Raw genomic sequence first — 126,260 nt, forward strand, 5'->3', positions numbered from 1 at the left:
CACATGGTTTGGGTCCCACCTGATGTATGCATTATATTAGGGAGGGCCCAATAGTGGCGGGGTCCCTCCCCTTCTCACGTTTACCTCTCTCACACTCACTGCCTCTCTCTCTCTCTCTTTCTTGTGATGGTTGTGGCCCACTTGATCCACGTTGTCCATTTTTTGGACCACACCGTTGCCCAAGCGGGGCCCACCTAGTTGCCTTGGTTGGGGCCTAATTTGGCTCTTCATTTGGGCTAGCCGGACCGAAGGGAAAACACTAATATCAGATTAATCCCAATCAGGTTGGCCACGTCCCCATACAACCCACCTTGATGTTATGTATATCCATCACCGTCCGTCCATATGGCAGGACGTGGACCCACACGTGCTACACGTGTGGGGTGAGCCCCTATCTTGTGATGTGATGTACATCACACCGTCCAGCATCCCCTGGACGATGGCTTGTTCGACGTTAGTAGATTCTTATAAATATATATATATATATATATATATATATATATATATATTAATATAATATATATTATACATATATGTATATATTATATATATAATATAATATGGTGGGCCCCATGTGGAACCCACCAGATGTATGCATTTCATCCATTCATCCACGGTGGAGCCCACCTTGATATGTGGCTATCCAGACCGTCCAATCGAGGACGTGGATAGAAGCGGATTGACTGGAGTTCCTCGCACCAGCTATGTGGTTACTGTATTGACATAAGCAACTCTGTGGGTCCCATCTACCTGCTGTGGTGATGTCAGCAAGAGGGTCTGATCATGGGGTATGTGTAATATCCAAACCGTTTATCTCCACCGTCCACTGTTTGGGACGGTGGAGATCCCACTTTGATGTATATGTTTTAGCCATGCCGTACGACTCACCTTAATGCTGAGGACTATCCAATTGTCCATCACGTGGGGACCACCATGATGAATGGGTCTTAGTCACACTGTCCAAATGGCTGGACAGTGGGACCTACACCCTGATGTATGTGGTTACATCTTAATCGTTCATCCATTTGGCAAGTTCGTCTCAAGGCCTGAGACTAAAAATAAGACAGATCTAGTTATTAAGTGGACCACATTGCATATACAGTGGGGATTGAACATCCACCATTGAAACCCTTTCTGGGAGTGCAGAAGTTATGGATCAATGTGAAATTTATTTCTCCACTTAATTCAGGTCTTTGTGACCTTATGAACAAGCTGGATGAAAAATAAATAATATGGTGGGCCCTGTAAATTTTAATAGTGGAAATCATTATCATACTGTTATTTGTGGTATGGTCTAGATGATCTTTTAATATGATTCATTTATTTGGATAATGCTCTAAAATGATCTCTACAGATGGATGAATGGTGTAGTTGGTATGGCCCATTTGATACGACCCATTTAATGTATTTGGGGTCCATTTGGTGAGGCCCGATGTGATGAACTTAGGGCCCATTTGGTGAGGCCCGATTTGATATATGAGGCCCTTATATGAGGCCCAATATGATGTTTTTGCGGCCCATTCGTTAAGGCCCAATATGATGTATTTGGCGCCCATGGGTTAAGGCCTATTGTGATATATTTGGAGCCCATGGGTTAAGGCCAATTGTGATGTATTCGAGGCCTATGGGCAAGGCCCATTATGATGTATTCATGGCCTTTGGGCAAGGTCCATTCTAATGTGTATTAGGCCCTTATTGCACAGCCCATTGTGACGTGTATTAGGCCCATGATGCGTGGCCCATTTGATGTATTCGAGACCCAAATACATGGCCCATTTAATGCATACGAGACCCATGTGTAAGGCCCACATGTTATGTATTTGAGGCCCATGAGCAGGGCCCACCTGTTGTTTATATGAGGTCCATTAATGCGGCCCACCTGTTGTATTTGAGGCCCACCGTGACGTGTATTAGGACCATATGATACATATTAGGCCCATCGTAATGCATATTAGGCCCATGTGTTGCGGCCCACCGTGACGTGTGTTAGGACCATGTGATGCGGCATATAGTGATGTGTATGTAGCACTTGTATGAGGCCCATTGCGATGTATATTAGGCCTTTGTGTGAGGCCATGGGCCCACTTTATGTTTGGCTCTATGCGGGCCACTGCTTGGGAGGGATGTTGGTTGAATGTCCACATTGATGGGCAATGATGGTTAGATGTCTACATTATAACCTTCCCTTAGGCCTTGTTAGGCTCATTCTCACCGATTCCAATTGTCGAGGCCGATTTTGATTCCGATTATTGAGGCCGATTTCGATTCCGATTGTTGAGGCCAATTCCAATTTTGATTGTCAAGACCGATTGTTGAGGCAGATTCTGATTGTCGAGGTCGATTGTTGGGGCCAATTCCAATTTCGATTATTGAGGCCAATTATCAAGGCTAATTTTGATTGTAGATACCGATTTCGATTGTCGAGGCTGATTCTGATTATCGATTCCAATCGTTGAGGCCGATTTCGATTGTCGAGGCCGATTCCGATTATCGGGGCCGATTCTGATTGTCCGAGCCGATTGTCGAGGCCGATTCCGATTGTTGAGGCCGATTTTATAGGCCGATTGTCGAGGTCAATTATCGAGGCTGATTCTGATTATCGAGGCTGGATATTGAGGCCGATTGTCGAGGCCCAATGTGATGTATATCCGGCCCGTATTTTAGGCCCATTGTGATGTGCATTCAGCCTGTGTTTGAGGCCCAATGTGATGTATATGCTGTCCGTATTTGAGGCCCGTTGTTATGTGTATTCAGCCCATGTTTAAGGTGCAATGTGATGTATATGAGGCCTATGTGATAAGGCCCATTGTGATGCATTTGAGGGCCAAGCGATGGAGCTCATTGTGACATATGTTAGGCCCATTTGAAAGGCACATATGATGTGTATTAAGCTCTTGAGTGAGGCCAATGGTGTTATATATTTGGCCCTTATGTGAGGTCATAGGTCCACTATATGTTAGGCTCTATGTGGGTCATTCCTTGGGGGCAATGTTGGTTGAATGTCTACATTGTCGAGGTCGATTGTCGATGCCAGTTATTGATACCGATTATGAGTATGTGACAACATAGCATCATGATACATGCCTATACGCATCATATACACGTTTGTTATGAGATGTGGTTGACCACTGCATATGTCATTGGGCAGGTTGTTATAAGACTCCCTGATAGGCTGAGGTTATCTCACATGAGCGCACGGTATACGCAGGATTGATGCATGACTAGATTGTATGACTCATGCATTTTGCATTGTGTGTTGTGATTACTGTACGCCCTAGCGACATCAGGATCATAGCCTCCACAAGCATATCATGGATGGCCAGATGGGACACCAGAAATCTATTATTAGCATCAGACTGTCACAGATGGCCTTGGGTGAAAATTCTTAAACACTCTTAGTACCAGAGGACGCCACAACGTGTAAACCGAGTGGATATATGTAAGCACATGAAGGTCGTATACTAGTAGGCCATGTCTCCCACTGTGTAGTGATCGGTTGGGAGGTGGTGTAGCCTTACCCGCCTGAGGGAGTAGGCATAGGTAGGCTGAGTCTGACCAGCTCCTAAATGGGTCCGCTATCGACGAGCTGGGCAGATATTGGCAGGCGGGTAGTGAGGTCTCTTCCACTTACCCAGTTGTATTGTGTGCTTGATAGGGCAGCAAGCTGGCGTAGAGTATATTAGACCCCGGTGATGATCCCAGAGATGTATGGTATTGTTATGTGGACTTATTGAGTAGGAGTTGTAACTCATTCATTCATTCATTCATTCACTATCCACTCGGGCTGGTGGTGCGTAACTATTTGTTACGTGTACCTCCGCAATGGTAAGGATTTTAGTTGGGGCGCACGACTAACCTGAGATCAGGAGTTTACCACATTGAGTCTGACTATCCAAATTAGGTATGAGACTAGTTTGGATAGAAGTCCCTTGTGATGGACCCCATAGTCTGCGATACTACGTACTATCATCCCGACTTCACACTCTAGCTTAGTCATTTCATTCGCATCGCATATTGCATTACATCCGCAGGCATATGACATTTTGGGTTGCTATGTTTCTGCACTTATATGGTTTAGACGGACTTAACAGGATTTACATATTGCATTATGTCATCAACATCTGATATTTGGTTCTCTTGAATTCCTTATTTGCGTAGCTCTTCCGAATTGTATATTGTATTGCATCCTCGATATCAGATATCTAGTTCATTATGTTTCAGCATTACATAGCCGATTTACATTACTTTCTTAATATATGACATTGGCTTGCTATGTCTTTTCATCATATATCCTGGATGAGGTTAATGATATTTTTATAGACTTATCAGTATTTCTGCTTACTCCGATATTGTATGATGTATAGACTTGCAATATTTCCGCTTACTCTGATATCGTATGATTCATGATCTTGCCAGTAATTCTAATATTGTATGATTAAAGCATTGTATTAAATACTTGGCACTTATCTTGTGCACACACTTACACCATCCTCTAAGCTTTCTATAAGCTTATGCACGATAGATGCGTGCAGGTGATATTAGGTTGTAGCAGCGTCGAGTTTGGAGCGTGCAGCTGACTTTTGGAGCTTTGATTTTCGATATATGTATTTCCCTTTCAGCATTGTATTCAAATGTTTATATTAGTGGATATGTGATGATGATGTTGCCTTTGTGATTTGGGTAAACTTGTGGTTATGCTTCTTATGAGACAAATGTACGTTGAAAAATCCTCCTTGTAGGATCCCAAGATCGGAATCTGGTGTATGCACGCTGGGAGCTGAGAATGGAGTACTATGGAAGCTGTTGGCACTGAATTCGGCGATCAAAAATTTTATGAGCCTGATTTCTGAGTTCGGGGCATGACATCAGGATATTCACCAACATAAACAACGCCCTCAAGAACCCTCTCCTCCATCGAGTCCCATCGTGGCCCTTTTTGTCGCTCAAAAAATAATTTGTGAATGTACTATTGACACTTCATGTCTTCAATCTTACAAAGTATGCGATATCCTTCATAATTGCAGTTGGGACCCGATTTTTTCATTTGAAGAAGATGTGGATGTAAACCTCGTTAAGGCTTTCATGTCCCATTGCACACAACCAGATGACCATGACTCTTTGGGGTTTGTTGTCAACTATCGAGGGAAAACCTATCAAGTCACTCCAGCCAGGATAGCCTCCCTCAGACCTAATAGCTAAACTCGATATGATAGCCTATGAAAAGCGAATTCTTTGGATTGAATTTCTTTGCAATGGTCGGAATGTTGAGTGGAACAAGGGAAATGCCCTCCGAGCAACCGAAATGGCTCATGAATACCGTACCCTCCATGTTATCTTTGTTGCAAATGTCTATCCTCGAGGAGGTAACACCACCGAGCTTACCCCATTCATGGTTTAAACTTTATATAAGCTAGGAATGGGTGAGCTTATGTGTCTCCCTACCATGATCTATGATCAACTTGTGTCCACCTTCGAGTCAAACTCTAGTGCGATACCATTTAGTAGGTTGATTTGTCGATTAGCAAATTTATTCGGCATAAAGGGAGAGCAGGGCACAATTATTAAAGGACCTTGCTTCACCTCAGTTAGACTTATTCGAATGCAACTTGGCTCTGGACTAGGACCGAGTGCTCACGGCGACGAGGAAGAAGCCCCGAAAGAAGTCCCTATGCCTCCAGAAGAGGTTGCGGCTGCACCTCTTGCCCCTTCTGCCTCACTAGAGGCCACTCTCGCCCATCTTGGCAAGCAGCAGCAGGAGTTCAAAGAATGCCACACTCGGCTGGAAAGAATAGTTGCTTCTATCCAGCGAACAGTGCAATGCATTGTAGCCCATCTTTCGTGTCGCCAGGATGACTCCGTCAATGCTCTGGAGCTCAGTCCTCTTTGATTTCTTGCCCCTCAGGATTAGTCTATATAGATGGATGTTTTTCTTTAACTTGCCTTACACTTAACTTTTACAGCTTGATATTTTGGTAATTAGTTAGGCTGTATGCTAATCTGGATTTTGTTTGTGTTGTGGTATACCCTTAAGGGCTTAACTTGTTTTGTTTTTAGATGATGGTTAAAACTACCAAATCTTGTGGTAGTACTTTTGACAAATTTATGGTAATATCCATTTTGATTCTGATGTCATATTCCATTATGTGGATGATGATCTTTATGCCTATGTCCTTACATCATCTGCCTGCTCTATTCTCTAACCCTTAGAATTATCACTTATCATATGTTATTGGAATATTTCGTGGTAAATTCTTTGCTAATAACTGACAAAAAGGGGAAGAAGAAACCTACCCACCAAAATAATATTTGTTTCTTGCAGAAATTGTTTGTTTCCCTTATTGCAGGTTATTCTTGGTAAACACTAAGGGGGAGCAGCATGATTTTGTATTACATGTCAAGTCTTGAGTTGTAAATCTATATGTTTAATATGTAATTCTTTTTGTTTTGGTATGTCGTTAGTATGGACCATGACACGGTCATAGGTTAGGTTGTTTTCGTCACGTAATTGATAAAGGGAGAGATTGTTAGTACACTTATTTGCACCTAGCTTTGTCAATTAAGTGACTAGTTGTGTCTTGTAGTCGGATGAGTTCTTAGTAAGAGAAGACCGGCGACGTAACTGGATCAGAAGCATCAAAGCTACATTGAAGACAAAGAACTGCTTCTGCGATCTTAACCTTACAAATAGATGATCCCAACCCAAATAGGAATACCTATATAGGTCATCTATTTTAACTCAATCCCAAGTTCATATTTTATATCATATAGTCTTGGCTTTTGCATGTCTCAAGTTGTAGAATGATTAAAAGGACAAAAATAGAAAAATCTGTCTACCTTCGGTAAGAAGAAGGTGTCACCGAATGTCACCTTCGGTGGTACCGAAGGTGCTCAAAACTTTCCAGCAACCTCACAACTATAATTCGGTATCACCAACTGGATAATTCAGTGACACCAACTGCCACCAATGAACAATGTTCAGTGCCACCGAAATGGACATATTTTGAATAGAAACTTGAGGAATCTAATTTGGTACCACCGAAGCAAGTTCAGTGATACCAAAGGTCACTTTGGTAACACCGTAATCTAACTGTTTTATAGCCGTTTTCTATCTGTTAGAAGCTTTTATTTATAAAAGCGGCTTGTAGGAACTTGCAAATTTAGTGGAAATAGGCATCATAAAGTCTCTGGTGTATCTCGAGTTTATCCTAGCCCATTTAGACTTTATCCATAAGAGTTCATGTTCTCTTCATTATGATCCTTCACTCCTATGAGCAATCAAAGCTTCTATTTAATGAAGAACATGAACTCATGCCTTCTCTAGAGTACAAAGACCAAACCAATAGGAATATCCTTGGTTCTTTGATACTCTAGAGCATCCATAGGTTGAATCCCTTAAGAAATCCACTCATTATCCTAGATAGGAGATTCAACCAACTCCTATAACCTTGGTCACTTTTAGGTACATCTTATGAAAGGTTTTTGATCGTGAAGCTGAGTCAATAGGTAAATTCAAGCTATGCGATCAGGAGAGCACCGGGAAGCTGATTCAAGTTCGAGAGTGCAAAGATCTAGCAACCCAAGACAAACTAAAAGAGAGAACTCAATCCGACAAGTAAGTGTCATTTTAAGAGTTTAAAAGTTTAGTCTCTTTCCCCATGTAGGATTGAGGTTAAGAGTTTGCTATCCACAAACTCATTAGGTTCTTAGTGTAGGACCTTGGCCGGTGGGCCTAAAAGTAGGTTCCTTGTGTGGAACCTTGGCCGGTGGGCCTAAAAAGAGGTGCCTTATGTGGGACCTTAGCTAGTGGGCCTAAACGGTAAGTGCCTAGTGTGGGACCTTAGTCGATGGGCCTAAACGTGGGTTTTAAGTGTAGGACTTTTGCTCTTGCGAAGAGTATAAATTGTGTCATTAGTGTAGGACTGTAAAGGTTATTGGTGAACCTTTTTAAAACCACTGATAGTGAAATCTGGCGCAGTCTGGGATTGAGTGTGGATGCCGGGAGTGGAGTAGGCACGTAACTGAACCACTATAAATGCTTGTGTTTGGAATTGTCATTTGTGCATCTGTTTAATCATGTTTATATATGCTTGAATGTTTAATTTTGTATACATGATTGGATGAATGCTATTTATTAATAGGAAACACATTCCACACACATGCTCACAACACTAGGCTAGTCGTTATATTCTGCATATCCTTTAAAGCCTTTGTGATTGAATTCTCTAATTGGCTTGAAAGCCATTAGAGTTATTTTACCTAACTTGGACAAAATTGAATGATTATTTAACTTAGGCAATCAAGACTTTAAATAGGTAACAATAATTGAAAAGTCCTATTCACCCCCTTTAAAACATTGCCTCATATTCATTCTTTAGTATCAGCAGTATAAACCGTAAGTTTAGGTATGAGACTATTTGGGAAGAGTCTATCATCTTGGAATTACATTACATGTTTGCTATAGGACTAACATGTGTTGTAACCCTGGGTGTTAGGCCCCTATCGGCATACAATACTATGCACTACGACTCGTTCATTCATCATGGGTTTTTTTATTGCATTTTGTATATGACACTTGGCTCGATAGGCCTTTACTTTGTATAAACTTGGTATGACCGTTAACATTCATGGACTTGGCAGCATAGCTCCCCATCATTTTCGCATACTCTAATATTGTTATATTTGTTGTACCTATTGTGCACGCACGCACACACTCTTTAAGCTTCATAGTAAGCTTATGCACATTGTTTACGTGCAGGTTATGCTACATAACAATAGTAGTGAGGCAAGAGCACATGCCTGAACTTTTGGAGTTTTTATATATGTATTATATTTCCCTTTAAGTATTGTAGTCAAATTCTTTTATAATGAATGTATGTGATGATGTTTGGCTTATGGTACATTCATAGTTATGATTCCCTTAAAAAATCACCCTGAAAATCCTCCTTGTGGGATTTTGATTTCAGAACTTGGCGTAAACTAGGAATTGAAATTGGGGTGCCACAAAGGCTGTTAGCATCGGATTCGGTTTATGGCAAATGAGCACCGAAAATCAGATTTGGGGGGTGACAATAGGCATGCCGTATGTTTCCAATTTGACCTCGTATCTCATTGAGCTTGACTTCCCAAGGGTCCTCGTTCTTGGCCACTGCCTCGACCACAGTTTCGGTAGCTTTTCCACGCTTCTTCTTTTCCAACTCATGACATAAGTTGGAGGCACCAGCGCGGCAGTGCCCAAAACATGGGTGCTCGCATCGATGCTTTATCGACTTGTCGGTTTGTTTGGAATCCGGCGAGTGCTTGAGATGGTGTTGAATCTTCAATGGTTATTCGAGCGAGAACTTCCTCAGCCCCCTGATTGGGTGAGGGGATTTGTCCCAATAACATTTGCCTTATTTGATCGATGTTGCTAGTTAAGGCTTCAACTTGATGTTCTAGGGAAACAAGCCGACATCCCTGGTCGTGGGATCGTTGTAATAGTCCTACAAGTGCAAAATCAGCCTGAGGTTGGGAAGATGAGTCCCGATGATCCATAGACTGTTCTGGCAGTGTAGGGTTGGGCACAACGGGCATGATATAGGCTTTCTTTCTCCCCTTTGCCATTGTTGAAGCATGATGAGATGAGAACGACTTTCGATGTCCTTCCCATAGACGGTGCCAAACTGTTAATGTAAAAATCTGGTTATCCTCCTTAGACCACTTAAGACCTGCAAAATAAGACAAAAATGGAGACCCTGGCTGCAAAAGGGGACCCTCCGATGCCAAAGTTAGACAGACAAGTTAGGAATAATAGAACATGAAAGGTCTGGGTGTATTTTCTAGATAGGAATATGCGTACCTTTCACCACTAAGGATGCCCTTTTTATAGTTGGGAGAGGGCGGTGGCATAGAGGGCGATCTCCCTGTTTAGTAGGTGCGTATTGTAGAGGGATTCATATACTGAACATGTCGCAAGTATCTCCCGAGATTCTTGGCTGAGATCTTAGGTAGATCCATGTTACAATTGGTTTCCGAAATCCTCGGCTGGGATCTCGAGTAGGTACAATTGGAATTAAGTTGGTAGAAGTAGAGGCGTGTAGTAAGAGGCCAAGGTCTTTATACAGCTGCATGAGAGCAGTTTGTCGAGCCGAATCCTCTAGTGAACCATGGTCGGGCTTTGCTATGAGTAGATTGTCGACCTGCTGACCTACCCTTGGAAGTCGTGTCGAAGGACCAGCACGGAGCTCCTTTCCTTAGTGGAATATGTATAAATGGCCATCCTCTTCATTTTGTTGTGTGACATGGGGTTGTACTTTAGGGCCCTTTTCCAAGAAATGTTTTGTACATCAGCTTGGAAATGTATGGGTCCATGGAAGGGCTCGACGTCTGGAAGGGACAGAGAGATTCTTTTTATTGATGGTTGAGCTCAAGGTTGTTTCGTGAAATGTAACAAAGTGTTCCTCCTTGGCCATTAAGGAGCTCCTTAGTTATAACTAGTCTTAGCCGAGCTCCTCGCACTGTGCATATATGTCCAAGCTGGTTTTTCCTTAGTGGCTAGTCTATTTTTACCCATAACAATAAGCCCCTTACTTTAGCGGTCAAACAGTAGGTTTAATTTTCGTGAGGTCGGACATGGAGAGGTTAGACATTTTCGCACATGGGGCAAACGACTTGGCCATCATCAATGTAAAGTGAGGTGACGTGCAAAAGAATCGGAGAGTATCTGCAATCATGATATGGCACGCTCGAGATAATGCACACTGCTCGAATTTCAAAGTAGGGAGAGTCGTAGATCATCTTCCAATGGTTAGAAGGACCCAAAACGAAAGAAGAAAATGAAGAAAAAGAAAAAGAAGACAAATCTCTCCATCTCTCCCCGTTACTATTGCTATATGGTTGAAACTTCTTATACGTTAGAATGATGTCAAATTTTAGTGCTTTGTTTGAATTGGTGGGCCTACTTCTGTGACCCACCAAATGATTTGTTTACCATAAAAATCGAACACAAGCTTTATTGAGTTGAGCTTATCTCAATGATTTATTTTACATAAAAACTTTGTCCTTTAATTATTTTTAATAGATTTACCACTCCAAGCTTCGTTGTAAGTGAATACATAAATACAGGTTGTAAACATATTTTAAGTTTTCCAAGCACATACATTTGTTCCCCGTAATCACTTTATAGCTTAAAGCCAAACAAAACCGCATGCAAACACTTTTACACCTATAATTAAATTACTTGTAATCGGATTACTACTTAATGACTTTATAAGCATCCAAATAACCCCTTATTCTCATACGGGAAAAGGAAATAGGGCTTAAAGTGGGCCCAAGGCTTGGAAACAGCCTGACCCCATGAGGCCCCATATCACGGCCCAAAGAACTTGTATTTTCTACCATATTGGTGACGGACAATTGTCCAACTTTTTTCATAGATAAAAACTGCTACTTTGGTTTGGATTCCTTTGTCCAAGGATAGATAACACGGGGCCTAAATTTAACAATTAATATTGCATTAGAAAGCTAAGGATCTGGAAAAAAAAAAAAAAAGAAGAAAGAAGAGCATCTTGGCTGGAGCCAATGAGATATTTAACATGATGAAGGGTGATGCCCCTTACATGTAGGATTCGGATTGCATAATGCAGAACGCAACACCATAATGTATGTTGGCCCCACCATGATGTGGGTGGGTACTGTGTATACATAGCAAAATTCTGTGAGCCCATCATGGTATATGTGCTTTATCCACACTGTCCATTTGTTTTACCATATCATTTCAGGGCATGAGCCAAAACATGAGGTAGATCCAAAGCTTTGGTGGACCACACCACAGAAAGCGGTGGGATAATGACTCCCACCGGTGAAACCTTACTAGAGCCCAAAATGATGTTTGTTTCCCATCCAATCTATTCATAAAGGACACGTAGACATGGATGAAGGGCAACCACAAATATCAAATATTAGCTTGATCCAGATCTTCTATAGCCCCCAAGTAGTTTTCAATGGTAAGCATTCAATCGCCACCACTCGTGTGGTGTGGTATATTTGAGCTTTGGATCTGCCTCATTTTTTACGTCATGCCTAAAAGATCAAGTAAAATAAATGGATATCGACACATACATCATGGTGGGACCCACAGAGTTCTGCTACATTGACGCAGGGGAGGACGTGAGGTCGAGCACCGTCTTCCTCAAGAGGATAACTATTCCGAATCCACGGAACTTCTCTGGACTCCTCACAGAGACTTCTCGAATCCATAAGGAAAGAAAGCAGAAAATAGAAATAAATTCTAATAAATTCGAAATTGATTAATGAATCAATAAAAATGAGTTCACAACCCTTTAAATAGGGGTACCAACCAATGGGAAAGAAATCAGAATCAGACTACAACTAAAACTCCTAAAATTCGCGACTTACTATAAATAGTAAACTTACTATTTATAAACGGTCGTGATGTCTACTAGTGCGCAAGGTTTTCGGCCAAAAATAGTAAGTGTCCTATTTGGCTTCACCAAACCGTTCTCCTAATTATTCTAAGCTCTTTTTACATTGGGCGCAACTCCTAAAGCCCGACGGATGAAGAGTTATAATCAAACTAAAACTTACTATTTATAGTAAAAATAAAATTAAAACAGGGAAACGACCGTCGATTTAGGGGTTTTTCGTAATTCTAAGCTGCGCAACCCGGCCTAGCGAGGTTGGTTGGCTAAAGTAGCTCGTTCTACCCCAAAATCAAATATTTTACGTTAGATAACTCATTTCGGATTGCGAGATACGCCCGATCTAAGGTCCAATGGTCCGGATCACTTCTGTCGTCGACCGGGCCTTTTCTGATCCATCTTGGCCATGAAACTGTCCACGACCCGCTCTATATCAGTCCCCTCCACTTCAAAAGAACTCGTCCTCGAGTTCTCATCCTACGCTGGTTCATGATACTCGGTCAGGTCCGCGACGTTGAAAGTCCATGAGATCGCCATGTCATCTGGAAGATCAACAACATAAGCGTTATCATTGATCTTTCGGATGATTGGTATCGGTCCAATCTTTTTATTCTTCAACTTGTTGTACGTTCCGGTCGGAAATCGTTCTTTGCACAGATGGACCATTACTTGGTCGCCTACCTCGAACACTTTTTGTCGCCGATGCTTGTCCGCTTGCTCCTTGTACTTTTCGTTTGAGGCATGTAGCTTGGTTTGTACCTTCGCATGAATGCCCATGATCTTGTCAGTTATATGTTCTGCTGCAATGCTCATGCCTGGGAGCTTGGGTAGAGGGACCAAGTCTAGTGTGTGGCGAGGTACTCGTCCGTAAATAACTTGAAACGGAGATTTTTTTGTCGAGCGGTTCACCATGTTGTTGAATGCAAACTCCTCTTGAGACAAAGCCAAATCCCACTGCTTCAGTTTTTCTCCTGAAATACATCGAAGGAGGTTTCCCAACGTGCGATTCACCACCTCAGTTTGACCGTCTGTCTGTCGGTGGTAGGCGCTGCTGAACTGAAGTCGTGTATCGAATCGAGTCCACAAAGTCCACCAAAAGTGGCTTATGAACTTCATGTCACGGTCAGAAGTAATAGTCTTAGGAACCTCGTGTAGCCGCACAATTTCTCTGAAGAATAGATTCGCCACGTGTATTGCATCGAGAGTCTTCTTGCATGGAATAAAGTGCGCCATCTTGGAGAAACGATTTACTACCATGAACATCGAATCCATGCCGCGTTGTGTTCATGGGAGACCAAGCACGAAGTCCATAGATAAATCCTCCCAAGGACTATCAGGCACGGGTAACGGGGTGTAGAGGCTCGTATTATGAGATTGTCCCTTGGAGGTCTGATAAATATAACAACGTTGGATTGCCTTTCCTACATCACATGCCAATTACGGCCAGTAATACCGTTCTTCCACAAGAGCTCGTGTCTTGTCTCGCTCAAGGTATCCACTGAGGCCACCTCCATGTAGCTCTTGGATTATCTGTTTCTTTAGCGAACTGTTCGGGATGCACAGTCGATTTCCCTTGAAAAGGAACCCGTCTTGCATATGTAAGTCGCCGGGATAACCTTCTTGGCATCTAACCCATGCGTCCCTGAAGTCATCTTCATCAGCATATATGTCTTTGAGGCGCTCGAACCCGACAACCTCCTTGCTCATAGTGACTAACAAAGTTGCACGGTGACTCAGTGCATCAGCTACTTTGTTCTGTTGCCTTGACTTGTGTTTTAGTACGAACGTGAATTCCTACAAAAATGAGATCCATCTAGCATGCATATGGTTAATGTTAGCTTGACTATTAATGAATTCGAGAGCTTGATGGTCCGTGTAAAGTATGAATTCCCTTTAAATCAAATAATGTCGCTAGTGTCGTAGTGCCTGGACTACCGCGTATAACTCGATCTCATATGTAGACCACTTTTTGTGTGCATTGCTAAGTTTCTCACTGTAGAAGGCTACCGGTCTATCTTCTTGAGACAAAACTCCCCCAATTCCGACATATGAGGCATCACATTCGACTTCAAACAGTTTGTCGAAGTTGGAAGTACAAGAACCGGGGTCGTGGATAACCTGCGCTTGATTTCGGCAAAACTCCTGTCGGCTTCGTCAGTCCACTGAAACTGCCCTTTCTTCATGCAATTTGTGATTGGTGACACAATGGTACTGAAAATTTTCACGAACCAATGATAAAATATCGCCAGTCCATGAAAATTTTGCACTTCGTGAATATTTGTGGGAACCGGCCATTCTCTGATTGCCTTCACCTTTTCCTCATCCACCCGAATGCTAGTGGATGTTACGACAAAACCCAGAAATAATAGGCTATTAGTCATGAAGCTGCACTTTTTAAAATTGAGATACAATTTATTTTTAGCGAGCACTTGAAGGACCTTCTTGAGGTGTTTCATATAGGTGGTTTCGTCTTAACTGTATATCAAAATATCATCAAAATAAACCACAACGAACCACCCAATGAAAGGTTTCAGAACTTGGCTCATCAATCTCATAAATGTGCTAGGCACATTCGAAAGACCGAAGGGCATGACCATCCATTCGTATAATCTTTCCTTGGTCTTAAAGGTCATTTTCCACTCATCACCCGGCCGTATTCGAATATGATGGTAGCCGCTCCTTAGGTCCAATTTAGAGAATATTTTTGCACCCTCTAGCATATCCAGCATATCGTCCAACCGTGGTATAGGAAACCTATATTTTATAGTGATTTTGTTGATGGTTCGGCTGTTGACATACATGCGCTAACTCCCATCTTTCTTTGGAGTTAATAAAGCTGGTACAACACATGGACTCATGCTTTCTCGAATAAGACACTTACAGATCAACTCCTTTACTTGTCCCTACAGAATCTCGCACTCATTCGGACTCATTTGATAATGGGGACGATTAGGTAAACTGGACCCAGGGACAAAGTCAATATAGTGTTGGATATCCCGCATAGGGAGTAACCAATCGGGAAGGTCATTGGGTCAGATTTCTTTGAATTCATGTAGCAAGGGCCTTAGTCTTTAAGGGATGTTGGTAGGCTCGAGTTCTTCCCCTTTTATAATTAATGCATTAGTCTGTCTTGTTTCCTTAGATTCTTCCACGAAGTCCCGTATGGTTAAGAGAAAACGGCCCTCCACTTTAGAAGTTTCAGGTGGTCCCTCTGGATCCATAGGGGCCAATATGGTCTTCCGGCCGTCCTTGACAAAGATATATATATTATCTCGCCCTTTATGAGTGGCGTCACGGTCAGATTACCAGGGCCGACTGAGTAGTATATGACATGCTTCCATGTCAACCATTTCGCATACTACTTCATCCTCATAATGTTTGTCAATTGAAAAGGATATGGTGCACCGTTCAGTTACTTTGTTTCGCTGACCTTCTTGATCCAACCAATTGTATATGGAGAGGGATGACGCTCCATTTTTAATTACAATTTTTTCACCATGACCTTGGAGACGATGTTCTCACTGCTCCCATTGTCAATGATCACGTCACAAACCTTTCGATTCACCGTACACCTAGTGCGGAAGATATTATGCCGCTGTGGATGCACTTCTTTTCTTGGCGAATATAATAGTCGCCTCACGACAAGCGACTCGCCATGATCTTGCTGAACCCAACCTGAATCATTTGCCTCGTCCTCGGTGGTATGCTCCTGTTCTTCAATATCTGGATCTTCATAAGCGTTATCAGCACTACCATCATTGATGGTGAGGTTTGCCACTTTTCGCTGGAGACAAGTATTTGATAGGTGGCCCGGTTGGCCACAACGATAACAATTATCGGGCTTTGTCCGAGCATAGGGGTTCGGGATTCTACTTAGAACAGCAGCAGTCGATACGCCCCTTTGGGGTCTAGCTTGCCCGCTTCCCTGATCTCGGCTCTCAAACATAGGAGGTTGAGTACGTGCTCCTACAGGCTCCTTCCCCTTAGGCTGTGCAGTTCCCTGGGGCAGACCTGCCACAGGGATCTTTGCAGTAGGATAGGTCCGTATGTTAGGACATTCAAGTTGCGCTTCTGCCCGAGTAGCCAACTTGATCGCATCATTCAACGTCCAGATGGACTACATCTGGACTCGATCCTGGATAGCCATATACAATCCACCGTTGAATCAGGCGACTTGCTACGATTCAATCTCGACCAAATCGTTACGCGCCGCTAGGCGGTGAAATTCTTCTCCGTATTCTCTCACCGACCGACTACTCTGTCGACAATTTTGGTATTGTTGGAATAATACCTGATCGTAATCACTAGGAAGGAATCAGACACATAGTAGTTGCTTCATCCGCCGCCAGGTACAGATTAGTGCTTTCGTCTGCCTGGTTCGCACGAGTTGTAGTTATTCCAACCAAGCTGAAGCTCCTCCTTTCAACTTGTAGGCCACAAGTTTGACCTTCTTTGCTTCAGGGATGTCCATATAGTCGAAAAATCGCTCAACTTCAGAAAGCCAATCGAGAAAATCTTCAATGTGTAGTTGCCCATTGAAGCTAAGAATATCAACTCTCATCTTGAATTCTCAATCCGTTCGATCTACTCGATCGCCGCCATGTCTGGGGTGTTGGAAGATTATGTCATCAATTTTCTCCTCACTGAAGCCCCCTTCCTCAGGAATGACCCTTGGATGCACTGCCGGTACTGTCCTGCGATCAGGGTAATTACGAGTTTCACCAATTGGCAGTGGAGGATTATCACCAGGAACACGGAGTTGCCTTAGGTTTTTCGCCAAGAGATCTGCTATATGGTCGATAGAAGCCTGCAGCCCTTGCATGGCTTGCTGATTCTCTCGTTGCGCTATTTTGAAAACTGCCGTCTTTAAAGATAAATTCCCTGGAGCACTGCCCATGGGATTGTTGCCCGACCCGTCGTTAGAAGCCATCGATCCGAGGAGAAACCTCGCTTTGATACCAAACTGACGCAGGGGAGGACGTGAGGTCGAGCACCGTCTTCCTCAAGAGGATAACTATTCCGAATCCACGGAACTTCTCTGGACTCCTCACAAAGACTTCTCGAATCCACGAGGAAAGAAAGCAGAAAATAGAAATAAATTCTAATAAATTCGAAATTGATTAATGAATCAATAAAAACGAGTTCACAACCCTTTAAATAGGGGTACCAACCAATGTGAAAGAAATCAGAATCAAACTACAACTAAAACTCCTAAAATTTGCGACTTACTATAAATAGTAAACTCACTATTTATAGACGGTCGTGATATCTACTAGTGCGCAAGGTTTTCGGCCAAAAATAGTAAGTGTCCTATTTGGCTTCACCAAACCGTTCTCCTAATTATTCTAAGCTCTTTTCACGTTGGGCGCAACTCCTAAAGCCTGACGGATGAAGAGTTATAATCAAACTAAAACTTACTATTTATAGTAAAAATGAAATTAAAACAGGGAAACGACCATTGATCCAGGGGTTTTTTGCAATTCCGGGCTTCGCAACCCGGCCTAGCGGGGTTGGTTGGCTAAAGTAGCTCGTTCTACCCTAAAATCATATATTTTACGTCAGATAACTCATCCTGGATTGCGAGATACGCCCGATCTAAGGTCCGATGGTCTAGATTACTTCTGTCGTCGACCGGGCCTTTTTTGATCCATCTTGCCCATGAAACTGTCCGCGACCCGCTATACATCATACATATACACAATACCGATGTATGTCGTGTTGTGTTCTACACTTGGCAATCTGAATCCTTACATCTAAAATACATGGCATTCAGATAAATTAGCCCAAGATGCCCAATGCCATATCCTGGCATTCAAATAGATTATCTAGTTGGTATTTGCACCTCACCTGTTGGGCCAAAAGTTCATTTTCTCGTAGGAGACTCCTCTCTCCACGTGTATTCACAATGCTAATACATAATTCTTTTCTTCGTCGGAAAGGAAACCAAGTATTTAATGTTGTTATAGAGCATCATACGCCACGCCTGATACACATGTAATAATAAATTATATTAGTCGCCTACGTTAACTAAAACTAAAATCATTAAATTGTGGAACTCGGTGTCTCCAGATCGCACATCCAAAATCAAACTGGTTGAACAATCTCATGCTCTAATTGATGGACACTTGTGTAAATAAGACCATTTGGAATTTTTATTTTTTATTTTCATTCTTACGGTCTAATAAAATGCCATCAATCTCATAGCAAGATAATCAAATAAGTGAAGTTTTATTTTTTCTATGATAGTTGTACCTATAGGACCCATATAATCTCTGAACAGTTAAATTTGAATTACTTGTATGCAATATAAATAATTTTTAAACGCTGTTTGTCACCTCAGCCAAAGGATTCCGTGGGGACGGTAGACCAAAACCGATCTTTAAAGACTTTCCTTTGAAGCCACTGGCTGGAACGACTGTTGTACACCACTAACGTTCATCTCATCCATTTAATTTCGAGAGAGTAGTTCATCTGCAGCAGCAACCACCAGGTGGACGACTGTACGAACGAGTAATATATAATACTCTCATGTGATGCATGTGTATATATTTTTTTTTGTCTTCTTCAACATATCATCTCAAGCACCGCCTCAAAACACCGCCGATTTCTCCACCCACCCTTGCGAAATGGGTCGATCTCTAATCTCGTCCACATCCCTTCCTTTGAGGTTCTGTCAAACACCCAAATCCCATCCTGCATACCTCCTTCCGAAGCTCCCTCCTCGGACCGCTACTGGCTGCAATGAGCTTGGTGTGCGCAGGATACCGTCCTTCTCCAAACCCATGAGCCGATTCTGCACTAAGGCTGTTGTGTCCGAATTTCCCAATGAGAAACAGTACCCGAAGATCGGGGCCCAATCGACCGGCCCCATTCCCGTGAAACAGCTGCTCGAAGCTGTTGAGATGGCTGCGAAGACCGGCGCCGAGGTTTGGAGATTCTTTCCTGCTTGCCCATTTTCTTCTCAGTTCTTGTTCATCTCTTTACATGCTGGCCATTTTTTTTATTTGTATTTGTATATTAAAAGAAAATTCAAACTGTCGAAATGTATACTGGTGAGACTGACGGACAAAGTCTGCGGGTATTCATTTTTCTCCATTTGATTACTACTTTACACTCTCTACAAATCGTTTTATTCATTCAGTTTTATGTAGTATTTTAAGGGAAATGAATTTTTGGTATGAACAATGTATCTGGATATTCATTTTTTGCTATTTGGTCATATCATTGTTTGAATTCACTGGGAAGAGTAATTTTAATATTTGTTAAGTCTTAGGCCCTGTTTGGTAGACGCCTAAAAATGAGTTTATCTTGTTTTAGATATCTAATACATAATTACTGTTAACTAAAATGAGAAGAACTCATTTTTAGGTGTCTACCAAACAGGTCCTTATCTTATTTTTCAGATTTTATGGAATTTTTTTCTTTAACTTAAAACATCAATTTTGTTCTTAGTCAATTTATCTTTGTGCGTGGGAGGCTGTTATGGTGCAGAAAAATGATATTCCTAGCACTGAGAAAAGCAAATTTCATGAATTGCAATATTTTCTTGGAATGGGGTAAGTTGTTTGTGTGCCCTCTGCTGTGCATGGGGCCCGTCCTTGATGATCAGAATTGTACACCAGTGGGCTGATGGTGCAAAACTTCCACTGTGGCCTCCACTGTGGCATGGAATGTGTGGAACTCCAATCTGGAAGGTTTACATTTTATAAGCAGATTTCCGCCAAGTGATTAGGATCCTTAACTGGGCAGATTATCAAACTGAACCTCTTATTTTTGTGGAAGTGTTTATTATTATTATTATTATTATTATTATTATTATTTATTTGCTTTCATTTTCCATTATTTTTTCTTTTTTCCCCTTCAAAAGTTAATTCGGATATGGGTAGGAATCCGATCATTGTAAGAATGTTCGTTATCGCTTCAACAATTTGTTTGATTGCCATGGAGAGTCATTGAATTTGGAATTGAAAATGGACTTCAACTCCTTTGATATTGTTTAATTTGTGCTTTAGAATATAGTTGAAACTTGCCTTGATTTGGCAAGGTAGTGCTAATTTGAAAATTCTCATGCTTTTGATTGGTTTCCTAGAATAAGATTGTTGAAGGGCCCTTTGTTTTACATATGTCAATGTTATTGGTATGGTTGATGCTAGAAGAGAGAATCATATTTAGTATTAGGAGGTGGATGGAACTTGGTTGGGTTGTTCACCAGAGGTAAAATTGTCATGCCCTGAAACCCGGGTACCTGAGTAGGACTACTCAATACCTGAATTCCAAGTACATGAGCTAAATCTAATGAATTCATCACTGCACATGTAGGCATTCAATCTTATTTAAACATGCACATTCAAATTAAAAGATGATAACCACTAATTCCAAATTTAATTAAAGAAACATTATACTATACTATCTACAACTTAAACTGCTACTCAAATTGAATCACTTATTACATCAACTTTTGAAATTTCAAACTAAACCTAATAACAAAACAAACTAATAATAAAGGTTCGCCCGCTCGAAATAATCCAACTCAGCACTTGTATAGTTTAAATTAAGTGAGTATAACAACTCAGTAGGATCATTTTATACACAAATATGAAGTTTCTAGATTTTACACATTTCATTAAGCAAAGAGATAAATTCGAATCGACTGCTGTGTTAAATATATATATATATATATATATATATATATATATATATATATATATATATATATATATATATAAAGAAAATCAATATATATCTTTATTAAATGATATATTGAAACAAATTAAAATTTGATCCAAACTTAAATAATAGAATTGATTACTAAATTAAATTCAACTTTAAGTTAATAAATATAAATAAAATTAGCAATTTAATTAAGTTATATCCTATATTCTAATAAAGTTAAACAATTTACTTAGAAAATCTCAATATTAAAATAAATTTAATCTGCTAATTTAATCAATTACCCACTCTATGAACGGTTTAAATTAGTTGAGGTCCCTTTATGATGGATATTGAAGGAGTGGTGATGGGTTTGAGGCCGCCTCCTGCGAAACGAAGAAGAAGGAGATGGGGAGAAAAAGTCGGGGGTGCAAGCAACTACACCAATAAGGCCCACCACCATATATAATAAGGCATATATAGGTGTATATATATATATATGTATATATATATATATATATATATATATATATGTATATATACATATATATATATATATATATATATATATATATATATTCAATGAGCTTATTACAATCATTTTGTTAAACATTACATATATAAATAAATAAATAAATAAATAAATTATCGAAAGATTTCTCTAAACAACAATATTCCAATTATCACTAGAATGCACCTCAGATTTATTAAGCTAGATTAATTTAGAATATTTCATATAATAATTTAAAATCCAATATATCATTAGAATTTAAATAAAATTAACAATAAATTCCAAAATTTCATAAAATTATAAATAAAAATTCAAAGACATGAAAATTCTGAATTTCTAGATTATTAGGAGCACCCACATTAATATCTAATTTCTGCTTAATTATATATAAATTTAAATATGGCCAAATTATATTAATAAAAAAAAAAAGAAAAAGAAAATAATGAACTAAAGAATGGCAAATTTTGAAAATTCAGATCGAGTAGGATCACCGACATCTATTGAGAAAAAAATATGATAAATCAAAACGTGATTCAACTCGAATGCAACTCAAAAGACCAGATCCAATCTCGATCTCTCACTCGACCTCCTGTTTTCTCTCTCGTTTTCTCCCAAAGCCTCCCCTCTCTCTCTCTCTCTATAATGAAGAGAAGAAACGAAGTGGAAGAGGAAGTTAGGTTCGTGGCGACGTGTGGTAACGGCGCACATCGTTGATTTGTTTGTTGTGTGTTTTTGTTTTAAATTTTTAAAATTTTTTATTTTAATATGGTGAATCGGATTGGTGGGACCTACCGAATGAATGGTTCGAATCATTGCCTCGAGCCCACTTGGATGGTGGGTTCAAGGTTGGTGACGGATCCGAGACCCTTGCTACGATGCAGAGAAGAAGGAGAAGAGAGAGGATGTCGGGAGGGAGTGGTTTTGGGCGATGATGTTCCGCACATCACTGTGGATTTTTTATTTTTGAAATGCGGTGGGCCCCACTAAGCTGTCGTGACAAATCCACTCTGTCCATCAGTTTTTCCTGCCCATGTTAGGATTTGGGCCTAGAAATGAGGCTGATCCAGAACTCAAGTAGGCCACACAAAAGGGAACCGTGGGATTTGGTTCCCACCATTGAAAAATCAAGTTGTTACAATTGTGTCGGAGTCTCATAAAGAGCTCCTTGTCCCAATGCCACCGAAAACGGGTCACTTATGGCTAGAATTATTAAAGCCATAGGAGATCTTATGGCTTCTGTGGGCTATCAGATAAGACAGACTCAATTGTAGGGTCAGACCCAACCCATTCCCGTAGCTAACAAACGGGTAGGGACTTTATTGGAAAGGTTCAAAAGACAGAGGTCACCCGTATTTAAGGGTGGTGGGTGGGCTTGACGTAACCGTGGCTGAAGGATGGAAGCAATAGATTGAGAAGATCTTCATAGTTATGAGTTGCAGACGTAACCGTGGCTGAAGGATGGAAGAAATAGATTGAGAAGATCTTCATAGTTATGAGTTGCAGATAATTAGTGGGATTCTGTCGTTAGGGCGAACCCGAGAGTTGGAGCCTGGCTTGAGCCTTGTTTTGTGAGAAGTTCGATGATAAATACTTTCCTTTGTATGTGCAGAATCAAAAGGCGGGAGAATTCATGAAATTAGAATAGGGTGACATGATAGTGCGCTAGTATAATGCCAAGTTCACGGAGCTATCGCAGTTTGCAACTTTCCTGGTGTCCAACGAAACTTGTAAGGCACATAAATTTGAGAAAGTTTTGAGAGCCTCCATTTGTAGTCGATTAGCCCCTTTCGTATGGAAGACTTATGCAGAAGTGTTGGAGCGTGCCTTAACAGTGGAGAAAGACATCAACGAATATTGGAAGAATTGTGATTAGAAGAAGGATGTAAAGAGCAGTAATAGAACTGCTTTGCATATATTGCCAACCCAACTAGATGCATCAAAGAGGCAGAGGACACCACCGACATCGATGGCTAGACCGATGGCAGCACTGCCTTCACCACGATTTCGAGATTCTGCTATAATTGTGGACTCGATGGCCACAGCTCTCGTTTCTGTACCAGACCACAGCGCACTCATTATCCACGAAGGTCGGGACCATCATAGCAGTCCTTCAGGCTTCCCTAGCAACATGCGCCACCGTCGATGTCCTACGGCCTCCCCTATATCCTTCCATGTCACAACCGTCTTCGAGACCACCTTAACCATATTCACAGAGGCTGCTACAATTGTACCTGAGGCCGCCACAGCAAGAACCTTTGTCGGTATATCAGAGACTACATCAGCAGTTGTGGAAACAGGTTAGACTTCAGCAATACCAGTAGTCGAGGCAAGGAGGTCAGGCACCACGACCATAAGCCCAAGGCCAATTCTATGCCCTAGTACAACCAGGGGATGACACAGTGCAGCTGTACGAGGACTTGGCATAGCAATATGAGGGCTCAACCAAGAGTTATGATGTCCCAGCATAGTCTGAGGATGAAGCGTCCCAGACTTATGATGATGTCACACCCCTATATGAGGACCCAACACCACCAGCAGATGATATTATACAGCTAGACATCGAGGCTACCGACGATGTAGTCAAAGGTACCATCGTCATTTATTCATCCTTAGTTAAAGCATTATTTGACTCCGGAGCATCGCATTCATTTATTTCTTACTGCTTTTTATGCTCGCTTGGGTTATCACCTACTCCATTAAATAAAAAGTTAACGGTAGTAAACCCCCTTCGTAATTCAGTAGACCTAAGTCAAATTTGTAAATCCTGTCCAATTATGATCGAGAATGTATATTTACCGGCTAATCTTATAGTCATGCCGATGCCAGAATACGATATTATATTGGGGATGGATTGGTTGTCTCTATATCGGGCCAAAATTGATTGTTTTAAAAAGATGGTTATATTGAATATCATTGGGCAACCATTGTTACAATTCCATGGAATTCGAAGGAAGGGAGCGCTAGTTAGTTTGTCAACCATCTCGAAAGTTGAACCCAAGGAGTTGAGTAAATTCTGGTTGTTAACGAATTTCCAAAAGTATTTCAGGATATCCCTAGATTACCTCCAAAGAGAGATATTGATTTCACAATCAATTTGGTACCTAGGACTGCACCAATCTCTAGAGCACCATACCGCATGACTCCTGTTGAGTTAAGAGAATTAAAGGAGCAACTTCAACAACTCCTAGACCAAGGCTTCATTAGGGCTAATATGTCACTTAATAAGGCGACTTGAAATTGCGATAAATGTGTCGCAATGCGTCTAAGTGCAGAATATGGCAGAGCTATAGAATGTAGACTAAGTCCCGGGGGGGGGGGTTGGGTTGATTAGGACCAATTTATAATTATGACAATTTAAAAACCTAATTGCCTAACTTAAAACTAATTTGCAATTAAAGTAAGCAAGGCAATTTAACTCTAACGGCTTCCAAGCCAATAGAGGGTCTAATCACAGAGGCTATACTAGATATGCAAGTTAAGCAACTAGCCTATATAAGATAGTGTATACGAGTGTGTGGGATGTGATTCCTGTCAATCCTAAACATGCATCTAATCATGGCATCATATTTAAACATTCAAGACACATAAGCATAATTAAATAAATGCGCAAATAGCAATCTCAAACACGATCATATATAGTGGTTCGGTTACGTGCCTACTCCACTCCTTGTAGACGCACTCAACCCATGAGTGTACCGGATTTCACTATTAGAGGTTTTAAATCAGGTTCACCTCAAACCTTTATAGCCCCACATAAGGACACTACTATTTATGCCCTACACAAGATCAAAGGTCCTAATCTCGAACCTGACATTTTAGGCCACACAGGCCAAGGTCCTAATCCCGAACCTGATTTATGCTCTACACGAGAGCAAGGGTCCTGCTCCCGAACCCAACAATCTAAGCCACACAGGCCAAGGTTCTAATCCCGAACCTACGATTTATGTTCTACACAAGAGCAATGGCCCTACTCCCGAACCCAACAATTTAGGCCACATAGGCCAAGGTCCTAATCCCGAACCTAGGATTTATGCTCTACACAAGAGCAAGGGTCCTACTCCCGAACCCAACAATTTAGGCCACACAGGCAAAGGTCCTAATCCCAAACCTATGATTTATGCTCTACACAAGAGCAAGGGTCCTACTCCCGAACCCAACAATTTAGGCCACACAGGCCAAGGTCCTAATCCTGAACCCACGATTTATGCTTTACACAAGAGTAAGAGTCCTACCCCTAAACCCAACAATTTAGGCCACAGGCCAAGGTCCTACACAAGAACCTAGTCGAGTTTGGGGATAGCAAACTCTTAGCCTCAATCCTACACAAGGAAGGACGCTAACCTATGGACTCCTAACAATGACACTTGTCGGATTGAGTCCCGTTTTATAGCTCCTCTTGGGTTGTTTGATCTTCGCTCTCCCGTGCTTCAATCAGCTCCCCAATACTCCACCGATCATTTTGTCACTGCTTTGCCAAGGCTTTAGCTCCACAATCTATCTCCTTGCATTTGATGTGTCTTTAAGATGACCAAGGTGGTGGGAGGGGGTTGAATCTCCTACAACTAATGGGTAATTGTTTATCCTAGGGGATTCAACTGGATGAGTACTGTAGAGTATTATGGAGACTGGGTATGCCTATAAATTTGGTCTCAATGCTCTAGAGAAGGCATGAGATCATGTTCTTCATAAATAGGAGCTTGGAATGCTCATTGAAGTGATGAATCACAATGAGAAGAACATGAATCTCATAGGAATAGTCTAGGATGTTAGGTTAGGCTTGGGATGCATTAGGGTCTCTAAAATGCATATCTCCATCATTTCCGCAAAGGTCTGGATGCTCCTTATATAAGAAAAAAATTCCAACAGATCTTTAATGGCTAGTTTTCGGTTCTACCGAGGAGTCTTTCGGTCGGACCAAAATATGTTTGGTTGGACCGAATTTTATCTCGATTGGACTGAATTGACTCCGAAACTTGCTAGACAATTTTGGGCTATTTCGGTCGGACCGAAGGGTACTCGGTCGGACCGAAGGTGCCATTCGGTCGGACCGAGTCCAACCCAATAGAGACGAATTTTCTTGTTAAGTTTTTGTCTTGCAATAGCCATGTTTGGTCGGACCGAAGGTTGCTATTTTTCAATGTATGTTTCAGCAACTTTAAACCTCTAAGACCAAATCTAACGAGATAGGAAATATGAACTTTATGGCTTAAGGGATGATCCAAATGCAGTTTCCTATTTGGGTAAAGATCATCTAGAGGCTATAGGGTTGTTTTGGGTCAAGGGTTAGGGTCATCAAGGCTACCTGTTTACTTGTACTTGTCACCTTGATGCTTCTGCTCCGCTGTGTCTTCGATCTTCGCTTTCCAAAGGCTCAGTTGACTTTACGACACGACGACTCACGTGATTGACAAACCAGTGTGCAAAAATGAGTGCACTAACACGACTATCAATAATAAGTACCCGCTGTTGAGGATAAATGATTTATTTGATCAGTTGAAGGGAGCTAATTAATTTTCAAAGATAGACTTGTAGTTTGAATATCATCAATTGAGTATTGGAGATGAAGATATGCTTAAGACTGCCTTTAGGACTCGATACGATCATTATAAATTTCTAGTGATGCCCTTCGGATTAACGAACGCCTCAACAGTATGCATGGATAATGAACAAGGTCTTCAAGCCTTATTTGGATCGATTCGTGATAGTGTTCATAGATGATATCTTAATTTACTTCAAGACGCAAGAGGATCACATGGAACACCTTCGAATAGCTCTACGGACTATAAAGGACAATCAGTTGTATGCCAAAGCTTCGAAATGTGACTTTTGGAAGAATGAAGTAAAGTTTTTGGGGCATATGGTGTCAGAAAAAGGAGTGTCGATAGACCCATTAAAAATACAATGTTAAATTGAAAGCAACCCACCAATGCGATAGAAGTGCGCAATTTTCTCGGATTAGCTGGTTATTATAGAAGGTGACCAAGAAGGGTACTTCTTTTAGATGAAATGAAACGATTAACGGAAGACCCAGTACTTTCATTACTGGCTGAAGGGGAAAATTTTGTGCTATATACTGATGCATCTTATCAAGGATTGGGATGCGTGCTAATGCAAAGGGGTAGAGCAATAACATTCACATCAAGGTAGTTGAAACCTCATGAGCAGAATTATTCTACGCACAACTTGGAGCTTGTAGCTGTAGTGTTTGCTCTAAAAATTAAAGACTATCTTTATGGTGATAAGTTTGAACTGTATTAAGATCACAAGAGTTTAAAGTATCTTTTTTTTTTAAAAAATCAAAATGACATAAATATGCGGTAGAGGAGATGGATTGAATTCTTGAAGGATTATCATTTTGACATCTGCTATCATCCGAGCAAGGTGATCGTCGTAGTTGACGTGTTAAGCAGGAAGACATGTAAACTAGTGGCTAGTTTAATGATTAAGGAATGAGAGATGCTTGATATAGTTAAAGATTTTGATGTTATACTCTATATCGAGGTACCTCGGGCTTATATCAGTAACTTAATGATGCAGCCCACTCTGGTATGTAATATCTTAATTATCCATTTAAATTGGTCCTTTAATTCCTATATTAGGATGTGGTTATTCGGGATTTTCTTTTTACTAGGTGCGACGAATAATAGAAGTGCAGAAGGATGATGCATGGCTATAAGAGAGAAATAGAAGAAGCAGGAAAGGATAACTCGGAATGGCGAGTAGGCTCTAATGGTGGGATCAGATTTTGAGGGAGGTTATGTGTTCCAGATATATCTGAATTGAAACAAGAAGTATTGGATGAGGCGCACCGTACAAAATTCATAATCCACCTAGGAGGAACCAAGATGTACCATGATGTGCGACATCAATATTGGTGGAACAATATGAAGAGGGAGATAGCCAAGTACGTTACAAGGTGCCTTACCTACTAGTGGGTTAAAGTGGAGCATTAGAAGTCGTCAGGACTTTTACAACAGTTACGGGTCACAAAGTGGAAGTGGGAGCACATATTGATGGATTTTATTGTCAGACTACCGAAAACAAGCCATCATCATGATGTTGTATGGGTGATCGTTGATACGTTAACAAAGTCAGCGCATTTCCTTCCTATACGTATTTCTTCATCCCTAGATGAGTTAAGCAAACGGTATATCAAGGAGATTGTTAGGCTTTGTGGTATCCCTGTGTCCATTGTATTCGATCGAGACCCCAGCTTTACATTACGCTTTTGGAAGAGACTTCAAAAGGCCTTGGGAATGACGCTAGACAACAACACAACTTTCCATCCGCAGACTAACGGACAAATGAAGCGGGTAAATCAAATCCTAGAAGACATGCTTTGCAGCTACATTTTTGACTTCAAGGGCAATTGGGATGACCACCTTCATTTAGTAGAATTCACCTACAACAATATTTTTTAGTCTAGTATCGGCATGACGCCATTTGAAGCTTTATACGGAAGACTCTGCAGATCACCAAGCTATTGGACTGAGGCAGGTGAAAGAACATTATTGGGATCGAAACTAGTGTAAGAGACATCTGAGAAGATTGCCATCATCAAGGAACGTCCATGTGCCGCTCAAAGTCGCCAGAAAAGCTACGCTGACAATCACCGGAGAGACCTAGAGTTTGCCGTGAGAGACCATGTATTCCTGAAGGTATCCCTTATGAAAGGAGTTATGCGATTCGAGAAGAAAAGAAAATTGGTGCCACGCTACATTGGACCATTCGAGATCTTCCAAAGAGTAAGCATCGTAGCCTATAGACTAACCTTACCTTCTCAGCTTTTCGGCATCCAGGACGTATTTCATGTGTTTATGCTACGGAAGTATGACAGAGACATATTGTATATCATTGATTGGCCATCTGAGAAGATTGCCATCATCAAGGAATGTCCATGTGCCTCTCAAAGTCGCCAAAAGAGCTACGCTGACAATCACCGGAGAGACCTAGAGTTTGTCATGGGAGACCATGTATTCCTAAAGGTATCCCTTATGAAAGGAGTTATGCGATTCGAGAAGAAAAGGAAATTGGTGCCACGCTACATCGGACCATTCGAGATCTTCCAAAGAGTAGGCATCGTAGCCTATAGACTAACCTTACCTTCTTAGCTTTTCAGTATCCACGACGTATTTCATGTGTTTATGCTATGAAAGTATGACAGAGACATTGTATATCATTGATTGGAAGCCGCTAGAAATTTGAGAGGACATCTCACATATAGAGCAACTAATTCGCATCATCGATAGAAAGGAGCAAGTACTTCAAACAAGAACAACACTATTTGTGAAGGTGCAGTAGGAGCATCACGGCAAGGAGGAAGTTTTGTGAGAGCGAGAGGATGAAATCCGAGAGTAGTACCATCATCTCTTCATATGTTAGGTATGTTAAATTTTGGAGACGAAATTTTTGTTAAGGGGGGTAGATTATAATAGCTTGATTTTTCAATGGTGGGAATCAAATGGTTCCCTTTTATGTGGCCTACTTGAGTTCTGGATCGGCCTCATTTCTAGGCCCATGTACTAACATGGGCAAGCAAAACTGATGGACAACATTTAAAAAAAAAAATCTGTAGTGACGTGCGGAAGCACGTCATCGCCCAAAATCACTCCCTCCCGGCTTCCTCTCTTCTCCTTCTCCGCATCACAGCAAGGGTCTCGGACCTGTCACCGACCTCGAACCCACCATCCAAGTGGGCCCGGGGCAATGATATGAACCGTTCATTCGGTGGGTCCCGCCAATTCAATTCACCATATTAAAAAAATAAAAACACAACAAACAAATTAGCGACGTGCGTAGTTACCACATGTCGCCACAAACCACGTCACCGTGAACCCAACTTCCTCTTCCACTTTGTTTATTCTCTTCATTATAGAGAGAGAGAGAGAGAGAGAGAGAGAGAGAGAGAGAGAGAGAGAGAGAGAGGTGAGGCTTTGGGAGAAAAAGAGAGAAAACAAGAGGTCGAGTGACAGATCGATATCGGATCGGGTTTTTCGAGTTGTTTTTGAGCCGAATCACGTTTGGATTTATCATATGAGTATAATTGTGTACATGGACATATGTTAGAAGTGCAACTGGAGCAGTAGTCTGACCAATAACGTATAAATGGGTTCCTCACCACGAGGTATTCTGATTGGTTGGCGTTAGTGCAATGTGGTCATACATTGAGTATGGTGTTGTAATTAATGATAGATGTTTATTTGGTTATTTATGTGGATTCACGGATAACATCGCATGCATATCATCTATGCATTCCCCGCACTCGATTTTATCATAAATTATGTTGTTTACTTTTGTTTCAAATTTATCTCTTTGCTTAATGAAATGTATAAAAATCTGGAAACTTCAGATTTGTGTATGAAACGATCCTATTGAGTTGTTATACTCACCTAATTTAAACCATATAGGTGCCGAGTTGGATTATTTCGAGCAGGTGAACCTTTATTATTAGTTTGCTTTGTTATTAGGTTTAGTTTAAAATTTCAAAGGTTGATGTAATAAGTGATTCAATTTGAGTAGCAGTTTAAGTTGTAGATGGTATGGTATAATGTTTCTTTAATTAACTTCGGCATTAGTGGTTATCATCTTTTAATTTGAATGTGCATGTTTAAATAAGATTGAATGCCTACATGTGCAGTGATGAATTCGGTAGATTTAGCTCATGTACTTGGAATTCGGGTATTGAGTAGTCCTACTCGGTTACTCGGGTTTCGGGGCATGACAAAAATAACAAAGGTGCTGGAATTTTGCAAAAGGTTTACAAATTGGATGGATGGGGTGGGCCTAATTTGGAGTATCTAGATTTCGATTGTGTCAATAACGAGCATCGGGTGGCTTATTGAAGCGGGTCTTTGATGTGGAGGAAGTTAGGTAGGCTATGTTTGATCTTCCCAAGGATTGAACCCCAAGGGCCAATCTGTTTCTTGATGGGTTGCTTTCAAGTGTTAGGAAGTGATTAAAAGTAATCTTATGGTGATTATTAGTGAGTTTTGTAGTCAGTGGCACCCGAGCTATGAAATAAGTGCCCCATTCATAACTCTTTGTTTTTGAGAAGGAGACATAACTATAAATTTCGATCTTTTTTCTTAATCAATAACATCTACAAATTCTAGTTAAGATGTTGGCATCTTGTCTTAAGAATGTGCTCTTTAAAAAAAAAAAAAAAAATCATTTCTCCTTCGTAGGGCCTTTTTATTTATTTATTTATTTATTTAAATTTACAATGAATAGGAAAAATCTTGATGGAGCATTAGATGAGCATGAATGCATTGATTTGAGATATGATACGTGGAATTCTAGGCCTAGTTAGTAGGTTGAATTTTTAAAAGTATGCAAATATCTGGACCGAAAGCTGCTTGACTATATGATGGGGATACTTGACTTTGGGATTTAATGGAGGTGGATGAAGTTCTTATTGGTGGCAAGGTATTTCGTAACAGTGACGGTGACCATAATGGTTAGTGTCATTACCATTATGCTCCCCCCCCCCCGAAACGATTATTGTTTTTTGGTTGAAAAAATTAGAAAAGATATGAAAAGAATCCCATAAATATAAAGGAACCTTAATATATATTCTTTTCTAGTTTTGAACATGTTTATGATGGTCTAATGGTTCACTCTTTGGTAAGAATGCTGCTTCGGCCTTTCTGTTGATTTTATGAACTTAATAGGCTTGGATTGGCTACAAAAGTCTATATTTTATTTCCTAAATATATTTTATCAATGATTCAATATAAATAAGATAATATGAGCATCAATGAGATAATGATGGATGTAATAAAGATATCTAATTAATTATTTAAATTAAAAAAAAAAAACAAACAATGCGTTTTGTTTTTAAGATTGAAATTTTTATTAAGCGCCGAAAAGCGAAGAAGAGTAAAATAAATACAGGAGATGGAAGAAAGAATACAACGATCCGAGATTGAAAAACTAAGCAACCAATCTGAGATGTCCCTAGAAATTGAAGCCACCGCCCTAGGAATGCAAAAGTGGGAATTTTATAATTAGCAATTGTTCTCTCTCTCTCTCTCTCTCTCTCTCTCTCTCTCTCTCTCTATAGATAACCCATAAAACCAAATTCCAGATCACTTTGATACCATTTCCAACGTGATGTAGGCCCACGACCCACTTAGGCCCGCCTAAGCCTGTAGTAGGGCCCACCAATAATGTGGGCCCACATCTCACCCTAGGGCCCGACATGTGCTTATTTATAGATTTGTGAGATTAAATCAAGGATTGCAATATACTATTTTTAGAAGATCTGGGGTTGATTTACAGATATAATTACTTTCTATGTTTGTTTTTTTATTAGGCTTTTACCATATTAAGCAAGATTATATTGGTTTGAAATAAATTGTGCTTGATTTGGAATCGATCTCTTAGTTCGGGAATTTTAATTAAAGATTCATTTATTATCTATAAAGGGGGCAGTGGTGTAGGAGTTAGTCATTCGAATATTTTCCTTAAGTGTTGTTTTTCTTTAAGTTTTGTAAGAGAAAATGTTGATATCAAGTAAATTATATATATATTTTTTCTTTGTAATTTGGGTATCAAGATCTCCTTGACTTGATAATTGGGTTGCACCATTTTGGTATCAGAGTGGGTCAAATTTGAGGATTTTTGACTCTATGTCCTCTCCTAACGGCATTGAAAGAGGTGGCATAGGAAGAGTTCACACAAGTAGCTCAATTGATCCATGCACTCGCAAAGTTGGTTGATAAACTCATGCATACTATAGGCAACCTCGCTAATCAAGTGGGGGAGCTATGGCATGGAGGGAATCCAGAGACCGAAGTTGGAGCATGTGGACACGTAGGGGAAGGTCCCCACCAAAGTCTTAACTAACAACGGGTGACCCTAGCTTATGAAGACACCAATGATCAAATTTATTGTTGGAACATGACAGAGAATTTGAAATTAAAGTAGAAATTTTGGAAACGGCGAAGCGATCCACGGAGTCAAAGGAAAAGTTGACATCTGAAGTAATCGATGCATTAACGTTGGACCTATACTTGAATTTACCAATGGACCAATTGATGGATCCAATGATAGTAATAGTCACATTGATAGACATGTAAGTAGGTCTTAATACTCAGATTCAAACACCTTTCCATAAAATGACCGTGGTACAAAAAACAGGGCAAATGTTTCATAATTCCATGAAGAATTTTAAAGTTACAACAAACAAGTTGACACCTGCAAAAGTGCAGTTGAACAAGACATCATCTACAATGGACTCTAACAATGGTCATGTTGAGCCGATGCTTAGGGTTGCATCATCAATTTCCACCAAAAGAAGAACACGATTCGTCGTAGTCAAAAGGTTGCAATTGGTTTCCAACTTGAGGAAGAGTTTTTTCGAAGCCGGGGAGAATTGATGTAGGCCCATGACATAGCTAAGCCCGCGTCCCACTTAGGCGTGCCTAAGCATGCTGTAGGGCCTAACAATAATGTAGGGCCATAGCCCACCATAGGGCCCAATATGTGCTTATTTTTGGACTGCTTTGGGAGCTTAAATCAAAGATTGCAATTTACTATTTTTAGAAGATATGGGGGCTAATTTAAATATGTGATCGATGATATGAGGATGATTTAAAGATATAATTACTTTCTATGTTTGCTTGTTTTTTTTATTTTTTATTACTAGGCCTTTACCATATTAAGGAAGATTAAATTGGTTTGGAATAACAATATTGTGATTGACTTGAAATCAATCTCTTAGTTGGGGGGATAGGGTGCAACGGTGTAGGAGTTCATCATTCGAATATTTTTCTAAGTGTGGTTTTTCTTTAAGTTTTGTAAGAGAGAATATTGATATCAATTAAAGTTCTCTCCCTCTCTACTCCATTGTTCTTATGAGTATTTCTTTTTTAATTTCTTTGTAATTTGGGTATCGAGATTTCATTGACTCGATAACTAAGTTGCACCACAATACCTCCCCTGTGCCAAACAAACAACAAATCCACCATGCTATGGGGCATCACTCAAGGAGTGTTGATGGTCGATCGATTCCTTTTCATGCACAACAATCAGATATTCGAGAGAACCATTCCACACTTGCAGAGTTTGTCAATGGTGAGGGTCTTCACCCTAGCTAGGAGCCAAACAAATGCATCTACTTTTGGGGGAGCCCCGTATGACTAGATGAAGGGAAGGAACTTTTCATTGCTGAGGGAAGGGGGTTAAGAAGGTTGAATAATGAGCAAACAGAGAATCTTTCAGAGCTAGCGAGGTAACAAAATAGTGAGTTGGCAACACCTGTGGATTGCTGGATACCTTGCAGGAGGTGATGATGGCTAAGTAAACTCTCCATCTCCGAGTCAGTCAAGGATCTTTTCCAATGATCTTTTATAGGGAGGGCACCAAATGCTAAAGCCCACATAAAAAACACAGTCCATAATAGAAATGTATCTATCCACATCCACATGAGCTAGGCTGGGAAATAGAGAGAGAGGAGAGGAATATCAGAGATCCGACAATCTAGCCAGAAGCCGATGTGGGAGCCATCTCCAAAAGAGAAGGCAAACCCCTCTTGCACCTTATGCCAAAAGTAAGCAATAGCCTTCCAAACGCCAAAGGCTCTATAGAGGGAGGAAGGGTTAGGAAGGCAACCACCATCGTCAAATCCATACTTGCTAGCTATGATTTCTGATGTAGGACAATTAACCACTTGCTCTAAAAGCTCGAAGTGATAGAGCATGGTGAATTAATCCCTTTATCCCATAGCCTAGACCCAACATCCATGAGTTAGGTCCTCGGCTGAATCCTCCTTGTGGGCCCCAAATCACATGGGTTCTGCCTTATACGAGCCACCCACCTCACATGGGCCGCCCATCTCGAGTGTGCCCCAACGTCCCACAGGCCACCCCACTCGAGTTCGGTGTGAAAATTCCCACACATTAATTTCTCTTCACCAACTCTTGGCCTTTAAGCCAAAGTGCTAGGACCATTTGCCGAGGTGGCTGAGTTAACTACAACCAAGTCCTCCACCCCCTCTTGAGAAGGGCTTACAAACCTCGACCCAACGAAGACAGTGAAACTTACGGGTGTCGAAGGACCCGTTCCAAAGGAAGTCTCTCTTAAGTCCGTCAAACCTTCCTAGAACCGACTTCGGGCAGCAGAATAGGGAGAGGAAGTATGAAGGGAGGTGTGATGCAATAGCATTGGTAAGGGTTAGCCAACCCCCCTCAGGAGAGGATGCGGCACTTAGCGAGCCAACTTTCTTTCAACTTGTTCAATAATTGCATCCCAGAAGTGTTTAGTAGGCTTCCCGATGCAGAGAGGAAGATCAAGATAGGAGGAGTGGAAGGAGTTTGTTTTGCAACTAAAGATGTTCGCTAATTGAGATAGGGCAAGAGGGGCTAGATTGATACAAAAAATCTTTGATTTAGAGAGATTGATCTTAAAGCCGAAGACAACCTCAAAGCACCGGGTGGTTTTTCGAAGGTTATCAGCAAACTCCTTTGCGTTGCAAAACAGAAGAGTATCACCAACAAATTGAATATTGGAAACTGAAGGCCCCATATTTGCAACCTCGAACCCACTAAAGTGACCAACCACCCTTTTAAAAAAGGAAAAAGAAAAACAAAAGAGACCAACCTCCTACCCTTTATCCAACATCCCACTGAAACCTTCAGCAACAATGATCAACAGGAAAGGAGACAAAAGTTATAGTCTTTTTTTAAACACCTTTACCAGCAATGTTGAACAGGAAAGGAGACAAAGGTCACCCTGCCTTAAACCTTTGGAAGAGGGAGAGAAGCCTTTGGGAGAACCATTGGACTAGAACAGAGAATTTAGTGGAAGAAATGCAAATTTTAATCCAACTACGTCATCTTGACCCAAAGTTGTGGCGACCTAGCGTATAGTCAAAGAAATTCTAGATGACATGGTCAAAAGCTCCCACGTCAAGCTTACAGACATCTTCGCTTTTGCCCAATCGATGGCGAGAGTCATTGCATTTGTGAGCTCTGGGGGCACAATCGAAAATTTTCCGATTAGCCACAAACGCACCTTAAGAAACAGAGATAATCTTCGGGAGAGTAGGGCGGACCCTAGAAGCTAAAACATTGGCCAAAATCTTATAGGGAACCCCCAAAGGGCTTATAGGTGTCGGAAATCTTTTAGATGGGAGGCCCCTTCAATTTTCGAAATTAGAGCAATGAAAGAAGCACCCATAGCACAAGGTAGTCGACCATCGGAGAAGAAATCAGAGAAAAAACTAATTAAGTCTATTTTAAAAATGTCCTAGAACACTTGGAAGAAGGCTAGATGAAAGCCGTCCAGGCCGGGGGCTTTGTCTCTGCTGAGGGAGAACACAATGGCCTTTATCTCCTCCTCGGAGAAAGGGGATTCCAGGGCAGTAGCTTCCTCGGTGGAGATATGAGGAGGAGCAAGGTTGTCCAACGTAGGCTGATTCCATCCGGCCGAGGATAGCAAGTTGCTGTAAAAAGAAGAAGAAGAAGATATGATAATAGACTTGCTGCTTATCCTCAACTCTAGAATCATTAATGGAAACTGAACTTATCTTGTTATAGCAAGCCCTCACATTGGCAACGCTTTGGAAGAAACGGGCGTTTTGTCTCTTTCCTTGAGCCAAAAAGCATGCAATCTTTTTCTCTAACTGTTCTCCTCTTGCTTGACTTTGCTCAGGTAGCCAAAGAGGAGAGACAACCTCACCACCCGATGGGGAGTACAAGGCACAAACGGATTTACAAAGCGTTCGAAGATGGTAACTTAGTCATGGTGCATGTATCTATCACAAGTTAATTTAGTGGTGGTTTTAAGCGGGCCCGATTACTTATCTGCTGGAGTTGTCAAGTGATCTTAGTGTCAATCTGATATTTAACACATTTGATTTATCAGGATATGATGAAGATGTAGATCAGTAGGTGAGTGGTGGATGGTAGACAGAGCAACTTCCAAAGAAGAAAAAGGTGGAGATCAAAAACACTTTTGACATGTACTATGGAGATTTGATATTGCTCAAGGATGTACTCAATTCCTTTCAGGCGGAAAGATAGAAGTCCTCCAGAAATCATGTGAATTAGTAAGGAAGAACTTTGGTGGATTAATAGACATTTCTACCAAAAATATGTTGCAGCCAATTTTTGGAGCCAAAATCTCTTAAAAACTGGGGAGATTGATGCTGCCCAAAATTAGGCCCTTGTGAAGGGGCTAACAGAGTAACAGCCCCAATTGTAGGTCCTGCTCATGATCCAAGAAGAGGACCAAAAGGGGATCTCCAAGGGCAAATGAGCCTCATAGTGGGCCCTGCAAGTGGTTGGCTATGATAGCTTGACCATATTTGTGTTCTAGGGTTAGAATCTAATGATTGTTGCTAGTTGTCATGTCAAGTCAAAGTTGGTTAGGGAAACTTCTTTCCCAAGCAAATCTATTAGTTTAAATGGGTTTCTAAATTCAATTATGTTTATTTGAAGATTGTTTTAATTTTAGGCAAGTTTTACACCAAACTCTATTTTATAAGTAATAGGCTTTAAAAAGTCCTATGATCGTTAGTAGAATGTTTTAGATTTAGAAAGTTAGGTTCTTAAACTGTCTAACTGGTTACTAATATGTTCCTCATGAGAGCTCCACATTTGGAGCATGATATTTGATTATTAATTTAACTTTTTTCCTTTCAGTTGTTTCCCTTGTAATATATTGTTCTCTCCTTTTGATTAGTGTGATTGTTTGTGTGGATTGTCAAATCTGTTGAGAGGAACGAACTCCTTTTTCCATGAACGATGTTCGATGGGTGAGCTCCTTTCAGAATCCAGGGTTTTCCGTGGCAATAGGTACTAGGTAGACTAGGTTTAAGAATATCCGAAGTTATCACCTGTTAAAGAAAGGGAGTTATGCTAGCACCATTCAATGCATGGTTTTAAATCAGTTCAGGCTCCTATATCAGCCTGTCAATTATCGATACAATATGGGCTGTATGGCCCCATTTTGTCCTGTATTTGTCGATATGTACTTGCATCAGTCCCTGTATTACTTATCGGGGTGGGTTGTTACAGACACAATATGGCAGATACACGCTTGTACTTTAACAGATATAAAACCATGATTCAGTGGTCTTCTTTTATGCTTTTTGCGAAAGCTAACTTTTAGGTGGACTAGCTATTTAAGGTTGCGCTTGGTTGCCCACCCGAGATAAACCACCAGATATATTCAGTCACTAATGGCTGACCCTGCAACTAGTTCGGTGCTGAAAAAGCTCCTAGGGCCCACCATGATGTATGTGTCTTATCCGCACCGTCTATCCATTTTGTCAGCTCATGTTAGGGCACGATCCCAAAAACGAGGCAGATCCAAATATCAGGTGGACCAGACCACTTCAAAAAACGGTGATTGAAAGCCGACCATTAGAAACTTTTTAGGGGCCACAAAAGTTTTGGATCAAGCTTATATTTGTGCTTTCCATTCATCCAGGTCTGTGTGACCTTATCAACAAGTTGGATGGCAGATAAACATTATAGTGGACCCTAGGAATTTCTTAATGGTGTGGTCCACCTGAGATCTGGATCTGCCCCATTTTTGGGCTCATGCCTTAAAAGTGGTCTAGAAAAATGGATGGGCGGTGTGGATAAAACACATACATCATGGTGGGGCCACTGAGCTTTTCCAGCACCGACCTACCGGTACCATCAACATGCATGCCGTGTCAGTTACATAGATGGCATTTATGGAATGGGTTGTCTAGCTTGGGTGGGTCCCGCCATTATGTATTCCAAAAATCCATTCCAACCATCAGGTGATTCAACCAATTTTAAGCACAGGGCTAAAAAACCAGCTATTCAAGTGGACCACATGATTAGAAACTGTGTACAAGGCCATGCCCCACCGTTCAAACTGTTTCCATTGGTGTGGCCCGCCTAAAGCACAGATGGATCTGATTTTTTGGATCCAGGCCGAAACTTTTGTGTGCAATCTAATGGTTTGGATGGATTTCACATAATCACCACGATGGGTCTCATAAAAAAATCAACGGTGCAACTGTTTCCTTTGATGTGACCAACCTGAAACATCTGATGGTCAGAATAAATTGTCGATAATTGTAGTAGGGCCAACCTAATCCACAAGTCAACCACCTCTCGGTGTGCAGAAAAGCAAGTTACGGCCTGGTTTGCAGGAGACCCGCTATGTATATTGCTGATTAGGGATAGTTTTCCTTTTTTGTAATTTTTTTTTTCCCTTACTTTTCATCTTCTTCTCTGATAAAACAAGTAATTGATGAGAGGAAAAGAAAGTTAGGGCCTTTGTGACCTTACTTGGATTAGTGAAATTCTGAAGACGTATGGAAACATATTGTGTTATTGTGGTTGTCTTCATGTCCTTATCAGGATGAGGAATTAAATGATTGTTGGTCTGAGGACATGCACACTACCCTTAGGCGTAGAGTTTTGTACATGTGGGGCTGACGGCTCATTGTGTTGGACCATTGATGAGATGGGCACTACTGTAGACTGCTGCCAATCTCTTCCTGATTGGACAATTCTTAGCCTTCAATTAGTGGTCTTGCCTGTAAACAGACAGCTAACGATAACATCCAAAAAAAGGCCCAATATTGGATAGGCAGAGTCTCCCAGTCTGGGAGAATTTTTTATGAATGTGCTATCCATTGTGGCCCATATTCACAGCAGTATGCATTCAAAACACCGCAAACCCCTGTACATAGAACAGGCTCTAGGATGTAATCATCTTTGAGCCAAGGATTATCTCATTCCTTTACCATGGTTTCTTTTTCTTTTTTTTTCATCTTAAAAGCACATGTCTGTTACATTGTAACATTTCCATGATACATGCATTAAGGTTGACGCTTAATATTGTTTATCTATTCCATCCAACTATTGACAGTTTTAAATTGTTTGCACAGGTTGTGATGGATGCTGTTAATAAACCCCAAAACATTAACTATAAAGGAGTAGCAGACTTGGTGACAGAGTAAGGAAATTTGTTTCCTAGGCTTTGATGGTTTCTATATTGATGACAGCCTTGTCTTTGAGCTTTACTAATATTTACTCTGTAAATCTTTCAAGGAGCCGGTTTATTTTATTTTATTTTTATGGGTGCATTTGGATGCACAATTGAATTGCAACAATTTTTTTTTTTCAATCAAGGAAATGAGAATAGGATGATGTTTTCATATTGAGGAAGTACCTTCAATAGCAGTTACATTCCTTTCCCGCACAGCTTGAAAATGGACTGATCACAATTTCATGCCTCATTCCCGAAATCAATATTGAGGGCACTAAATTTATTCATTTCCCGCTCAACTAAACTAATAATTGCAATTCAACTCAATGGAGCTGCCAAATGCTGGCTAAAGATATGCTCTTAATCTGTGTATTGCCTTATTTTCAATTACCCAAAGCAGATCCATACAAGCAGCCTCAGGCTGTATTTTTCCCTATAGTTGTCTTTTTGATGGATTGTTTTCATTTTGGAAATAGATAACCTGAAGATTCCTTTTGTTCATTCTTATCTGTTTCACCATATAATCGAACTTGGTGCATTTATTTTGTTTATTGGGCTGCCTTATACCTACAATTTATCTATATGCTTATGGGAGGAATTTCTCAACTTCTTAATATCATACAAAGTAGTTTTTACGTAATTTACGATGTCCCAGTCCCTCCTGTTAGATGCAAAAGAAAATTGATGTGTGCACGTGGGACGTGAGCATTTACCATGGGGGATGTCTAACCTGACTACATCATACCATTTTGCTTATCTGGTTTGCTGCTCTCAATGAGTGAGGTTATGTCTGGAAATTCTAAGATAAATTATTTTATGTGAAATCTTCTGCCTTGTTCCCACTTCGAATCCCTGCTGCAGACTTGCGTTCCCGCCCCCCCTTCCTACCTATTTATACTTGTTTACATTTTCAAAGAGATGCTTCTCTGCTCCCGCACCCGACTTTGTTGCCGCTTCACTTCAGGCTTCGTGCAACTATGCCATAGATTAGAAAGGAGGTCACGATTTATGAAGTCGTGCTTAGGTTCAAGAGTAATATCACTGGGTCCAACTCCAAGGCATATGTTTCTTGGACTAGGTCCATTGCATACTTCTGCTGTGAAAAGAATATCCAATGCTTAGATTCAGCAACTTCAATGCCGAAGAAATACTATAGAGGACCAAGATTTTTAATATAGCAACAATGACTAAGTTTCTCTTGTGATCAGTAATAGCAGTGCCATTGTCTCCGTAAGTACCATGTCATCCAGACAGAATAACTTTTACCTTCATGTCCCTTTTTAACAAAAAGTGAAAGATTTTGTACTCATCTTTTGGATCTGATGGCTGGAAGAGCTCCATTAACTATGTCAAACCAAGCCTGCAGAGACTGTTGCAAACAATGTATAGCTTTCTTCAATTGTCACACTTCTTCTCCTCGTATTTACGAATGAAGCCTGAGGAGGTGATTATGGCGCAAAAAAGAAATGAAGACACTACTAGTGTAAACCCACTAAATACATGCATGTACATTAATCTTCAATAGAATGAGGTTGGCTATGGTGACTTGGGCAAGGATAGGCTAAAGCACGAAATATATATATATATATATATAGAAATATTTGACTGCACCTTGAAAGAGTAACAGAAACTTCATATCGATCTTGGCTGGATTTGCTTTATTTCCTTGTCCTTGTTTTTTGTTTTTTTTTGTTGTTTTTTTTTTGAAGAAAAAGAAGAAGAAGAAAGCACAAGCTGTTGCATTCCTCATCAATGAATCAATGAGTATGAAAATTTTCATTGATGAGGAATGCTAATTGCACTAGCTGTTGCAGACAAGTTTCCATGGGGACATGTGGCAGAAGTGCACCAAAATTCAGAGCACTCGCCCGATGGGCCCCACCATATATGCCCCATGAGATGCCCTTGACCCAATTCATAGCTTCCATTCATAAGGCACAAGCATTTCATTGATGGGGAATGTTAATTGCACATGCTGTCACCCATGAGTTCCCATGGGGACACATGGCAGATGTGCACAAAATCTGGAGCAGCGGGGCTCCACCATATATGTGCCATGACTTAAAAAACAAAAACCAGTCTGGCCAGACAGTCCTAATGGTTTAATTTAATGTATAACAATCACAACTTTTTTCAGCCCTGTCAGATCCTGTGGTTAGGATCTTGTATGGTCATCATGGCCCAAATATACTAGGGCCTGCTGAGTGAGTTTTCTATATCCTGAACGCATGTGTCATATATTGCCATGGAACATCTGTGAAACAGCCTATGCATTGAGCTGTGTGCAATCAGCATTCCTCTTCGTTGGCAATTTATTTTCACAACCATATTTAGAGGAGTGGATTCTTAAGTCAGTTGGATTGGGAAAAAATAAATGCTTGAATCCTATTGTTGGGGATAATATGAAATAAAAGTTAATTTGTGAGAATTTCTTAGAGAGCTTCTTGTGTAGATGTGCGAGGATTACTAGGCAAAAATCAGACACCCAAGTGCGAAGTAGTAGCCATCTTATTATTGGGAATGAAAGTACTTTTTGTTAAAGGTCAGGAATCCCATTTAGTAATAATTATTGTAAGAGAACAAATTCAAGCAGTGCAAAGTGAAGAGATCATTTCACACTAGACAAATCTTTTGCAGCAACCTAAATAAAATATTAAGGCCTGGTGACTTTTCTACTAATGCACTATACATTAAGAAAAACGGTTTCTACCCATAAAGGTTAACATGACCTGGAAGCATTAATATAAACTCAGGGCTCAAGAGAACTTATTGAGCATAAAGACAGTCATGTAAAATTTGATAGCAATAAAAGGATAATGAAATTTTCACATGCTTAGTTGCAGGGGGGTGTGTAGGACCATGACAAGGCAAAAACAAATATATGTGCAGAGAGATAACAAAAGCGAGAGGTTGAATCTTCTAGTCTATTACAGAAATATTTAATTTAGCAAAAGCTTAGACACCTCATCACAGTTTACAAGTGATGTCTTTTCTGCCAACAAGACTTGAACTTGCTGTACTATTAACTTAGCTGCTTATTTGAAATGTTTCTATACGATACGTACTCTTTGGTGAGTAGTTGTCACTTCTATGAAGTACTTTCACACTATATGAGCATGGATGCCTTGTATTTTTTACGTTTTTATAGATAGTTTCCTCAAGCTGTGTATGCACGCACCACATTTATGATTATAGTGAAATTGCATGGATTGTGTACCATGGTATGTGGAAGCTTGGCGGAGCTTATAATTATGGCTAAGTCCTGGTGGAGCTTATAAAAATTAATTGCCTAATTAAATCAATTTATCAATTTAAACTAATAAGGCAATTAACACTTAGGCTTCCAAGGCAAAGTGGGTCCAATCATATAGACTACAAAAGTTGCAACACTATAAGCAAATAGTCTATAAAAGATATAGTGATCTTGTGTGTGCATACAAGTTAAGTGCCTAACATGCAATCCAATTCAAGCATCCATATAATTTAACTAATCAAACACATCAGAATGAATAGATTGCAAATATTATCAATTGCAAACACAAGAATGTATAGTGGTTTGGCTACTCTCCTAGCGGACCCACTCTCCTCGAGTGTACTGGTGTTTCACTATTGGAAGTTTTAAATCAGGTTCACCTCTAACCTTTACAATAGTTTCTCCTAAGCTAACTACTAACATACACGTACACTTACATGTCGGAGGAACATGTTTCCACCCGTGTTAATGGCTCTCGCGGAGACTTAGTTGGTTTTCTATCGGCTAACCAACAACCACTAACGGTCCTAATCCAAGGACCTATGTACACTCCTGCTAGAGGCTTCCTATGGAAACTAAAGCGTACACACACGTGTCTGGTGAATTCGGCCCTACACAAGAGCTTAAGTCTTACATAAGAACCTATTTGAGTTTGGGTTACAAACTTTACACTCAATCCTACACAAGAAATGAGTGTCTGGATTCTACAATTGATAACTTACTTATTGGATTGAGCTCCGTTGCAACGTCTTGCTTGAGATGCTTTATCGGTGCTCTCTCATGCTTCAATCAACTTCTCAATTGCTCCTGCAATCGTTGATGCGAATGTTTCAGCTTTTACGATCAATTGCCTTGCATATGATGCTCCAATGAGGTGACCAAGGTGGTGGGAGTCGGGTTGAATCTTCTACAACTAAAGGTTTTAGTTGATTTTTAGTAGGGATTCACTTGGATGGGTGTTCTAGAGAATTTAGACAATGATTTGCCCATAGGTTTAGTGTCTTCTCTAGAACATGGAGGAGATTAAGTTGATCTTCAAAGGGAGCTTGGAATGCTCATTCAAGTGATAAATCACAAGGAAGATGACTTAGATCTCTTTGGTCTGAAGTCTAGAAGAGGAATATTCAAAGGGAAAATACCTAGGCTTTATTTACACAAAAAACCCATCCCAATGCCCAAGGTTTGTATGCCCTATATAGATGAATCAAGTTCCAACAGTAAGAAAAATGGGCAGAAAACGGCACATTTGATTGATTGAGCAATGCCTTTGATTGATCGAATGACACTTCGATGGATCGAGAAATTTGAGAATAATTTAATTTGCTTGTTGGACATTTCTGTCTTCTTTCGATCGATCGAGCACTGAACTTCGATCAATTGAAGCTTTGCTCGAGACCGATCTACAACCTATTGATGGAATCAAGATTCATTCGAAACTTGCTATTTGGGCAATGTGTTTTATAGCAGCTTTGTTGATGGGGACATTACGCGCACACGCACACGCACGCCATCCCCACGCACGTACGCTAGAAGGAGGGCCCCACCGTCGATTTGGATCGATGACGACATATAGGGAGGGCCTCCTAGTTAGAAGACGAAGTTTGGTTCAAAAGAGTGGGCCCGATAGTTAAGAAAAGTCCATCATGGGATCTCATGATCATGGCCTACTAGTCAGATTGATTTCATATTTTAAGTTTTGTTTTTTGTTATTATTTAGAACATCATGAACGCTTTAGATTTCTTTGTTTGGTTTTTATTTTAGTTTACTTCATCGCCAAGTAATAGGTTGCGCACATGGCGCGAGTTTTGGGGTATATGGTTTTCCTATAAATAGGCACCCCTTGTAACTCTTTTGATTCATTAAAAATTAATAAAAATTCTGTGTTTTCCTACTCTCTGAGTTGTAAAGCCTAATTGGGTGCGAAGCCCTCCCTTCATCGAAGGGTTAGCTACCGTGGTGCGAAGCCACATCTATCCCGATTCGCCCCCATCCATCGCCATCTCTACTACCCATCTTTTACCATCCCTTCTTTTCATCTCACCCCATCATCTACACTTCGAATCAATCATCTATTGTAGCAATTCTCCTCCCCACAACAGAATTTCAGAATCTGGCCCTACAGGAGGGCTGAAACTTCGGCGGAGCACCATGCACAAACCGTACATCGGATCGAGCTGAGATTTGGGGGTTTTGAAGTCCAAGCCTGGCTGACTAGGGCTAAGGTGGCCTTTTTCTGAATAGCGGGCCCCACACATGTGCGGCCGGATTACACGCACGTGCATCTGGGCTATTGTTGTTGTCTACGCGTGTGGTACTTCTCTGGTTCGTCTCTCTCCTCTCTTTCACTCCGCTTTCACCCAAAATCCCTAAACCTAACCCTAAATTACTCAAATCTCCAATTTTATGCTCGTTATCTTACCCCAGGGTTCCCCGAATTGGAATTTCTGAATCCCTTGGATTAAGGACTGATTACTATGCATGTGTAAATGATTATTTCTTATCTTTGAGTATTGTTTTGTTCATAAATTTTATTGATCCAGCCCTATCATGTGTAGGCCTGGACCCGCATAGATTCTCCTTAATTGAATGTTTGGACTTTCACGTGGGATATGAAATTTGTGTAATTGTTTCTGAACTAACGTGATCTTAAGCCTGAAATCTCGCATATCATATTTAATTTTCATGTCTGCATCATTTGTACCTCTTAGAATCCTAACTTATCGTATTCATTAAGTATTTAAGGCTTGGTTTAGATGAGTCAAATGTTTAACTATGGGATGATTCATCTGGAGGTGAGTTGTTTTGGTTCTTAAGGTGGTCTAAGGCTAGGTTTACCAAGGCACCTCATGTTTTACATGTTGCCTTTGGCCTTGATGCTTCAAGTCTGCCAGTATTCGGCATTCAATGTCTTCCTATGGAGGCTCAACTGACTCAAGACATCCTAACTCACGTCATTGACAAAATTGAGGCACTAACATATAGATGTACACATCAAAGTCCAAAAAACAAGCATCACATGTGCCTTTTTTTTTTTATGGTACTTGAAATTTAATGATACATCATAATGGATGGTTTGAAGGTAACATTTCCTTGATGGCATTCCTTAACTTTTTGGCCTTCCATCTGCTATTCTTTGAAGATTTGGGTTTTTTCTTTTTTAGTTCTGATATTCTATATTCAATTTAGATAAAAACGGACTTATTCTTGCACATGAGACTAGAGGACCACTTCTAATTAGACCAGCTTGTCTTTCGATCAATCAAGGAATTCTCAAATGACGAATGATATTTCTTGAAGCTTTCATTGTTATTGCATGATAGAATAGTAACCTATCATTGTTGAATTACATGCAGCACAGATAAAGCAAGTGAAACAGCCATCCTAGAAGTTGTGAGAAACAATTTCAAAGATCATCTTATTCTTGGAGAGGAGGGTGGGCTTATTGGGGACACATCATCTGAGTATCTCTGGTGTATTGATCCCTTAGGTTTGACACTTAACACTTCGGTTTTGGAACTTACTGTTGTTGGATGTGTTGTTTTCTCTCGATTTCCTCTAATCTAAAAGTGGTAGAGCAGTTGAAAAACAGCTGCATCGTTTCATACTTGAGTTATTGTGCGAATCATTTAACTCCACTATGCTCGTTCCATGCTCACACATATGCACATATACTCATCTTTGCTGTAGTAAAGTGAATGTTGAGCCACATATCTTTCATGTTATGTTAATTATTTTGTATCTCACCATGCCTAGTCAGTTGTTCACCAAAGAAATTCAATGTTCTGATCATACACTTATGTAATGGTAGATAATTATAAATATGGCCAATTTGAATTTGAGAAGAAGGTAAAGTATTTATTGTTGATTCTTTCATGAATTTTGAGAAAGGTTCCAAATGTTTTTGAACATTTTCAAGTCCTGTAACTCCAAACTTGTAAAAATGATTTGAATTTCCATTCCCTTTGTGACCTTCCTTTTCTTGCTTCCCTTTCGGGGCATGTATGTGTATCAATTGGGCTGGGAATTGGTACTGGGTGGGCAGCCAACTCACTTTTGCCAATTTACCATTTAAAAGCTGACCCCAAATTGATGAGATGATGACAACAATGATGATGATTATAACGTCCTTAAGGAAAGCACAAATCCTACACAACACTACTATACACCTTCAAAACTCAGCTGAGCCAATTCAGCTCGATGTGATTTCGAGCCAAGTCTCTTGGAAACTTGCTGGAGACCCTGACTCGATTGTAACTCGACAAGATTTTTTGAGTTGACTCAAAGACTCCGTTGACTGGATTCAACTTGGTGTGACTTGACCAAGTCACTTGCCCAGTCAACTTTTTGACTTGTAAAAAACATTAAATGTGTTTCAACAGAAATCAGATATGTAACCTCAGACAAGATTTTTGCAGTCACTACCATCATTAAGTGGAGTGTTATTTTCTTTTGGATATTTTCATTATCATCACCATCATCATCTAAGCCTTGCCCCAACTAATTGTGGTCGGCTGCATGAATTCTTTTTTGCGATTCCACTCGAGGCCCATAACTTCAGTTAGACCATAGGCCAGCAAGTCTTTTCTTACCACCTCCAACCACATCCTTTTGGGCCTTCACCTTGCCCTTTTTGAGCCTTCAACTTGCACCAACTCCTAATCGGTGCCGTTGTTGGTCTCCGTTATACATGACTAAACCATCCAAGTTTACATTCCCTCATCTTAGTACCCATTGGTGCTACTAGATTGCCTTGAATGCATTCATTTCTAATTCTGTCTTCCTTCTTGCCACTCATCCATCTCAATATCCTCATTTCAGCTACATTCATCCTATGAACATGTTCCTTAATTGCCTAATATGTTGTCCTATAAAGCATGGTTGGTCTTATAGCCATCCTAAAAAAATTCCCTTTCAGTTTGAGTGGTAAGACAAGGAAGGTTTCAGATATTTTAATAGTTTTTTTTTTTTTTTTTTTTTTCTAATTAAGATTTTCTCCCCTAAAATATTTTAAATTTGATTATTAAAATATCAAGTCAAGTCAATTAAAGATTTGCTCGAGTCTTTGAGTTGACCTAACCCGGATTGACATCAAGTCGAGATTTTGAATCCAATCTGTATGGGCCATTGTCCAAAACTGAACCAAATCAGCAATCTGAAATATCCTACCATGGACCTGAAAATGGATGGTTTAAAGAACTGACGATACCAACCATCCGGCCGTTGACCTGAAAATGGATGGTTTAAAGAACTGACGATACCAACCATCCGGCCGTTGACCTGAAACTGGATGTTTACAAGAAAATTGTGGTATTATTATTTAAAAAAATTTAAAAAAAAAAAGAAAAAAAAGAAGAAGAAGTATGGAGTCTTATTTTCAGATTAACATGAAATCTATAAAACTCCATCGTCATCGTCGTCGTTGGCAACGATAATGCTTTATATTGCAATTAACATGAAATCTATAAAACTCCATTGTCATCGTCGTCGTTGGCGACGATAATGCTTTATATTCCAATTAACATGAAATCTTTAAAACATCAACAACCGTTGACCCAGAAATGGATGTTTGAAAGGAATTCATGGAAGTCTTATTTTCAAATTAACTTCTGTAAAGCTTCATCTTCATAAATGATGATGCTTTATTTTCAGATTAACATAAAAATCTCTCAAACACCATCACTGATGATGATGATGATGATGGCTGCGGCACCGATAGTGATGATGATGAAGGCCATAATGATGACAGCGATCCCACACTCAAGGAAAGTGCTTATCCAACTAATCACTACCAATGCCTGGCAATAGAAGATCCTTACAGTCCGACCATTGACCTGAAACGAATGGTGAAAAGAAAATGATTATTCTTACCATCCGACCATTGGCATGAAAATGGATTGTTGAAAGAAAACACATGGAAGTCTTATTTTCAGATTAACATGAAATCTATATGACAACACCACCACCACCACTATCATCATGATTTTCTACAGATTTCATGTAGATTTTTGTATTAATCTTATTTCCATTTTCTTTCTTTTAACCATCCATTATTTATAGGTTGATTGTTGGATGATTAAGATCATTTATTTGGTTTTATTTTGTGTATTGGCCCGTACACAGTGTGATTTGCTTGGACAGTTTTGATAATCAAACCGTTGTGACAAGGGGTTTCTAGTATTGGGTTGGATATGCTCTGTCCCTGATGGACACAAATTGTGCTTTTGTGTGTGCGTGTGCGTGTGCGTGTGCGTGTGCACGTGCGTGCATGTGAGTGATTTATTGTCAGGACCTAAAATGGATAACGAATATTATTAAGAACGGAAAATACTAAGGACTTGTTGCAAGCTTTTCAATCTTTACCATTGACAGATTGAAAAGCTAACCCTAATGGATTCTTTGTCATCGAATGTTAGTTTGCATAGTGAGAGTATGAGAGTAAGATTGAGACATGATTACCATAGTTGCCCTTCTCAAGGCGACTCCCAATGCCATAGTCGCCACTCCCGAGGAGACTCACGGCGCCTTTTATCCCAAGACCAAGGTGTACCATTGCAGTAATGGTGGGTGTAACGGTGCCCACCGTTATCAATACGATTATGGGCCGTATCGGCTGATACAACCCTGTGACAGCTGTAGCCCCCTATAATGATAAGAAATTATTTTTGTTCTAAAAAAATCCGAAAAAAAATATTCATTAAATTCATAAAATTCTAAATATTCCAAATATCCATTTATTTATAATTTTGAACGTGTCCACACTTTGGTGAGAATGTTGTATCGAGTGGTTTGACGAATTTATGAACCTGACAGCCTGGAATTGATTGCAAAACTCATAGATTTGATTTTCTAACTATCTGATACCATAAATATTAAAATGAATTTAATATCAAAATATCTCACATGTGTAGGTGTTTGCTATTATTTTCCATAATTTACTATACAACTCTACATTATATACCTGTCCTTAAGGAGTGTAAGGTGAGGACTTACATAAATTACAATGTTCAACTTTATTCTGTTTAAAGTCTTGAACATGCTAGAGATTTCTCCTCTTGTAATTCCCATCCTGTCAGTGTCTAATTTACTCTTCTGCAACTTGATTAATGATTACTTGATTGGTTATTAGAGGAGTAATTTTAAGCACAAGTTCGGTAGTGTGAAGTGTGTGCTTAGTGAATGTGTGAGTAATGGGTATAGAAATACTTACCTTAAACTTAAATAATGTTAAAAGAATACTTACCTTAATAAAAATCTCGAGTCACCACCAAAATGAAAATATACTTTGTTGTGGTTGCTTGACCTCCACGTCCTCGTCATCATCAAGTTGTGGTTGTGGAGTAAATGCTGTATATCCATAATATCCCGTCCCAGAGGGAAAGATTGTCACGCCCCAAACTCGGAAACCGAGCTCACAAAATTCCCGATTGCCGAATCCAGCGCCGACAGCTTCCGTAGTGCCCCATTCTCGGATTCCGGCACTCATATGCCAGATTCCGATCCTGGGATCCTACAAGGAGGGTTTTCCAATGTACATTTGTCTCATAAGAAGCATAACCATAAGTATACCCAAATCATAAAGGCAACATCATCACCACATATCCACTAATATAAACATCTGAATACAATGCTGAAAGGGAAATACATATATCGAAATCAAAGCTCCAGAGGTCAGCTGCACGCTCCAAGCTCAACGCTGCTGCAACCTAATGCCACCTGCACGCATCTATCGTGCATAAGCTTACAAAAGCTTAGAGGGTGGTGAAAGTGTGTGCACAAGATAAGTGTCAAGTATACCATAAAGCCCATAAATCATACATCATCGGAATAAGCAGAAATACTGACTAGATCATGAATCATACGATATCAGAGTAAGCGAAAATATATTGGTAAGTCCATGAGTGCTATCAGCCGTACCAAGGCTATGCGATACAAAACATAATAAGACAATAACAAATGTTGGGGATGCAATGCAATATGCAAACCCTGATGAGCCACGAATACCATTAACCTCATTTAAGCCATATAAGTGCAAAAACATAGTAACCCAAAATGCTAAGTACTGCAGATGCAATGTGATATGCGGTGCGAATGAAATGACCATGCTGGAATGTGAAGTCGGGATGATAGTATGAAGTATCACAGGCTATGGGGGCCATCACAAGGTACGTCTATCCAAACCAGTCCCATACCTAAATTTGGATAGTTAGACACAATGTGGTAAACTCTTGATTTCAGGTTAGTCGCGCGCCCAACCGAAATCTTGGCCATGCAAAGGTACACGTAACAAATAGTTACGCACCACCAGCCCGAGTGGATAGTGAATGAATGAATGAATGGATATGCAATTCCTGCTCAATAAGTCCACATATCAGTACGGTTGCTCTCTGGGGAAATCACCGGTGTCTATTACACTCCACACTGACTGCCTCCTCCCTAGCTGCACAGCCAAGCAAGTGAAAGAGACCTCACTATCCGCCTGCCAATATCGGGCCCGGCTCATCGATAGTGGATCCATTTATGAGCTGGTCATACTTAGCCTAGCTTATAGCCCCCTCACTCGGGCGGATAAGGCCACACCCCCTTCCAACCGACCACGACACAATGGGAGACACGACCTTATGGTATAAGCACCGGTGCTCATATTCCACTCGGTCTAGACGTTGGAGCATCTCCTGGCCTTGGAGGATTCTGAGATTTTCACCCAAGGACATCCTAAGTGCCCACAGTGCTAGAACCAAATATTTCCGGTGCCCCATCTAGCCATCCACGATGTGTCTGTGGAGGTCACGGCCCTGATGTCGCTAGGGCGTACAATGATCAAGTCACATGCATGTGAGATGCATGAGTCACACTGTCTAGTCATGCAGCATTCCTGCGCGTACTGCGCGATAATGTGGGGCACTCTGTCTCATATAGAGTCCCGTAAATAGCCTGCCCAATGGCGTATGCTATGATCAAACATTCCTCATATCAGGCATACATATGATGCGTATGAGCATGAATCGTGGAGTTATACTAAGCATTTTATATGGTGATGAACTATCCTCACAGCGAAGATGGGCCTTGATGGCCTACACACAACAAGTATGGGCCTATCAATGGGCCATAGGGAGAGTTATAATGCGGACATTTAACCAACATTATTCTTACAATGTGGACGTCAAACCAACATTGTCTCTCAAGGCATGACCCGCCATAGCTATCATTACATAGCCCATGGGGGAATCACACAATGCATTAAACCTTGAGGACGTCCCGCTGGGCCTCGACCCATGGGCCTTAGATACATCAAATGGACCTCATATCATGGGCCTTATATTGATCAAGTGGGCCACACCAATGGGCCTTATGTACATTGCAATGGGCCATAACCCATTGGCCTTGAATACATCACAATGGGTCTTAACCCATGGGCTCCAAATACATCACAATGGGCCTCCTAAATGGGCCATAAATACATCACAATGGGCCTCAACCCATGGGCCCTAAATATGGCAAGGTGGGCCACACCACACGGGCCATAAGTTTATCAAATGGGCCACACCCACATATAGGTGGTCCACTTGATCCTAGATCTGCCTCATTCTTCTACTCATGCCATAAAATGAGCTCTTAAAATGGTTGGACAGTTTGGATGCAACACATGCATCATGGTGGGTCCCATGAAGGCCCACCATCATGTATATATATATTATATAATATAATATATAATATATATAGTATATAACACACACACACACACACACGCGCACACATATATATATACACACGCACACACACCAGGTACAGCCCCACACGTGGGGTGGGTCCCACCGTCCCGTGCTGTGGACGGTGTGGTATACATCATACGTGGGTCCCACAAACCTTGCTAAAGTCAACAGCAGTGGGACCCACCGTCTCTACAGAGAGTGGGTGGACGGCATGTATACACACATACAATGTGGTGGGTTCCACCGTCCACCTGGACGGTGTGAATAAGACACATGCATCACTGGTGGGTTCCACGTGGGGCCCACCACAATGTTTACTAGCCATCCAATCTATTGATGAAGTCATACGGACCTGGAATGAAGAGGAAAAACAAGTTTCGTATGATCCAAAACTTCTGTGGCCATAAAAAGGTTCCAATGGCAGACGCTCAATCCCTGCCGTGTGGGCCACCTGAGTTCTAGATAAGGATGATTTTTAGGGTGGGGCCCACTGCCATAAGGGGCTATCAAATGCATGGTGCTGATGTCCACACACATCACGGTGGGGCCCACGTTTGGGGACCCGCGGTCGGCTAGAGACCGTCCCAGCGCAGAGGATGCTGCTGCGTCCCTGACGTTAGCAGCAGAGGTGCTGCTTATTTTATTTTTTTTTGTTTTCTTTAAAAAATGAGTTTTTATGAGGATTTTCATAGGTGGGGCCCGTGTCAAGTGAATCCACCCCAGCTATTGGATTCTACATTCCATAACCCATCCATCAAGCCCAATATTGGGCATCTTTCGGCGTGCAGAAAAATTAAGGTGCGTTTAAACGGTGAAAATCACTGTTTTCAAAGGTATGGCCCGCCAGAAAATTGGATTGGCCCTATTTTTCGGCTCAACGCCTAAAATGGGGTAGGAAAGAGGATGGACGGCTTGGATTAAAAATACGTATCAAGGTGGGGCCTGCATTAGCGGCCCACCCAAAACCCTTTTTCTTTATTGACGTTAGTGCACCCACTGTCAGCTGACACTTCATTGAGTTAGCAGCGTCCAGCGTCCAGGACGCTGGACGGTTGCATAAGGCACACATTTATGGTGGGCCCCACCTACGGACATGTTGTCCAGGTGGGCCACCCAAATGGTTGGATGGTGTGGGCGAGACACACATCAAGGTGGGGTCCATCTGAGTGGGCCACACAGTCACATCATCATACATAAAAACAAATGAAAAGGGAGAGAGAGAGAGAGAGAGAGAGAGAGAGAGAGGGACACGTGTGATGGAGGGCTCCGCCACTATGAGCCCTCCCTTGCAAGCAATCATACATCAAGTGGGTCCCACTACACGTGGGCCCATCAAACCGAAAATCAATGGAGGAGATCCTTTTTCCACCAAATGTAAGGTCTAGATGACCCTATCCATACAAGGAAAATAAACATCATGATGGGGTCCATGAAGAATGGCCCCATCACGGAATGATCATGAGGATCAAGGTGGTCCATCGGCCACATCAAGGGTCCAAAGTGAGATCCATACCATCAATCGGTAGGCCTCACTTGGCCCATCATCAAAACATGAAACTAGCCTATAGAAGCACCCACCGTTTGATCTTCTCGGTCCGTTGGAACGTCGGTCTCCTTGTGCTTCATTGTGATGGAGGGTGATAAGGTTTGAATGGCTAGGATGAAGGTTTTGGGATGGAAAGGTGGGCCACACACATGCACTTTTCTCTCTTAGAATGCATGGACGTCCACCTCTTTTGGTGCTTGAAAATTGTGAAGAGAGAGAGAGGGGGTTGTAAGGAGAGAGAGTGATGGATGATGGAGTGATGGATGTGAGGTGAGTGATGGGTGAGATGAGTGATGGGTGAGGTGAGAGATGGGTTGACTTGGTGGTTGCTTAACTTGTGGAGAAAGAAAGTATGGGTGTGTGTACTTGACATGAGGTGATTGATTGATTGATTGATGGGACATGTTGTAGAGATTCTCTGGGGATTGCAAACGCGCGGCGTTTTCTTCGAAATAAACGTCGGCCCATATCTCTCTGCCAGGGTATCGGATCGGTATGCAAGACGCAGCGTTGGAACCGCGGCGACAGTGTGGTCGCAATGATACAAGTCTCGGGTTAAGGCGACTCAGATCTACGGGATACGACTTAGGGTCGCGCGCAAACGTCGATTATACGTCGCAGGTTGCCGAAATTCGACAGGAAGGATCGCGGGAGTCGACGGAATAGTACGGATTAGGATATGGGTATTACAAAGATCAAGTCAACAAAACCAGAGGACAATTGATCCTAACTAGGCAACAACTCTAACCTTGAGTAAGGATATCCATCAGTGTCCATTGAATAGTCATACTGGTGCCTGTACTCAGGTTGTTGTGAATAACTTGAATTTGGATAATTGTAATCATATGGAACATGTGGATCAGGAGGACTATTCCAACATGAATGTGACGGAATAGGCCTTGTATAATCCCATTGACCGTAAGAATATCCATAATGCTTGGGACCATAAGCCTTCTATTGATGTTTTGAACCTCCCGGTGGTGCACCACGGGAGCCAGCCTCCTCCCGTGCCGAGCAACAGTAGAAGTGGGACCAACATCAGGTCCATCATCACCATCACTACCATGATCATCCGTCTTGGTCTCGCTGCTACTACTACTTGTACTCATTCCTCTGAGCTGGACTTCGCATGAAATCTGCCCCTCTTTTTGGGTCCAATATAGCTGCACGATTCTCTTGTTGTGCCGTGCATATTATTGGGTCATTCACTTCTAATTATTTGCTATCATCTTCTATTTGTTTTTCTTTTACTTCCAACCAAGGTAGAAGTTCGGTATGAAGTTGTCTTGCCCAATCTCTTGTCGATCATCTAGTAGACCTCATAGTTTGAACAATCACGTTGAATTGCTAGCTTTGCCTTATTCATGGCATCATAAAGGAAGCCCATGATAGGTTCTTCGTTGGCTTCAACAAGATGGAGTACCCTCATTAGTAACTCCATCACCTTAAGATCTTTTAGATTTTCTTCCAATATTTATTATTCCTTATGGTCTTCACAACCTCAACATGTGTCCATGATGTCTTCTTTTCATGTTGTGTTAAGTCAATCTCGGGAAGCGAACATTTCACTCTACTTTCCCCTATGCAGGTACAAACTCTCTAAGGCTATAAATCTACTAATTCTTTAGTGGCCGCACCGAAAGGCCCCTTAATGTAAATGGCAGTAGAGGTTGGTTGAAGATGATGTTACGCGATGTTCAGAACCAGCCTTGAAGTGAATGAATTAGAAGGAACGAAGAAAAGTAAGGAAATGAGATGACTTGATATATATATATAAGATGGAGAAACCTATGGCCGAGAAGAAAAATAAAGAAGGCACTAAGAAATCGACTGCTCCTTAGTCGGCCATGTCCCTTTCCTAGAGAAGACACGATCAAAGAAAACGACATCAGTCGCATCAACCGTCCCATCCCCAACCCCAATAAAGACGGTCAAGCATTCCTTCACATTAATAAGAGCGGTCGAGCCAGCTCAACCTAAGTTGAAGCATCAGAAGACCACGGTTATAGGTCCAGCTAAAGTGGTTCCGACAACTGCTTCAATCCCACAACACCTACTGCTCCTCTAGCCAAAATGACAAGATGTACACTTGTTTAATTTAAATACTAAGCTTAGAGATCTTGAAATTCTTGATTACCAACGTGGAGTGGTGCTCTCTAAGAAAATATTTTTATACAAAGAATGACAAAGAATTTCTTACATGATGAACGATATCGATCATTTCAAAGAAAATGGGTTTTATTAATTTTGCCACAATGAATTTCGGAACAGGACTCATGCAGCCATCCCCAATTGGTTGGGGTAAGACTTGGATGGTGATGATTATTTATTTTGCCAAATTGTAGTTGGTAGGAAGATGAGGCAACAAGGTAAGGATGGCAATTGTGGAACTGCAAAATGGAACCCATGCGAAGCGTGCTTGCATATTCCTACTTTTTGTGCTCTGAATGTCAAGTGTGATATGTACCAGAAGGTCCCAAATATATCTCACTGGTGTTTCAGCAATGGCATACCTTGCTGCCATTGGATGTCGGGAAATTCCATGCATAACCTTTCTTTTGGTGGCACATTCTGTCTTTTCATGCTTTTACTAAATGAATTGTTTGTTTGAAGTTTCCACCAAGTCTTCTTACAAGCCATCATCATGACCAGCAGAATCAAGCACCTTGTGATTTGTTTTTCTTTCATATGTTTCAACTTCACATTATTAGTAGCTTGCAACCCTCAGTGAGTTTGCTATTGCTCTGCGGTCACTTGTTATGAAACTTACAATCATTCTGAGTTCGAGCTATCTTGCCTATGATATTAGATGGAACGACAAATTTTGCACACGGCTATCCCAGCTTTGCAGTATCTGTGGGTGTTCTCTTTCGAGGAAAGCCGGCCGCTGCGGCTGTGGTATTTAACTTTCTCACACAGAAAATGCTCATTTGATAGATTCATTTGGATTAATCTTGTAAGCTGATCTTTGGCCGGATTAATAGCATCTTTGGGTTTTCAGACTTTACAAGTGGGGCCCATTTTTCTGTGATACCGACTACTTTATCTGATATGGCCTACCGTTTATGGACCATGCCCCAAAAATATCCAAGATTGGAAGATCCAACAATTCAATATTTGGCCCTTTTTCAGTTCAATGTGGGCTGTTGATGCATTTTATGTCTTACCCGTATCTGTATGCTACCGGCAGAAGGGTTAGGATTGTTCCATAGAGGATATTTTTTGGGACAGGTCCATCCAGTGTGGTGTCCATCTTGCTTAAAAGTCTGTATCACTCAACCGTGAGCCCCCATTGTGTAAGCTAGGGACCAAAACTGCCATACATGTAATATAAGTCCTCTATTCTAGTACTCAACTCAAAAGCAAAAACAAAACATAAAGAAAATTAAAGGCCGTAAGTGTTTTAGGTATCAAACATTGATCTGTTTGCAGCTTTGTAGAATGATTGTAAGGGGGCAGAAAAACTGATGTAAACACTGGACAGCCAAGACTATACTAGATAGTAGACACTAACTGTTCTATCAATCCACCGCAATGTGGTCTACTTTGGGTGGCTTCGCCACCCTAACCCTTAGATTACCACTAATACACTGTACCCATGGTTAAAAAATGTGAGCTAATATATATATCTGCTGTTACGTACTAAAACACTAACATTTGTGTATTGGCAATAACATACTACATTGGTCAAATTTTCCAATAATTTCATATTGGCTGTCATGGACTGATTTTAAGCTCAGATTCTTCTCTAAGTATAAGACAGTTTGGAGGGTATCATCCTAGCAGGTTTGGATTCTGACCTACAGTGTAGCAAGCTAGGCAGGATCGAAGCCACACTCCTTGGGATGCAAATGGGCTGGGTTCTTCCTACCTTTTCAATTATTCCCTGTTCTTATCCTCTTTCTTTTTTAGAACGAGTCACATTGGAAATGGGCATTCTTTTAATTTTCAATCATGAAAAGGGTTGGGTCTTGGGTTAACCTCCTGAGGTGGATCCGACTTTGACCCAACTTTTCGATGGGTCGGACATGGACCACTAAAAAAAGGACCATACCTGGAGCCAATCTAGAACCATGTAAAATTCCTTCAATTTATGATAACTAAGGTGATTAAATCTAAATGCCTATTGAAGGAAAACATGTAATTGGGTGCGTAATAGGAAGTTTGCATTAAATAGGAAATTAGGAATTAGACCAACCTAACTTAAACCGGACCCAAACTCGAACAGATAAATGTGTCAGGATTGATTCTTGTAGTATAGGCTCAATCTTGACTCTCCCCAAAACCACTTCATTTAGGCTTGGATTCGACCCAGACGGACCCAAACACAAGGTTTGGAGCTGACCTCAAGATGCAATTATTGCATTTGGAGTCTGAAACTCCCTTCAAGCAGACCCAACCGGAGCCATTTGCTCGTGTGTGCACGTTGAATCAATTTATCCAGGACACTAGAGCCCAAGGTGCCATGATGTATGATGTATGTGCTCTGGTTTGGGACTGCAGATTTCAGTCAACGGTTCAATAACTGAGATAGCTTGTTATCTGAAGGGGTTCAAGACATCGGATTAGGCAGAATCTCAACATATTTTTTGAGAATCTTATCCTTTGAGGTTTCCAACATTGGCACGTCATCTCTATCGTTAGATGATCTGTGATCTGATGAAGGTGTGATCATTATTCTTAGTTGATTCTACTAGACCAGGATGTTGATGTGATTGATTTCTCTTCCCTCATGGCAATGGATTTTGGGACACGGTCATAACCTGCTTGGTCTGGCAGAATTCTCTCCAAAAGTTTCACAGCCATTACTTGCTCCAACATCTTTGTAGAGGCCATCAATCTGCAGCAGAGGCCACATTTATTATGCACAAACTACTGAGTGAGCTCAGAGCGAGAGAGGTCTATTCTTGAGATGGATTTGATGACCTTCGCTTGTTATCTTGCCTACCCTTGCTTCTTTAGCTCTCTTGTTGGTCTGTTAATTTAGTCATTTTGCATATTTTGCTAGGCTGCGCATTTCCAGCTGCATCCCTTCCCTCTCCTTTTGTTTTGTTGGTCCACTGGAGCAAGCCTCTGCCTTATCAACTGACAAGGTTTAGCTTGGATGGCAGAAGCAGCAGTCCCACTCATCTGTAAGATAAACCTGCATGTCTGTTTGGTGTTTGCTACTAATACAATTGTAATCTTTCGGTTCAACCTTGTACTTCCCCCTTGTTCACAGTACCAACTGTAGGACCTGAATGCAGGGCACCCGGATATCTGAAGCATTTACACTGGCACTAACCCCTCACAGTACTGGTGTGAACGTTGCTAATGTACGTCTGGTTGGAGCCTGATGACATGGCTTCAATACCAATAACCTTGACATACCCTAATTTTATTTTGGTAGTCCCTTGATTTATTGAAGTTGGAATCACATGATCTGGCGCATATTGTATACATAATATGTTTTTGGACGAGACCATTTCATCTCCATTTCAATGTTGTTTTACCTTGAAAGAGAGTAAAAAACTTGGCAGCAGAAAGTAAAGATAATGATGTAATATATAAACATGAGCATAGATGATCTGAAGCATTTACACGGGCGCTAACCCCTTTCCAAGGTTCATGAGCATAGAATCGTATAAACATGTAACCATCCTATATTGCATTTCCTCTGCAAACCCTTTGGCATGTGTTTTATGGGTTCCCCTGGTTTGATGAATGACAAATCTAATGAAACTTGATGCCGAATGAAAAAGTAGTCACTGTTTTGACGTAAAATCAAACTTAACCATATAGCCACACTGTTGGCTTGGATACCATATGTAACTCTGTGGTCAAGGTCAGAGGGAACTTTCCTTTCAATCCTTAGTTGTGATGTATGTGGATCTGATGTTGAAGAACTCAACATGCATGTACTAAAAAAAAAACCTTTGAATTTTTAAAGACCAAGTACAATTATGGAACAGGTAAAGTACAATTATAATACATCCAACACTTTAGTTTAACAAAGTTTTAAACAATATCATTTTGTGGAGATCAGGATATAACCTGTATGGACATGCTAACATAGTACAATCTGTTAGCAGACATCTAAAATGAAGAATTTCACACCATATTTATGTATGTTCTATAATTGCATTCCACTCACATCATTACGACATGTTTCTTTATTAAATATGTCACTCTCCATTTGTCATATCATTTTGTCAAAACATAACTGGTCTGTAGGTTGAGTTCGTGGGAGGCCCTATGTGTTGGAATACTCGAGTATTTTCTGCATCAGCAGGTAAGGAGTTGAAACACCAAAACTTATACCCTCATATTTTATTTTCTTTGTGAAGTTAATTATGTAAATAACATTGGATGCTTGATTTTACTTTCTTCATAGGAGGAGGTGCATTTTGTAATGGACAAAAGATTCATGTTAGTAGAACAGAACAGGTAGATCTTTATCCATTATCTGAATGTTTTCTTGATTTCTTTTAAATGTTTGGAGGGCAGTTCCCTAATTTGTTTGGGGCATAGCTCATGCGTTTTTGTTGTTTTCCATTGAAGTTTACTTCTCATGAGAAATCAGTTCAGAAAATGAAGTCTCTTATATATGTGGTGTTCATCTTCATGGGAGAAACCGGCTGGACGGAGGTGAGAAAGAAGTCTTTGAGAGTACTCATGACGTTGTTTGTCTTCAACATTCATTTCTCCTCATTGCCAGAGGAAATCAGATCGGTGTTTGAGGAATGTGGGAGAGTCAGAGACGTCTTCCTCCTGAAAGGCAAAAACTGGAGCATCCCTTCGTAGGATAGGCTTTGTTCAGTATAGCAGCATGGAAGAATCTAAAAACGAGATCAAGTGTCTCATGGCATTGAGCTTAGGGGAAGATCCGTAGGGGTCCCTATAGCTATAATTGATAGGGAAGAACTCGAGAAGGAAGCAGGGAATTCCAAACTGGAGGAATCTGGAACATCCAAAAGGAGAGATTAGGAGGAATCTAGAACATCCAAAGGTCTTCAGAGTTGTGCAGTCTCCCTCCAGTAACAACGGGTTTCATACCTACTTCAAATTTCTTGAGGGCTATTATAAAGGAGCTTTGCTACAAAAGCTAAGCATCGAGTTGGGGAGAGTGAGACAGAATGTTGCAGGGGATTGTTATTGGGTAGACTGTGAAGCAGTAGAGGAGTGGAAGGCCTTTCTCAAAGCCATGATCGTTGGGGTGACATAGGAGGAAGTCCACAAGGAATGTTTGTTGGATTTGGGAGTCTAGGTAAGGTCCCTAATCAAAGGCAACATACAAATTCTCAAGCTTTTTGATACACATGTTCTTTTCAAATTTTAATTAGAGGAAGCGCTCCCAAACATAGGCTCGTGGTAACTCTCCTTCCTTATTCAGGTGAGATTTCAACCCAAGGTAGGATCCATTGGCTCCCCTCCATGTTTGGTTCTTGGAAGTGTTTTTTGGAGATTGGGGAGTGTTTGGGTAGGGTTTTGGAAGTCAACCCCCTCTATGTTATAGGGAGTGGAGTTGAATTTTCCCGAAGCAAAATATATCTCAGCAATGAAGCTAGGTTAAAAATGCGCTTTCTCTTAATGTGTTGGATAAAAGCTTCTCAGTTGAAGTGTTGCGGAATGGAGTCAGTTAGATGTCGGAGTTGTGGAAGATTGGCGAGATGCAGATCCCATGGTGGAGGACAGTGAGTCCCAGAAGGAGACTAATAATGTGGTTAGCAATCCCTCTCTCAATCAGTTGTCATTTCAGAAGAATGGTGTGGAAAGTTGTGGATCATTTAAGGAGGTCAGAGATATCTTTGAAAGAAATAAAAAGTTTTGCCTTTTCAGAAAGGAATCCTTTTTACCTACCCCCTTGCAAGGAGAGATGTGTTGCCATTTGGGTCGAAGATATCTTTTGTCAGGTGATTCTCCTGGGTCATTTGCCCCTACCTAATCTTGCGAGATGTTGTGGAGGACAATCTAGTGGACTCTCGTGGAGATGACTCATCGGGTAGTGATAGCGCATCGTCCGTTAGGGATCTTAATATTAACCATTTGATAGATGAAAAATAATTGGATGTTGGAGATGAAGCCCTCATTAATAGCTAACACATTAGGAAGAGCCCTATTGGGGTTTCCTTTTTCTTTTTTTTTTCCAAGGCATTTCTTGAGCATGAGTGGCACTCGAAAAAAAATGTAGTGGAAGAGGCCCCGCTTCTCGAGCAAGCATCAGATTGTGGTTGAATCTACATGAAGGGGCTTGGAAAAGAAACATGGATATCATAAGTTGGTCCCACAAGAAACAATGATATCTTCCTCTCCACGGTAGATATTCCACCAATCTGCTATGTTCCTCGAGAGAACTTTTGATGTAGCAGATGCCTCCATTTAATTCAAAGTAAAGAAGCCATTAGATGGGGAGACGTGGAGATCGACTCGGAACCCGTATATGATGGGCCTACGTCAAAACCGGCCTTGCCAGGGATAGAAAAGAGGGAGAAAAAATTGCCTCTCTTGCATGCACCCAGAGCAAAACCTTCAGAACATTTTTGAAGCCTCGAATAGAATGGATTTTGAAGAACAACTAAGGATAAAGGTAAGGGAGGGTCACTTAAATCCAATAGAGAAACTCTTCAATTGACTTCTTAGGTGAACTTCGATGGGAAGACTCATTATGAGAGATCGAGCTGTAAGCAGGAGAGCGGCAAGGGAGGGGAGCATAGCGGTTGACCCATGAAGATCTTATCTTGGAACATTAGGGGTCTAGTCGACTGGATGAGAGTGGGCGGTGCGCCAGTTGGGGAGAAAAAGGACTAGGATTCTCCAAATTCAAGAATTGTAGATTCAGTCTGTTGAAGATGCCACTGTGTTCCATATTTGGGGAAATAGTAAGTGTGAGTGGGCAACAAAAGCAGCAAAAGGCACAATAGGCGATCTGATCACTGTTTGGGATAAAGATAAGTTCCAAGAGGTGGACCATTGGGTTGGAGATTTCTCCTCATCGGTTCGCCTATCTGATCTCTTCGATGGCATAGAGATAGTGCCATCCAACGTTGAAGTTGCTCCCTAACAACCAAGGTCTCCGCTACCGCATCGTAACTGTGTGAAGCTCCTATCACATCATGTCTCTTTGGGGTTAATATGATGGGCCATAGATGTAATAAGCGATCTGATCACTGTTTGGGATAAAGATAAGTTCCAAGAGGTGGATCATTAGGTTGGAGATTTCTCCTCATCGGTTCGCCTATCTGATCTCTTCGATGGCATAGAGATAGTGCTATCTAACATCTATGGCCCATCAGATTAACCCCAAAGAGACATGATGTGACAAGAGCTTCACACAATTAAGATGTGGTTGCAGAGACCTTGGTTCTTAGGGAGCAACTTCAATGTTATCAAATTTGCCTTCGAAATAGTTGGTAACTCCAAAACTTCAAAAGGTTTTGAGAGATTTAGTAGATTTTGTGGGTCGCCATGAAATTTTTGGATCTTCCATTCGAGGGTGGGGCTTTCACTTGATCTAATCACCAAGACCAACTTGTTATGTGTAGGTTGGACGGAATCTGTGGATAGAGCGGGAGAAGCTTTCCTCAATTCCTTTTATACCATCCTTTCTAAACTAATATCGAAGCATAATGTGATTTTGTTGGATAATGATACTGTCTATTGGGGTTCGAGACCATTCAAATTTGAAGATAAGTGGCTCTGAAGTCCTGGTTTCTACAAGTTGGTGAAGGATTGGTGGTCAAATGCTAATGTTGATGGTTGGGCTGGTTTCAAATTTTGTAAGAAATTGCTGATTATTAAAGCTAATTAGAAAGGTTGAGCTATGGATTTGAAGTCATCAGAAGCTTACAAGTCAAGAGTTCATTTTGCACCACATTGGACAAATTGATAAGGAGGCCATGGTTGGCATAGGAGACTGACATGATAAAAAGGTTGGAGCTAAGAAGTGGAATTTCTCTCTCATCAAGAGGAAATGCCATGGAGGCAAATGTCAAGAGTGTTGTGGTTGAAAGATGGTGATTGAAACATGGCTTATTTCCACGGTATGGTCAAATGCCAGGAGGAGGAAGAACATCATTAAGAGTCATCTATTTAATGGGAATTTAGTTAAAGATAAAGAAGAGATCTAAAATATTGTGGTCAAGTTTTTCAAGAACCTATACCCGGGCAAACAACTTTGCTAACCCATTTCTCTGAAAAAAAAACAAAAAAACAAAAAAACAAAAAACGTAATGGCCGTTATGGCCTGTAATATAACAATAACAACGATGGCCGTTATGACCACTGTTACCGTTATGGAATACCTTGTCCACAACCTATTTCTCTGTTCTTATCAACAGGTCGCCATGCAATTACTTTAGGAGCTCTACGGCTTGTAGTAGGAGACCCTTTTCCCCCCTTTCAGTTCTTGTTGGTGGTGGAAGGTCTTATTAGCCTCTTTATTAGAGGAGAAAGATGTGGGATGATAGAAGGGATTTAGAGTGAGCAGATTGTCGTTCTCACAATTTTGATTAACTGGCAATACAATGTTGTTTTTGAAGTCCTCCTCAAGGAATGTTGCAAATGATAAGTGTATCCTTGGAGGTTTTTAAGTTGTCTCGGGGCTCATTGTTAATCTGAGTAAAATTTTGGTGGTTAACATCGAAGTTGTAGAGTTGCACCTTATTCACCTTGCGGAGAAGATATGATGCAATGACTAAGGCTTCCCAGCTTCATATCTGGGTCCCCTTTGGGTGCAAGCATCAAGGTATTCCATAACGGCAACTAAGGTCGTAACAGCTAGCCGTTGTGACCATTACAATATGGATCGTAATGTCTGTTATGACTTTTTTTAGGGTTATTGTCATATGGGTGCTTATCTTTTGGTATATTGACAAAAAAAATGTCTACTTTTGGAATATTCTCTTTTCAGTGCCTCTAGTTTTCAAAATACAAACAAATAGCTTCTTTTTTACTTTAACTCACACATCTCTAACAGAATGTGGCCGTTTTCTTATAAAAAGTCAATATTGCCCTTGAAATTTAAAATTTTAACCTACTAAAAAGCTCGTGGAATTGTCTGTTTGCTTATAAAAAGCTGACATTACCTTGAAATTTGAAATTTTAAAAAGAAAAACCTGCTAGACATGTTAATATATAGTGGGGCCCACCTTGATGTTAGTGAGAAATCCACTCAGTTCATCTGTTTTGCCATCTCAGAAAAGACATGGGCCCAAAAATGAGGTCAATCCAAAGCTCATGTGGGTCAAACTAAAGGTAACAATGGGAATTAAACACCCACCATTCAAACATTCATGGGGCTATAGGATGTTAGTGACAAATCCACCCCGTTTATCTATTTTGTTATCCTATTTTTATGCATATGCTAAAAACCGAGGCTGATCCAAATGTTTAGTGGGCCAAACGACATGAAGCAGTGGGGATTGAACTCCGCCGTTGAAACATCTTGGGGCCAATGGGGCCCACGATGAGCTTTGGATTTGCTTCTTTTTGGACCCATGCCCTAACATGAGATGGAAAAAGAGATGAACGAGTTGGATTTTTTTTTATAAACATCAATGTGAGCGCCACTTATGGTTGGGTTAGGATCGCATGGCAACCAACCCAGTGTCTTGGGTTGCGAGCTTATTATCATACGTATTAATTCCACAACGACAAGCATGCCCATATATAGTGCCTTGATGTTAGTGAGAAATCCACGCCATTCATTTGTTTTTCCATATCATTTTAGGGCATGGTCCAAAAAATATGGCCGATCCAAATCTCGAGAGGACCAAACGACACAAAACAATGGAGATTGAAATCCACCGTTGAAACATCTTTAGGCCAATGTGGCCATGTTGCGCTTTGGATCTACCTCGTTTTTGGGTCCATGCCCTAATAGGATTTGGAAAAACAGATTGATGGGGTGAATTTCTCAAAAACATAAAGACGGGCCCACGTACGTTCGGTTTGAGATTGCACAGTAACCTATCTATTGGCTTGCGTGGTTTATGTAATGGTAGATTAGGTGCGCCCTGCCTCACCCAAGATGGTGCAACACTTACCATGGGGCCCACATTGATGTTTATATTCTATATCAACGCTGTCCATCCATTTTTCTAAATCAATTTAGGGCACGAGCCCAAAATTGAAGATGTAAAGATCAAGTGGACCACACCATAGAAAACAGTTGTGATTGACCATTAATGGCCCACCAAATTTTGGATCAAGCTGATATTTGTTTTTTTCCTACATCCAGGTTTGTGTGACCTTATCAATAGGTTAGATGGAGAATAAACATTACATAAACATTACGGTGGACCCCACAATTAGGGATCTCACCCACTTCAATGGATCCATGGATCCACCAAAGCCACCTCCGTTGCAACCATAGAACAAGCGACGTGGGTTCTACCCTAACCATGGGGCCCACTGTGATGTATGCATTATTGTATATTCACATCGTCCATTTGTTTTGTCAACTTAGTCTAGAGCGTCTTCTGAAAAAATGAAGCAAATACAAGTTTAAGGTGGAACACACCATAAGAAACAGTGATTAGTGACCATTAAAAACCTTTTGTGGGGCACAAAAGTTTTGGATGAAGCTAATATTTGTTTTTTTTTTTTTTCATATCATCTATGTCCGTGTAATCTTATCAATAGGTTGGATGGTTAATAAACATTATAGTGGACCTAGGAAGTTTTAAATGGTGGGCGTTCAATCACCACCGTTTCATGTGGTGTGGTCCACCTGAATTTTGTATTTCCTTAGATTTTTAGACCATGCACTAAAATAAGCTGACAAAATAGATGGACAATGTGGATATACGATGCATCCATCGAGATGGGCCCTACATTCAGGGCCCCACCCCATCGTTGGTTTCGTTGCGGTTGCCTTCACAAGCAAGGGCATTTTTGCTTTTTTGTGAAATACAGTATAGGAACATACACCATACATATCTATTTTAAACGGCAAGCAGTTATTTGACTAACTGTTTAAAATTATAAGCTCTGATTTGGAAATACCCCATAAGTAAGCTCTAATTTGTCTTTGACTCAAAGATAGACAACTATATGACATTGTCCCCTTTTTTATTTTTTTATTTAAAAAAAAAAAAAAGAAAAAAAAAAAAAAACCTATTTCAGCCCCATAATAGGCCTTTACAGAACAAAATTTTCATAACAGTCGTTATGACCTGTAATGCGTAACAATTACCACTATTGTTGTTACGTACCGGCCGTAACTGTTTTGGAATACCTTGGTGAGCACATTCTCTTCCATTTGGGACTCAGTTCTTGAAAGGATTGAAAAAAGGTTGGCTGCTTGGAAGAAGGGATACCTATTATTGGGGGAGAGAATAACCCCTATCAAGTCAGCATTATCTCATCTCCAAATTATTATTTTTTAGTATTGAAAATCTTAACTTAGGTTGTAAAGAAAATTAAAAAGATCCAAAAATAGTTCTTATGGGCAGGATCACCACCACCACCACCACCATATGAGCCTTATGCCAACTAATTGGGCTCGACTGCTTGAATCTTGTCCACCATTCCACTACACTCTAGACCTTTAGTTAGACCATGGGTCATCAAGGCTTTTCTTACTACCTCCATTCACGTCCTTTTTGTCCTTACCCATCACCTTACACTAGACCATGAAATTTATCACCAACATCCTCTCCAGTCCCATCCATCCGTCACACATCAAAGTGATGTTGTGCATCTCCCACAATGGCCTAAACTCCTCGACATAACATTGCATGTTAGCATACTCATCATCTAAATATTTTCCTATTATATCACGTGGCATGGGTGGCACCACTCCCTCACCCACACGATGCACTTCAATTATCATATTCCTAAAGTGCGAGCTCGCCGTTGCATTCGATGGGATGTGGTCATAAATAAAAATTTTGGCAATGTACTTTCCCACCCTCTTCCTCACATCCCCTCCACCAAATATATTCTTTAATCTCTTCTGCTTTCTCCCTTTTTTATACATCCTAGGATCTAAAGGTAGATTCGATACCAACACGCTACTACTGCAGCGCAACCCCCACAACCTCCCCTTCTACTACTCCCACTTCGCTCCCCCCACGCACCTCCTATGTAGACCCCCTTAAAAGTGGGCCTACTCGCCTCCCACCACCTCTCCCGATCCCTCTGCCACTCATCCTGTAAAGACTCCTTAACGATGTCTATAATCGGGATCCATGTCCTTATCCAAATCTAGTACATCCTCAACACTGCTCTGGCCGTCCTAACTCCTCCCTAATCCACCTCTCTTGCGCAGCACGATCATCTATAATCTTCACCCATTTTCTCATCACTTCCTTTTTCATTGTGCTCACATCCTTCAAACATTTTTGACAATCTATAACAATCCAATCTCCTCCTGCTAAGTATTCCTTCAAGCGGGTCACCCCTGTCACGCCCCAAACTCAGAAACTGGGCTCATAGAATTCCAGATCCCCGAATCCGATGCCGACAGCCTCCGTAGTACCCCATTCTCGGCTCCCAGCGCCCATACGCCAAATTCTGATCCTGGGATCCTACAAGGAGAATTTTCCAACGTACATTTTTCTCATAAGAAGCATAACCATAAGTTTACCCAAATCACAAAGGCAACATCATCATCACATATCCGCTAATATAAACAGTTGAATACAATGTTGAAAGGGAAATACATATATTGAAAATCGAAGCTCCAGAAGACAGCTGCACGCTCTAAGCTTAACGTTGCTGCGACCTAACGCCACCTGCATGCATCTATCGTGTATAAGCTTATAGAAAGCTTAGAGGATGGGGTAAGTGTGTGCGCAAGGTAAGTGCTAAGTATGCAATATCAGAGCAATGCGGAAATATGCTGGTAAGTCCACAAATACCATCAGCCTTATCCAGGCTATGCTATGCAAAAACATAATAAGTCAATATCATATACTGAGGAAGCAATGTAGATCAGCTATGCAATGCGAAGACATAGTAAGTCAAATATTATATTGAGGATACAATGTAATACGCAAATCCTGATGAGTCCACGAATGCCGTCAACCTCATCTAAGCCATATCAATGCAGAAGCATAGCAACCCAAAATGCCATATGCCGCGGATGTAATGCGATATGCTTTGCGAATGAAATGACCAAGATGGAGTGTGAAGTCGGGATGATAGTATGTAGTATCATAGGCTATGGGGTCCATCATAAGAGACTTCTATCCAAACTAGTCTCATACCTAAATTTGGATAGCCAAACTCACTGTGGTAAACTCCTAATCTCAAGTTAGTCCGCATGCCCCAACTGAAATCCTGGCCATTGCAAAGGTACACATAACAATTAGTTGCGCACCATCAGCCCGAGTGGATAGTGAATGAATGAATGAGTGAGTAAAATGATCAGTATACAACTACTCAATAAGTCCACATATCAGTGCCGTACATCTCTGGGATCATCACCGGGGTCTATTACACTCTACGCCAGCTTGCCGCCCCTATCTAAACGCACAATTGGGTAAGTGGAAGAGACCTCACTATCCGCCTGCCAATATCGGGCCCGGCTCATTGATATTGGACCCATTTATAAGCTAGTCAAACTTAGCTTAACATTGCCTACTCCCTCAGGCGGGTAAGGCCACACCCCCTCTCAACCAACCACGATACAGTGGGAGACGCAGCCTACCGGTATACGACCCTCATGCGTTCATATATATTGAAATGGCCAAGCTATATGTCCTAGAGGGGGGGGGGGGTGAATAGTACTATGCCAAATTAAAAATAAATACAGCGGAATATGAAACCAAGAATAAATAGCAATCACAGAATAGGAATGGAAAGCAACCTAAAATAGAGAAATAGAAACACAAATTGTTCTAAGGACAACCTTACACCAAAAACCAAAGTTTATGGTAGGACAACCTTATTTCTAGAACAAATAGAGAAACTGAAGCTCAACGTAATAATAAAGAGATAGCAAAAATATAATGCTGAAATGTAAATCTAAATTATTACAACATTCCTCACTGTGCTTGAAATGTAAAATTTACAACATTCACATCCACACATACATTCCACAATTTTGAATGATAAAAGATAGGAAATATAAATCACACATCCACAACACAGAATTATAGTGGTTCGCCTGTGTGTTCACCAACTGTTAAACAATAGCCACACAGAATGCTACTCCATTCCTAATATCCTCACACGGGATATTAGCGTTCACTATCAAATAGGTTTTCACAGGTCCACCCAAAACCTTCACAATTGTGTCTTTTTCAAAGGGCTTACACAATTCAAAAACCCTCACTTTTGAGTTTTCTGGCTCTCCTCAGATAACCAACAACTTTGAGATTTTTTTGGCTTAACCTCAAACAAAACCAAACAATGTAAATTACACAAATTGTAAAATACCTGATTTTCTCCTTCATTGTAGCAACTCAGAAGAACTAAGTCGGAGTAGAGATTTGAACATCAAAGTTCAATGTCTAATACTCACTTTATAATGGTTCTAAGTTCTAATAGATTTTAAATTAAAACAAAAGGGCTAGCTCTAATTGATTTTGATTCCAGAAAAAAGAAAACAACAATTCCTCTTATCAGATTAGATTGGAATGCAAGGAACAAAATCAATTAAGAAAGCTAAAGAAAGAGAATATTAAATATGCACACTTAGCTTATATGGAGCACCAACTTATCTCTCAGAAGACCGAATTAATTTAGCTTAAAGTTCATGTTTTATTCTGAGATTCGTGCTCTATTTATAGGTGAGCAAATCACACCTTCGACTGGTCTAAGGACCTCTACGACTGATCGTAGAACCAATAGATTTGAAAAATTCGGGCGCGATAAGATTTAGCAGTTTTACGACTGGTCGTAGGTGGTCTACGACTAGTCGTGGGTCTCCTACGACTGGTCGTGGGCTCTCACGACTGGTCGAAGCAGGTCGATTTTCAGTGCTGTACATTGAGTCGTAGGTCTACGACTGGTCGAAGATGCAGTCGACACTGTTCCTATGACTGGTCGAACAGTCCCCAGGACTAGTCAAAGCCTAACAGAAAATTTTCGATTTTTGTAACAAACTTACGACTGATCAAGGAATTTCTTAGACAGGTCGAAGCAGTGCTAGGACTAGTCGAACAAAGTCTAAGACTAGTCTTAGAACAGACCAAACTCACGTATAGAAAACATATGAATTATGTATCCAAAATGACCTACTCTAAAGGTCAACCTAAGGTCAGTCATACCTCAATAGTGAAGTAAGGACATTGAAACTTTAGAGACGAGTGACCTTTAAAAGTAATGGAGTTTGAAGTCTTGATGGAGCTCAATCTTGAAAGCTTCTTGAGATCTTGAGGTAGAACTTGAATGCATCTTGAGATCTTGATAACAAACTCACTTTCTCGAGTCTTGACTTGTGAACAGTGCTTGTCACCCTAAGTTAATCTTGAGTAGAGCATTGTTCTTCACAGATGCAAGCTTCATAACAGTGTCTTTGGCACCACAAATTTGACAACACAAAGGGATATAAAGTATGGCACTTACAATCTCCCCCTTTTTCAAATTAGTGACAAAACACACTTTCAAGATATGTTTTATAACACAGAATATCTGATTAAAGAATCATGCACCAGTTATTATCAACCAGCATCCTACAGACTTGTAAACCAGTTATTATCAACCAGCATCCTGCAGACTTGTAAATCAATATTCAGTCCACCTCTGCACACCACTGCACATACTCCCCCTAAGTAACATACTCATAAAACATCATACAAAACAATGCTACTCCCTCCTCATGACAACATCCATATATAACATATCCATATACTCTCCCTTTTTGTCACAATATGACAAAGGAAGCACAAGATAGATGGTTGAGGAGAAATAATCAATGAGAAATATGAGAGGTAACTAGTCAAGATATGAGAACATAGCATAAGCAACACACATAATTCATTGACTAAGTTAAGTTAAAGAGAGTGACAAACTCAAAACAAGTTAGGAGTAATAAAGTTATTATAAACCAATAAACTTAAAAATACTAATCTGACCCAGATGAAGGAGCAGGAATGGAAGGATCAAGTTGATGCAGGCCTTTGTTCAAGCGCCTAAGATATTTGCGCAAATATTTGAACTGTAAATCATGGGCAACAGACATGTTTTCCATCTTAGCATTTAGACCCTCAACTTTATCTTCCAATGCACTTAGACGTGCATCAAATGAAGAAGGCTCATAATCTGGATCATTTGTAGAATCGGACTCAAGCTCTTCAAAAATATCATCCATGTTAATATCATCAGGAGGAAGATCACCAGCTTCTTCCTCATGTTCAGCTTCCGCACCGCCAACACCATCACCTTAGCCAGGAAGGTAATCCAGTTTCATCTTATTGATATTGGAATTGTTAAATATCAAATGATGGATAGGGGCCTCTCCAACTGGCATGTCGACAGACATATGTGTAGCCAACACAGTCATCAAATATCCAAAAGGAATGTCACTATGACCAGGATGGAGACGAAACTGAATGATGAAATGACAAATCAAGGATGGTAAACAAATGGTAACACCTCTAACAACAGAATGAAGAATACGAACCATGAAGGACGTTAATTCAGATTTATTACCCGACCGAGGATACAAATTAGACACAGATTTTGTGAAGAATTCTGTATTTGGGTAACAAATACCTTGAGGGAAGCGCATTCCCTTTATGCGTCCATTGTACATCCAAATTGCATAAGTCCTTAGCATACTTTTGCAGGGACAGAGGGTTTATCATATAAAGTATGGATAGGAATACCCTCATCATTCACTGAAATATCCATAAGGGCTGAAATCAAATGTCGATCAACTTCAAATGGCCCTTTTCTTGTGGAGATAGAAAAAGTTAAATTTTTCAGAGAGAAAGCACATATGCATGCAAACATGGATTGGGCAATGGACCGGTATGCAGGCCCACCCCAAAGCAATAAGTTATTCCAACCTACAGATTGGAGCATAAGAAAAATATCAAAAGGAGCAACATGATTAATATCAACTGAATGTTCAACAATAACATTACGCAATCGGATGTCCCGAACATAAGATGGATCGTCCTCAGGAGCCCTAAGATGACGCTTAGTGATAGGGGCTGATCTGGAAGAAGAAGACGGACCACGGGAAGTTGATTTTCTTCCTCTAGAAGCCATATGCAACAATGATTTTAAGAATATAGAGAGTTGCAAAGGATTAAGAAATGGGTTTTCTCAAATCAGATTTTTCAAAAGAAAATCCCCAAATCTCAACTAAATTCGAAATAGACAACTCCAAGAGAGAAATAGAAGCAATCTAGATACAAATCTACAAGTAAAATGCAAATGGAGCACTAACCTTGAAGATTTTGGAAGATGGGTTCGACTAGTCGTGTGTCGGCTCATTGGAGAGAGAAGGTGAAATGAAGAAGAAGATGTTTTCCCCAAATTTTAAATGAATCCACGTGATTCACGACTGGTCGTGGATATACACGACCAGTTGTATCACGACAGGTCGTGGATACTCATGACTAGTCGAGTACAGGCCAAAAAATCTGATTTTTGCATATTTTTTAAGATTTGAAAACTAAACTAGCAAATATATACACTATGATACAAATAGGCATAATTAATCATTTTAAAATGCACATGCCGAGATCAAATTTCATTTTGTTAAACCTGCTTTTGTCGAGCGGTTTAGTGAAAATATCAGCACGTTGATTCTCGGTAGGGATATATTCCAAAGATATAACTTTTTCTTCTACTAATTCCCAAATATAATGAAATCTAATGTCAATGTGCTTAGTACAAGAATGCTGAATTGGATTTTTCGAAATATTTATGGCACTGGAATTATCATAATATAATAACATAGAATCCTGTTTAATTCCATAATCACTTAGCATACGTTTCATCCAAACAAGCTGTGTACACGCATTACCAACTGCGATATATTCAGCTTCAGCTGTTGAAAGTGATATAGAACTTTGTTTCTTGCTAAACCAAGAAACTAAACAGTTTCCGATATAAAAACAACCACCATTGGTTGATTTTCGATCATCAAGATTACCAGCCCAGTCAGCATTCGAGTACCCAGCGAATTGAACACTAGTTTCATGAGGATACCAGAGACCGAGATTAACAGTACTTGCGACATATCGTATAATCCGCTTGATAGCAGTCAAGTGCGACTCTTTAGGTTCAAATTGATATCTAGCGCAAATACCAACACTTAGAGCGATATCTGGTCTACTAGTAGTTAAATACAATAGACTGCCAATCATACTCCGATATAATTTCAGATCCACATTTTTACCTGCAGAATCTTTTGAGAGTTTCAAGGTTGTACTCATAGGAGTATTAAAGTTCTTACCATTCTCAAATCCAAATCTCTTAATCAAGTTCATAGCATATTTAGATTGACAAATGAACATTCCATCAGGTTTTTGTTTTACTTGCAACCCGAGGAAATAATTCAATTCCCCAACCAAGCTCATTTCAAACTGAGATTTCATCAAATCTGCAAACTCCATAGTCATGTCAGTACAGGTAGATCCATAAATGATATCATCAACATAGATTTGTACGAATAAGATGTGATCCTTATGTTTTTTAATAAACAGAGTTTTATCAACACATCCCATTTGAAAATTATGATTTAATAGAAACTTTGTTAGCTTCTTGTACCATGCCCTAGGAGCTTGTTTTAAACTGTAAAGTGCCTTTTTAAGACGATACACATGATCAGCATTTTTGGGGTCTTCAAAACCCATTGGTTGTTCAACATAAACTTCCTCATGCAGATCGCCATTTAAAAATGCACTTTTCACATCCATTTGGTAAATCTTAAACTTTCTAAAACACGCAATGGATATAAAGAGTCTGATTGATTCAAGACGTGCTACTGGTGCAAAGGTTTCATCATAGTCAATACCTTCAATTTGAGTTTAACCTTGTACCACTAGCCTAGCCTTGTTTCTAATTATATTGCCAAATTCGTCAGACTTATTTTTGAAAATCCATTTGGTTCCAATAATGTGTTTATCTTTAGGTTTAGGTACGAGATTCCAAACATCATTTCTCACAAATTGGTTAAGTTCTTCTTGCATCGCAACAATCCAATTTTCATCAGCAAGAGCTTCTTTTACGTTAGATGGTTCTATCTAGGATGTAAAACATACGTAATTGCATATATCCTCAAGTTGTCTACGGGTACGAACACCAATGAGAGGGTTTCTAAGAATCTGTGTGGTTGGATGATCTTTAACAATCCTCAGTTCAGAATCAGTCTGATTAGATGAAATATCAGATTTATCAATTACTAGTACTTCATCATTATCTGAATTTGAGACTGGTGTGTTTAAGTGATCATCAATGACCACATTGATGGACTCTTGAATCACACCGGTCCTTTTGTTCAGAACCCTATAAGCTCGACTGTTTAAAGAGTATCCTAAAAAGATCCCTTCATCACTCTCCGTATCAAACTTTTCCAGATTTTCACGATCTCGTAAAATATAACACTTGCTGCCAAAAACTCGAAAATATTTGACAATAGGCTTTTTATCGAACCACATTTCGTAAGCCGTTTTATTATTACCTTTACTAGTGTAAACACGGTTAATAACATAGCAAGCTGTATTGACTGCTTCAGCCCAAAGATTCTTAGAGAGCTTCATACTATTCAACATGACATTAGCCATTTCTTGAAGCACTCTATTTTTCCTTTCAACTATACCAATTTGTTGTGGAGTTTTGGGCGCTGAGAATTCATGTAATATTCCCTGTTCGCTACAAAACTTCTCAAAACCGCTATTCTCAAATTCAGATCCATGATCACTACGAATCTTACTGACTTGAGAGCCTTTTTCAGTTTGAATCCTTTTAAGAACCTTTTTCACTTCTTCAAAGGTTTCTGATTTGTCCCTTAAGAAGACTACCCATGTATATCTGGTAAAGTCATTTACAATTACCAAGATATATCTTTTGCCACCTCGACTTTCCGTCCTGGTAGGTCCTACTAGATCCATATGGAGAAGCTCGAGTGGTCTTGATGTGGTATTGGAATTCACCTTTTTGTGTGAGTTCCTTCTTTGTTTGTCAATCTGGCATTCACCACATATTTTATCTAATTTTTGTAGTTTGGGTAGACCTCTTATGAGTTCCCATTTGCTCAATCTATATAGATTTCGATAGTGTACATGTCCAAGACGTTTGTGTCATAAGTCAGTCTCGTCTGTATGGACCATGTAACAAGATTGAATAGATGAGCTGGATTCGCTAACAATATAGCAGTTTTCAGACGTTCTACATCCAGTTAGTATTACTGACCCCTTGTTGTTTAGAATCTCACAATTTTGATTAGAAAACCGTACACTATGGTTATTGTTGCATGTTTGAGATATGCTAAGCAAGTTATGTTTTAGACCTTCAACATATAAAACATTTTTAAACAAAGGAAGGTTATAGAGTTGAACAGTACCTTGGCCCATAATCTTGCAGTTGCTGCCATCACCAAATGTGACTGAACCATCAGCCATGTCTTTGAGATCGGTGAATAAACCTTTATCACCAATCATATGCCCTGAGCATCCACTGTCTAGGTACCACTTTGAATGGCTTGTTGCTTTGAAAGCGGTGTGAGCAACCAAGCAGGCAACTTTAGGAACCCATTACAGAACTGTTTTGGGTTTAGGAGTATAGTTGGTCTTCTTCTGACTGATGTTGTAAGAAAGACCTACTGAGTTAGATTTTAAGAGCTCCTTGAGTAAATCTACTATCTTTTCAGCAAGAGGGTTTCGGTTCTGATTTTTAAAGTTGACATGGCTGTTTTTAGGTTTTTGAAAAGTTTGTATTTTTTGAAAAACTTTGATAAGTACTTTTCCCTTTTGAGGACTCTCCTTTCACAAACTTGGGAGGAGTATACTTTTGATCAGGAGTTGTATTCTTATCATAGCCCAATCCGGATCGATCGCCACTTTTTCTTGATCCGGATAATAGTTTTTCTAACTTTGGATCTCCTTGGGCATACCTCCATGTATCCTTTAAACTCAGAAGAGAAGATACTTCATTTTTAAGTATCTCATTTTCGGATTTCAGATTTTCAATCAGCGAGGTTTTAAATTCTAAATCGCATTTTGATTTTTCAAAACAATCTGAAATTTGGGATTTTTCTAAAACAAGTGATTCAAAACATTCTTTGAGTTTAAAAAACTTTTCTTTTTGAAGTTTAAGTTTGACAGCAATTTTACAACTTTCCTTGTATAGGGCATTGTAAGCATCTTAAAGATCATCTTCATTTTCATAATCACTGTTCAAATTTTCTTCACCAGTCGAATCATCATGATCTGAAAAAGTGAATTTGGCTAGAGTTATAAGGGCTTTAACTTCACTGCCCGACTCAGTTTCAGAATCTTCTGATTCAGAAGAAGATTCAAAATCAGATGATTCATCCCAAGTAACCAACATTCCCTTTCTTTTTGTTTTGTCCTTTTTTAGGACATTTGTTTGCTAAGTGCCCATACTCTTGCCAGTTGTAACATTGACTATCTTTCAGAGACTTCCAACTTTTAGATCTAAGTTTAGATCTTTTCTTATCATTTGATTTTTGAAAATCTACCATTTTCTTGCTTTTGAAAATCTTGTAAAATTTCTTCGCTAAAAGAGCCATATCATCTTCAGAATTTTCTAAATCCGAGTTTTCTTGAGAAATACCTTTAGAAGATTTGAGAGCAATGGATTTACTTTTAGGAGCTTTAAAGTTTAACTCATAGGTTTGTAAAGAACCAACTAGTTCTTCTACCCTCATATTATTCGTATCACGAAGTTCCTGGATTGCGGTTACCTTAGAGTTGAACCGTTCAGGAAGTGAGCGTAGTATCTTTGCACACACTTTACTTTCTAGGATTTTATCGCCAAGACCCCACATTGAGTTTACAATATCATTTAATCTTATGTAAAAGTCCATAAACATTTCATTTTCCTCCATATGAATTTCTTCAAATTTAGTTGTGAGGAGTTAGACTTTAGATTTTTTAACAATTGTAGTACCCTCATGTGTCATTTCTAATATATCCCAGGCTTGCTTTGCAGTATCACAGGATATGATTCTTTTGAACTCATCCGATGATAGTGTGCAAGTGATTGCATTTAGTGCTTTTGCATTGGCACTACTTTCATTTTTCTGAAGTGTGGTCCATGAGAAATATGGTGTTACTTTCATTGATTTTGAACCATCAATACCAGTCACTTCAGTGGTAGGTGGGTTCCATTTAGTCACTGTGGCTTGCCACACACTCTCATCCATTGATTTGAGGAAGATCCTCATCCTAGCTTTCCAATAGGCATAATTGGAGCCATCAAAGGGTGGAGGCCTAGTGACTGACAGGCTATCAAAATTTGACATCTTATATATAGCTTAGATCGTTAGCTCAGGAATTAAATCCAAATAAAAAGCAATAAGAGCGAGCTATTAGGCTTTGATACCACTTGAAATGGCCAAGCTATATGTCCTAGAGGGGGGGTGAATAGGACTATGCCAAATTAAAAATAAATACAGCGGAATATGAAACAAAGAATAGATAGCAATCACAGAATAGGAATGGAAAGCAACCTAAAATAGAAAAATAGAAACACAAATTGTTCTAAGGACAACCTTACACCAAAAACCAAAGTTTATGGTAGGACAACCTTATTTCTAGAACAAATAGAGAAACTGAAGCTCAACGTAATAATAAAGAAATAGCAAAAATATAATGCTGAAATGTAAATCTAAATTATTACAACATTCCCCACTGTGCTTGAAATGTAAAATTTACAACATTCACATCCACACATACATTCCACAATTCTGAATGATAAAAGATAGGAAATATAAATCACACATCCACAACACAAAGAATTATAGTGGTTCGCCTGTGTGTTCACCAACTGTTAAACAACAGCCACACAGAATGCTACTCCACTCCTAATATCCTCACACAGGGGATATTAGCGTTCACTATCAAATAGGTTTTCACAGGTTCACCCAAAACCTTCACAATTGTGTCTTTTTCAAAGGGCTTACACAATTCAAAAACCCTCACTTCTGAGTTTTCTGGCTCTCCTCAGATAACCAACAACTTTGAGATTTTTCTGGCTTAACCTCAAACAAAACCAAACAATGTAAATTACACAAATTGTAAAATACCTGATTTTCTCCTTCGTTGTAGCAGCCCAGAAGAACCAAGTCGGAGTAGAGATTTGAATGTCAAAGTTCAATGTCCAATACTCACTTTATAATGGTTCTAGGTTCTAATAGATTTTAAATTAAAACAAAAGGGCTAGCTCTAATTGATTTTGATTCCAGAAAAAGGAAAACAACAATTCCTTTTTTCATATTAGATTGGAATGCAAGGAACAAAATCAATTAAGAAAGCTAAAGAAAGAGAATATTAAATATACACACTTAGCTTATATGGAGCACCGACTTATCTCTCAGAAGACCGAATTAATTTAGCTTAAAGTTCATGTTTAATTCTGAGATTTGTGCTCTATTTATAGGTGAGCAAATCACACCTTCGACTGGTCTAAGGACCTCTACGACTGATCGTAGAACCAACAGATTTGAAAAATTCAGGCGCGATAAGATTTGGCAGTTTTATGACTGGTCGTAGGTGGTCTACGACTAGTCGTGGGTCTCCTACGACTTGTCGTAGGCTCTCACGACTGGTCGAAGCAGGTCAATTTTCAGTGCTGTACATTGAGTCGTAGGTCTACGACTGGTCGAAGATGCAGTCGACACTGTTCCTACGACTGGTCGAACAGTCCCCAGGACTAGTCGAAGCCTAACAGAAAATTTTCGATTTTTGTAACAAACTTACGACTGATCCAGGAATTTCTTAGACAGGTCGAAGCAGTGCTAGGACTAGTCGAACAAAGTCCAAGACTAGTCTTAGAACAGACTAAACTCACGTATAGAAAACATATGAATTATGTTTCCAAAATAACCTGCTTTAAAGGTCAACCTAAGGTCAGTCATACCTCAATAGTGAAGAAATGACATTGAAACTTTAGAGACGAGTGACCTTTGAAAGTAATGGAGTTTGAAGTCTTGATGGAGCTCAATCTTGAAAGCTTCTTGAGATCTTGAGGTAGAACTTGAATGCATCTTGAGATCTTAATAACAAACTCACTTTCTCGAGTCTTGACTTGTGAACAGTGCTTGTCACCCTAAGTTAATCTTGAGCAGAGCATTGTTCTTCACAGATGCAAGCTTCATAACAGTGTCTTTGGCACCACAAATTTGACAACACAAAGGGATATAAACTATGGCACTTACATATATCCCTCAGTCTCGACATTGGGGCGTCCTCTGGTACCAAGAGGGTTTAGGTACTTTCACCCAGGGACATCTATAGCACCCCATGTAGAAAAAGATTTCTGGTGCCCCATCTAACCATCCACGATATGCCTGTAGAGGCTACGGCCCTAATGTCGCTAGGGCGTATGGTGGTCATATCACAAAATGCGAGATGCATGAGTCATACCATCCAGTCATGCATCAAACCTGCGCGTGCTGCGCGCTCATGTGAGGCAACTCCGTCTCTCAGGGAGTCCCATAATAATTCGCCCAATGGCATGTGCTATAATCAATCACTCCTCGTATTAAGCATACATATGATGCGTATGGGCATGAATCGTGGAGCTATACTAAGCATGTTATATGATGATGTACTCTCCTCATGTCAAGGATGGGCCTAGATGACCTACTCATATCAAGAATGGGCCTAACGAGGCCTAAGGGAAGGTCACAATGTGGACATTTAACCATCATTGCCCATCAATGTGGACATTCAACCAACATTGCTCCCAAGGAGTGACCCTCATAGGGCCAAACATATAGTGGGGCCCATGACTTCTCATAAGGGCCTCATATATAACATAATGGGCCTCGTACAATCACAATGGGCCTCATACAATCACAATGGGCCTCATACAATCACAATGGGCCACATACAATCTCAATGGGCCTCATACAATCATAATGGGCCTCACATGGTCACAATGGGCCTTACACAAGGGTCTCATAAATCACAATGGGCCTCATATACATTACATTGGGCCTCACACAAGGACTTTATACACATCGCATTGGGCCTTACTCATAGGCCTCATATAAATCACATTGGGCCTCATACTTGGGCCTCAAATACATCACAACGGGCCACATCTCATGGGCCTAATACACGTCACAATGGCTACATACAATCTCAATGGGCCAAATACATCACAATGGACCTCACGACTAGGCCCCAAACACATCACAATGGGCCTCATTACATCACATTAGGCGTTGCCAAATGGGCCTTATACACATCAGATTGGGCTGTTTGGATCAAATATATACATCACGTGGGGCCCACATCCCATGTGGACAGTGTGGATATATATCATATGGCCTCATGGATGCACGGTGCGGATTTAACACATCACGGTGGGCCACGGACGTACAACGTATATATAAAATACATATATCGAGATGGATCACACACAGATGGAAGGCGTGGTATATAACACATCATCAAGGTAGGGGCCCACACAACCCAAAACGGACGGACAGCGTGGATGTAAGCCACATACATCAAGGTCGGCTCCATACAACAACAGATGGATGGCGTGGCTATAGAATACATATATCAGGGTAGGGCCCCACCCCACACGTGCAGCACTTGTGGGTGGGTCCACCGTCTTGCAGAAATAGGTGGACGGCATGGAGAAACACATACATCGTGGTGCGCCCCACGACATGTCCAGATGGACGGCGTGGGTATAAAACAAATACATGGTGTGGGTGAAACAGATGGACGGTGTGGGTATAAAACAGATACCTTTGGTGGGTCCCAACCAGATGGACGGACGGTGTAGATAAAACACTACATCAAGGTGGACCGTTGTAGCTGCTGAACAGATGGTCCAACAGCGTTCCACCCATTGGAACGGTGCGGATTAACACATACCTCATGGGCAGGCCCCACCGTCCACGTGGATGGTGAGGATACAACACTTACATTACGTAGGGGCCCCATAGAACTTGTTGACGTAATACAACAGCTATATAGATGGTGGGAGGTACACCAGCCGTCCCATGTGTGGGGCAGGCCCACCGTCCAAGCAATGGACGGTGGATAAAACACATACATCACATGAGCTCCATCATCCAAGGTCTAGACGATGGAGATAGCACCATCAAGGTGGGGTCCACACGTGGCCACCCCACACGTGAAATACATGAATCATGGTGGGGTCCACATAGATGGACGGTTGGGATATAACACATTTCATGATCAGACCAGCAGAACTTGATGATGTCACTACCGTAGCTATATGCTGCTAGGCTGCTGCCCAGCAGCCCAACAGATGGATGGTGCAGATTAGGTGGGTCCACACGCGTGGACACCACATGCCATCAAGGCGGGCCCCATGGCTAATGACCAACGTGAATAAAACACATACATCACGTAGCCTCATGGCCTGGACGGTGTGGATTTCACACGTACCGCATGGTGGGTCCCACTCCATATATCATCATCATCATCAAAAGAAAAGTAGAGAAAGAGAGAGAGAGAGAGAGAAAGAGTGGTGAGATGGAGGGACCCCACCACTATGGGCTCGTCTTTGTTTATAACATGTACATCAAAATGGGTCCCATCACAAGTGGGCCCTCAAATGAAAATCAACAGTGGATACCCTAAAATCACCCACCGATTTCGCTCTTTCTTGGCTCCTTGGAATGTTAAGCTCCTACGCTCTCTCTTTGATGAAGGTTGATGAAGTATGGATGGCTAGGATGGGAGATTGGGTGGTAGGGAGTGGGCCACACTTGAGGTTCTTCTTGGAGCTTGGACAGTTTCTCTCCTTGGGTTGCTTGGGATGGGTAGAGAAAATGAGAGAGAGGATAGGTTGTTGTAAGGGAGAAGGGATGGAGGGTATGGGTTCTCTTGACTTTTGGTAAGAAAGAAATGGTTAGGTATGGGTGTTGTTGACTTTTAGGTGAGAGAAGGATGGGTAGGGTATAGGTTGGTACTTGACTTGATTGATTTGAAAGGTGGTAGAGATTCTCTCGGGATTTACAACGCGCGGCATTTTCTCGAAATAAACGCGGGCCCACAATTCCTAGCTTGGGTATCGCATCGACGCACGAGACGCGGCGTTGGAACTGCTGCGACGGCGCGGTCGCTAGGGTACAAGTCTCGGGTCGAGTTGACTCAGATATACGGGATGCGACTTAGGGTCTCACGCAAACGCCGGTTATAGGTCGCGGGTGTCGGAATTTGACGGGGAGGATCGCGGAAGTCTAAGGAACGGTACGGACTAGGATACGGGTCTTACAACCCCTCCACTCTTCATTACACGACCACAAAAATTGCATCGGTACCCAAATCAATTATGGAGAAGATGAGTCCCGTACTACAAACCAACGTCCAACTATCTTCCTTTGCCTCGCAACATGTTCTACTTGCAAAAGAACATTAAGCAAACAACAATGTTAACATGTACATCGTACCACATCCATAAATATTAAGGGAATTAGATCCGGACCCAAATCAATTATGGATAAGATGGGTCCCGTACTGCAATCCGACGTCCAACTATCTCCCTTTGCCTCCCAACATGTTCTACCTGCAAAAGAACATTAAGCAAACAACAATGTTAATATGTACATTGTACTACATCTATAAATATTAAGGGAATTTAACGGCAAGCAAACTCAAATTTATGAAAAAAAAATTATTTTTATTATTTTTAATTGTTTTTAATTAAAAAATTATTTTTTCCAAAAAATTCCCAAAACAGATTTCATGTTTGATTTCATTCATGTTTATATGGTCATATTGCAATCAAATGGAAGTGGAATTTTAAAAAAATCATTTCCTAATATTTTTAATTAGAAATTATTATTTTTTTCTGAAAAAAACCCCAAAATACCAATAATTTGTAAATTCAAGTTAGAAAAACATTTGATGCATGTTTACAAAGTTATATTGCAATCAATTTGGGAAATTTTGATTTTCCCCACGTATCCCTAAATCCCCAAATTCGAGTGTATTTAATAATGTTTTCATTGAATACTCTCAAACACTCTAAAATGGGGCCTAATTTACTCTTTGATCGAAGTGGAATTTCTAAAAATACATTTTTAATATTTTTAATTAAAAAGGAATTTTTTTTCCTGAAAAAAAAACCCAAATTAGCAAGAATTTGTGCATATCATGTTAGAAGCATTTTTTATTTCATGTTTACAAAGTCAAATTGCAATCAATTTAGGAAAAATTGGGGAAAAATCGATCATTCCGCAATTTCCCCCCAAATCAGGCCACCTAACTCCAATTCACAAAATTGGAGCTCCAAGTCCATGATTTTTCATGCAAAAAAAAAAAAAAATGAAGAATCATAAATTTCTAACCATTTCACACTGATTTAACATGATTTACCAAAAAAACAAAAGGATCGAAAATGGAAAATATCCACCGGTTCGAAAACTGGCCCAAATGAGCTACGATCTTGATTCCGGCTTGAATGATGTGTTTTTCTTCGAAGGAATTTGAAAGGAAGGGTCGACATCCATTGGGGATTAATCTTGGGATGGTGAGGATTCAAGAAAAATCGATTTAGGAGGGGTTTTTTTTCCCATTTCTCAGACTCACTGTGGGTTTCCAGTGGCGCTGCACAGTATCAATCAATAATATTGATACCAACTATTATTTATGTAGGAGAATTTGTGATATATCGTACAATATCAATACACCCAAGATATATCACGATGCATTGCGATATTTCCACCGACATTAGAAATTCTAGAAATTAACCATCCATATCGTATTGCCAAGGTGCAATATATCGGCCGATAGTATTGATATCGCAAACATTGGCATCGATACCAATATGGAAAACATTTCTCAAGTCCAACTGGTTGGACCACAAGCTACCGTACACCCAACGGATAAGTTCCAACCTTTCATGTGCATGATGTGACATCCAATCCATCCTATAGGGTGGGCAGACCATGAGGATTTCTGGATGCAAAAATCAGCCACAGCCACTCGTTTGAGTTGACCACACTTGTATTATGCTATTTCTCCATTGCTAGACATGTTTTCAAGCAATCAGGTGTGGCCCACCTGATGAGTAGATGGGCCTGATTTATACATTAGGTGATCCTCATGGTTAGACCAACCTATTGGAAGGGTTGGGTGTTGCATTCAGTTAATAGGTTGGGAGTTACCTGCTGGGTGTTAGCAAAACCCATAGATATACATTACACTCAACACAGACACACAGAAGTCTTTACTGTACATGTAGCATGTGTAAAGATGATTTGAACTGCTCATTCATAATAAGGCTCCATGAATGGACCATAGGAAAAATCACAATGGTAGGACAATCAAGCTGGGCAAAAATCACCTACTGGATTTCAGTGATTTTTATGCATGATTTTTAAACAGTTAGCATTGCCCAATCACTATGATTGGTGTCCTATGAGCCATCACAGCTGTCCACTATGATTGAATGGGTTGGATCATGCCATGTGTACAATATAAAAATTGGGAGGGTGAAAGTTGTCCTCCCAAGTGTACCAGATCTCCTCCTATAGTATGTACTTAATTTTTATGATATTTGCAATTGTTGACATGCCATCTTACCTTCTCACTGCATTTTACCTTCCCATTTTCTAAAGGTTTACTGCCTTATGCTTGTTTTTAGGTGGAGCGATCTCTTCTAGTAACTGGATTTGGATACGAACACGATGATGCATGGGCTACCAACATAAATCTATTCAAAGAATTTACCGATATAAGCAGAGTATAAATTTATTCAAACAATTCATTCGTATTAGCAGTTCTTATGACCTTAGTGCTGTCACTAAAGAAGAGACCTAATTGATGTTTGGTGCTTTTTGTGTGAGATTTACAGGGTGTGAGACGGCTTGGTGCAGCTGCTGTAGACATGTGTCATGTGGCTCTGGGGATTGTAGAAAGCTACTGGGAATACCGTCTAAAGCCATGGGATATGGCTGCCGGTGTCCTGGTAATGATTGTCATTTCCCATGAAACAATTTGTGAACTCTTCTTATTCTTTTCAGAAAACCAATTTCTGCTAAATAATTTGGGCCGGCATAACTCCAACCTGATGACAGATTTTTTGAGCTATACCTGTGCATGCTGAGTTGACTACTTTGATAGACATGCATCTTGAGACAATACATGTAGATTCTGGTGAATCTGTGAGAAATGGCTAAGCACATAAAAATACTTGACATGAGCACAGCTGGTTTAGGTTAATACTCTCCATGCCTATGATGCTTGATATGGATACTGATACGGGTGGAGAATGGGGATATGAATCCATTTCTCAAAATCCAGGACACATACAGACAAGAGTATCACATTTGTCCTATGGTATGAATATTGAGATTTTTGGTTTTTAGTTGAAACATTTCATCTGTTCTGCTACCTGTTTCATTATGTTATGTTTATTGATTTAAATATCAGTTTCGACGCATGTATTGCACCCGTATCATATGCAAAATATTGCATGTATCAGGGGATTTGTTGCTATCTGAGAGAAACATCGGGAAAATTATAGAAAGTTTCAATGAAACTTCAGGTGTTAAAAGAGTTATGGTTACTCACTTAGAACTCAAAACATTTTAAAAAACTAGTGTGAATAGTAAGTTTCCTTTGTATAGGATCCTAAACTATGCACCATTTGATAGAAGTGATACAATTGTATCCAAAATGTGTTCATATAGTTTATAAATCATACAATACAAGTACCAAAACACAAACAATAAATTTACAAAATAAAAATAAAAATAAAAAAGGAAGAAAAAAACACCTTAGTTTTGTGAAAAAAAAAAAATTTGAATAATTTTATATTGTTTTTATGCAAATTAAATTTACTTTCAAAGAAAAACAAAGGGGTGTGGCTGATATGTAGATCGACGTACACTCATCAATAGCAATGTCCATGGTATCGGCATCGTTTCAAGTATCACTAGTTAGGGATATGGAAACGTATAATGATATCGCCGATGCCTGAATTTGCATTGCTGACTAAGGGAAACATGGGGAAAAAGGTGGAAATTTTCAATGAAACTTTAGGAGATGCACATATTTGCACATTTAGGAATCAAATAATTGCAAATAAGATGCATACATAAGAAGTTTCCCTTTAATAGAGCCTAAAAGCATGTATTGCTGACTCAAGCAAACATTAGGGAAACGTGGGGAAATTTGTGGAATTTCTCAATGATCCTTTAGGAGATGCTAAAATACATGTGCATACAATCATGTCTAACCATCCATCCATGCATACATACATGTCTGACCATCCATCCATGCACATGCATGCATACGCACACACATCCAACCATCCATTGAACCATCCATGCATGCATAGTAACATACATAAATGCATGCATGATGATCCCTCCATCTATCCATGCATGCACAAAAACACATACAAACATCCAACCATCCATGCATGCATTCATACATAAATATGTTGACATATGCATACATACACACATGCATGATCCATCCATCCATGCATACACGCATACATACATACGTCCATCCAACTGTCCACCGATCCATGCAACCATCCATCCATCCATCCATCCATGCAATCAACCAACCATCCATCCATCCATCCATGCAGGCATGCATGCATACATCCATCCATCCACCAATCCATCCATCCATGCATGCATACATCCATCCATGATCCATCCATACACAAAAACACATACATACATCCAACCCCTCATACACGCATACATACAGACATCTAGAGTTGTACAGGAGTTGAACCGAGTCGAGCTTGGCACAGCTCAGCCACTAGTTGATCCCAGCTCGAACTCAGCTCGGCTCGGTCCTCGAGTCTAACTAGCCAACTCAACTCGGTTTGGTCAACAGCTCGGGCCAGTTCGAGCCGAGTTTGAGCCTATGCGGCATTTTCTCAAACAGATGGAGTGCACCTTCAATTTCTCACAGTATGCAAAATAGCAGCAACAATTTACAGGTATTTCATCAAACACTCAATAGGCAGCATCAAAATCAAGATACAAGGGTAGTTTTATCATGTAATTTTATTTTATTTTTGGTAGTGATTTGTTTCATATCCATACCTTCCTCGCCACCAGCCTATTCCACAGAGAATGTATGCACCCGAAACAACACTTCGTTGAGTCATTTCATCAAACACTTGGTGAGCAGCATCAATATCAAAATAACCGAGTCACCGAACTGGTTCAAGCTGAGTTCGATTCGAGTTGACGTTCGATCCGAGTCGATTCGAGCTCGGACAAGCTCGAACTCGACTCGAAAACCGAGTCGAATTGAGCTTTTTCGAGTCAAGTCAAGCAAGCTAACCAAGCTAACTCGGTTCGTGGACAGATCTACAGACGTCCATCCGACTGTCCATCCATCCATCCATCCATGCAACCAACCAACCATCCATCCATCCATGCATGCATACATCCATCCATATATCCATGCATGCATAGTAATAGTAATACACACATACATACATGCATTTCATCATATAACCATGCACCCATTAAAAAATTGAAATGGAATTTTTTTAACAAATAGATATTTTAATACATTTTTAAAAACTAATTTACCACCAATAAATGCAATACATTGATGATAAACATGCACCATAGATAAGAAAACATTAGAAAGAAAAAAAAAAAAAAAAAAAAAAAACCGGAAATTTAAAAAAGAAAGGTTGAAATGAATTTTTTCTAATTAAACAGACTTTTTAACCATTGAAAATATAAATAATTAAAAAAAAAAATCTAAAAATCAAGAGATCAAAATGAATCAATTGATCAACCTCTCATCGTGTTAAAAATTGGGGCCCTAATTACTTATTTTTGGCAAAAAAAATGGGGAAATCTGATTTTTACCATTTCGATGTTATAATCTCTCCATTTTTTTATCCAAATCTGTGGGAAAAAAAAAAAAAAGAAGTCAAGAACAGAATTTTTACAACATTTCATACTTTGGAAAGTTTTGGCTCACCCTTTGATCTTCGATTACCGACCCAATAATCACGTGTTTTGATTAGAAAAACTTTATGAGTGGTTGAAATTGAGTGTAAAACAAAATATCCACAAAAAAAAAAAAAAAAAGAAATTCTACGAAAAATCCATTCTTTTATATATTTGTTTATTCTCCTTTTCACATATTTACGCGGCTCTGCCCACCCTAATCCCCTGTATTGATGATATCGACAATAATATCATCGATATAGGGAACTATATATGGAAAAAGTCGACGATATTTTAGTGATATCGGCACGTGTCATTAACATGGCGACAAATTGTCAATGCTCGAAAATATTTGTATTAAAGGGAACTTTGGTATCATCAACCTAGTGATACCAATATTATTGGTGATATTTTTTGATATCACCAATAATAAAAACACTGATCAATAGACATACATCGACCATTTTTTTGTTGACCAACATATTAGGAAAAAAAGAAGAAATTTTTTAGTCTTTTTCATTATTTTTAATTAAAAATAATTGAGAATTCGACAATTGTTGCCAATCCATAGATCGGCCTACAAGTAATGTCATATATTTTTTGGCACCCTACTTCAACTTGAATGGGTGAAAATGGAAGATTTTTGGATTTTCCCAAAATTCTTCCATTTTTTTCCCAAATTCGAAATCGAAGCATAAAATCCATGATTTTGCATGCGAAACATGCATACATGGATTAAAAAATATTTCTACCAAATCTAAACAAGCAAGTTAAGTATAAACAACCTAAATCATAAAATTCTCACTGATTGGGTTCTGATTCATTTATGCTCTTGGATCCTGATTTCTCCGCCCAAACATTGATTTCACTTGAAACAACAAAAATGAGTTGCCTAAATCCTCCCACAAAGAGATCCCTCAAAAGATCCTTGGAAAATTGTGTTTTATTAATTTTATTTTGTTGGGTTTTCTTTTTTTACCTCCCACATTAGGAAGATGAAGAAACTTCATCAAGGTGGGATGACAATATATCGTGATATTTGAAGGGGTTTTTTGACAAATACCTCATGTTTTTGTTATTGATGATATTTTCAAAAAACAAAGACCTTGTGCTTTTGTTATTGACGATATTATCAAAAAACAAAGACCTCGTGTTTTTGTTATTGACGATATTATCAATAATATCGGTATCGTTGACTCAGCGATTTCGAATATCCCTTCAATACAAATATTTTCAACACATGTCAATATAGCTAACTATATCGTTGGCTTTTTCTTTATACAGATCCTTGTGTCGATGATATTATCACCAATATCATTGGTATTGTGGTACACGGCTGCATAAATACATGAAAAAGGAGAAAAAAAAAGAAGAAGAAGAAGAAGAAGAAGAAGAAGAAGAAGGGGTTTTTGGTGGAATTTTTTTAATGGCCATTTGGTTCTATACTCAATTCCAACCAGTCCTTGAAAAGTTTTGTGAACCAGAACACATGACTAGGAAAGAAATCGAATACCGAAAGAGAGGTTGGTCAAAACTTTCTAAGATATGAAATGTTGTACAAAAATATGTTTTTTTTGGGGGGGTTTTCTTTCCTCTATTTGTTGTTGTTTATTTTTTATTTTTTTATTTTTTATTTTTTTTACGTGGATTTGTTTCCAAATCCTTCTCATGCATTGACATATATTTGAGTGAAAATGGAGAGATTATAGGATCGAAATGGGAAATTTTGGGAAAATCAAAATTTCCCCATTTTCTTGCGAAAAAATGAGTAATTGGATAATTCCACCATTTTCCCCAATGTTTCCCTCAATTATCAATACATTTCCAGGTATCGATGATAAAATCAGCGATATCACTACGCAATACATATAACGATACCAATATTACAAACATTGCAAATGCCTACATCAATAATAGGGTATTTGCTAATACCCACAATAAAAGATTTGACTTTGCAAATAATCACACTGCTAGTATGTTGTTATTGCAAATCAAGGTTTTAAATAGCTATGCTATGTAGCATGTTAACTTCTGCTACATAGCGCAGCTTAGCCTTCACGTCACATAGCTCATGAAAATAGCTTAAGTTGCATTTAACCTATGCTTCATGATAATTTGCATACACTACATGCTACATAGCTCATATAATAAGTTATTTTTCATTACAACATTAAATCAATTAATGATTTGTTATGTTTTTCTATTTTCAATAAAAATTAGTTAATCTTTTCAATACTTTTAGTAAAATAACATAAGTGAGTATTAAATCAATTCCGTTGCTCTTTCTTTACCTTTATATTTAATCATTCCGAGGTTTGGGTGAATGGCTAGTGTCGTGGGTTTGCTCCCCGTAGGCATGAGTTTGATTCCCCTCCCTGTGCTTTACCCAATGCACGTGGTTTTTGGGTGATTGTGTGCATCTGCAAGGGAATAGTCTCGCCTTAAAAAGGGGTGGGGTCTCTCTATCATCATTAAAAAAAAAAAAAACATTCTCCTTTCCTATTACTTTAGGTTGCATTTGGTTGCACCAAATATCATGAAATTTTGTTAAATTTCATTATTAATTAGTCTGATTTGGTGCAAAATATCATGAAATTGGCGTAACAAAGCGCAACCTTGATTAGCATGCTATGTAGCTTACACCTCATGCTTCAGAGGGGTGAACGTTACGCTACACGCTATTTGCTATTTTAAACACAGTTGCAAATACACATTTTTACATCATTTTTTGCTAAGGACTCTCTAAATTTTGGAGCATTTTTTTCAAAAATGACAAAATTCTCCCATTCTAAAACACACCATTCCCTCACCCTTTAGGGGAAAAATAAAAGTAAAGATAATAATACCAACCAAAAAAAAAAAACCCTACCCTTTGCACCAAAAGTAAAACCCAAAAAACCGCCCAATCGCTTCTCTTCATCTCCTCTCCCTCAAGATTTGTGGAAATTATTTTTGGGGCTCACTCATCCACGTGATCTACACCATCCATCTGCAAGGCCCCATAAACAATGGTGGATGTAAAAAATAAAAAAACCTATTTCGAAATATCACAATATATCATCGATGCATTGCCATACATTGTGTGATGCTTGGGAATTCTACTGTTTCATATCGGGCTAGTGCAGTACTGATAATATTGGCCAATATTATCCATATTCCAATCATTAGTTATGGCAGTGTGTTCTAGTCTTTCTCACATGATCTATGTTCAATGAAACTGCTTTTATACCAAGACCTACTACAAGTACAGGAGCTAATGCTATCAGAAAATTATTTGGTAAGATATTGTTTTTAGTCCTCATAGAAGCCATTCATGAGGCAGTTCACTTGGCAAAAAAGTGGCATGGGTTGATTTAAATTCTTTTAGGCCATTTTCTGTCAATTTTCTACAATGCCCTTCTTTCTTCCTAAAATGTTACGTTATCATTATCTACTTCATCTAACTCATCATGATCATGATCACCACCACCACGACCATCATCATAAGATAGATAAGCTTTTGATCTATAAACAGGAGAATTTTTTAGCAGAGGCTGGCATCTACACAGAATTAGAAACCTCTATAAGTGTCAAAAGAGTTTAAAGAATTTTATATTTTACTTTTCTTGAATCACATGGTCCTTGATTGTTGCATCTAATATATGGAGATCTGTGAGAGTCTGAAGTACAGGGCCTGGTTTGGTGTACCACTGAAATCTTCTTTGTATGGATAAATTTTAGGCTCTGGAGTTGGGAAAAATTCCAGTTCTCTTCTTCATCTTTTCTGTTGTTTCTTATATGTTGTCACATTCTCCTTCAAGCAGATGGTTGAAGAAGCTGGGGGCGCTGTCACCTGCATGGATGGCAGGAAATTCTGCGTTTTCGATCGATCTGTTCTTGTCTCCAATGGTGTGCTGCATGGAAAGGTTAGTGCTGGTATTTTATCCTTTTCACCTACAAATATAGTTTACTCGAGAACCACTAATCCATGAGAATCCTTGCATTTATTTTTATCATGAACTTCTAGAGCACCAAGTCGTCAGACTGTAGATGCTTAGATTCCTAACCCTAGTAGTACGTTTGATCCTCATTGACCCATACAGCTGGTCACCTTTATGACATTATCTGCTTTATTTGCTAGTTTGCATGTAGGCCTTGATGTACAGGGTCGATGATGATGAGTGCAATGTCTTTTTTTTCTTTTTTCTTTTTCTTGATTGAACTTCTCTGCAGTGACCTATACATTAGTGTTCCTCCTACATATATCGTTTCCCATATTTAATTTATGCAAGGGTTTGCAAGATATTAGGATACATGATTCTGTTCGGGCAGGTTATTTAACCATATTAAGTTTTGATTTCTAACATGATCTCTGATGTTGATTTTGATGGGGACATCATGCGCACACGCGCACGCACACCACCACCCCTACGCACGTACGTACGCAGAAGGAGGACCCCACCATCGATCCGGCTCAATGACGACGTCCAGGGAGGGCCTCCTAGCTAGAAGACAAGTTTTGGTTCAAAAACAGTGGGCCCGATAGTCAAGAAAAGCCCATCATGGGATCTCATGATCGTGGCCCACTCATCGGATTGATTTCATATTTTAGGTTTTGCTTATTGTTATTATTTAGAACATCGTGAACGCTTTAGATTTCTTTATTTAGTTTTTATTTTAGTTTACTTCATCGCCAAGTAATAGGTTGCACACATGGTGCGAGTTTTTGGGGTATAGGTTTTTCCCTATAAATAGGCACCCCTTGTAGTTCTTTTCATTCATTCAAGTTTAATAAAAATTCTTGCTTTATTTGTCTACTCTCTTCGTGAGTTGTGTGGAAGAACTCAAAAGTGGGTGCGAAGCCCTCTCTTCTTCGAAGGGCTAACTACCGTGGTGCGAAGCCACATCTATCCTCATCCGTCCCTATCTTCTCCCATTCATATATCTCATCTTCTATCATCATTATTGCTTTGAATTTCACAGCTTTTGCAGCTATTCATCCCCCTACAGCCAGTTTCCAGAATCTGGACCTGTAGGAGGGCTGAAACTTCGGCGGAACACTACGCTTCGACCTTACGTCGGATTGTCATCAAACTTGGAGGGATTGGAGGTCTCCCCTAGCCGACCAAGGCCTAGGTGTTACTTTAGGAAGGCGGGCTTCCATCACACGTGCGGCCAGCCCACCCGCGCACGTGCGTCAGCCCCGGGTCACCATCTGTACGCAGGAGCTTTCTCCGAGTCAGGTTTTCCTCTGGTTTTCCTTTTTTCATTCATTTTTCCTCGGGTCACCATCCTTAGCCTTAGTTTGCATTAGCCTTAATTTATTTTGACAACTATATTGTTGGATTTTAGTAGCACTGCGTAGTTTCCCTCATATAGAGTCTCATGGGATCATTTAGTCCCATATAGTCGTCGTAGAAAATCCTTAGGTGGAGTTGCAAGTTGTACATCCAACACGTACGGGTCATGGTTTTGGCTAGCACCCTACACTAAACATGGAACAACTGCTAGAGTTACTAAACAAGTTGTCCCAGCAGATCGAGTCTTGGGGTAAGCGTTTGGAACAAGACATAGATCAACGCCTTGACCAAATAGAAGCCTCCCTTAGGACGAACCCCACCATTAGGAAAGATGGCCAATCTCAAGCAGGTGGCCAGGAGGATAGACCAATGAACGGAGGTTGCTAAGGAATCAGTCATAGGCGTGCACCCGTACCCCCACCCCATGAGGGACATCAAGACCATAATTTTGAGGGATACAACATGTGCGGCCTCGTGGCTAGAGAGAGTGCACCAGAGGCTAGTGTAGAGTTACCTACTGAGGCCATTCCGGTAGTGGATGAGTTTCATGATGTCTTTCCTGATGATCTACCGGATGAGTTTCCCCCTAAGAGGGATTTAGAGCACACTAGAACATGGGACACCGTAATACCTACAGCCGAGTTTGCGTTTAATAGTTCTGTCGATAGGTCCATAGGTCTCAGTCCTTATGAAGTCGTTACTGGTTATAAACCTGAGAAACCTATTGATCTTATCCCTATGTCACTTTCTCAAAGGCCATTAGAGCCTGTAGAGTCTTTTGTGCATCACATTTATTCATGGCATCAAGAAATCAAGCAGAAGATCACTACTAGTAATGAACATTACAAATTTTCTGCAGACTAGTATAAATGTTTCAAAGAATTCAATGCAAGGGACTCTGTGATGATTCGCATCAGGACCGAGCGGTATCCTCCACGGTCCGTTCGTAAGTTACACGCGCGTAGCGTTGGACCCGTCAAAATTATAAAACGAAACGATCTCAATGCGTATGTGGCAAATCTTCCACCCTCCATGGGAATTAGTTCCACATTCAATGTGGAGGATCTAGTTGCATTTCAAGGGGTCATTGATGCATTGTCCAGCCTTTTGCATAACCATCCTGATTTATTAGACCTTTCCCTTGATCCATGGCCCCCTCCCGACCCATTTTCTCAGCCTCTACCTCCCATACTTATCTATCTCGACCCATCTTCCCAGCTACGACGTCCTATACCTACCCCTTCCGACCCATTTTTCCACCCTCTACCTCCCATACCTACCCGTCCCGACCCATTTTCTCAGCCTCTACCTCCCATAGCTACCTGTCCTGACCCATCTTCCCAGCTAATACGTCCCATACCTACCCTTCCCGACCCATTTTCTCAGCCTCTACCTCACATACCTACCTACCCTTCCCACACCCAGAGAGGAAATAAAGGATATTTTGGACCATCAGATAATATCCACGTCGGACGGTGGGTTTCAAAAGTACCTGGTTAAATGAAAATCACGCCCAGCTTTAAACAACACGTGGCTCAGTGAGGAGCTTCAAAGACTTGATCCTGATATCCTAGATCGGTTCAAGAGTTTTATTTTGCCAGTGGCAAAATCTTCGCCGCCGGGGAGAATTGATGGGGACATCATGCGCACACGCGCACGCACACCACCACCCCTACACACGTACGTACGCAGAAGGAGGACCCCACCATCGATCTGGCTCGATGACGATGTCCAGGGAGGGCCTCCTAGCTAGAAGACAAGTTTTGGTTCAAAAAAAGTGGGCCCGATAGTCATGAAAAGCCCATCATGGGATCTCATAATCGTGGCCCACTCGTCGGATTGATTTCATATTTTAGGTTTTGCTTATTGTTATTATTTAGAACATCGTGAACGCTTTAGATTTCTTTATTTAGTTTTTATTTTAGTTTACTTCATCGCCAAATAATAGGTTGCGCACATGGTGCGAGTTTTTTGGGGTATAGGGTTTTCCCTATAAATAGGCACCCCTTGTAGTTCTTTTCATTCATTCAAGTTTAATAAAAATTCATGCTTTATTTTTCTACTCTCTTCGTGAGTTGTGTGGAAGAACTCAAAAGTGGGTGCGAAGCCCTCTCTTCTTCGAAGGGCTAACTACCGTGGTGCGAAGCCACATCTATCCTCATCCGTCCCTATCCTCTCCCATTCATATATCTCATCTTCTATCATCATTATTGCTTTGAATTTCACAGCTTTTGCAGCTATTCATCCCCCTACAGCCAGTTTCCAGAATCTGGACCTGTAGGAGGGCTGAAACTTCGGCGGAGCACTACGCCTCGACCTTACGTCGGATTGTCGTCAAACTTGGAGGGATTGGGGGTCTCCCCTAGCCGACCAAGGCCTAGGTGTTACTTTGGGAAGGCGGGCTTCCATCACACGTGCGGCCAGCCCACCCGCGCACGTGCGTCAGCCCCGGGTCACCATCTGCACGCAGGAGCTTTCTCCGAGTCAGCTTTTCCTCTTTTCATTCATATTTCCTCGAGTCATCACCCCTAGCCTTAGTTTGCAGTAGCCCGAATTTATTTGCCCATTTTTTTCATCCTAGGGTTCCTTGGATTGAAATTGGGGAATCCCTTGGATTAGGGACTAACTTTTATGCATGTGTGGTTGATTTCTATTTTCCTTTGACATCGTTTGGTTTATAATTTTTATTGGTTCAGTCCTAGTCTGTGTCGGCCTGGACCCGCATAGATTCCCCTAATTGAATGATTTGGATTGTCATGTGGATGTGGAATTTGTGTAACTGTTTCTGAATTGGTATGATCTATGCCTGAATTCTTGCATCTCATACTTAAATTTCATGTCCTGCATCAGATTTCCTTGCTATGAACTATACTTGTAGTGCACATGTTTAAAATTTTGTTTGGATTTGAACAATGAGCATAAGCAAATGCCATTGATTGTTTCCTGAATTTGAGCTAGATATGCATGATTTTGTAACAAAAACCCTATTCTTACAATGATCAAATTGTCCATGCCAATTTCATTGAATATAAGTTTGATATATGTTGGCAATTGAAATCCCATTTGTGTGACCCAAAAATTATCATCAATTATAAGTTCATAGCGATCCAATATTTTGTGTTTCCTCTGTTGATTATGGACTGTTTTCAATAGTTCCTATTTAATTTGCTTTTATTTTTTTGTTGGGGGTGCGGGGTGGGGGGTGCTCCTCTTCTCCTTTCTCATTCTTCTTTCTTGATGCCATAAAATCTATATGGTATCAAAGCTTGCATCAAACGAGATCTGTTTTCCTTTCTCTTCTCTCCAACTCCTTTTTTCCTTTTCTATTTCTCCTTTGTTTCAAACCCTAATGATCTGGGATTGATCTCCTTTTTTGGATAGAGGGTCTGTCATTTTTGTGCACAGAAACCATTATGATTATCTATGTTGGATTTGGGGTGGTGGTGGTAATGGCCTCCTCTTTTCTACATCAAAAATAAAGCCGTGAGGTGCATTTGGTTGGTTTGTGTAATCTATGCTAGACATGTGTTGTTAGGTGCCAATCTCCCATCCAATTGTAGTGTGGTGTATGCAGTTGGAGGATTGAAGTTTCTACTAGTGCCAGCCCTAATATATGTGAATTGTGTCCCTTTTGCCCCCCACCCCCCCTTTTAATGGAATTACAGGATGAGATAAGCCTGGAAAATTTTAAACCATTTTATCTCTTAGGAGTTCAAATAACTCTAGTTTAGTTAATGGAATGAATTATCTCCAATGGTCAAAAATGCAATCAAGTTTTCCTGACAGCAAAAGGAAAATCGAAGTACTTGACTGCTAAATTGCTAATAAGCCCGAGGAAAAATGATATTAAGTATGTTGAGTGGGTTCAAGAGATAATCAAATTATGATGTGGCTGAGGAACAATATGGAGCCATCTATGACCTTGAATGTTATGTTTGTAGATAATGCTAAAGAAATTTGCGAGGATTTACATGAGACATATTTCACAGACCAAAACATCACATGTATATGTCAATTGCTTCAAGAAACTTTTGCCTTCCAACAAGATGATAAATCCCTTGGAGAATGCTAATCCAATCTGAAAAGAATGTGAGAAGACTAGAGTTAAATGTGTACCAGCCCATAAGTAATGATTTGGAGAAACATAGGCGGCAGTGTAAGTAATTTTAAGTTGCAAAGTAGTTTGGATCTTTAAGCCAAAATCCGAGCCTGTACAAGCGTACATTTTGCTAGGCGGAAATGTCACATCTTTAAATGAGATGTATTGTCATCTTTAATGAGCAACTCTTGGGACTATAACCACCATTGTTGGAGCAGGTCATATGAGCTCTTTTTTCTTCTGTTGGACAAGGTGATGATGGTCAAGGTGGCCATGAGTCAATGGAGGTCATGGTAGATACCCTGGATTCTCATTGCAGTCTTACAAATCACAATGGAGAGGTGTTGGGACGTTCATGTAAACCATCATGGGCCAATCAAGCATCTTATTCTGAAGAAGAGTGGAGAGGTGTTAGGACTTTCATGTAAACCATATGGGCCAATCAAGCATCTTATTTTGAAGAAACTAATGAGAATTGATTAGTTCGACCTATCCCCTGTCAAGCTTCTACCGGTGCTCCTACTTTCTTTTCCACATCCACCTTTTCGAATTCAGGTACCATCTTGTCTCACTTCCCATCAATTTGCTCCAGTGGATATTAACTGGGGAGTATCTAATCATATGACTGGTGAGCCAAGTATTTTTATGTTATTGATAAATCTGTCTCTAATTACTCCATTACTTCATCTAATGGTATATTCTCTTAAGTATATGATTTGGGCAGAATTCTTCATAACTCTTGATGTAGAGCGGGTCGTAGACACTTTCATGGCAAAGATGGACCAGAGAAGGCCTAATCGAAGGCGGAAATGATCCGGACCGTTAGAACCTTAAAACAGTCATATCTCACAAACTGGGTGAGTTTTTCGACATATTATATATGATTTTGGGCTAGGAGATCCTACTTAAGCCAACCAACCCGGCCACGCCGGGCTGCCCATGCCGGATTTGTGGGGTTCCATCAGATCGACAGTCAAAAGTCCCGTTTAATTTCGTTCTTACTATAAATAGTAAGTTTTAATTCGAGTATAACTTTTGATCCTTTGAGTTGTAAAAGTCGTGCCCAACATGAAATGGGCTTAGAAAAGTTAGGAGAATAACATGGTTGAGCCAAATTGGACACTTACTATTGTTAGCTGAAAACCATGAAGTCTCGTAGGAATAGAGGTTGTCTATAAATAGTAAGTTTACTATTTATATAAGTCACATTTTTAGGGTGTTTTAAGTTGAAGTCCAAGTCTAAAACTCCATCCTAGGTTTGAGTTCCTTATTTTAAGAGTTGTGATTTCACTTTTTTATAATCAATCAAGTTATTTTGAATTTATTAGAAATTATTTATACTTTTATCCCTTGTGGATTCGAGGAAGCTCTGTGAGGAGTCCAGAGAGCTCCGTGAATTTGGAGTAGATATCCCCTGAGGAAGACAATGATCGACCTCATCACGTCCCTCCTTGTGTCAAGTGGTATCAAAGCGAGGACTCCCCTCGGGCCGATGACAACTAATGATGGAATGGACTAAAATCCTGTGGACGGTGATCCAAGGATTCGTTATCTATTGGAAAGAATGGAAGCTTTCCACTATTAGTGCACTGATTTATGCACCTTATTTGTCAATCATGTGAGTCCTTGTGTCATGTAGTCAGTTGAGCCCTTTGAAGCTGAAGATCGAAGACACAAGTGAAGGTGTAGCATCAAGGAACAAAAAACAGGTATATGAGGTGTTTGCCTTAGTGACCCTAATGAACACGCATTCAATGGTTTTATTATCAAGTTTACTTCTATGCGAGACAGGCAGCAAAACATATCCCAAAGATCCCCATAGACGTAGGTTGGCTAGAGAAGGAATCCTCTTAGTTCACATCTCATTTGGGGTCTTAGGAAGGGATTTGGATTGGATTATTAAGAACGTAAATGGTTGTTAGTAGCGTGTCTCCCCAAAATATGGTAGAGAGATTAGCTTGTGTCATCATCGATCTAATCATGTCCAATAGTACCATATTCTCTCTCTGCAACACCATTTTGCTATGGAGTGTAAGCCATTGTGTATTGCCGGACAATGCCAACATTTTCATAATATGATTTAAACATTTCATATATATACTTGCCAACTCTATCAGATTGAAGGATTTTAGTCTTTTCTCAAGCTGATTTTCCACCTCAGCTTTATATTTGAGAAAACAAATCAAAAGCCTTGGATTTGTGTGAGAAGAGATACACATATCCACAGTGCGAGTAATTATCAATGAAAGTAACAAAGTATCGACATCCATTTCTAGCACGTACATTCAAGGGTCTATAGATATCTGAATGAATTATCTCTAGTAGGCCCTTGGACCTCACCGCTTTAGGGAATGGTTTCTTTGAGGTTTTCCTAAACACACAATGTTTACAAAATGACAAATCAATTTTGGATAATGAATCCAACAAATCAGAACGTGCTAGTCTTGTCATATGATCCTTTTCAATATGATCTAACATCGCGTGTCATTTTAGAAATTCAGATACTGCAGTTTCATTCAACATAACAGATAAAGAAAGAGATGCATCATCACTATCTATGTTTAGAATAAATAAATCTGAAATTAAATTTCTCCATGCAAAGATGTGGTTATTGAGTCTTAAAGAAACTCTTGTCCTGTAAAAACGAATATCAAAACCATCAACCAACAATCTAAAAACAAAAATTTAATTCCGACACATGCCCGGTACATAAAGAGTATCACGGAGGATTATTGTTCGCCCTGTGCACGTACGAAGATGGTAAACACCAATCTCTAGTACGTCTTCAGCAGCATTATTTCCTATATACACCTTGTAACTCCCTGTGGCTACAGGTTGGAATTCCTCGAGTCATCGACAATCTCATGTCACGTCCTTTGTTGCGCTTGAATCCAAAATCCACTCGTTAGATAGAGTATCGAAGAAAAGATTTTAGAACAAACGCCTACATACAAACTATCTAATGACTTGAGAATTACCGCCTTTTTATGTGCACACTGACGGGCATAATGGTCGGAGTTTCTATAAACAAAGCAGGTTATGTTTGACTTTTTCTATTTCTTATTTCCTTTCCCCTTCTTGATATTTAGAGGAAGTGTCACGGATTTTTGTTCTTGTTCATTCTTCTTCGCCTTCTTATGAACTTTGCACCATCTCTTATTAGCTTTCTGTTTTTGGGTCTCTGTTGCAAACGCCTTGACCGAAACTGACTGAGTTACATTCATTTCAAGCTCTTGTACCAAATGGCCACAAAAGTTTCTTAACATAGTGATAGAATCAGTATGGTTCAGAATCCTTTTGATTGGGGCCCAAGATTCGGGCAAGGAACAATGCATTGTTATTATCTTTTAATTTTCAGTCAATTTGCACTCCACATTTCTAAGGGCCCCTATCATCTACTCCATCTTGTGGATATGATCTTTTTTATAGGGCAATCGACTGGCATCCTGTATTCCTGGAACTATAGTTCCAAGCCTGAACTTTTGCATCTGACTTCTACCCATAGGCATTCGCCAGTGCATCACAAATCCCTTTAGCGGTGTCATCCACTTCATACGTCGGTATGAATTATTTGTGCATTGTGCCAATTAAGATATTACGGGCAGAATGATTTTGTTTACGCCACTTGTTGTAGCGGTTCATTGTAACCCTATGCAGTGTTCGAAATATCGATATCGTGTATCGCATTCTTTGGATACGGATACGTATCAGTTATCGCATGGGATATATCGGTTGTATCGCGTAATGTATTGCTATTGTTGGAAACATGGGGAAACATTGGGAAGTTGGTTGAATATTTTAATGAAACTTCAGTGATTTGTTAAAAAAGACATCAATACACTTATAAATCAACATTACAAAAAACAAATGCACATAACAAGTTTTCTTTATATGGGGTCCTAATCTATGATTTGTCTAACTGAATTGAGGCAAGTATATTCAAAGTCTATTAATATAATTTATAAATGTATGAAGGTGTGTGGAAACACAAGTAATACTTTCAAAAGCAAAAGAAGAATCGCTAGATCAGGTTACATAAATTTTTGATTTTATGTTTGGACACAAAGACTGCAACCAATTTGCAAGAAATTGGAAAGTTTTGATTTTTTTTAAAAAAAATTCCGCAACTCGGCCCATCTCCTCTAAATCTTCAAATCGGAGCTCCCAATCCATGATTTTTCATACAAAACATGAAAAATTATGGATTTGTAACAAATTGACACCGATTTAACAAGATATATTGTGGGATATATCAGACGATATTGTCGATATTTAAAACACTAGCCCTATGTTTTCCTAAATTTTCGTTCTCAACCAATATAAGTTCCTCTTGAACCTTATCTAGTGTATGCGATATGTCGTCCTCATCCAGAAGGCTTCACACCGCATGAGTCTTCGTAGTTGTTACCGTCGAATTGTTGACCTTTGAGTTGTTCAGCGATTAATGCTTTGGTAGCCATCTCTACATTGCATCAAGCATCACTACTTACCTATGATCTAAGGCATTGGCACTAATCATCAGTATTTGTACGTGTTATTCAAAATTTCAAGGTAAAAAAGTAATCAACCCATCTTAACGAGATCTGAAAGTCCACAAACCTGAATGGGCGGTGTAGATCAATTAAGTTCTCTTATTTAAGATGAATATGCTGCTTTTATAAGGATATATTTGTATAACTTGCAACCTTACATTATAGGTTACATGCATCATTTGGTAAAGGAGACTTAATTCTCACTCATGTTATGCACAACCTTTATATAGGGAGCATCCTAGCACTAAGTTTTCTATTTTCTAATGAAAAGGGGGTTTAGATCTAATTGCATCAAACCTAAATATATCACACATATAAACCTACCTTATCATTAAATTTCAAGAAAATAAGTGCTTAGATACTAAGAGGGCCTTATCATCACCAATGATCATGTCCATTCGTGATGGATCCGATCATTACCGTTAATGATCACCGTTGATGATGGATCCTCTCATCAATGTTGATCATCACGATTGATGATGGTTCCGATCACTGATGGTCCCTTGATCAATAGTGAATTGAAGGATATACTAAGGAAACTACATTCCCATGCATGCATTCATGCAATAATGCACGAATATGTACATATAAAAATCAAGAAACACGTGACATATACATTTCGATTGTCGAACTCCAAAATATATAGCCCACATTTAATGATTATAATCATGATACTAATATATCATAATCAAGATCCCAAAAAAATCAAAATTTTATAATTTTGAGTTTTATTTTAATACATACAACGATCATCATCATTTTAAGATGATTTAATCATTAATCATAAATACGGACTGCACTATCAGTTAGATCTAGCTAAAAAGACCCCAAGTCACTTTCCAATACTTGGCCTAAATCAACTCACAAATAACTTATTAAAAACCCCTAATAAGATACACTTAATATTCAAAGAAAGTGAATTGGGCTTCAGATCTGGCCCATTTGAATTTATACATTAATATGGGGTCCATATGAGCTTTCCAACCACAAATGAATTGCTTATGATGGTCCCTTTATTTTTGTTACAAAAGGCAGATTTGGATAGTTTCACAAAAAATAATAAATAAATAAATAAATAAAAATAATGCTTCAACGATAATAACGTGCCCAAGTCTATATTTGAGCCCACCTAACTAATGAGGCTATAGACAACAATTACTTAGACAAAACTGTTGTCCATTGATTTTACTAAATGGGACTTCAAGCCTTCAGTAGTTATGATCCCATTAAAATGGCTATATCGAATATGCCCAAAATGGAGCAGACCCATTTTCTTTTATAACAAAGCCATCAGGCCCATCACCAGTTCATTATTCATTATTTAGCTTGTACCATCCTTGCCTTAGATTACTAAACTAATGGTTCACTTGCCTGAATAGAAAACACATGTGCATCGTTCAATGGTGTGGGCCATATCATAAAATTCCTCATTCTAGATCCCAAAATTCTCAACCAAGGATAACATTTCCATAAAGGTTAGAGAGAGCATTGTATGTGTTTTTCATCGTCTACTAATTACTGGTAACTCATTTACAGTGTGTGTGTGTGTGTGTGTGTATACCTCAATTCATACCATTCAAACCACGAGTCCTATTAGGAATGGAACGTCACCCAAAAAATTCATTGGATTTGAATTACTAATTATTTACCTTTTAGCCATCCATTTCATACCCACCAATTGGATAAGCGAAGATAGTCTGATTAGTGTTTTTCTGGGTAGTCTGATTAGTGTTTTTCTGGGCTATCATCCATTAAAATAAAATAAAATAAAAAAAGACCTTACTTTCATAACAGCACGAATTGATGCACATTCCAGGCACATGTTCGTTAAAGGTCCATGATAAACACACACCATCATCAATCGCTAATGATTATTATATAATAATAGAGAGGTGATGCCTATTAAAAAGGCAAGGCCTCTTTTTGTTTGACCCCTCAATTTCTCCTTTATCATTGTTTTCTATCTCAAATCAATTTATGGAAGCCATTATATTTGGGCTTAATCAAATCTCCAATGTCTGGATTTTGCTAATCCTTAGGATTGATCTCTTTGACTTTGTTGGGCCAATAGGATGTAAATCCAGATATCATACATTTGATATTATTCTCATTATTTACTCCCCGTATCTTAGGAAGAAAATAAATAATAATAATAATTGATAAGCGAATATGTAATTGATCGATGTATAATTAAAATAAAATACAGAAAATAATAGAAGGGCCACTGACCTTTTGTGATTAAAACACTAAATTGAAAATTTATCGTTGAGCCACTTTGATACCACTGAAAGTTTGTGCGAAAGAGTGGGCCCTCAAGATCTAACGATCTACACGATATGGGACCTCCACAAAGTTGAGGATGAACGGTTTAGGCCTAACGGTCCACCTAACCACTACTGGAGTAGATGGGTCTAGCGATCCACCTAACCACTACTGGAGCAGATGGTCTAGCGGTCCACCCCTCTGATTCTACGGTATAGATGGCCTCAGATTACGATCTATGGCTTAGTTCGTTTAAAGGACAAGCTAGATGGACAAATATCAATCTCCCAATTTTCTCCATTTACTCTCGTTGTTGCGTGATGTGTTATTCACGAGAGAACCTCTTCCCATTTATAGGGAAGGACGGGGAGTTTGGATGAGACTAGAGATTATCTGGTCTTATCCTTGTCTCCTCATCTAAATCTCCATTTAAAGTTGAATTTGTAATTCAACTTCAGACAAAAGAAAGAAAAATGATTAACAAAAAAGAAGTTAAACCTCATAGGACCCACCCACTAGTGATTGCCCCACGGGCCTATGTCCAACAAGTAGGTGTGTCAATCATGGGATCAAGGGGGAGCAAAGATTAGAAAGTTAGAAGAGGCGAATTTAGCACTACTAGGGAAATGGGTATGGAGGTTTGAGGAAGAAGCGGGTTCTCGTTGGAAAGAGATATTAGCTAGGAAATATGGAGTTAAGGATAGGGGGTGGTGGACCAGGTCTTCTTCTTTGTATAGGTCATCTCACATTTGAAAATCGATGGCATCTCTAATGCACAGAGTATGGGAAGGGATGGGTTTTTATTTGGGGAATGGGAAAAAAAAATAAGGCTTGGGAGGATATATGGGTTGGAGAGCAAAAATTGAGTGAAATACTCCCAAGGTTAGTAGGGATCAATGTTTTAAATATCGACTGATATATCCCACAATATATCTTGTATAAAACCTATGTGATATGAAATGCAGAGGTAATGTTGATATATCCAACATGTTCGATCCGATGAGCGTTTTCAATTTCTGATTCATTTTTTTGTTGAAATTATGTTAAATTAGTGTCAAATGGTTATAAATCCATTGGTTCTTCATGTTTTGTATGAAATATCATGGAGTTGGAGCTTTGATTTCGATATCCATTGGTTCTTCATGTTCTCCATGTTTTTTTTTTCGAAAATTTTCTTCAACCAGCTGTCAATTTAGACTAATTTCGAAGTATTTAGGGGTATTTGATGAAACGATCATCACATACAATCTAATTTCGAAATTTGAGTGTAGGTGGTTCGAAAATTTCCCAATTTCTCCCAAATTGCTTGCAATGTTGCACTCCAAACATGAAATCAAGCATGTATGAAGGGTGATCTATTGATTTGCTAAGTCCATGCCAATTTTCGAAAATAAAAATCATTTTTTAATTAAAAAATTATTAAAATATTTTTTTTCGAAATTTTCCTTCAACCAGTTGTCAATTGAGACTAATTTCAAAGAATTTAGGAGTGTTTGGTGAAATGATCATCACATACACTCTCAATGTTGAACAGGATGAATTCTTACGGTTATAAATAATGCCGCCAATGGCGCAAGGATTGGACAACCGCATAGAATTCTTTGTCATAGGCGAAATATCGTTACTTTGCCTCATTCAACTTCTCACTAAAATAAACAACGGGGTGCCCTTCCTGATTGAGCACGCCACCTATACCTACCCCAGATGCATCACATGCAACCTTAAAGACTTTAGAAAAGTTTGGAAGGCGCATGACGGGGGCTTCACTCATCTTGCTCTTAATCTCCTTAAATGCTTTAGAGGCAGCTTTGGTCCATACAAACTCCCCTTTCTTGATGCAATCCGTGATGAGAGCCATGATGGAGTTAAATCCTCTGATGAACCGCCTATAAAAAGTTGTTAAGCCATGAAAGCTTCGCACCTCGTGAATATTGCGCGGTTCAAGCCACTAAACTATGGCCCTTACTTTCTCGGGGTCCGCTATCATGCCCTCAGATGATACGATGAACCCTCTCTTTGACATAAATGTGCACTTCTTAAGGTTGGTGTATAGCTTTTCAGTTATGAGGACCCTACAAACTTGCCTCAGATGGTAGAGGTGTTGTTCCTTTGATGTGTTATAGATAAGAATGTCATCAAAGTACGCCACAAGGAAGTTACCCATAAAGGGTCTCAACACTGGGCGTTAGTCAAGCCAAAGGGCATGACTAGCCACTCGTATAGCCCATCCTTCGTCTTAAAGGCTGTCTTCCACTCATCTCCTGGGCATATATGTATTTGGTGATACCCGCTCTTGAGGTTAATCTTCGAAAAGATTGTGGCACCTGCTATCATGTCTAACAAATCATCACATGTCTTCTTACATCTCCTTAAGTTTCGATGAAAATTTCCATGAATTTTCCCAATGTTTCCCTCGTACAGTGATACACTCCCTGATACGTGAGATATTTTCCATACGATACTTATATGTTTCTGAATTCCAAGGGTGCTTTTAAGGACCACGAACTCATGCTCGCCTCAGCATTTCTCAATCTCTTGCCTAGGGATTGACTCACTGATAGCATTGCCATATGATTGTCTGTGCATGTCCTAGTTTGACCAACCGCACAACGTGGAGTCTGTTTTCTGACTCAGTGTCTATGCCAGATCACATGCAGAGTGATGTTGGCTTTATTTTTAAGATTCTTTAATTGCATCAAGAGATCATTTTCTCCTTCCTGTGATGCTCTTCTGATTCCATTTTTATTGGTGTGATGCAGCTTCTGGAGAGAATAGGCCCTGCAACAGAGCAGCTGAAAAGCAAAGGCGTTGATTTCTCCCTCTGGTTTAAGCCAGAAAACTACAGCACAGATTTTTGAGTAACTTCCATTTCCTTCTCTTTGGTAGAGAACTGTCTATTGTTAACAGTTTTTGTTTCAATTATTGTTTGTTGACCTCTTGATACATGTATCTTTCATTGCTCAATAAAAAATTGCTCTTACTTGGAGTATTTCCAATTCATGTTATCTGTTTAAAATGTCATGTTTGATAAGCTGCCCAGATTTACTTAAGGTTTGCTGATCCTCGTGTGCTCATAATAACCCAGCACCATCTGTAAAAGTAAACAGACACATGAAGAACATCCAAGAGTTATCCGTCAAGTGTGTCACACCATGTTGATTCCATGTCCTAAATTCGGGCTGGAGCATTCATCTGGTTGTCTTGTGCATGGAACAAATGGTTGTCTAGAAAGAAGTTTTGTTGGACAGCCACTCATCTGTTGGTCTCACCTGATCAGTAGACCAGCCTTTTATTTTTGGGCCAGAGCATTGATATTTGAATTTGTGGTGATTGGAAGATAGCATGCTATATATACATCAGTCCGAAAACCCAAAATTTTGGTTGGACCTGTCAAGTCTATGTGAGCGTAAGTTATATTACTTATGGCATTTGGAGAGTCCAATAGAGCAATCCGCACTCGCCATTTGTTGTAGAATAAATTTCATGGCTACCAAGCAAAAATCACACCAGTCAGACCATTCAGTCTGTCTATATGTCGGCCTTATTTTTTATAGCCATTTGTTTCACAAGCAATGGACTGAATGTTTAGGATGGTTAGAAATTATTCTTTGGAAACATAAGCAATGCATAATAAGCCCCAATCAGTAGATGGTTCAAAAACATTAATTAGACCTATTTTTAAGTGATTTTGACTGGCTATTTATGGGCCACTGATTGGATGCTTAGAATTTTCTGAATGTTATAATTTTTTTCTGGTATCCTATGAAGTGTATGCTGCTCCTAATGGAAACTTCGGTTAAATCAATTGGGCTGTCCAAGTGTCCCAATTGGACTAGGAGCAGTCTTATAGTGCTCTCAGAGCAGCACTGGATTTTGCCTATTTAAAATAGTTGTGTATATGTGATATGTATCAAGAGAAATAATCCAATGCTTTTGGACTATTATAATTTACAGTGTTTTTAGATACATCTGGACACTTGGACAAACCCATTAAATGATCTAGGCTGTCCATTAGGTCCAGCACACGTTTCACCTTGATGGGACAATTCCAACTACCCTATCAATAGCTTATAAGATGGGTGGTGAAGATCATCTGTGGGAAAATAGGTGCAATCAACAATTTGATCATCTGTTTGTTGGCATGCAATTTGGATTGCTTATGGTTTTAAAAGGTCACTTTTATCAGAGAATCATAATGATCCCCTCTATGGCTTAGAGAAGGAATGGCTATACACACACACACACACACACACACACAAAAGGCTAAATTATGGATACATTAGATTGTCTGACCAGTGTGATTTTCACATTCTAGCCCATGAATGTAGCACAGTGGCATTTATTTCTTTGATGTCCACTTTTCCAATACACTCATTGCCTTAACCAATCAATGGCCAGTATCCCACGCACATGTGAATCTCACCCCACTAGTCATTATAGCATAGGACTGCCATAATGTAGCTGATATTAATTTGCCTCCAATTAGCCACTACATTAAAAGATGGCAGATACATTAACTGCGTAGTTGAGAACAATGTGACCATGGTATATTTATATCGTAAAACAAAGTCCATGAGCTTGGATTGAGAAATTTTAAAGAACTATTTATTGTATTTCTAATACTATTGATTATACTCGCTATGAATCACGGACACCTTCATCGCGAATTCTTGGGCCGGATTACAGCTCCTTTAACAACAAGTCCTTTTTTCCATTGGCTGTGGTAATCCAGCAGCGTAAACTGTATTTGTCCACCTTTGTCCACTGATGTTTGGAACTCCCCTGCATTGAGCTCCATCCATTGTCCTCTGGGCCTCTCTTTCAGTCTTTCCTTTCGTTCTTGCACACTTCCATCCGGGCATGCCAGCTTGAGGGTCACTGGGACTTCCCAACCGTATGCCGGGTCTTCCACCATCACCACAAATGCCACCTCATAGCCAGTGTTTGGTGAGAGATTGGACGTCTCAAATATTCCGTCCACTTCGAGCCAACAGACATTTAACAGGTTCGCCACATCGACATCCACATCACTTCACATAAAAACAAAATTACCAGAAAAAGAAAAGAAAAGAAAAGAAAACCTATTTCAGACCAAGATAAGAGAAAATGTGCAATGGTACTTACCTTGTTAGCAAAGCATCTTGTAAGCAAATTTTATAAGAAAATATTCTTGAAAACATTTGTAGGACACATTTTCAATGCTACAGTAAGCACGCAAAGTTGGTGCAACACATCTCCCGCCATGGAAAGATGATAGCCAGAAATGTAGCAAGCATTTTCAAAATGCTAGTCCCAAAAACCATTTTTGAAGAATGTGTTGAGATTCTTTGTCATCCACCATCACTGGATTGTGGGAGATGTTTTGGCTCACTCAGTGAGGACACAATTATTTTTCCATGTTAATGGTAAAAGAGTTGAATCCATTGTTATCATTGTGTCATCTCCTCATGTGTAAGATCTGTTCATGTAATGGGCCCTATGTGTCTGGATGTTGTCTTCGGTTGGATGATGCTAACCAGCAGAATAGAGGACCTTTGCTAGTTGAATGTGAACTATTGCTTGGATATTTGCTTTCTAAAAGGTCCCCCAATTGGCAGGTAGGATCATCCAGTGTGTTTTTGTTTGGTGGTACCATCTGTTTGGAATACAGCTCACCAAAGGAAGTGTATTCACCCTGTATCCTCTGTAAAATTGTTATCACCTTGTTTCTTTCATAGAAAACCAACTCCAGTGGCGCTGGTTATCTGCCCAAGCGATTGACAACCCCCTCGCAAAGAGCATGAAGCAATTGTAGCCTGTCTTCTCTTCAATCCAATACTTCTGCAGCCCATCAAAAAGAAATTATATTGGAGAAATACACCCCACCTTTTGTACCATGAACTTGTGCACTCTTATTCTAAATATAAATGTTATTTTTGGTTTTATTTTAATTATTTCAACAAAGTGGTAATATTAAAAAAATAATAATAAATAAAAATAAAAATAAAAATGTAATAGTAATATCTTGCTAATGTTATTTAGTCCACATGGTTGGAAATTTGGGAACATGGTGCCTGTAGCTCAATGGTAGACAGAGCTTGTTTCAACATTGATGTCTTATGTTTGATTATAAAGAAATAGAAACTTATTTTTGGTTAGAATAGACATTATTACTTGTGCTGGTTAACGTAGTGAATTCGGCAAAACTGTTAATTTGACCTTGCCTAATGCTCCAACTTTGTGGAGCAAGCAACATTAGGCAATGGGTTATAATGGTTACAGCCATGTCATATGTATAATTGCCGTCTAATGCCTGAAACTTTGAATTTTTCACAATGAAAAAGCTTTTAGTTTTTTTGTGAATATATTTGTGCCTACTTCCAGAGCAAAATGACATACATTCATATCAAATAGTTGTAATTGGTACATCCCTCAGACATGTAGCACCTTAGAATATAAATGTATTTCCCATATCAAATACAACCCTACTACACATTCGTTAAAGTTCTAATTAGTACTCCTTGAGAAAGTATTTAGATAATAATCTCACATAATACCATATGAAAAGAAAATGCTTTGGTTGCCCATGTTTTTGAGGGGGGGGAAAAAAAACTACAAATACAATGTTCTAGAGACGTGAGAATGATTTTTCCTGAAATTAAGGTTTGGATGTGTAAAATTAGTTGCTTCATTAATTAGCATCTTCATGATTTAGAAAATTATTGTTAAGCAGTTTTGTTGTTTGGTTGTTTATTGAAATCATGTTTTCAAGATTCTACTCTTATCGAATTTATGTTTTAAAAGAGATGTGTACAATTTCTCATTTGTGTAGAAATTATTTTTCTTTGATGATCCAACCCACTAAATCCATGACATGCCAGATTAACAATCAAATTAGTTATAATATAGAGCTTTTAACATACAACACCCTTCCTTTTTGCTAATGCCCTCCCTTTTCAGTATTGTCAAATAACCACTCTTTTTCCATGTATGGTCGTAGAACACCACGTCCTTAACTTCCAACAAAGTTGATTGTCAAAGAGAGACCGTTGTCCAATAAATTTGAATGTTTGACCCATATAAAATGAAGCTTTTTTCCTTTGATCTTGAATAAATGAGAAAAAATTTCATTTTGCTCCTATGCAATCATGAAAAGCTTATCCACGGCATTTTGACAGTTTTGATCTACCATTTAGATGGTCTAATTGCCCACCACTGAATGGTCTAAATCATGTGGCCATGTTGGGCCCCACATAACCAAGTGATTTGGAACTTGCCTAAGATTGAAATCTCTCTCATCTCTAGAAAGACAAGGGCAAAAGCATCATTTTATGTGGTAAACGGTCATCTTTAACAGTCAACTCTAACAGAAGTTAAAAACAGGATGTTTCATAACTCTATATGAAAAAAAAAGAGTTATTTGACAATACTGAAAAGGGATGGATTTTTATGGTGTATAGTAAAAAAGGGAGGCTGCTATATGTCAAAAACTCTATAGCATATAAATTCAGAGTAATAGATAATTGTGCGACCTATGGAGAACCAGTTGCGGTGCAATTAGTGTGTTGATATGTGCACATCTATAACAATGACTTGATGTGGAGCACGAAATATAGCTAAATGCTGGTCCAAAAACCACAATAAGGAAAGGCAACCTTCACTGCATAGATTTGATGATGTAGATGGTTGCTAGATGGAGATTGACCTTGGTCAGTGGATGAAACTAAATGCCAATGAGGGTATGCATTTTCCCTCTCCTCTCTCTGTTTCTATTTATTCTTTCCTCTTCCTTTTCTCTCGTATGTATAGGATCAGAGAGAGGGGTCTCTGCTAGGGTTTTGGTAAAGACCACTACTCCTGTAATTTTTAGTGAAGGGAATTTTGATTATCAAAGGAAACCAAAGAAGTAAAGACAATAGGGGACTGAATTGCTCTGCATTAATGGAAAAGTTTGAACAAGTCCTATAGGGAGTCTTGTTGCCTAAGGTGGGACCACCTAATAGAGTCACATAAGTGGCCTGCATGTGGGGACCCACATGTAACCTCTCCCACTCAACCATAAGGGGTGGAAATTTTGAAGTTGCAAATTTCAAAAGTAGTTACCCATGTACGAACATGAAGCATTGGTGCATCAAATAGGATTTCACATTATCTCATTCACATCTTGAGCACACCCACTCATGTGTTTGGGTATAAGTTCACCAGATCAGGTAGGCAACCTACCTGTCAATGAATAAAGAGTTCAATAGCACCTACCCCTTCCACAGTTAGCAAAACTCCATACAATAAAAGAAAATGGTATGAAAAATGTTTGTGTTTATTTCAATCTTGATAACGAAAAAGATGGTTAAAATTTTGTTCAAAGAGATGGAACTGCCAAAGATTTGGAGTATAATGAAAAGAGATGGATTGTTTTATATAGAAATTTCTTGAGGAGGACTTAGAAGCAATTAATGATATTAACCACTATCCAGTTACATATATACATTATTGCTCATGCATAAAGAATCTCTAATCATTTTAATTGAAATCTTTTTTACACAGACACACACACACAGATATATATATATATATATTTATATATATATATATATATATAACAATACTAGGGCATGTGCTACAGCATCCAGAATAGTCATCCATCATTGCCAATATGCTATGAATGCATGATTAGCCAGTCATTATTAATCCAGTTATAATCAGCCAATTTAAGTAACTCAATAGTCACTACGGGGAGCTTAGAGCCGAGCGTAGGCCGACAGTTCGGGCATAGTGTCCCATTACCACCATCCCCGGCTCATGAGGTCCTCCACCTTGGGATGTTCTAATAGGATACCTTGATCAAAATGACACCAGTTCAAGATCCCTATTTCCCACACATTTTGGCTAATTACATCCCAAGTGTGGCTTGCATACAATCATGGAATCCTCCATGTGTAACATCAAAAGGTTATGTATAGAGGCAAATTATGTTAACATATGACAGTATATGACTTCAAATAAGGCATGTAAAGAAGCATCATGAGTTAATAACTACTGAGGATATACTACCAAATCATGTGAATAGTGATCATTGTTCAAGGATTATCTAGCATGTGAGCCTATCATATAGTGAAAGCAAGTATCACAATACTGGTAATTTAGTGCAAACTAGGTTTAGCTAATTTGGAAATGGAAAGCCCAAGGGGAAGGTCATCACCTATATGGTAGTGTTTACGAACTCGGTCTGAGTCTCCTTGTGGCCCGAGGTCACTCGAAGAATCTCCTAAAAATTACAGTTTACGTTTGTCAGGTATTTCCACGGCTTGGATTAACAGATGTATCACAGCGAAGTCCCACGGATGGTGCAACACATCATGAGGTGGGCAGTTTGGATGAATCATTTATAGCAGGGTGGAGTCCACATGTATGGCACACAGAAGTTTTAGAAGGTGGTTTGATATCTTGGCATCTCTGACCAATCATGGGGGCGTATCTAACGGATGGTTTAGATGGCACTGACGCCACCCATGATCGTACACACACTCCATGTTGGCCACCCCGCTAGGGGTCGACACTAAGACCTCAGGTGTTGAAATGAGGTGCCTTCACTTAGTTTGTCAATGGAGCTAGGGATCTAGGTGTTCAGGCCCAGCGCTGGACGCCCACAGTCTGTCAATGGAGCTATGATACTTGCTTTCACTATATGATAGGCTCACATGCTAGATAATCCTTGAACAATGATCACTATTCACATGATTTGGTAGTATATCCTCAATAGTTATTAACTCATGATGCTTCCTTACATACCTTATTTGAAGTCATATGTTGTCACATGTTAACATGATTTGCCTCTATACATAACCTTTTGATGCTACACATGGAGGATTCCATGATTGTATGCAAGCCACACTTGGGATGTAATTGGCCAAAATGTGTGGGAAATAGGGACCTTGAACTGGTGTCATTTTGATCAAGGTATCCTATTAGAACATCCCAAGGTGGAGGACCTCATGAGCCGGGGATGGTGGTAATGGGACATTATGCCCAAGCTGTCGGCCTACGCTGGGCTCTAAGCTCCCCGTAGTGACCATTAAGTTACTTAAATTGGCTGATTGTAACTGGATTAATAATGGTTAGCTAATCATGCATTCAGAGCATATTGGCGATGACAGATGGCTATTCTGGATGCTATAGCACATGCCCTAGTATTATTAGGGTATCGTTTCGCTAGCTCCCAGACCATCAACTATCGGCCCCTGTTCCGACTGAATGATCATTCCCAGGTCGATGATTGCATGGGTGACGAGCCCAAGTCCGACTGGATGTGCATCCCCAGGTCGATGTGCATTCATGCATCCATGCATCTAATAAGACTGCATATTACTTGTTTTGGATTACTGCTTGTTTTCCTTTTAACTATGTTTGTTAAGGCGGCGATATGTAATTTTGAGGGGAATTCACACTGAGCTGACCACTCATCCATCAACTATCCAACCGTACAGAGTATGCAGGGACGGATGTAGAGGACGTCGGTGCCGACCTGGAGGGTGCGACTGTGGAGCCCAAGGGAGAATACTATGATGATGAGCCGCAACAAGAAGCAGCGGCATGCTTTGGAATTAATCAGTAGTCAGACATTTTAATTTCAATAGTTAGAATTTTGGAAACTTTTGGAATTTTGTAACTAAGACCCCCAGCTAAGCAGGTCAAATATTTGGGCTCTCATGGATATACATGCTTCTTTTGGCTATCGCACTCTAAGTTTACACTCCGTTGTTTCTCTAATTTATAAACTCCCGGATTTCTAAAGACGAGTCTTGTACTCGGGTTTTAGAAATCGGGGTGTTATATATATATATATATATATATCTGTGTGTGTGTGTGTCCGTGTAAAAAAGATTTCAATTGAAATGATTAGAGATTCTTTATGCATGAGCAATAATGTATATAAGTAACTGGATAGTGGTTAATATCATTAATTGCTTCTCAAGTGCTCCTCAAGAAATTTCTATATAAAACAATCCATCTCTATGGGTTGCGACTACAATTATTTTATTTTTTAAAATCATCCTCGAAGTTTTTTTTTTTTTTTCAAAGAATAAGATGCTTTTTATTTTTGTTTAAGTTGGCTTGTCCAGAAAAACAACATTTTTGCCTACTTTCGAATTTATTTTTTTTAATGCAGAGTTTAAAATGGAGTTCCTAATTATGAGTGCCAGCAGTTGTCTTCAAGGTTTTTACACGTAAAGGTCATTTGAATCCGCGCATGGTGTGTGCCCCTGCTTGATTCAACCACACATAAGAAAGTTGATAGATCTATTGCTGATTGAAGAGGCCCTCTAGGTATGACTTGGGTATTGCTGATGTGCTAGGGTAGCAACAGTTTTAAGTTTGTCCTGGCTGACGCTACATTAGGGACTCGTGGAATTCCTTTTTTCCTTTTACTAATCTTCCACTGCATGAATTTACACGCTTTGCTAATCATCTACCAACAGGCCACCTACCTGGTTTCAGCTCTGGATCGGTACGTGTTAGGATCAAGCTTGTAATTTTGGTCCATTCATCATGTCAGGCCCCTTTTTAGGCGCAATTGGTAAATGGGATGAGCCCAAGCCTAGATTTCGAGCCTTGTATGGGTTTTTTTTTTTTTTATGACTTAAGGTAGGAAGGCTTGGGATAGAAACTGAAGGCCTGATTGCCAAACCAGATGGGCCTGAGCCCAATTTCTAGTTAGGTCATTTGAAGCCCAAACTAAGCAACTGCCAACCTTATCTGTGCTTATTATGCATGGGTTCTAGTGCATGCATGACATATCAATGTCGAATGTGCTCTAGCAAAAGAGAACTAAGGGTTAGAGATGGACTTGCCTTCTTTTTCTGATTCAAGAACACTCCAGATTGAAGCTGTTCATACAGGCGGGAAGGTTCATTTGGCAAGGGTGTGTCAGCCTCATTGATGATAGCTTGGTAGTTGTGTGGGAGCTTCTTTGGGAGCTTCTTGGGCCCTTCCACATCCAGCTCCACAGTCTCTTCTTGTGACCATGATGTACCCATCTTCCCTTCCTCTTCCTGCTTTCTTCCTCTCTATTCACATATATACACACACATACAATATGGTGGGCCCACAGAGAGCTAAACTACATTAACTCACAATAGTGTCAGTGCTAGGACTATATCTCATATATATTATCATCAACATTGTCAAGATTCTCCTTCATAGGAGGTTTTTAACAAATACTCCATTACCAAGTAGGCCCATCATCTAAGTACCTGCCTTAACCATGGCCCTCACTTTTAAGAACCAAAACCCAAATGATCATCATCATCATCATTTAAGCCTTATCCTAACTAATTGAGATCCACTACATGTATCTTGTTCTGCCATTCTACACTATCAAACACCATATCCTCAGTTAAAAAATCATAGGTCATCAAATCTTTTCTTACCACCTCCACCCACCCAGATGATGTAATTGCCCACCCAAGTTCTACTAAACTGCATGACTGTCAGTATAATAGTAAGAAGTTTTGATGGCACTTAGGTTTAAAGTGGGCCACACTCGTATGTTAGTTGTGGATGACTTAATAAATGGTGTAAACTCTTCAACCATACACTTGGAATATAGTTTTATGTCAATCCAGACTGTCCGAATCAGTAACAATCCACTATTTTATTTGTGACCATCCATCTGATAGACATGAAGTGGATGGTTAGGATTTTCTCGATCAGTGTGGATTTAGGAATATCCTCTATCCACAATGGGACCCACAATTCAGATTGTTAAGATGGCTTTTAATTTGTGCAAAACTAACATAAGAGTCTACCCGTTACATGGACATGATCACCAGCAGGTTTGGGAGGTCAAATATCCAAGCTGTCCATGTAATGGTCCACACTTGTGGCAACCATGTGATGAAGATTCATGGTAATTACCATCCCTTTGAACGCATTTGAGCATTTCCTGACTAATTGCCTAGCAGAAAAAAGGGCAAAAATAGATGGGGATTTTTATTTTTTTTTAATGGCCATTTTGTATCTATGGTCATTTAGATGGGACCGGATTGTATTATCCGGGTAACACTACCGTGGGGCCCACCTTGATGGTATTTTGTATATCCACTCTGTTCATCCATTTCTCCAGCCCATTTTAGGGCGAGGTACCAGATATCATGCAGATATATATATCTCAGGTGGACCACACCACAAGAAACAGCCATTAAAAAAAAATCTAAAGAGGCCATTGTAAGGTTTTTGTAATGTTTATTTGCAATCCAACCTGGGTTTAAAGTTAGGGTTATGACCTTGGGTCGCTACTCATGGCTCAGTGGTAGACCATGTGAAATTTAACACTGAGGTCATGGGATCAAGTGCCCATGTGTTGTTATGTGGCTGTGAAAATTAAAAAACAACTAAAAAGTTAGTGTTATGACCCTTCTTCAGTGGGTCCCACCATTTTGATCTTTTAGATTGGGGTGGATACAGGTCATATGTAAAGTCGCTTTGAGTATCAAAATTTTTCTCTCCAAAGAGAATTTCTCAGAGCATCTCATTGAAAGATGGATGCTTTTTTTCTTTTACTTACTTAATGTACTCTTTATTCCGACTTTCCACGCATTATTTATTCCCAAAAGATACGGCACATCTATATGCAAGGAAATGATAGAACTATCACTTTCAAGGACATATAAGCAGGGTGATGTATCAATTGGTCTGACCCATATAAAATGGATGGCTTATGTTTTAAAATTGAAACCTGTGAGACATTTTTGTACAGTTCATCCACTGCATGTTTGAACCACCACCAATTTAGTGGCCACAGATAATATAGATAAGATTGTCTAATAGGACTCATTTTCCGGCCATGCGAGAGACCCTCGCATGCAATTCTTTATTCCTACTTGCTTTCCAAAAATGCGTGACTTTACCATTGAAAAGCTTCAAATGCTTTTATTCTGTCCATAGCATCAAACAAAGCTTTCTTTATTCCTGCTTTATGTATGTATAAGTCATAAGCTTGCAAAGCACGCGGTGGCACATCTTAATCTGGTCCATCGCCATGTACATCACTCCTTCAGCCATCAATAGACTCCAACTCTCAGTTGTTGTCTTGTCTGATTAATATCAAAGACTCGACTAGTCTTTACTTGACTTAGTATTTAATAATTAAACCGATAATATTTTAGTAGAAAATGTTCAACAAAGGAAACATTGGAAAAAAAATGTTACGAAAAAGATGAAAATTTTAAATAAACTGCAGGAGACATTAAAAGATATATTTACACATGTGGGAATTAAAATGTTGCAGAAAACAACTAATCATAATAAGTTTTCATTTCTTAGGGCCATAATAATGTCTTACTGAAATTTTATTATTAAAATAAAATAAAATTTTGTAGCCAACATTCATTAATATATAAAACTTCCATGTGAATTATAAGTGAATAACACATATTTTCTAATAAAAATTTGAAAAATAGGACTTTCCAAATTTTCTCTTAAATGTTAATTTTTTTTCCCCACAAATTCATGTCAATTCACGAAAATCATACATAGATATGGATTACATTGCAATCCATGTTAGCATTTGAAAAAATAAATAAATATATGGATTTTTCATCAATTTTGAGATCCAGCCATCATCATTTTGAATCGAGATTTTTCTCAAATCCAAACTTTAACTCAATAAAAACCAATAGTGATTGAAACCACTTAATGGGAAAAAAAAAAATCTAAAAATTGTTTTTTTAAAAAAATTCTTCTATTATTTTTTGCTTATTTATGGATGTTTTGTTGGTACCAGGGATATTATCAATGGTATTGTCAATACTAGAGAACTTTTATGAGAGGTTCTTCTCAAAGTATCACTAGTATCAATAATATCACCAAGTATTATCAATAATATTTTCTTTCTATATGCTATAGTCGCCATTGAATGTGTTTAATCCAGTTGAAAGAGTAATTAGTGCAAGATAGGCTACCATTTCTTCTGAAATGTCTAACTTGGGCACCTGCACTTTAAAAGCCAAGTTGGATATTTTCATGATGTGCTTCCTTCCATTGCAAGTGTATTTTTAAGGAGTAGAGTTCGTTAAGATACGTTATCATCTCCCATCTTATTGAATTTGATTCATCTTATTCTGATTTTACCCATGAACTACTCCCCATCTCTTTTGCGAGTATATCCCCATGAATAGACTTTGATATAGAATGCCATATTATCATTATACTTAACCTATCTGATCATTCTCACTTTTGATATTTAACCACCTCAGTAATTAAGCTTGATTCAATGTGTTTAGGAGACTAATCCTCCCTCAAGACTAAGTCCAAGTACTCTTTGGGATCTCCATCCACTTTTGAAAGTTAGAGCCAGTAAGAAGAGGAATGTTATTTATTCCAGAGTTGATTAGAGCAACATCATAACTGTGAAATAGATATTTAAAAGTTCACATCATGAAGAAAAAAAATCTCATTTAACTTGAGTATTAAAAAAAAAAAAAAAAAAAAAAGACTTTTCATGCCGACCTTTATTTAATCGATGGAGCAATCAATTAGATTACCAGGATGATGAGCCTAAATGTGAAACCTAGTGCATCATTACAATTCCTTCTTTTAGGTCAAGATTGCAATAGGTTGTTAAGGTTTTAGAAACACAATGAAAATTAAAACTTTTTCAAAAGTCCACATGAGTTGAGTAGGCGCCAAGGATTATCGTATATATATTATCAAGTTTATACAAAAATCAAAATAAAAGATTTTAGGTCTAAAGTAACTACTTTTTTATTGTTATTGTCGAAAACCATTGAGCTGTTGCTGCTAAATCTTTAAACTAGAATGTTCTCTTCCAGATCTCAGATCTATCACAGATGAAGAGGAGGAAAATCAATACATTAACCTTAGAATGAGCAATGCATGCCCAATGGACCCACATGTGTGCATGCTTGGATGTTGGAGAAGAGTGGGAGATGTCACCAAATGACCAGAAGGTCAGAAAATCAGATGGTCAATCTAAGCCATTATATTGAATAAACGGACGATCAATCTAAGTCATTAGATATCCCCATCACAAAAGCAGATTGCGTCTTGCAAGGCTCTGTGGGGCCCACTGTGATGTATGGGATTTATCCACACCATCCATCCATTTTTAAAGATCATTTTAGGCTATAAAGACTAAAATGATGCATATCCAAGTCTCAAGTGGACCATAGAGTGGGGATTGAACGTTCACCATTAAAATCTTCTTGAGAGCTGTGGAAGTTTTGGAGCTGATATTTGTGTTTTCCCTTCATCTAGGTCTATGTGACCTTATGAATAGGTTGGATGACAAATAAACATCATGGTGGTGGGCATCATTATTGTTGTTGCTTCCTGTGGGGTGGTTCATTTGAGTACTGGATCTGCCTTAATTTTATGTTTTTTTAATCGAATACACTAAAATGATCCAAAAAAATGGAAGAATGGTGTAGATGAAACCCATACATCATGGTGGCCCCACAAAGCCCTGCCTGGACCAATTTCCAATGGGGTAAGATGGAATCTCCTTCCCTCCATCACATAAACAATGGACTAAGGTTCAAGTTTTTAGTCCAATATGATCTCAAACGAATAAGATTTGTTGAAGACTTAGCTGAGCGGCCATTATTGCATCTAAGTCCAGATATACCCATCCTTTGTCAAATCCAATCCATTCATGTTACAAATCATGTCGAGGCCAATCTTCAATTCAAATTTTAGGACAATTCAACCCCCGACGGATGAGAAACTACCCCATTAAGTTTCAACCAATCTTAATTGTCTAGATTTATTGTGATCTGAGCACTGTCCAACAAAGGCGTCTACTTGTGCAGATTTTCCAACGATTTATCAACATCTTATCAGATCCATGTGGCTTAGCCAAGCCTATATGGATACATAATCAAGGAAAACACATTCAACAGATGACCATTGTTCACATGATCATGTCAGCCACACTCGTACTCGTGGGCCACACACACATATCATTAGGCTGGAGATGTGGTGCTCACACTCTCAAAGCGTGTGGATGGGCCCCATACGTCCCACATATGTGGATGTCTAAGCCAATGCACACTTTCCTAATTTAGAATTAATCCAAACCATTCATCTATGGTGTACAACAAGATTAATAATGGCACATCAGGTGAGACCAATTTTTTTTAGATTTTCATATATGAAAATTTTCGACCAAGCGAGAAAACTTAAGAAGTTTACGATGGAAAATGGTGGAATAGTCACGTTAAATAGGAGTGAGGAAGTAGAGAAAATGAGGACACAGTTTTTTTTCTCCCTCCACATCTGTACGGACACATCCAATTACCTTGTTGGCAGGTGGACCGACAATGTAAATCCGCTCCATCCATGTGAACGTGCAAGAATGAAAGTAACATCCACCTAAGTTGGAATGGACAATGATGATGGTGAATTGACTGTTCATTGATCGAGGATTTCTAAGGATCATTGTTATGGATCGAACAGAAGTTGGGAATGGTGGTGGATTGGGTTTATATGGGGCAAGATATTTGTCATCGAAAAAAAGATTTGAGTCATTCAATTTCTCCATATCTTGCCACCGTCTGGTCCAGCACCGATTATAATGAGCATCTCTATGATGTTTGAGGCCTTCCTCAACCTCCTGGCATAATCTTCAATGGAGAGTCCTGACTAGTACTTAGTTTTGAAATATTTTTCAAAAGAAGACACAACCTCAGCCGAAATACCTATTTTCCATAACGCTATTCACCTACGTGTCACGGTTGATGTTGGCTGACTCATTGAATGTCGGCAGATTGGTTAAATCGGCTCAAACAATAACCAAAGTAGGAGCTTCAAGAGCTAGACCTAGAGGAGGTCACAGGTCAACAATCCTTGTGGGAACAAGTGAAGAAGATTGAACTAGAGTTTTTTGAGAAACAGGCCCCTTCACCATGACTTTTTGGCCTTTTGGTTTAGGAATAGTTTCGGGCACTTGAGTTGCTGCAGCAGTGTAGCGTCAATCGATATGTTCTTTGACTTGGTCCTTCAACCGAAAGTTTTGACCAATGGGGATGTCACTTTCCTCTTTCTCTTTCCTCATAAATCCATCGAGGAGTGGAGATGAGCAGTGATAAGCTCAACAGATGTGGCAACCAGTTGCTTGTAACGCACCACCCCCACCCCCTCCCAAAAAAAAAAAAAAAAAAAAAAAAAATCAGAAAAAGTGTCCATCATTTGGAGACTATTCAGAAATGTGACAAGTTTAAAAGACATACCGGCCAACTAAAAACTAGAATGGAGAGAACGGTAGAGTTCAACCTGATCGACATTGATCGAGAGTAACGGGGTTGGTTGTAAGTTTTTTGGGTAAATGGACAAGTGATACATTGGACGATGTCGAATTATTGAGCAAGTAAATTTAGACAGTATTGCTCAATTCCATCCTTGGCATTTTTTAAGTTTCTATCGTGCCGCCATAAAGGAGGTCCCCTGCAAATGAGGTAACTTCCCAAGCATTGAGCATCGGCGAGGCCGATTGTTCATCATTTTCTTCAAAATTGCTTGCAAACCAACCTGAACCGAATTCTTTTAGGTAGAAGGGAGTGAAAGTGTGATAACGCTTACCGACATTAAGAGGAAAGAAAAGGGAATCCATATATGTAAAAAAATGTACAGACATCCTAAGGACAATGGATGTTGTGATGGCCATAGGAGGTATAGATGATATCGAAAGGAGGGGGAGAATGTATAAGAAAAGAATGAAAATATTCATACAGCCACATCTAGAGAAGCCACAATAGTCCTCCAGTAAGAAATAAACCTTTGGTGGTTAACTAATACATGCCTATGTACAAGTGGCTGAGTACAAAGGGCGCAAGTGCTAATTTTCAACCCTGTGCAAATGCCTCAACCAGTTGAATGTACTCATTGATAATCTAGAGAGCGTTTTACACAGAGCAAGTGATGGCAGTTCCACAGTAATAAGAATGTTGTGTGTTCTTCATACTAACTCGGCCTTCATATTCACGATAAGCAAGCATGAAATGAGAACAAGCCTTGCCAGCCTTATTACTGAAATGTTTTTCTTCATCATGAGCAAAGCTAGGAAAAACTGCATTGCCAAAAGGTAGAAGTTGAGTAAGAGCACAAACCTCTAGAATTATCGGACTCATGGGACCGCATCTAAAGAAAAAAAACGTTGATCAACGGATTCTAAAATATTAATGTTACGGTGAGAAGAGGAGGATCTTATGCGTAATCAAATGGTAACAATTTAATGCATTCATAGATGTCGAACTCTTTCTAAGAAGCCTCATATTGTGTCACACCTCAAAAATCAATACCCGAGTACAGAGACCCTGGTCCCAACTTCCCAGGTGTGAACCAAATAAAAACGCAAGTATGACCTCATTCAGATTCACATTCCTTTCACACACAAGCAATAGAGGAGCGCAATTTAAATTAGCAGATCCAAAGTAAAGTAGAGATAATAAAAATCAATAAATGTAGGGCTAACAGTTAAAGTATAATTGAAATATGGTGTCTGCCCTAATGGGAATTATATAGGCCACAATATACATACCCAAAATGATTAAAGTGTAAAGTTTTCGGTTTGGTCCAATCCTCTAAAGCATAACATCGGTGGCACAAGCCAATCTAAGCCCACTTGTCTGAGGTCTCGCTGGTACCTGCATCAATAATATTGCATGGTTGGTATTTTAAAACACTCTTCCATGTGGGAGTGAGTAACTAACTCAATGATTCTATTAGTTCTAAGTTACACATGTTATCGACCCAATCAGCGCATATAATGATAAAATAAGAAATCAAATCATTCCTAAATACTCTTGTTAAATGTGCATATGAAAATATAACATGATGCATGCTTTTTCCAAACAACATTCCCTCCCAAGCAACTTTAATGTCTATTTTGCATATGCCAACACTTCTTCACAAGTGGCCCAACGCCAAATCGCAAGTCCTATCTAATGCAATGCAATGAATGCATATGTTAATTGAGTAGTTATTAGTTTTCATTCATCCAGCATATTGGGGGAGATA

General features: G+C 39.6%; 2 protein-coding genes across 3 annotated transcripts; one reads left to right on the forward strand and one right to left on the reverse strand.

Moving 5' to 3' along the window:
- The first annotated feature begins 18,959 nt into the window (after positions 1-18,959).
- LOC131250588 (phosphatase IMPL1, chloroplastic) lies at positions 18,960-111,909 on the forward strand. 2 transcript variants are annotated; one of them, XM_058250884.1, is made up of 11 exons: positions 18,960-19,342; positions 40,457-40,524; positions 47,165-47,298; positions 57,877-57,965; positions 61,281-61,338; positions 61,441-61,493; positions 86,778-86,876; positions 86,988-87,101; positions 93,879-93,980; positions 109,007-109,105; positions 111,845-111,909. In XM_058250884.1, the coding sequence occupies exons 1-10, from the start codon at positions 19,043-19,045 to the stop codon at positions 109,103-109,105; spliced, it is 1,116 nt and encodes a 371-aa protein (XP_058106867.1). In that variant the 5' UTR covers positions 18,960-19,042; the 3' UTR covers positions 111,845-111,909. The 2 variants fall into 2 exon arrangements, with proteins under 2 accessions (XP_058106867.1, XP_058106862.1); XM_058250879.1 differs by lacking the exon at positions 111,845-111,909 and having other exon boundaries at positions 109,007-109,247.
- Positions 110,532-118,373, reverse strand: LOC131250603 (protein PHLOEM PROTEIN 2-LIKE A1-like). Its single transcript, XM_058250892.1, has 3 exons — positions 118,076-118,373; positions 111,949-112,067; positions 110,532-111,277 (listed from the first exon to the last, which is right to left on the reverse strand). Exons 1-3 carry the CDS (start codon positions 118,259-118,261, stop codon positions 110,905-110,907), a joined length of 678 nt encoding a protein of 225 aa, XP_058106875.1. The 5' UTR covers positions 118,262-118,373; the 3' UTR covers positions 110,532-110,904.
- Positions 118,374-126,260: the final 7,887 nt, after the last annotated feature.

Source organism: Magnolia sinica, chromosome 1 (assembly GCF_029962835.1).
Source record: "Magnolia sinica isolate HGM2019 chromosome 1, MsV1, whole genome shotgun sequence".
Taxonomy (NCBI): Eukaryota; Viridiplantae; Streptophyta; class Magnoliopsida; order Magnoliales; family Magnoliaceae; genus Magnolia; species Magnolia sinica.

Excerpts from the sequence above, each read along its gene's own strand:
- LOC131250603 (XM_058250892.1), bottom strand. The coding sequence starts at position 118,261 with ATGGGTACATCATGGTCACAAGAAGAGACTGTGGAGCTGGATGTGGAA. Across the intron at positions 112,068-118,075 it reads TCTTGAATCAGAAAAAGAAG|AAGTATTGGATTGAAGAGAA; the intron begins GCAAGTCCATCT and ends GATGGGCTGCAG. Across the intron at positions 111,278-111,948 it reads TTTTCTATGAAAGAAACAAG|TGATGTGGATGTCGATGTGG; the intron begins GTGATAACAATT and ends TTTTATGTGAAG.
- LOC131250588 (XM_058250884.1), top strand. The coding sequence starts at position 19,043 with ATGGGTCGATCTCTAATCTCGTCCACATCCCTTCCTTTGAGGTTCTGT. Across the intron at positions 47,299-57,876 it reads CTGGTGTATTGATCCCTTAG|ATGGAACGACAAATTTTGCA; the intron begins GTTTGACACTTA and ends CTATGATATTAG. Across the intron at positions 93,981-109,006 it reads ATGGTGTGCTGCATGGAAAG|CTTCTGGAGAGAATAGGCCC; the intron begins GTTAGTGCTGGT and ends GGTGTGATGCAG.